The sequence below is a fragment of the Phocoena sinus genome, chromosome 3, assembly GCF_008692025.1.
Source record: "Phocoena sinus isolate mPhoSin1 chromosome 3, mPhoSin1.pri, whole genome shotgun sequence".
In the NCBI taxonomy this organism is placed as follows: domain Eukaryota; kingdom Metazoa; phylum Chordata; class Mammalia; order Artiodactyla; family Phocoenidae; genus Phocoena; species Phocoena sinus.
In genome coordinates, this window is record NC_045765.1 from 21,916,265 (window position 1) to 22,060,443 (window position 144,179).

At 42.2% G+C, this 144,179-nt stretch overlaps 2 protein-coding genes and 1 pseudogene across 10 annotated transcripts; 2 read left to right on the forward strand and 1 right to left on the reverse strand.

Annotated features, from left to right (window-relative positions):
• Positions 1-14,236: 14,236 nt before the first annotated feature.
• On the reverse strand, positions 14,237-69,723 carry SFXN1 (sideroflexin 1). 8 transcript variants are annotated; one of them, XM_032626884.1, is made up of 12 exons: positions 69,613-69,685; positions 55,345-55,534; positions 45,402-45,574; positions 33,142-33,312; positions 32,327-32,425; positions 30,739-30,814; positions 30,060-30,145; positions 29,007-29,134; positions 26,174-26,223; positions 18,740-18,789; positions 18,278-18,325; positions 14,237-14,781 (listed from the first exon to the last, which is right to left on the reverse strand). In XM_032626884.1, the coding sequence occupies exons 2-12, from the start codon at positions 55,444-55,446 to the stop codon at positions 14,685-14,687; spliced, it is 1,080 nt and encodes a 359-aa protein (XP_032482775.1). In that variant the 5' UTR covers positions 55,447-55,534; positions 69,613-69,685; the 3' UTR covers positions 14,237-14,684. The 8 variants fall into 8 exon arrangements, 7 of the variants coding, with proteins under 7 accessions (XP_032482775.1, XP_032482777.1, XP_032482778.1 ...); XM_032626886.1 differs by lacking the exon at positions 55,345-55,534 and adding an exon at positions 68,284-68,377 and having other exon boundaries at positions 69,613-69,672; XM_032626887.1 differs by lacking the exon at positions 55,345-55,534 and adding an exon at positions 68,272-68,377 and having other exon boundaries at positions 69,613-69,672.
• On the forward strand, positions 53,755-54,824 carry LOC116750502 (annotated as a pseudogene).
• A 37,813-nt stretch (positions 69,724-107,536) lies between the features above and the next one.
• Positions 107,537-111,019, forward strand: DRD1 (dopamine receptor D1). Of its 2 annotated transcripts, none has more exons than XM_032625035.1 (2): positions 107,537-107,654; positions 108,697-111,019. In XM_032625035.1, the coding sequence occupies exon 2, from the start codon at positions 109,203-109,205 to the stop codon at positions 110,559-110,561; it is 1,359 nt and encodes a 452-aa protein (XP_032480926.1). In that variant the 5' UTR covers positions 107,537-107,654; positions 108,697-109,202; the 3' UTR covers positions 110,562-111,019. The 2 variants fall into 2 exon arrangements, with proteins under 2 accessions (XP_032480926.1, XP_032480925.1); XM_032625034.1 differs by lacking the exon at positions 107,537-107,654 and adding an exon at positions 107,882-108,602.
• The last annotated feature ends 33,160 nt before the right edge of the window (positions 111,020-144,179 follow it).

Sequence of the window (144,179 nt, forward strand, 5' to 3'; positions counted from 1 at the left end):
TGAATCTCTTACAAGCTGTGTGATCTGGGACAAGATACATAACCTCTCTAGGCCTCATTTTTGTTTCCTGCAAAATGGGGCTATGAATCCCCAAGTGCACAAGTTGTGTGAGGACTGGGTGCTTAGCATGGTCCCTGGCACACGGAAGCCCTCCATAACTGGTTGTTTCCCTTCTTTCCTTTGCATGGACCCTGGAGGCTGTTCGAGTATTTATTGAAATCCAAGCATCACAGAGGACAAGGAAAATCAGACTGAGTTGGTCATAGCAGTCTGTTATATTTAAGTGGGTAGTGAAAGAAAAAAATACCGTACTATGCATACTTGTTGTTACTAGTAATAATAATGGTAACCCTAACAGAAGTGATTAAAGCCCCGCTGTACAAGCCCCTGGCCCTCCAGGGTTGACCTGAAAGCTGAGCACCTCCCTCCTCGAGCTTCTGCGTCTCTCTTCTCTGCCAAGGGCTTCTCTCCTCATGCAGCTGTGCCCAGATGCGCAGTGGGGCTGGTCACTGCCTCCCAGGGCAGACCCCTACGTCACGGGGGTGAGAGTCGGGGTAAACGTCCCAGCCTCCTTCCCGTCCTCCGGGGGGATGATACTGACATGATTCCACACTGTTTCTCAGAGGCTCGCTCGAGGGCCTGAGCCCCAGGTGCCCCCAGCAGGAACCCGCTCAAAACAACACCCAGTACTGGCTTGGCTTCTGTCACACTCCTCCCTGGTCCCCCCTGTGCTTCCTGGCATCACCTCCTAAAAAAAACACGAGCCCAAATTCTACTCTTTGATGAACCCCAGATGAGATGGTAACTGCTGTAGTCTGAATGTTTGTGCCCCCAACCCCCCAAATTCATATTTGAAATTAACCCCCAAGGTGATGGTATTAGGAGGTGGGACCTTTGGGAGGAGATTAGGCCTTGAGGGCAGAACCCTCCTGATGGGGATAAGTTCTCTTATAAAAGAGACGCTGGACAGCCAGCTCGTCCCTTCCACCCTGAGAGGTTATAGTGAGGAGATGGCCCTCAGTAAGGAAGCCAGTCCCCACTAGACGCTGAATATGCCAGCACCCTGCTTTCCACTCCTCAGCCCCCAGAACTGTGAGATCTAAATTTCCATTGTTTATAAGCCACCCAGTCTATAGTATTTTTGTTACAGCAGCCCTAGCGGATCAAGATAGTACCTAACACTTAAGCGTTGGCTGTGTGCGGGTGCTGTGCTCAGCCCCCCATAAGCATCATTGAACGTGATCCTCCTGAAAAACCCCATGAGGCAGGTCCTATTATGAGCCTATTTTACAAATGAGAGAAACCAAAGCTCAAGAGGGAAGTGATTTATGCAAGTTCACGCAGTGACTTAGTAATTTTCCAGGACAGAGATCCTGGGCCAGAAGCCAAGGTTGCACTGGTTGATTCTATTCTATGTCTATTCCATTGATTTGATGTGAACAGCCTCCTTCAGTGGGGACTTTAGAGACCACCTCCAAGGGGATGGGGGAAGAATATCTAGGCTCTAGAGATCTGGGTCATGAGATATTGATGAAAGTGGGGTTCTGAGTCATAGAAGAGCCCAGTCGAGCCCTGGGAAGAGGCCATCAGTGTGTTTTGATGACATTACTAGAGGCACAAAGGAGTTAAGTTCTCTCAGCCATTCTCTGTCTGCTTGACTCTTGGGAAGGAGGTGGGCCTCCTGGAACAAGAGGGGCAGCTAATGCATCACGTCTGTGGTGGGGCAGCTACCACACTGGGAACCACCCGTGTCATTCTTTGAGGCACATTTCTTTCCTTCCTTCCCTCCCTCCCTCCCTCCCTCCCTCCCTCCTTCCCTCCCTCCCTTCCTTCTTTCCTCCCTTCCTCCCTTCCTCCCTTCCTTCTTTCCTTCCTTCCCTCCTTCCCTCCCTCCCTCCCTCCCTTCCTTCTTTCCTTCCTTCCCTCCTTTCCTCCCTCCCTTCCTCCCTCCCTTCCTTCTTTCCTCCCTTCCTCTCTCTCTCCCTTCCTTCTTTCCTTCCTTCCCTCCTTCCCTCCTTTCCTCCTTCCCTCCCTCCCTCCCTCCTTTCCTCCCTTCCTCCCTCCCTTCCTTCCTTCCCTCCTTCCTTCATTTTTTGTGAGTCTGCTTCTTTTCTGTTGTATTCACCAGTTTGTTGTATTTTTTAGATTCCACATATAAGTGAGATCTTACAGTATTTGTCTTTCTCTGCCTGATTTATTTCACTTGTACAGTACCCTCCAAGTCCATCCATGTTGCTGCAAATGGCAAAATTTCATTCTTTTTTATGGCTGAGTAGTATTCTATTGTAGTATACACCACATCTTCCTTATCCATTCACTTGTTGATGGGCATTTAGGTTGCTTCCATATCTTGGCAATTGTAAATAATGCTGCTATGAACACTGCAGTGCATGTATCTTTTTGAATTAGAGTTTTTGTTTATTCCAGATATATGCCCAGGAGTGGAACTGCTGGGTCATACGGTAGTTCTATTTTTAGTTTTTTGAGAACCCGCCATGCTGTTTTCCACATTGGCTGCACCAATTTACATTCCCACCAACAGTGTAGGTTGGAGGTGCATTTCTGGTGCAAGGGGTCAGCCAACCCTGCTCTTCCTCTAACCTACAGCATCTCCCGAACTTGGGTCTCTGGCCTTTGAGGGTTGCCAACCATGGGGAGACCGAGGCAGATCCTCCTCCACTCTGTGCGCGCTGAGCGCTCTCCTTCCCACATTCTGACTCACGTCTCCAAGGTGGGACTCCTGATGCAACTTTACGAAGGAGAAGCCTTTCATTTCAGCTCTTGGTAAGGAATTTATGACCAGATTACCAGTAAACGTCATTTCCTAATTGGACAAATTCCAAGAAAGAAAGTGTATTTAAAAAAATCTGGAGTTCTGGGGCTTCCCTGGTGGCGCAGTGGTTGAGAGTCCGCCTGCCGATGCAGGGTACGTGGGTTCGTGCCTCGGTCCGGGAAGATCCCACATGCCGTGGAGCGGCTGGTACCGTGAGCCATGGCCGCTGAGCCTGCGCGTCTGGAGCCTGTGCTCCACAACGGGAGAGGCCACAACAGTGAGAGGCCCGCATACCGCAAAAATAAATAAATAAATAAAAATCTGGAGTTAATGAGAGTCTGGAAAACATCCAGGTGAGAGGGCGGAGCAATGAGAATGCTGGAGGGATGCAGACACGGTCTCCGAGTCCAAGCCTGACTCCTCCTCCCATTGGCTTTGGCCCCCGGGGGGAGCCACATAATCTTTCCACTCCTCGGTTTCCTCATCTATAAAAGGGGGATGATATCATTTCCTACAGCCGAGGATTCCTGTGGGGACTAAATGGCAGTGCACGGAGAACATCAGTTCCTGATGTGTGCTAAAGGCTCGGTAAAAATTAGCAGAGCAACGAGGTTAATGGGCATAATGCCCATGAAAGATAAAAGGGGGAAGAGGCAGGGAAAGTTTCAGACGGTGGTGCAGCTCTGAAGTTCAGCCAAGGCAGCATCAGGTTCTAGAGCAAAGGTTGTTTTTAGAAGAATCTGCATTGGACAGAAATAGCCAGACCTGAGTACCCTTGACCCTCTCCTCCATCCCTCTGCTCTTCTTTTTTTAAATAAATTTATTTATTTTATTATTTTTTACTTTATTTTTTTTTGGCTGAGTTGGGTCTTCATTGCTGCATGCAGGCTTTCCCTAGTTGCGGGAGTGGGGGCTACCCTTCGTTGCAGTGTGTGGGCTTCTCACTGTGGTGGCTTCTCTTGTTGTGGATCACGGGCTCTAGGTGTGTGGGCTTCAGTAGTTGTGGCATGTGGGCTCAGTAGTTGTGGCTCACGGACACTAGAGTGCAGGCTCAGTAGTGGCGCATGGGCTTAGTTTCTCCGTGGCATGTGGGATCTTCCCAGACGAGGGCTCGAACCCGTGTCCCCTGCATTGGCAGGTAGATTCTTAACCACTGCGCCACCAGGGAAGTCCCAATCCCTCTGCTCTTAAACTGTGCCTCCCAGCTTTGGGGAATGAGACAGTGGTCCAACACTGAGCCAAATATGTAACGTCTGCTCTCTTAGCTGCCGAAGACCCAGAGGGACCCAGAAGCAATCACATGTAGGGACTTCCTCGAGGGCATGTCTGTCCTTGTGTCTGGGGGAGAGGAACCCAGGAAGGAATCTTCTTTTGAATGCATGAGAAGCTTATGCTTTAGAAGTCAGCCAATGTGTGTGGGCTTGATTTTTTGTTAGTTAGTTAATTAATTAATGTATTTAGCAGCCACTTATTGAGTGTCACCTATGTGCCAGGCACCTGGAAATTCTCTCAGAGGAAAAAGACACCTACTTGGACCCAAATATGAACAAAGAGGCAAGGCCAAGGTTCCTCTCAGAGAGTAATTTAGAATTATCTAGGTCAGGGCCCTAAAGCACTATTTTAGAGAGCACAGACTAAGACATTTCAACTGAAAAATGCTCAAAGATTAAAGTTATTTTATTTTTTTCTAGTTACGAAATAGTTACTCATGTCAAAACATTTAGAAAGCACAAAAAAGTATAAAACAGAAATAAATATCAGTATCACTTCAATATTAATATTTTGGTGTTCTTGTTGGTTTTACCCTGGTCTCAGGAGGGGCCATTTTAACTGGGCTTTGAAGGATGAGTAGGAGTTCACCAGGCATATCAAAGATAGGAAAGCTTTCCAGGAAGACGAAATGGCATGTGCACAGGCCTGGAGATGTGAAAGTACATCGACATGGTTTGCAAAAGCCAACGGGAGAAGGACAGGAGGGCCAGAGAGAGGATATTCATTTGCATAGTCTGGCAGGGAGGAAGTTATGGAGGGTCTCACATGTCAGACCGAGGAGCCAGGACTTTGTCAAATGGCTTCAGGGGAGGGTGTGCCTGCTCAGGCAAATGTGGAGGATGGGCTAAAAGAGGGAAGCCTGGCAGCAGGAGCCAGTGGAGGCTCTGGTCCAAGTAGGGGAGACAATGGTCCAAAAGAGAACGGTAACAGTGGAAGTTCGAAAGATTTATCCCAAGGGATGAGAAGTAAAATTTTAAAAAGTGACTTTTAGATATTTAGTTCTTACAAAGACAACTATATCCTATCTTGGGGAGGCTGTGGGCCCTGTTGCTAGAGTGAAATACCTTTTTGGAGGACAGTCCATTTACTCCTAGGGTGGTTCGGGGCAAGGGTTTCAACCTCTCTAGGCCTCAATTTATTGTGTGAAAAGTGAGGCTAATAAGAGAATTTATCTTATAGAGCTGATGAGAGGCTCAAATGGGACAGTGAATAAATTGCACTTATCAGACCTGGCACATCAAAATAAAGGCTAAATACAGTTAGCTTTCATCATCATCAACAAAATTGTAAATGCTCACATCCTAGGACCTAACTAATCTCCCTTCTAGGAACCTCTCTTAAAGAAACAACAGCGTAAGAATATAAAGCTTTGCACAAGGATATTCCCAACAGAATTTTTTTTGTAGTAGCAAAATTGTGGAAATAACAGAAATGCCCGTCAATAGAGGAATGATTAATAAATTATAGGAATTAACGTTTCAGAATTCTATGAAGCTCTTAACAAGAATGAGGAAGATCTATAAATATTACCTAAAAAATAAAAAATTTTACGGGGAAAAGTGAGATTGTAGTAGAATATGTATATTTCATTTGTATGAAGTCAAACCAAATACACTTACGGGTGAGCGCATACATATGCAGTGGCCAGATGAATGGAGATCAAAGTCCACAGGCGTTACTCCCGGAGAAGGTAGCCTTGGGGTTGAGATTAGGAAAGGAGAAGAAGGAAGCCATCTCTTTATACACTTCTGCGTCATCTTAGTTTATTCTTATGAGCGTGCATTATTTTGGTGGGGCTTCTTAGGTCAGAGAGGTTGAGGCAGAAAAGAAGGCTGAAGGAGGAGGAGTGTGAGGCGGAGCCTGATGGAGCCTGGATGGGAAAGGAGGCAGGAAGCAGCCGCGCGCCCAGAAGAGAGCACGCTTCAGGGCTCCAGAAGCTTCATCTTTCACATTGCAAACTCCACTTACACTGGAATCCTTCCAGAGCCACATTGTCCAGAACTAACAAGCCACTGTGGTCCTGGGCACATCTGTTGTTTGCCTCTGGCGATGTTCCAGAATTCTTCTCCCAGGCCTGTGGGAATGGAGCCTTGGTTGTGCTTACCCTGGGGTCAGAGGCTGGCTCGACCCTCCCCCCTGCCCCCCCCCCCACCCGCGATGGATGGCAGGCTAAGGGGAGGGTCTGGGCAGGACACATAGGCCGAGGGCATTCTGCCTACCTCTGCCACGCGTGAGCTGGCTATCTCTGGCAAGTCCCTGAAATGCTGCAGTTTCATGTGTGAAGTGGGAGCAACTAGAGTCGCAGTTACTTGACAGGGTGTTGTGACAGTAAATGAGGCTGAGATAGGGTAAAATAATTGCTCAGTGCCTGTTAGCCATCGCTGTCTGTAATGGAGGCTCGACAGTGGTCGAGTGCAAATAAATGATAACACAGGTCCACACTCCTAGTGTCCACACTCCTAGTTCACTGCGGGACGTCCCGTCCCCACCACTGCAGAGCACTAACCACTGCCCCCGCTCCCCAGCACCTCCAAAGCCGTGGAATCACTTTAACGTACTCTTCGATCTCGAGAACAACAGTTCTCAACCCTGGCTGCACTTAGAACCTAAGCCCTGGGGAGCCTAAAATGCCGATTCCCAGGCCACCTCCGAATATTGGGATGTGATTGGTTTGGATGGGACCTGAGCAATGAGACTTGTGAAAGTCTCTTCAGGTGATTCTGGAGTGAAGCCAAGGGGAGAGAAACCCTACCCTACACCCAAACGGGGGTGCCTTCTTAATGCCCAGCATCAAGGATGGGGGCTCCCCATTGCTGCCTCTTTGTGTCCCCTCCCCCCAAACCCTGTCTTCCCGGCTCTCAACTCCCAGACTTGAGAGCTGCTGTCTACACCTGGTCCAGGCAGCTTTTCTGTCCAGCCTTCTCCCCCTCTCTCCATTTTTTTATTGTCAGCCTCTACTTGGGAGTCCTTCGCTTTGTTTTCTTTTGTTTCCCCATTGTCCAGATTTTGCCTTGCAAAGGAGCCCTGGGAAGCTGGAGGTGCACTGCAGAAGTAGAATCCAGTCCCAGCTTCTCTTTCCGTGACAGTATCCTTTTCCTCCTCATCGGGTCATCCTCACTAGATTTGCCGATGTGACTCACCCCGCCCAGGGAGAAGGCCGTTGGAAGAAAACTTTCTGCTTCTTTCCTATGTCAGCCATCCAGCGGGTAAGCCACCCGGCTGCACCTGAGGCCACTCCCCTGGGGAACAGGGTTCCCAGCAACCCCACTCCTAGTTCTGGACCGAAATTATTATTCAGGGTTTGTATCAGGAGGTGGCATCCTTTGGAATTTCAATAGCATCGTCATCTTCGTCTCTATTTTTAGCTTTGCGTTATTAAAAACCTTGTTCTCTCCTGCTACCATCTTTCTTGGAGATTGCACATGATTAAAATACATTTTCATCATAAATGAGAATACGAGGAAAGAACTTGTTCTTGATTGCAATCACACATGATGAATCGATTTCCTGGCTCCTGGAAACGTCACACTTGCCAAACCGACACTGTGACATCCTGGAAATGGCCTGCTTGTCTGTCTTTTCCATTTGGTTTATTGCAGAGAATTAAAAGGACAAGGGAAGGAAAGTCACGACTTCAGGTTCTCCATTTACCCATTTTAAGTTTCACAGCAAGACTGTAATGTATGTATGTATTTATTGTCTGTAATGTATGTGTTTATTTATTATTTGCAATTTATTGTCTCCATTTTACAGATGAGTACACTGAGCATCGGAGAGGGGAACTGGCTGGTCCCACATGACAAAAACAGCAAGTGACAGAGTTAGGACCTGACTGTTCCTCCCCGGGACAAAAGCCTCCAGAAGGAGTCCCTGCTTTCAGGATGAAGCCCGCACTCCTTCCCTGGGCACTGAAGGGCCCTCACGACCCTGAGATGCCGGTGGCATCTTCCCCAAAGTTCCCTCCTTTGCACACACCATTCAGCCACACTCTCCCTGGTTTCTAGATCTTTCCATGAAAAGGGAAGCCCATTCCGGTACGGAGAAGCCCTAGTTTTCTTCTTGCCCCTTTTCTCCTCCCAGTGAGAGATTTCTACTCCTCTTCCCGGTATCAGTTGAGATGCCACTCTTTAAAGCCCTCACTGATTCCCAGCTCCATTTCCCTGAGCCAGCTTCAGGTGTGATTGGCCTGTGTCGCAGCACTGATGGCCCCGAGGGCAGGGGCTGGGTCTGGCCTACAATTGTTCTGTGTTCCGCACTGCCCCCCTCCTACCGGGAGTCAGGTGCCCTGTACAATAAGTCCCATTCCTGCTTGTTGGCATCTTTCCAGCTTCCTGAAGCTGGAGAGATCATGTCCTCCCGGCTTCCTGCACCATCTTCCCGACCTGGCCTTGGAAATCCAGAGATGCACGTTCGAGGGCCGCAGTCTGTTGCCTTCCGCCACCTGCCGGCAGCTCTGGGGATCGGTGGGCTCCAGTCGCGCGATGTTGCAGGCAATGCTGCTCCCTGGCGGCGTCTCTCGGCGCTGCGGATCTCTCCGGCCTGGAGCTCCAAAACCACAGGTTCAGGCCTCTCTATAAGGTAGATACTGTTTCCATCACTTCCAGGAGAGAGATGGAATCAAGGGGAGGGTCAATGATTGGCTCGGTAATCCCAGGGCTTGGCAGCTGAGAGGCACCCGCTTCCAAGCCTGAGCTGGGGGTCACTCAACGGCCTGAACTTGACGTGTTTCTGATTTTAGAACCAATAAAGGTACATTCCAGAAAATCTGAGAAACAGAAAGCTGTAAAGAAAATAAAGATGACCTGTAAATCCAGAGATACCAACTGTTAACCATTGTGGTATATATTCCTCTAATATGTCTTTTTATACGTATCAGTGCATATATTATTATAAAATTGGGACTATAACCTACAGGTTTTTTTTTTTTTTTTTAAGTAGCATTTAATATGTCCTGAGTTCAGAAACAGAAGTAAATCTGTAAAACTAGAAAAGCATAAAGGGGAAAATTTTAAAATCACTTAAAATCCCACCATCCAGAGATAGCCTTTCTTCCCAAATTAGCTTATATTTGTGACAATCAACTGTTATTTATCCTTCTATCTTGCAAAAATCCAATTCAGAAATTAAAAAATTCTTTTTCCCAAGGGAAAATTTATTCTTATACTTGGGATTACCCACAATAGTGTACACTTTTTTTTTCCTACCTGGCAGTTTCTCACCATCTTCTGGAAATATTCTCCAACCTCCCCCTTCCTTCACTTCCCCCGACCATTGCATTCATACGGTTCCCTCCCAGGAGTAGCCAGGTCTCCTGTGAACCCGAGTGTACCCATCTGTGGGATTAATTCTTAGACGTGAAATTGCTTTAAGGAGGGTACGTGCTTTTATACGTTTTGAGGGAGACACCCAAACTGTCTTGCAGGAAAACTGCAGCAATTTGGATGTCTACCAGCAGTCACGAGAGTGCCTGTTTCCCTGTAGGATCACCAACAGTGTTGTCAAACTTCTGGCCCCGGGGATCACATAAATTTAGCTACAATGCGTTGAGTGTACCCTGTGCCAGGCTAAGTGCTGTCCATTTATTAATTCTCATTGAATCCTCCCAACAACCCAATGACGGAAGTGGCATTAACATCATTTTACAGATGAGGAAACAGGTTTAGAGAGATTAGCCTGCCTCAGTTCATAGAACGGAGCTGAACGCGACTCTAGCATTCATCCTAACAACCACCCAGTGGTTCTCAAGTTTGAATGGACTGTGTCAGAGTCACTCAGAGGGCTTGTTAGAAGTTGGCCGGGTCCCACCTTCGAGTTTTTGATTCAGTACGAGAGGGCCTGAGAACATGCATTTCTAGTTCCCAGTGATGCTGATGCTGCTGGACCAGGGACCACACTTTGAAAATCATTGTTCCTATTACTCTAATAGGGGATCCTATCTGGAAATGACCTTGCTGATCTGCCTTTGACCTTGGTTGGGTCCTTATTGGAATTCTGTATGTTCCATAAACCTTTTGTTTGTGGGTGTGTGTGTGGGGGAACGTGAATACATCTTTTATAATCCTTTGAATCCCCCAAGTTAGGTTGGTGGTAAGTGATTTCACTTCTTCAAGACTATTTCCCCACTTTTTAAATGGAGATGATGCTCAGAGGAACTGTCGGGGGTATTACAAGGAGTAATGTATGCAGAAATAAAAATACGTTGAAGATTGTAAAATGCTGTACCGAAGCTAGTTCTAATTATTCCTATTGATGGAGAAGCTGTGAAGTACAGTGGAAGACACTGGAGTCTGACAGGCCTGGACTGAGATAGCAGTTGGGCCACCGCATGACATTAGACAAATCAGCCCACATCTCTGAGCCTCAAATTCCTTCTCTTTAAAACTGGGCATATCGTGGGCTCCTTGAGGGTTCAACAAGCCCCTATGTGTATTGTCCCAAGTGCTCCTTCGTCTCCAAAAGCTACAGCGGCAGTGGTGTCCTCCGTGACAGTTGGGCTGGCTCCACAACAATGGTTACAACTTGGATGCGCATTTTGCCTCTTGGTTCCCAAGGATAACATTCATGGCCAGCTCTGGTCCCAGAAACCCTCAGATTCCCTGTTCTTTCCACATCTTGGTGATGACCTCTCCGTGACGCCAAGTGGCTTCCTTTCCACAACTGGATATCGGAAATGTGAAGACCCTTCTTCAGATTCCCAGAAAAAGCCCAGGATGAACCCGATGACCATATGGGGACCCTTCGCTGGTGCCAGTTGTTCTAGGTGATGGAGCTACGGCCGTGGACAAAACAGAAATCCCTGCCCTCGTAAGCTTGTTGACCCTATGTCCCTAAGAACGTCAACATTGAAGCTGGAAGCTTCCTTGGAATCTGGTGAGGGGTAAATACGCAAACTCACAGAGTATTAGAAGTTGATCTGAAACTGACCCAGTGAAGCTCGGGTCCCTGGGAGCGTCGGAGATGTGGCACAGCCAGAACTTCTCCAGCTGTGACGCATACGGGGATCTCAGGGCTCCTGTTATCTGGCAGATGTTGGCTCAGCAGATCTGGGCTGGGGCCCAAGAACTTGCATTTCTAACAAACTTGGATGTTGCTGGGCTATGGACCATACTTTGAATATCTAGAGCTTGATACTTTATAACATCACTAACAGATGTAACCTGACCTTTCTTTGGCTTTTAGTGAAATTATGAATACACAAGAATACACCAATTTGAAAAACTAATGTTATTGGAGTGTTCCAGTTGTTTACACTTTTTGGACAGGGCTGTAGATTCAGGTGTCAGACCTTGGCTGCCACTATAGTTTTCAAGCGACCAGGAGCAGCCTTGAACTTGTACTACTTGAAGCCCCAGCTTTCTCATCTGTGAGCAGAGACTTTCCTACCTCTGTCTCATCTAGGCAAAACCTTAATCGTTGGATGTTTTAAAAGGATGGATTCAAGTGTCTCCCCGTGGCCACTTTAATCTGCTACTTTTAGTGAAGTTGTGGGTTATCTCTGGGGAAGCCGCCAAGATTCTGAAATCTTACCAGTAGATTGATGTACTGGCATTTGGAATGCACGTCCAACATCTGTAGACAATTGGCAATCGTCCACTGAATGGTTACTCTGTACCAGGCACTACGTAAACCGCTGTGCTGGAATTATCTTGTTTACAACTCTGTGAGGTAGATTCAATTATTCTCTCCAATCTAAACTAATAAAACTGAAGGTCACAGAGAATGTCACCAGCCCAGATACGTTTATTTTAAAAGTGGGTACAACCAAGACTGTAGCGGCTCTGACTCCTAGGCCCAAGCTCTTGAATATATTTCAATAATTTAAGTGATAAACAGAGGTCCTGTAGCAACACAGAGCAGAGACGTGACCACGGTGGGTAAAATGCTCAGTTCTTTTTTACGTCTCTTAATAAGGCACTCCCCAATCCTGGGTTCAATTTAGATTTTCTCTGTGAACTATGGTAAACGCTAGTTCCACATTAGAATCTGACAAACAATATAAAAGCAAATTGACCTGACCACATGTGTAAGGGTGTCAGTCATCAGGGTCTAAGGCAGAATCTCATTCCCCCTGTGTCATAACGAACGTACCTGGAATTACGCTGTGTGGGGCTGCCGTGGTGGGGCGGGTGGGAGCCTCTATGGTGTTCAAGAAGGTGGAAAACTGGTAGCCAGGACTAGAAATATATTTCCTGCTAAAGGCATAATACAAAAATATCTCTTCATCAGGAGTTACTGATGGTACCCAGATATTAAGTTAGAATGAAAGGTACCATTGAGTATAACATAAAAACTGCATCATCCTTTACATACAAATGAAAGAGAGAATTTTTTTTTCATTCTGAGTTTATTTAACATTTCATCCAGTTGAACTGAAATAATACATCGACTCCAACACTGGCCAGACACTGTGCTAATACTGAAAAAAGCTGCCAGTCGGTTAATACTTACAGTCATAATTCTTTATATCATGTTGCTAGAAATATTAATAACTATTTACCTTTACAAGCATATTGCACTTCGTGTGAACTTTTCTCCAGAAGAGGTATTCCTAAGAGATCAGCAAAGATCGCCAATCTTGGTTCATTTTGTTCCTTTTTATAAACCATGATTCAACTATACAATTCATAGTTCTCTATAAAAGCATCAAGAGTCAGAAGCTTCAACAGATAATGTTTAAAAAGACACATCTCCAGGCTCATTATCCCTTTTGTAATGATCCTTTGGCCATCTCATCCTGGTGTGTATTAAAATTTTGGTCAGTTTGTCAATCTTCCAACCAGGCATTCATTAATTTTTCAACGAAGGTTAAGATTTGGACATGGAGCTGCCACCTGACTCGGGGTAAGCATTCTGAGATTAGCTGGGGCGAGTGGGGTAGGCCTCAAGGGCTTTAGTTTCTTGTTAAAAGTGCCCTTTAAGCACCTCGTGGAGCTCTGCCTTGAATTTCCTGCTTTTACCCATTTTTAAAGAGAAGCATCTATGGCCACAAAAGACATCCAAGGCCAGAATGTCATGGGGAAGCTCTTTTGCTTCAAATGGCTTAAGACAGGAAATCTAAATGAGAATATTCTGGCAGTATATAAAGGAAGGCTCAGAGTGGCCCAAAACCTTCAGGTCCATTCATCGTTTCAGAGAAAAGAGAAACACAGACACGAGGCACACCATTTTTTCTTTATGAGGAAATTCAGTCTGGTCACAGTGTCAGGAAAAATTTGCCCAAACTAGTTTCTACATTTTTTTCCCACTTATAAGTCTCTGAATTACAAATTGAATCGAGTGGTCTATACTCAGTGAAATGACCACCTCACATATGCCTTTGAACCTCTACAGAGTTGAAACATAATCTATTAACATTAAATATATTGTATGTGAAGATACTACAGATGATGTAAACAGTGGTCCATGGGTTCATTATTTTCAAACAGGGTGGAATGTAATATACAACATTCAAGTAAAACTCATTGAGTCATTGATTCACATACACATTATTTCCGTATCTTTCTGAAAGCCAAAGAGATCTACGAGGATGACAAGAAAAGACATGTAGGCAGAGGGAACTGTTCTCTCACTTCTAAAAAAAAAAAAAAAAAATCAAACACGCCAGATTCAACCCAGTCATACAGCGTTGGTTTTGAATATACTTCCAAAATTTGACATTTGTGCATTTCTGTTATTTGATTAGTTGATTTAAATGACTGAATATAAAGTCAACAAGTGCAAGGTAAGATTGATATCTTCATAAGAATGTAAAATAGAATAAATTTCAAACTCAACCGAAGAAATCCACCAGCAATATGAAAGCATACAGCTGTTGACAGCAGGGACCTTTCACAATTGTCTATCACTCTGACTTCCGGGAGGTGTATGAAGGAGCTTTTATCCTACAAATGCAAAGAACTCATCATCTACTTCAGGTCGCCTCCAGCCCGAACTGGGCAGGAAAGTAAACTGTCCTTAATATTTACGAGTCATTTTCTTTTACAGTTTAGCTTCAGAGCTTTTGTGTTTTCTCAACTCACTACTGAGCTCTCCTTGATTTGAAACCAGAGTAGGATAAAAATTCAGTATTTTAAACAGATTTCCTTTTCATTGACTGACAGTCAATATACTGAACATCTACTCTATGCCTAGCGGTGCTTTTGAAAACTCTGGGTGAGGGTTGGGATATTGTCTTTTTTTTTTTTTTTTTTTGTGGTACGCGGGCCTCTCACTGTTGTGGCCTCTCCCGTTGCGGAGCACAGGCTCCGGACGCGCAGGCCCAGCGGCCATGGCTCTCGGGCCCAGCTGCTCCGCAGCATGTGGGATCTTCCCGGACCGGGGCATGAACCCATGTCCCCTGCATCGGCAGGCGGACTCTCAACCACTGCGCCACCAGGGAAGCCCGGGGATATTGTCTTTGAAAAAACAGTGACTACAAAAGCTACAGGAAGGGTGTTTCTGTAAATTATACCATGATTCAAATGTAAGGGGAGGCCACCCCAGGTGCTGTGCTGTAAGTAGCAGCTTGACTCTAAAAGGCTAATGTGGATCGTTAAAAGGTATCTGTCACCTGTCGACCAGAACCAGGATATTCCTTACCAACTTGGCTACACCACACTTGTGGTTGGTAGGATCCTCTGAAGATGTTTCTTTCCCTACTTTATAATCCCTTGTTAAAGTACACGCGCCGTAATTCAGGATGGGTCTCTTGGATCTTGGCTTGCAGCTCGGTCTCCAAGCTTGTCACAGACATGGAACTGGGAGAAGGGAGAAACGACAGACAGGGTCATTCCACGGGTGGAGGTGGGAATTAGAACCTGGAGAGAGGAGAGAGAGTAGCCCCACCCACCCCCTGTGACTGGGACAACAGAGTCCTGTTTGAAAAATGCTTCACATGCCCAGAAAACGAGTATCCTGTCCCTCTCAGAAAACTGTCACTAAATATCAAAGAAAGGCACCATCAAAACCCAACACTGAGGTACGCTTTTTACCTCTCATCTTATTAAAAGCCTTAAAAACCACTTTTGCCAGCAAGGAGGTATGGTGATGACACTCTCAGACCCTGATGGTATTGGAAAACAACCTGTGGTCACGCCACTTCCCAAGGAAAACAACATACATGTTCACCGTTAATTAAAAAAAGATATATGCACTCAGTGGAATTTTTTAGCACTACAAATTCACTTGCGTTAATCTGCTTTTGTCCACTGTATAGTAAAACATACTTATTCTAAAACTTTCAGAAAATACTAAAATGTATGAGAAAAAACATGTCTTGTTGACCACCGTTAGTGCTTGCTTTATACATTTAAAAATGTACTTGAATGTTTTATATGTGCATATGTATTAAGGATGAAGAAAAACTGTCCAGAAAAACTGTGGACATTTTGTTATTGAAAGCAACTCGTTTGCCCCTTTCCTGTTTGCCCATTTCTGTTGCCCTCTGATTGTAAAAGAACCTAATGACAGGGATGAGATCACTAGGCGATTAGCCTAACTCCTGACTTGTGCTGTCCTGAATGCACACCATGCCTTGTCTAACCTGTTGATTCTTTTCCTAGATAAAAAGAAGAATGAAGAAGTAAGCAGTTAAAAAAATGACTAGCTCTCTACCCCCAACGAATCCCCCTAAGCAATCCCGCAGGCAGATCATGTGGGCAAGATAACATGTGAAGAGACTCAGCCAGTCTGCACTCAACGGAGAATGATGCAGAATCCAGCTTCCTGCCTCGATGATTCGCTGAGATTCTTCCCCCTCCATTTTTTTCCCTTTAAAAACTGTCATGGCTGAGCAGAATCATCAGAGCTGGTCTCTGGACACAAGTCCACCATCTCCCCAGACTGCCAGCTTTTCTGATTAAAGCACCTTTCCTTTCTACTGACACCTGCCTCTTGAATTATTGGCTTCTGAGCGGCAAGCAGCCGAACCTGGGTTTGGTAACACTATATAATTAGTCTTTTAAAAAGATTAGTTCTTTAATATAGTTGAGATGTGGTAAACTCCGAGGTAAAAAAGGTAAGAGGCCTCTTGCCTTCCAAGATGGCCCACACTCTGTCTATGGAGTGTGTATCTCCCTGAATAAACCTTCTTTCACTTTACTAGGTCTTGCTCTTGAATTCTTGCCTGCACAAAGCCAAGAACCCACACTTGGCGGCCACCCCAGGGACACAGACATGACTTGGGATGTGACCATCCTCTCGCACCCCACTCTCTTTCCTGCAACATCTTTTCTGGCACCCAATGCGGGGCCTCAAAGGCCATAATCTCGATCTGCCTATTGGGCTATGGCTCCCCTCTGAAGGGTGGCTGGGACTTATCCTGAGCCATGTAGATTCGAGTAGCCCGTTAAGTGGCAGCTGACGTCGCCTGCAGGATCTGGCAGAGACCAGTTCTCTGGCCGTGAAGAAGTGCACTGAGGCCAAGGCTTTTCCCACTCAGTCTTTCTCGTTCTCCTATTGCTCTATCACTTTGGACTTGAAAAGATCCACCCAGATGACCACCAAACATCCAAATTATGACTGCGTGGCAAGTAACTGACAACTTGGTTGGGTCTAAAGAACTCCTGCCAGGGGGCTTATCTGGTGGCGCAGTGGTTGAGAATCTGCCTGCCAATGCAGGGGACACGGGTTCGAGCCCTGGTCTGGGAGGATCCCACATGCCGCGGAGCAACTAGGCCCGTGAGCCACAACTACTGAGCCTGCGCGTCTGGAGCCTGTGCTCCGCAACAGGAGAGGCTGCGATAGTGAGAGGCCCGCACACCGTGATGAAGAGTGGCCCCTGCTTGCTGCAACTAGAGAAAGCCCTCGCAGAGAAACGAAGACCCAGCACAGCCAAAAATAAAAAAAATTTAAAAAAAAAGGTAGGATACAGATTTATAAACATATGCAAAAAAGAGAAAAATTATGAATATAGAAAAAAACTAGAAAAAAACCACAATGGCTATTTTTTTTCCATATAGTGGGAACTTGGGTAATTTTAAAATCATGTTGCTGATGATAATGATAATGGGTGTGACTTAGTACTCAGTTTCCTGGTCCGACGTTATGCGTTTTAACCCTTATAAAAACCTGGCAAGTCAGGGATTATCCTAATTTTACAGATAAGGAAACTGGAGGTGTAACTGAGATTTGAAGTCAGATCTTTCTCGACCCAAATGCCATGTTCCTAAGTCACCGAGCACAAGGTCAAGGGCTGAACACACATTCCAATGCGCTATACTAATGAAATAAACATTTCTTACCTTAAGCCCTGAGATTCTGGGGTTTGTACAATTAAATAGGTATGAGTGCTTCTCTTTAGGAAACTCATCTGTATTGGGCTTCAACAGAGGTTCTGAAGGTCCCGCCCTCTTCAAAGGGGGCTTAGCTAGGCATCAAGGTGATAAAAGTTCCCTCTCCTTGAAATTTAAATCCCCAACTAAGAACAGTGGGGGTCAAAGGCAGAAGTGAAAGACCGGATAAAAGATGGATTTTTCTATCAGGTAGAGGGACCTGATGAAGTTAGTTCTAGAACAGAATACCTCATCCCAAACCCACTGTGAAAGCCTAGGGCATTAAAGGCCATATGTTTGGGGCCCGCTGGCCCACGAAGGATATTACAAGGGCAGGAGTCTGGTAACACAGACCACAGCAAAACAACAAAATGCTGCTCCTCTGTGCCTTGATGTTAGAATAGAAAAAAGCTGAAGCCTTAGATTTATGTGACGCTGATTTAATGCCTGTCAATGCAGTTCTTACATCAAAGGCAGGATTCAAGGGCAGCTTGTGATGAAAGACACGTGCACAATCAAGCTTTTAAGGCAAAAAAAGAAAAAAAAGAAAAAAAAAAACCCTAAGTAGGAAGAAGGGAAGCAAATATACCAACCACCAAAGCTAAGTGCATATAACTGCTGTCCCTGGGGGTGGAACTTAAATTCGAATATATCTGCATTATAGATGCATTTGCCAATGGATAGGACATCGAGTCATATTTAAATTTTTATAAGAGCAAATTGGCACCAGAGTTAACCTGAGTTTTACACAAGAATAAAGAATTTTCAAATATAACAGTAGCAGGTAGAAAAGAGCTGGGCAAAGAGAATTTTGATATTAAACAGACAAGCATTTCATTTCTGCCTCTTATCTCTTCCTTTTAGAGGCTTGGCTTCATTATTTTTTGAGACTCAACTTTCCTACTAGTGAAATGGACCTGTGTCTTCAACTGGTTTTTAGGATTAAAACGCATGATCACTCTGAAGAGTAACAAATACATACCTTTTCTGAGGAAACAGAGCACAGCACAGAGGTGTAGCAAATACCAAACTTAAAAAAAAAAAAAGAAAAGAATCAGAGCATTTTTGAAATGGTCGACTTTTCAGATTCTTTTTTATTATTTTACTTTGATAACAATCCCCTTTCTTTCATTCGAGTGTTATACTGCCTCCCAAAAATATGTCCTGTTCGTATCATTTTACTACCAAGGACTGCCAAAATATATATATATTTTTAAATCAAAGAGATAAAGGCATTTAAAAAAGAATCACACAAATAGCCCCAAATGTTGTAGGCTTCTCTAAAGACAGCTTATGTCTAGCTAATGACTGGGACCGTAAGTTCCAGATGTTCTGGGATGGTCTCATTTTCAAAACGTGTGTCCCATATTATCCCTCACATTTCATATGCTGTATACTTATCTTAAAAACAAGAAATTAATGACATCAAAGTAATTCTACTCACCAGAAGCCAACTAATCCGACCTGAATGGGCGCGCTCATCCATGGGAACCTCTGTGTTGAGAAATAAATTATTTTGAGTACTTTTTATACAGGCTCTTAGAAACAATTTCTTCTGCTGGTTAACTGGGACAGGAACCTCGCCACATTACAAGATCCAGCTGGAATGCGATTAGTGAAATGCAGGGGTAACTCTGTAACAGCGTTACAGTCAGTCCTGACTTCCCTCTTCGATCTGTCCAGGAATGCACAGGCAAAGATTAAGCGGCTTCTCGTTTTTCTCCCTTGCACATATAATCTGAGAGATGCCTGGCTATATGGGAGCTGAAGAAATGGTTATCCCTTAGCTATAATTTCTCTCCTGGCTGGGGGACTGTATCGCGTGGTTCCAAGCCTGGAAGACAATGCTGCAATCAAATCCCTGCCCTACCAGTCCATCCCCACCGTGGGAAAAGGGCACACGGTCTCCAACCTTTGGTTCCTTCTCTGTAAAATGAGGATCACGACAGCTTCCTAAAAGCGTGTGAGTGAAGATATGCCAGACAACATTCATAAAGCACCTAGTACCGTGCCCGGAACGTAGCAGAAATCCAACTGGTATCCCCCCTCCTCCTCTGCACCTTTCCTTTCTTGGGTTTAGTTGTTGTCGGTACGGCTAAAACCATTGCTGGCATGACAAGTTTTTGCCTGTCACTTTTTGGTTAATGGAAATGAATGAGTTGGTTGGTCTTTTAGAGAATAAGTGCTATTAGATTTTTAGCATTCAAAAGGGAGTTTTAAAAAAGCATAACATGCACTATAAAGAGCAACGAAATATACAGATTATATAAATAAGGCCACTGACAGAGCTGCAACCACGTTGTGAACTGGCTGTAATGAAATCAGCCAACTTAGTTAAGTGTCAGCACAAGCTGTTAAAAGATCATGACCCCAAGGAGGCTTGCGTGACAGGCATACCCTGGTCCCCGAGCAGACTCCTCTGGCGAAGAGGTACATCACATGGGTGAACGTGAAGGGAGAGAGGCGTGGACTGGAGAGGAAGAGAGAGATGTCATCAAGCAGAGACAGACCACGGAGCTCGCACAGAGGGGCCCCACCCCTCCAAGGAAAGCAGGAAAAGGAAATATTGTATCTGGGGCAACTGGCTCTGTCTGATGATGAAGGATTTTCATAAGGAGATGGTAAATCCTCTTCCTAGCACTTCCCAGATGTGTGTCATCTGGGCGGGTACACAGACTTGGTGATGGGAAGGCAAGCTAAGCCCTGAATGAGATCTTGAGGGAAGATGAACCCATGAGAGCCCATCCTCACGTCAAGTGGACTCTTGAACAGCTGTGTGTAATCTCAACAATGGATGTGTACAAACCAAAGGCTGACGGCGGCTTGTGCAGAGGGTTTTGTTGGAAAGGCTCTCGGTAACGACAAGGATCCTGGAGAATTCTGATCTCTCCCATGAAACCCAACCTGGATGTCATCCCTCCTCCCGACTCCTTCCCAGCATCCCATCCTGCCTCCTTCATCCCTACTTCTTAAACAGAACTTAGTCTGAGATTAAAGAAGTGAGCTGAGGATGTCTGGTTTTCCCCTAGATAATCACAGAACTCCGTGAGGGAGGGACACACCTTATTTAGCACAGAATTGTGCAAACAGAGGATATTTTAAATGAATTAAAGACAGTAATCACAAGTTTAAAAGATATATAGTCAATGAAGTAAAAGCTCAAAAAGTTAATATGAATAAATTCTTTCTCCTCCCAATGATTTTTCCTCCAACAGCTTTATGAGACACAATAAATTGTACATACTTACTGTGTATGATAGAAGTTCTGATATACGTATTCAGCTGTGAAGCCATCACCACAATCAAAATAATTAACAGAGCCATCATCCTTGATGTTTTCCTTGTTCCTTGTGCCCTTGGCAATTCCACCATCTTCCCTAAACCCCGCACCCATTCCCTGGCAACCTCTGATCTACTTTCTGTCATTATATACTAGGTTATAATTGCTAGGACTTTCTATACAGTATCTACTATTTTGTGTAATTGTTTTGAGATTCATTCATGCTCTTGTACGTATCCATACTTCAGGACTTCTTATTGCTGGGTTAGGTATTCCACTGCATGGAATGTATTGCTTTGCTACTCCATTCATTCTCCTGTTGATGAACATTTGGATTGTTTCCAGTTTGGGGCTATTACAAATAAAGCTGCTTTGAACATTTGTCTTTTATGGACATATGTTTTCCTTTCTTCCAGGTAAATACCTAGGAGTGAAATGGCTGGGTCACATGGTAAGCATATGTTTAACTTTTTAAGAAACTGCCAAACTATCCTCCAAAGTGGTTGTATCATTTTACATTCCCACCAGCAGGGGATGAGAGTTTCAGGTCCTCCACAGCCTTGTCAACACTTGTTATGGTCAGTCTTTTTGATTTTAGCCATTTCAATAGGCGTTTAACGGTAGCTAATGTGGTTTTAAACTTGAATTTCCCCAACGACTAAAGATACTGAGCATCTTTACATGTGATATTATTTTATATCTATATATACTTGGTGAAATGTCTGTTCAAACCTTTTGCCCTTTTTTTTTTTTAAAAAAAAACTGGTGGGATAGGGAGGGTGGGAGGGAGGGAGACGCAAGAGGGAAGAGATATGGGAACCTATGTATATGTATAACTGATTCACTTTGTTATAAAGCAGAAACTAACACACCATTGTAAAGCAATTATAATCCAATTAAAAAAATGCAAAAAAAAAACTGGGTTGTTTTCTTTAAAAATTATTGAGGACTCTTTATATATTCTGGATACAAGTCCTTTATCAGACACATACTTTGCGTAAATTTTCTCCCAGTCTGTTTCTTGTCTTTTCAATCTCTTTACAGTTTTCAAAAAACAGAACTTTAACATTTTGTTGAAGCCCAATTTGTCAATTTTTTCTTTTATGGACTGTGCTTTTGGTGTTATGTCTAAGAAATCTTTGCCCAAGTCTAGATCTCAAAGATGTTCTGCTACATTTTCTTCTAGAAGTTTGACAATTGTAGATTTTTACATTTAGATTCCATGAACTATTGGGAGTTGATTTTTATATATGGTACAGTCAGTTCCCTACACATGGCCCACATCCCAGGCAACCTGACCATCTGCAAGTCTCCCAACAAGCCGTGCTCTGTGTCTTCTCTGAGCTTCTGCAAAGCAGATGTCCCTGGCCAGTTGTCTTCAAGCCTCTGCCCACCTATGGCCGTTGGGGGCGAAACCTCTTCTATGCTCCCTCTGTGCCTCACGCTGTACTCACCATGTATTGGAACCATTTGCCCTGTGCCTCTCCCCACCACCATGCTATATGGTCCCTGAGGGCAGGGCCCAAGCCCTATTTCTCTGATGCTAGGACCTAGCACATTGCTTGGCATGCAACAGGCATTCAACAAAGGGCTGCTGGATAAAATAAATGAATGAACAAATAAACGCTACATTCACACTCCATTAGCAGACAATCCTGAAAATCTACTGAGTAGACAGAGCCGTCCACTTTTATTAAAGAAAATATAAATGAACTAGAACTTAAGGAACGAGCAGCTCTTATCTGACCCAGACCATATCAACTTTGTTCCCAATGAAAGTGCCAGCAAAGTAGAGAGGCCACAGGAGCTATTCTTCAGGAACACTGTTGGGAAAAGCACCAGATTTTAAGCAGTGAACTTTTTGGTTTACTGCAAAGATTTCTGTGAGTCACCTGCCCACAGCTGATGCTTTTTGCCAGCGCTCCATTTGGGAAAAGCTAAAGCGTGGGGGGAAGGATGAGTCATGCCGAAGGCTCCCCAAGCTCGCCGTTTAAAAAAGCCAAGAACATTCAATTCATTTCATGTTTGCAGAGGAGTCTGGTCATATTCAAGGTAAAAGCCCAGATAAGTACATCCTCGCAGAGAGGCACATCTGGCCGCTGGAGCTACGGGAACAATCAGAGGGCTAACCGACCCAGGCAGATGCCACCCACATGGACATGAACGGCTGAGGAGATGACCTCTAAGCCTTTGTAAAAGGGCTCAGAAAAGCCTGCCCTTCCAAATAGCATGTGAAAGTGCTTTGCAGATGGAAACATATGGATAGGAAGATAAGCGGCTCTGCCTATGCTTTTGTAATGGCCATAGGTATCAGTGAAGTCCTACAGTCCTCGCTACATGGGCAAATTGCAATATTTTGGTGTAACAGCCACCCTGAACATGGGAGTGGGATGTTATGTCTGAAGAGCTCAACGTTTAGCCATTGCTTTTTCAAAGCAACATCCTCCACAGAAGTCCAAACGAGTTCAGCTGCAGCCAGACCCTTTGTAGCTAGCGAGGTGCTCGGACTGACCCATGAGCTACTCTGACCGCCTCCCCCAACCCTGCCCCATGGCTTCTGATGCCAGCGGCCCCTTCCGGTTCCACATGAGGCCCTTCAGTAGTGGAGTGGGGCGGGCAGAGGGGAATCGAGGTGGCACACCTCTATATGATTATTGAAGGGTATGGTACCAAGCAAAGCTGAAAACCACAAACAAAAACAAGGGAGGAAAACACAATATTTATTCATGTATTGCTGTGAAAAGCCTAGGGCAGTGTGGCAACAGCGGCTAACTGCTCGTATCATTTGCTGGTTGCTTCACGGAAGAAAATGCCAGGCTGTATCTACAGCAATTTCTGTCTGTCCCAGCAAGAAAATGATACAATATGCCCAGCTATGTCTCCTGCCCAGTGTTTGTCACCAAGATATGAGAGTAACCGTGGCAACTTTTCCAACAACACTGAGACCCCAGGAGTTCAAAGGCACGACAGTTGGGAGAGTAAAGGACCAAGTTCATTTCACATGTCTTCCCCAGTGACCTAACTCTTTAGCATGAATGTAGGTTCGAATGCAGACTTTCCTACAGAATTTCTGGAATCCCACGCCATGATCAGCTCACATGTAAGCAGCCATGTGTGCTCAGTATCCACAGCCTGGAGTGAGACTCCGGGGAATAATGTCCCACCAGCAGTGGCGGCTGGCAAGATTAGGAGTCTCCACTCCAGAGCCGGGCTGCTGACATACCTCTGCTAACTGGGTGCTGGGTGACGTTTGAGAGGCAGAGAGAAGGGGATGGGAAAGCTTCAATGGTGGGGACACACTGTCACTGAAGGTGGCCTCCCAACTGCTCTCACAGTCACCTGCAAATTCACGACAATCACATATTATTGATGGAATGACCCACACTTGCAAAAGTATTCCTCTCTTGCAAAAGTTCACTTTTGTGCCAGACAAACTAACATGATGAGATGACAATTTCCAAGCCTTGTTATCTACCCAGAAATCTGGTCTTGCTTTAAAAACCTGATTCTGCTTAAATTCCAAAATTTAAGTTGGGAAGTTGGGTTTATTAAACATGGTTTTTGATTCTCCACTGTTCCCAAAGTTGGCATGCCAATACCTTAAGAAATTAACAACCAGGCAAAAATCCAAAGGTTGACTGGGTCAACATATGGCCTTGCAGAAAGACTATAATCCTAATGGCTTATCAGATCAAGAGCCAGCAGAGAAGAACCCAGGGCATCAATTCCATGTCTGCAAAGTTATGGATCCACTGGATGGGTCACTTCCTATTAGCATCCTGGAGGATAATGTTGATGGCCCCCTTTCTAAGTTCATTTGATAGGTTTTCTCCCTCAAAGCCTAAATTACGTCCCATAAGGAAAGCAGGGATGGATAGAGGAAGGAGCATTAATTTTTTTTTTTTTTTAGATTATTTGAAAATCACTGAAATGTCAAAGTTGGTGAGTTTTAGATGTCTACATAGGATCTAGTCACTGTTCAAGCACATACACTAATTCCTTTGGCAGCTTTAAAGAGTTCATCTGTTTACATAATTTGGTAATTTCAAGATCTAGTCCCTGTTCTAGTACATAAACGAATCCCTGAGCAGCTTTAAAGAATTAATCTTTTCTAAATTTTGCAGCAGAAACAGACTTCAGCAAAGCCTTTTCATGAATCCTCAAAATAAGGGCTTATCGAAGTAGGTAAATTATGTCAAATGAGGTCACATTTACATTTTGGTCATCACTAATAGCGTTACTGATTAAATCGGTGTAACTGTTTTATATTTTTGTTTAATCTTACACTTTAGGCTGTAGAAACCCTCACAGGAGATGGGACGGGGACTCAGAGCGCATTTGAGGATGCAGCCTCCTGGGGTGGCCCGGGGGTCTGTGGACACCCCTGGGAACGTTCCCAGGAGCAATGGGATAGTTCAATCACTACAGAGCCACTGTGACACCCTGTCTTGCAATTCACATCGACATGTAAGATTGCCAGAGGAAGAAGCTCAGGGAATATAATCTGCTCACGTACCCAAAGCTCCCAAGGAAGATGGGGAGGGGGCTGCTGAAGAGAGGGTCCCCTTTCCCTCACATGGGGTTGGTGCATCGACATGCCGGTCAAATGAGGCATGCAACACTACTGTTTTTTCAAAGCATACTTTCTTGGCTTATTTTTCTAAGAATGTGATTGTATTGAAAGTATTAAGTGTTGGCCTTAATTTTCCTCCTGGATGGAGCCCATAGGGTGAATAAAGGTCAATGAACATTTACCTGTTGGACACTTAGAATTCTCCTAATCACAGAAATCATTCAGGAGGTGTTTGGTCTGTGAACCATGTCCTTTTTTCAAAGTCCGATACTGTCCTCTCAGTGTGACGGTTCAGTCGCTAAGACCCAAAACAATTCACCCCAAGAGAGCTGCAGTGTTTACAACACACCTGCTCCTCCAGCAAGGAGCTGGACCCATTCCTCCCCGCAGGTGTAATGGTGTCAGTTTCTAAACACAGCAGGAGCCAAACGAGTCACCCTATCCCACTCTTTCCTACTTGTTACAAGAACTGGAAAGCTAAGATGTAGCATAAATATGATTGCATTAAATCATGGAAGTTACAAAAACAATGCAGACAATGCACAGAGATTTCTCAGTGACAGTTTCATCCTATAATATTTTCAGACCCTGAGGGGAGGTGGCTGATAGATTATTAGATATGATCACCAAAGAAAAATACGTCAGGGCACTAAATTCAGTGTTCTGTGAAGCTACTACCCCAGATTATTTTTTCCTTTCTGATAGTATGTATCGGGACTTACAAACAAATCATTCCAAATTCACACCATCTCCTCATTATTACCTAGCTAGGGATCCAACTGATGACTACGATGAATGTGTACCTGGGTTATAACCTCTCAAGAGGGGTGGGCAGCATTCAATAAATGAAGATTTATGAGAGCTTTTTCAAATATCTGATATTAGAAATAAAATATTCCCTGAAGTGCCCAATTGCCACTGGCCTTCAAATTCTTTACTCACTATTCATGTGGGAAATACTTCAGTTTGAAGTCTGAAAACAAACTGAAAGGACTGAGACAAGGATAAACAGAACTGGGGCTTACCTTGAGAAAGGCTTTCTTTTCCAAAGTGTTCATGATAAATGGAGGGATGGCTGGAAGTAAAGATAGATCCACTTAAATCTTCATGTCTATTTTCAGCTCACTTTTTTTTTTGTTCCCCCCAACAATTTCACAAAAGGCTTATATTACTTTTAGGCTATTTTCACACTGACAGAGTAAAAGTAATTGCAATAATTCTTTAAAATACCTTAGTATTTTTAAAAAAATCCATTGTTTCCATTCTCTAGATTTTTGAAAAATAACACAATGCTCTTTGCCAGCCAGAAAATTTTATGATCTTGAAGAGAACTTTATATCTAACATTAAATATGCAACAGTACAAACATCAGGAACTTCTCCCTCCTATACCAATGAAACAAATGCAGCCTTCCCGGGGTGTCCATCCCACGTAGAGTCCAGTATAAAGATTCCTGCTTTGAGTCACGCAGACCACTTGCTAGCTGGGTGATCCTGGAAAACACTTCTCTGAGCCTCAGTTTTCTGTTTTCCTCATCTATATAATAGGCACAATTGTATCAAACTAGCCAGGATGATTAGATGCAATGATGCACGCAAAACACTGGATAGCGTTAGTTCATTTATTCATGATTTTTATCAGACTAAACTGTCACATCAATTTCAATATATCAATTACCTTTAGAGATATCGCTGGGATAGAAAGATTGTGTTCCTTCTCTGGGGACTAAATAATGCTTAAAGTAACCAAGCCACTGGAAACAAATTTGTTGGGCCGGCTGAACTTCAAAGAGGAGCGTCCTTATTTCAAAATGGGAGAGAACAAAACCAAAAGCCCACCCAGGGTAGAAGCCGGAATGGCCACCTTGATTTCGGCAAACTGGAAATCTGGGCTCAGCAGGTGTTCTGGGGCTGCCTCCCCAGCCTCCTCGTAGGTTAGTGACAATGTGCTGGTCCCGGACTCAGGGGACTCCTGGCCTACAGTTTACGACTGTGGTTTCCACCATTCACTCACCCCTACGGTGCACACCGCTGTCTCATGAGGGCACTGAGGTGCTTCTTTGTTAAATCACTTAATGGTGGTTAAATCAGATAACCAATTAGCTGGAGTGCCATTGGCTGGAATGCGCCTCCAAGTTTTCTTTCATGCCCTTTTCTTCAACTTTCCTTTGCCCACTCCTACTTGTCTGCTGATCAGCTTTCCCAGTCACAAAAGGAATTTAAAGACAACAAAAAATATTAGTGAGAAAACCTGACAGCACTTGATCAAGTATGCTTCTTTTGAGAGTTTAGTTAATAGCCAAGTGCTGTTTGCATCTGATTTAGACAAGGGAAGTAAACATACTCATTTCTCTCTGTAAAATATATATTTATATTTTTCTGCAAAGAGTTATGTACTCCCGGGCCCTCTGGTTTCTGAGTAAGTCTGAGAACCTTCTTGAGAGCCCTGGTCTGAGGGTAGCTGAAGAAGCCTTAGGAGTGGACCAGAGATTCTCAGGGGAACTAAATCACAATGGAGATTTTCTGCTTTTGGTTATGTTGAGTCCAGGCCCTAGGGACAAAACTGAGTCACATATTAATAGCTCCTATAACTAACCCAACTTGGTTCATGCTCTAAGGGTTTCCCATTGATATGAATAAATCTTCAGTAGAAGTTATTCCTATTCAAGAACTTTTGGAAGTTTCTTTTCAAGATTTACAAAGATCAAATTCTTTCCCTTCAAATTGTCATCACCTTCACTGTCACTGCCCTGGTCCAACTACCATAATCTCTTGCCTGCAGCAGTCAACAGCTTCCTGAACAGTCTCCAACCACCATTCTTGGTCCCTCTTCAGCCTACTCTCAACGCGGGACCCTGAGTCACTCAGTTAAAACCTAAGCCGGATTATTACCACTCCTGTGCTCGAAACCCTCCACGGCCTCCTACCCCTCAGACTAAAAGCCGGGGCTACAAATGCTTGCAGGGCCATCTGCGTTCTGCCCACTGGGGCCTCGTTGACTCCTTTCTACTGTTCCCACACCCTTCTCTCCCCTCCCGCTGCACCTGCCTCCTGTGATGCTTCCATCACACTGGGCACAGCTCCCTGCTCTCCTGCTGTTCCGTCTGCCCGGAATATTTGACCCTGGAACCACTTGGCTCCCTCGCTCCCATCTGTCCAGTCTACTTCTGTAACCAAGCAGGACCGCACGGGGTCTTCCTGGGACAGACCCCTTCCGCATATCCTCTGCTGCATCTCCTCTCTGAAGTACCCAGCTAACAGTACCTCATGGATATTTCCCGAGTTTTTCAGATGCTAAAAGCCACCACCCAATGGAAGAAATTAACTGTTTGATGATGGAGCACGTAGCCCCCAGACCTTCTGGTGCCTAAGGATGGATAATGTCACCTGCCCTGTGGCCTCCACATCAACCAATCAGAGGATTGTGCATGCGTAGATCACACACCCTGTGTCCCCCCTCCCTCACCTGGCCTTTCAACATGCTTTGCTGAAACCCTTCGGGGGTTTCTGGGGGCATGAGCCACCCGCTGTCCTTGCATGGCCCTGCCATAAACCTTTCTCTGCTCCAAACTCCCAACACGTTGGTATCATTTGGCCTCACTATATGTGGGGCACACGGACTTACGTTCGATAGCACTTCCACCCCAAGATCCCCAACCCTCTCCCCCCGGCCCCGTTAGCTCTATAACCATCTCACATATTCATATTCTACTTATTTTTGTTAGTTTTCTGCCTCCCCCGCCAGAAAGTAAGTTCCACTAAGGGAAGGGATCCTTTGTGGTTATTGCTCACTGGTGCACCAACGCTTGTTTGATTGAAACGTACCGAATAAATGAATGGATGGCAAAGCTCTACTCACCCATGCCGGGGGCTGCCATGAGGATCCTGGAGACAACTACTTGCGTGATGGCTTGTTTGGCTGCGTTTGCTGACTCGCCCAGGCGGTTCCCGTTTTCATCTGTGACAGGAATGCCAACTTTGAGTTCCCTAGAAGGCAAGACAACGGGCAAAGAAGTTCACAGGTGCCTTCGCGGAATGGCTGGACACAGTACTGAAGCTGTGAAAGCCCAAGTCTCTACTTAATCCAAAAATCCACTCCAGTGTCATTTTGGCACTATTAAGTCTATTTTTAAAACCACAAACATGCTTAATCCTTGCGTGATAGACACACAAGTAAAATAATGCCAGTAAACTTTGTAAAAAAAAAAAAGGTGCAGCGTTTTGAACAACAATAGGACTCAACAGGTGAAGACGCTAACTTAGAGATAAGGCTGATTTCTAAGCTCATGTGCAAATTTGAGCAACTTTCCAAATGAGAGATAGATATAATTACTAAAAAATAAACTAACTATACTGACATAGGAGTCACAAGTACACGGAACTATTGCATATTTAACTATGGTCACTACTGCTACAATTATAGCTCCTGCTGTTACCCTGCTTTTCGTTATCCAATCCAAAATGCTTTTTTCTCGTTTTTTCTTCTCCTTTAATTTTTGCCAGCACTAAAAAATACTTCCAGAGATATAGATTAATATTACTTGAAACCCCAAGAGGAAATCTGGGGGGAAGGGGGGAAGAACCTACTGTATAGAAGAAGCTTTCTAGGCATAGACGTAAGCTTGAGATCTATTTTTTAAACTTTTTATTACACAGGGGTAGAAAGACTATTCTAAACCCCATACGGCCATCAGCCGCTTTAATAATCAGCAACTCAGAGCTGACCTTGTTTCATCAATGGACCCATCCTCACCCCCAAAACCAGATTATTTGGAAGCAGATCCCAGATCTCATAAAACTTCATCTGTAAATATTAAAATAAAACAAATTTATTTAAGTTTCAACAAAGCAGAGTATTATAAGACCCTACTGTCAAGCACAAGTCCTCTCTTAGAGGGCATATTAACCTTACCTTTGCCTCATTAATGGAATATTAATGCAATTAGCAGCAGCTACCGCAGCGAAGGGAACAAAGCGTCCTATGAGCGGAGAGACATGCTGCAGAAACGATAATTCCAAAAGCAAGATCTTATTTTTCCTGTAGTACTGAATGCAGGTACTTATTTCTTCTTGAAAACCTCTACAAATGCACAGTCCTATTTGTATAGAAACTTGGGCCAAGAGTACGTTCAAAACCTGGTTTCCTAGAGGTACTTTTCTATTTCCAGCCTGGGCACACTGGGACAAGGCAGACTTCCAAGATATTTTGATGGCTTTATGTGGCTGATGGAGCAGGGGCTTTGGAGTCCCACAGTCTTGGGTTCAGATGCTGACTCCTCTACCTCTTCAGGGCAGTGCCTGGAGGTACCCAGCCCGGCACCCAGCCTCTGGTGGGCTGTATGGATGGGTGAGCATTTAGCATTGAATACACAGTGCCAGGTACAGACCAGGGTCTTGGCAGATGTTATTAGTGACACTCCTTCCCAAACGTATTGAAAGATACACTTTAAGAAAGCAGTTGAAGATAATGACTATAATAAGAGAGTCATAGGACTTGAACTATTTTTGAGAAATTAACACAGAGACTTAGAGCCAGGCAGGTGAGAACAAATTTAGAAGCTTTACTGCTATGGAAATAAAAATCTGAGTACCTTGGTTAATGCATTGAGTCCTAGAGCTGTGGCTACAGCACCTGTCGTTGCAGAAACATAAGCTGTTCCCAATTCACTGAAAACAAAGAAAATGGTACATAAACAACAAGTGTTATGTCAGAAAACTCAAGCCCAACATTTTTGGAAGAAATCAAGATTAAGAATAGAGATTCCATAAAACATGACTCAAATGAACTTATCAAAGAAACAGAAACAGGCTCACAGACATAGAGAACAGACTTGTGGTTGCCAAGAGGGAGCGGGGCAGGGGGGGGATGGATTGGGAGTTTGGGAATGGCAGATGCAAACTATTATATATAGAATGGATAAACAACAAGGTCCTACTGTATAGCACAGGGAACTACACTCAACATCCTGTGATAAGCCATAATGGAAAAGAATATGAAAAAGAATGTATATATGTGTAACTGAATCACTTTGCTGTACAGCAGAAATTAACACAACATTGTAAATCAACTATATTTCAATAAAATAAATTTTAAAAAGGAGATCCCACAGAACAACATTCGTCATCACTCTACAAGTAGAGATATTCAGAGAAAAAGCAAGCAGACCCATACAAAAATGGCATTCTTCACATAGAACCTAACTACCACGCCAAACGAGTAGACATAGAGAATATGCATGCGTGGTGGTGGGGGGGAAGGAAGCAGGGACTGTGCAGGAAGCTACAAATGTGGGAAAATGCATATTAGCTTAAATGTTTGTAGCATATTTGCTTAAATAAAAAAATACTTCTCAAAATATCACTATACATACTGAAAGTAAAAATGCAGTGCCACCATTCTAAAAATGACATCTTATGGTATAAAAATACTAAAAGTCTCATCCTCAAAATACAATTAAGCCCAAGCAGTTCTCTCTTATTTTAAAATAAATTTTAATTCAAGGATTGGATGAAATGAAGGTGTGACCAGCACTGCTGGGTGGCAGATTTCAATATTCTTTGTTGCCTAGGATGATAATAGAAGACTACAGATGGTCAAAAGCAATTTGAGAGTTAAAACAAAAAAGAAAATGCTTTGAAGTGTTACTCAGTTAGGCTCAAAGTTTTGGTTAACTAATCACTTTAGTCTATCTGAACATCTTTTCACAGGAGGCAAAATTTTAAATCCATTCACTTTCCTATTTTAAAGACAAATCAGATACAAAATTCCCCTGGATTTCTGCAGAGATCACATTGTTGATTCTGCTTCTTTTGATGTTGGTATCTGTCTACACCCACAGGGTGGATGGGGGTACAGTGTGTCATGTCACACAGGCCAGCCCTGAGCTGCCTGCTGTGTGTTCTGTGGGGGCGAGGCGGGGATGCACCCTAGGGTGTGGGAGCCATGTCCTCCTACCAGAGCCACTAACGGCATGGATGATGTCTGGAAAGGCAGCCTGCAAAAAACCGTTACCTACATAGAAAGGGAGGAAAAGAAACACTACTGAAAAAAATGCTCCCTAGGATTCCAAACCATATAAACAATTTGTACGAATATACTTTTTTAACCAGGAGAGCATCACCAGTGAATCAAATGAACCCCAGAGAAGTGCAGAGGACAGTTAAATCTTCCAGTCTTACTTTACAGTGAGGGGAGCATCTCCACTTCTGTTGGTGTAATTGACCACGGCATTGAAGGACTGGTTGATCCACTGCCAGAACAGCACTGCCGGTGTGGTCCTGAAACAGAACGATCCATCACATACCCACCAGTGCTTGTGAACCAGCCGCCATGCAGAATGGACAACGCGAGCACCAGTAACCAGAGAGGAGATGGACTGGAGAAGGGAGAACGCTGGGTCCAGGACTGTGTGTTCTGGGTCAAAGGCCGAGGACCGGTGTGGCTAGGCAGATTTTTATCTTGTCTGATTCTCAGTTTCCTCATTCGTTAGATATGGATAGCAACAAACTCAGAGGGTTAGGGTGAGGATGGAGCTAACTTATTTAAATTTTATCTTAAATTTGTAAGGGAGCCCAGCAAAGAGTGGGCACTCAATTAATGTGATTAATGTCAGGTCCCTTCTCTTAGGGAAAAAAGCCATTTGTAGGCTATTTCTGGTCCCTCCTCACTACATGTCTACACCTACACCTATACTTATACCTATATCATATGAATGGATTAAACAGAATCTGCTTAGAGGATCTTTTTATTTTCTTTCTCATTTTCTTTTGGGTCTAAGATTTAGGGAGAAATTCAACCTCCTTTTGGGCAACAAGGAGAGTTCTACTCAACAGAGGGAAAAGGTAAAACAACCCCCTAGAGTTGCAACATTTATACAAAATGAAACGCCACATGAAATGACATTTATTTCGATAAAACCACTCACATAAAAAAATGTACTTTAAGCTTCTGGAATATAAAGCAAACAAACTGTCGTTACATTGCCAGAACTCACCTATAGAATGTCATCATACAACCTGTGATGGTCATGTTCATTGGAACCTGAGCTGACATCCTTCCTATCAAAATCATCTTTTCACCAGTGTCGGGATGAAAAGCTGAATCATAGATGTACTTTGCTCTCCATAACTCATTTTCTGTGAGACCCGGAGGAACAATTCCTTGCCTAGGAAAACAGCAACAAATAACATGGCAATTGTTCATTCCAAATATCTCACCAGTGCTCTAGAGACATGTAGCTAGAATGTTCTGGAGTTTATGTTTACCTAGAACATCTGTGTCTGGATGGAGTGACAAATCTAACTATTACAGAGTCAGGGAAATTCTAATAACACAAAAGACAATAAACACTTAAAATGAGCATGTCAAACCCATAAACCTCAAATTGCCTATAATTTGGAAAAACAAAAGCATCTTGTATAATAGGGAAGTATTCAACTTTGAAATATTCTTTGTTTTAAATGACATTTAAAAATGTACTTTGAACTCTGTAAATGCTATTTTTAACTCATTAGACAAAAGTTGTAGCAATCAAGAATGTGAATTCATTTTTAAACCTATAGTTTGAAAACCTAGACAAGAAAGGCTCACTATTTTTCCTCTTTATCAAAGAAACACATACTCATTGCAAAAAATTTAGAAAATACAGGAATTCATTAACACAATTAAAATCATTCAAGCCTTTCCCAACTTAGCACCACTGGCAGTGCTTCGGTAAATGCCCTTTCGGGCTTTTATTGGATCTATTATACATGATATTTTTATTTAAAGGCATCGTATCAAGTCACCTTTTTTATTCAATAATATTTTGTAAACATTTCTCTATATCTTTAGATATTCTTCTATATCATCTGTACTGGGTTGAATAGTGTCCCCCCTAAAATTCTTGTCCACCTGGAACCTCAAAATGTGACCTTATTTATAAACAGGGTCTTTGCAGATGTAATTGCATAGTTAAGATGAGGTCATGCTGGATTGGCGGGGGCGGGAGGGAGCAAATCAAATGACTGATGCCTTTATACGAACGACCAAGTGCAGCCACGCAAAGAAGGACATGTGATGACAGAGGCAGAGATTTGAGTGGCGTAGTTACAAGCCTAGGGCCACCAGAAGCTGGAAGAGGAAAGGAGGGATTCTGCCCTAGGGCCATCAGAGGGAGCAGGGCCCTGCCAACACCTTGATTTCAGACTTCTAGAGTCTGGAACTGTGAGAGAATAAATTTCTCTGTTGTATTAAGCCACTCAGTTTGTGGTAATGTGCTATGGCAGCCTTAGAAATTATACCAATCCCCTACTGTTGGACATTTTAATTGCTTTTAACCTTTTCCATTGGTAAGGGATAAGGAAGTAAATATCCTTATAAATAAAACTCTTCCCCCATCCAAGATTATTTAGAAAGAAATGAGTACATTTGCTGAGACAAAAGCTATGTAAAATATTAAAACCGTAAACATATCTTTTATCCTCTTTCTCTACTTGAGTATGTCTTTTTTTTTTTTTTTTATCCTCGGCAGCAGTAGCATCATTATTATTTAGGTAACCTGTTGTATCCTTTATACAATGTGGATCATTTTGTTTAGTTATGTTATCTGCCACCCTGAAAATTTTTATAATTATGCAGTCAGGTAGGAACAAATGAAGTTTCTGCCTAGAAAGGCGTGACCCACTTCAAGATTATAGGTATGTTCACCTATATACTTCTTTGCATTTTCCTAATAGTTTTTTTTTTTTTTGGTCACAGTTTTAATCTATTTGAAATTTATCTTAAGATATGAATATGTGAAATTGCTTAATTTTAGATTCCAGTTGGCTGGTCTGCCCTTCCAAGACCAAGATTTCAATGCTATATTTACCGTCATGAACTTTTGTGAATGTTAGGCTTGACTTCCGGACTTTGGACAGTGTGCCCATCATCTACACCTCGTGCTGCCAAACCCACCACTTTAACTGAGGGTCCCTTTGAATACCTGGTAGAGCAATGGTCCTTCACTCCACTACTCTTCGTCTGCTTTCTCAAAAGTGCCTTACTTACACCCAGTAATTTGTTCTTCCAGGTAACTCTTACAATTATTTTGTTAACGTTATAGGGGATCGCAATTGTATTTTGACCAAAACTATATTAAGTTAAAGAGAACTGCTATCTCTACAGCAATAAGACTTTCTTTCCAGGCCTACCACATATTTCTCCAGTTACTCAAAGGCATCTTGTAATGTCGCCCAGTGGTCTGTAATTGCCTCCTACTTCTGGGTAAGTTAATTCCCAGGTATTTTATTTATTTATATATATTTTAAAAATATATATATATATATATTTTGTTCTTAGGAATGAAATTGAAAAATACTGCCTAATAGAAAACAAACCTACGGTTACCAAAGGGGAAAGCATCTTTTTGTGTTCTATGTCCCCATAACGTTAAAAGAAATAAATCTCTTTATTGAGGTGTCATTTAAATATTATAAAAGTCATTCATTTAAGTATACAATTTGATGAGTTTTGACAAATGTACACGGTGGTGTAACCACCTTCAGAATCATGGTACAGAATTTTCATCTCCCCCAAAGTTCCCTCAGGCCCCTTAGGAGTCATTCCCCCACTTCCTGGCAACCACAGATCTGCTTTCTACCACTACAGTATTGCCTCTTTCAGAATTTCACATGAATGGAATCGTACGAGTGAGTAGTAGTATGTGTCTGGCTTCTTCAACTTTGCATAGTGCTTTCAGATGCATCTTTGTTGTCTCAGTGACCGGTTAATTGCTGAGTGGTACTCCATTCAATGACTGAACCACAGGTATTTATCAATTCCCTTTTTAGCCATTCTAGTAGGTACAAAATGGTATCTCATTGTGGTTTTTGTTTTGTTTTTCATTTTTAGACTTTCCAACGTGTACTCTTTTCTTCCAGTTTTGTTGAGATATAGTTGACACACAGCACTGTCTAAACTGAACGCATCCAGCATAATGACTTGACTTACATACATCATGACATGATCAGCACAATAGTTTAGTGAACATTCATCATCTCATACAGATACAAAGTTAAAGACAGAGAAAAAAATATTTGTCCTGCTGATGAGAACTCAGACTTTACTCTCATTAACAACTTTCATATATAACGTACAGCAGTGTTAATTCTATTTACCATGTTGTACATCACATCCCAAGTACTTATTTATTTTATAACTGGAAGTTTATACCTTCTGACTGCCGTCCGCCAATTCCCCCTGTCCCAACCCCCGCCTCTGGTAACCACAAATCTGATCTCTTTTTCTATGCGTTTGTCTGTCAGCTTGTTTGTTTTTGAAGTATAATTGACCTACAACACTATGTTAGTTCCTGGTACACAACATAGTGATTCAGTACTTCTGTACATTTCAAAATGATCACCACGATAAGCCTAGTTACCATCTTGTCATCTTACAAAGATATTAAAATTATAGTTATCGACATATCCCCACACTGTACTGTACCTCATGTATACCTGTGACTCATTTATTTTGTAATTGGGAGTTTGAACCTCTTAATCTCCCTCACCGATTTCTCTCCTCCCCCCAACCCCCTTTCCTATGGCAACCACCTGTTTGTTCTCTGTATCTATGAGTTTGTTTTTGTTTTATGTTCATTTGTTTTATTTTTTAGATTCTACATGTAAGTAAAATCATACAGTATTTGTCTTTCGCTGTCTGACTTATTTTCACTTAGCATAATACATGCAAGTCCATCTGTGTTGTTGGAAATGACAAGATTTCATTCTTTTTTATGGCTGAGTAATAGATGTTTTACATATCTATATATACCACATCTTCTTATCCATTCATCTATTGATTGGCACTTAACGTTGCTTCTATATCTTGGCTATTGTAAATAATGCTGCAATAAACACAGGGGTACATATATCTTTTTCTAATTAGTGTTTTTGTTTTCTTTGAATAAATACCCAGGAATGGAATTGCTGGATCGTATGGTAGTTCTATTTTTAATTTTTAAAGAAACCTCCATACTATTTTCCATAGGTGGCTGCACCAATTTACATTCCCAGTAAAAGGGCAGAAGGGTTCCCTTTTCTTCACATCCTCGCCAACAGTTGTTATTTGTTGTCTTTTTGATTCTGACAGGTGTGAGGTGATATTTCATTGTGGTTTTAATTTGCATTCCCCTAGCAACTAATGATGCTCAGCATCTTTCCATATGCTTACTTGATATTTCTATATTTTTTTTGGTTTAGTGTCATCAGCCTATTCAAATCTTTTGACCATTTAAACAAATTGGGTTGGAATGAAAATAATTCTTTATCTCTTCTGGACATAAGTCCTTTATGAGCTATACGTTTTGCAAATATTTTCTTCCAGTCTGTGAATTGCATTTTTGTTTTCTAAACAGTGTCTTACGAAGTGGAGAGACATATCTTTTCCCTTATTGTTCATGCTTATGTCTTATCTAAGAAACCTTTGCCTATCCCAAAGTCATACAGATTTTATCTTGTTTTCTTCTAGAAGTTTTACAGTGTTAGCTTGTATATTTAGGTCTATCATCCATTTCAAGTTATGTTTATGATTTTGTTTAAAGATTAATACTCTCTTTTTATGTGGAAATCCATTTTTTCCAGAACCACTCACTGAACAGAATATTCTTTCTCTATTGAATTATCCAGACATCTTTATTTAAAAATCAATTGACTATATATGTTTGAGTCTATTTCAGGATCCTCTATACTGTTCCACTGATCTATATATCTATACTGTTTTGATTACCTGAGCTTTACAGTAAGTCTTGAAATCAGGCATTTAAATATTTTTGTTGCTACTGAAAATATGAGTTTTAAAATTTCAACTTCCAGTTGTTAATTGTTACTATACGGAAACCCAATTGATTTTTGTATATTGATCTTATAATATATCTTGTGACTGTGCTAAACACACTCTATTTGCATTTTTGGTAGATTCTTTCTATATGATGATCATGTTTTCTGTGAATGAAGAGAATTTTAGTTCCTTTCCTATCTGTACATCTTTTATTTTTGTTGCTCTTTTTTTCTTATTGGACTAGCTATGCTAGTCCAATGCTGAATAAATGTAGTGAAAGCTGAACTCCCTGCCTTGTTCCTGATCTCAGGGGGAAAGTTTTCATTCTTTCATCATTAAGTTTGGTGTTAGTTATAGGCCTCTTTTAGATGTACTTTATTCCTTCTATTCCTAGTTTGCTGAGAGTTTTATCATGAAGGGATGTTGGATTTTGTCTGCTTTTTCTGCACTTATTGAGAAGACTGTATGTTTTTCTGTCATAGTCTACTGATACAGTGATTTCCAAATGTTAAAATGAACTTGCAATCTTGTGATGAACCATATTTGGGTTCTGCTTATTTTGGGTATTATCCCTTTTAAAGATGGCTAGATTTAAGTTGTAAATTTTGTTGAGGATTTTTTGTGTCTATGTTTATGAGGGATATTGGTCTGTAATTTTTGTCTTGTAATCCCTTTGGTTTTGCTATCAGTGGTCTCATAAAATGGATGAAGAAGGGCTTCCCTGGTGGCCGAGAGTCTGCCTGCCGATGCAGGGGACACAGGTTCGTGCCCTGGTCCGGGAAGATCCCACATGCCGCGGAGCAGCTGGGCCCGTGAGCCATGGCCGCTGAGCCTGCGCGTCCGGAGCCTGTGCTCTGCAGCGGGAGAGGCCACAACAGTGAGGGGCCCGCGTACCGCAAAAAAAAAAAAAAAAAAAAAAAAAAGGATGAAGAAGTCTTTCTCCCTCTTCTATTTTCTGAGAGAGTTTGTGATGGAATTGATATAGTTTCTTTCTGTGAAGAAATAATTTCTTTCACCTGTGATGCTAATTGGCCTTGGAGATTTTTGTGGGAAAGTTTTATTTTTATTTATTTATTCTGCCATCTTGCTCTTTGTTTTCTGTTCGTCTCATCTCTTCCTTGTTCCTTTTTTTTCTCTTTCCTTGCCTTATTTTAGATTGAGTCAAGTTTGGTAATTTATATATTCATAGAAGGCTAGACATTTCACTAATATTTCTAAAATTTTTAGCAAAGAGCTAAATTTTTTTTTAGCTTCTAAAGGCTTCATTTTTTTTTTTTTTCCAGATTTATTTATTTTTATTTTTGGCCACATTGGGTCTTCATTGATGTGCACGGGCTTTATTTGTGGCGAGCAGAGGGTACTCTTCACTGCGGTGAGCAGGCTTCTCATCGTGGTGGCCTCTCTTGTTGCAGAGCACGGGCTCTAGGCGCACGGGCTTCAGTAGTTGTGGCTCACAGGCTCTAGAGCACAGTCTCAGCAGTTGTGGCACACGGGCTTAGTTGCTCCGCGGCATGTGGGATCTTCCCGGACCAGGGATCGAACCCATATCCCCTGCATTGGCAGGCAGATTCTTAACCACTGCGCCACCAGGGAAGTCCCAGTAGGCTTCATTTTTTAAAAAAATTATTTATTTAACTTATTTTTGGCTACGTTGAGTCTTCGTTGCTGCGCACGGGCTTTCTCTAGTTGTGGTGAGCGGGGGCTACTCTTCGTTGAGGTACATGGGCTTCTTATTGCGGTGGCTTCTCTTGTTGCAGAGCACGGGCTCTAGGCGCACGGGTTTCAGCAGTTGTGGCTTGCGGGCTCTAGAGCACAGGCTCAGTAGCTGTGGCACACAGGCTTACCTGCTCTGCTGCATGTGGGATCTTCCCCGACCAGGAATCGAACCCATGTCCCCTGCACTGGCAGGAGGATTCTTAACCACTGCACCACCAGGGAATCCCCTTCATTTTTATATTTCTATTTCTCACAGGCAACTTTCTTATCTTCTTGTTACATACTTTGAGTTTTATTTATTTATTTTATATTGATTAGACGTGCCAGGGGCTTATCTTTCTCTGGGCTTATCAGAGAACCAGCTTTTCATGTATTTTTCAATTCTGTTAATTTCTGACCTTGAAAAAATGACCTCCTCTCTGTTTTCTTTGAAAAACAGTCTATACAGTGGTTAACAGCATGAACTCTGGAGTCAGACTGTCTGAGTTTCTATGCTGGCTCTGCCACTTAACAGTGGCAGGACTTTGACTTTTCTGCCTTAGTTCTTTCATCTGAAAAATGGGCATAACGAGAGCACCTACCTCCAAGGGCTGTTGAGGCTTAAATGAATGCACATGAAGTGCTTCAGGCAGTATCATTACACAGCATGTGCTATTGTTATTTTCTTTTTCTTATTTTGTGCTGTTCTTTAATTTCTTAACCTGAAGTCTCAGTTCATTTGTTGTAAGCCTTTAACGTTTAATCAGAGAGACATGTAAAACTATAAACTTCTACTCAGAGTACAATTTTGGCACAATCCCTTAAGTTTTCATATTAATTTTCTCATTATTTTTACTTTGTAATTTTACTTTTGGTTTTTCTTTTTGCACAGTTAAAGTACTGAACAATTCTGACGTGATTAATCAAGTTCTGTCTGTATTTCTAACAGTCTTTTCTTTGTATATTTTGATGTAACATTAACTAGTTCATGAATACCGAACACGGTCATTTTATAAATATCAAATTTTTCTGATCTATTCGCCCTGAACTGAATTTTGTCCGATTTTCATACAGCTTCCTTTTTATTTGCAGTTACCTTCGTCCTGCTTTGTAATGTTAGCCATTTTTATTACCACCCTTTGGATTCATACTAAAATAGCACGTTGGTATCCCATGAGGACTATAGATTACTGGTATTCATATTCCTTGAAGGTACACTGTACGTGATACTTCCTTGACTCCAACTAACCCTTTGAGCTATTCTCCTCTGAGAGTTCACAGCTAATTTGTCTCTTGGTGGGTAGGGGGAGAACTCTGGGGTATTTCTTAACCATTAATTCACCAATTGGTTTTACTGATGAATATATAAAGATATAGATATAGATATAGATATAGATATAGATATAGATATATAGACATATAATGAATATAAAAGCAGACATGATAAAAGCAGCATTTCCCCTAATCCCCAGTGGAGCAATTTATGACACAGACTCTAAGGGTTTTATATTCCTTAATAGGTGAAGAGAAAAGAAGGTGAGGTGCTCAACGATTCTTGGAGGAAGTCATTGTATTTTTCCATGCACAATGACCTCACACAGAGATTAGTCATGTAGCTAGCAACCCTCATGCATTCCGACTGGGATGCCATGTCACTGTTGAGCTTTCTAAGTGTTTTTACACAATTTTAAAGTCTGATTTTAATAGAGGGTTTTAATCCCTTTTACACATACTGTTATTACTAAGCTGTCTGGCCTCCTCCATCTTGTTTTACGTTATTTTAAAAGCTTCTATGACAGTTTTTTGGTTTTACCTTTAGTTATACTTATTACGCTTTGTTTTTATGCCTTTGGGGTTTTAGAAGATATATCCTAAGATTTAACTTGACTAGCGGTTACCATTAAGATTCTCAAAACCGGGCTTCCCTGGTGGTGCAGTGGTTGAGAGTCTGCCTGCCGATGCAGGGGACACAGGTTCGTGTCCCGGTCCGAGAAGATCCCACATGCTGCGGAACGGCTAGGCCCGTGAGCCACGGCCGCTGAGCCTGCGCGTCCGGAGCCTGTGCTCCGCAGCGGGAGAGGCCACAACAGTGAGAGGCCCGCGTACAGCAAAAAAAAAAAAAAGATTCTCAAAACCATTCTACGATAACATTTCTCTAACATGGTAAAGAGCCAAACCGTACATACTTTTGAGTCCACCTCCTATTTAAGATAAATATTTGGTATACTTTTAATTCCTCCTCTTCCTTTTGTTTTATTAAAAAAAATTTTTTTGATACTACAATCTAGGGCTTTAGATTCAGATAGCTATTACTATTTTTTACAAAACACTTAAAATTTCTTTTTGCCTATACATTGCTTTATAACTAGAAATGCAACAACTATTTCTATTTTAACAGTTTCAACATTCGTCACTAGTCTATATTACAGCTTTCTTTTATTTTTACTGTAATACAATATATAACATAAAGTTTACCATATCAACCATTTTTAACTGTACAGTTTTGTGTTACTAAGCATATTCATGTTATTGTCCAACTACTGCCACCATCCATCTATCTCCAGAATGTTTTCATCGTCCCCAACTGAGACTGTATTCATTAAACAATAACTCCTGATTCCCCGGCCCCCTAGGCCCTGGCAACCACCATTCTATTTTCCGTCTCTATGAATTTGGCTACTCCAGGCACATTATATAAGTAGTATTGTACAATAATTTGTCCTCTTCTGACTGGCTTATTTCACTTAGCATAATGTCTTCAAGGTTAATCCATGTTGTAGCACGTGTTAGGATTTCCTTCATTTTTAAGGCTGAATAGTATTCTATTATGTGAATATACGACGTTTTATTTTTCCATTCATCCATCCATGGACACTTGGGTTGCTTCCATCTTTGTCTATTATGAGTAATGCCACTTTGAACACGGGTGTGCAAATATCTGTTCAAAACCCTGCTTCCAATTCTTTTGGGTATATACTCAGAAGTAGAATGGCTCGATCATATGGTAATTCTATTTTGAATTGTTTGAGGAATCACAATATACTATGGATTTCCTATTTTTGAACTCAATTTTGCTTCATCTCCTGACCTCTCAAGAAGGATTTATGAGGAGTTTGTTTTTGATGTCGTTATGTATTTTTCTGTTGCCTCTGTAAACAGAGACACTCTGGTATAAAATTCCTGGGTTACATGCTTTCTCCTAGAAACTCGGCACACGTTCCTTTACTGTCCTCTGGCACTCAGTGCATAGATAAGAAGATTGAGACGTCTCTCTGTCATTTGTTCTTTTTTAATAACTTTTTTCCCCTGTTTGAATGCTTATGAAATTTTTAAAAGTTGCTTTGTAGAAAAAAGAAAAAAAAATCTCCATATGTGGGTCTCTTTGCCTGAAACAGGGTGAGCCTAATTTGTGGATGTCTGTCCTCACTACAGGACAATTCTTTTATCTACTTACTATGACATCTTTTGCATTTTTCTAGTTTCTCCTTGAGAAGCATCAATACATTATATCTTCACTCTCCATCCTCTAGTCCCCTAAAATATAATCCTTTTCATACTCTCACCTTTTCATCTATATCAGGAGTTGACAAACTACAGCCCACGCCTATTTCTGAATAGCTGGTGCACTAAGAATGGTTTTTCCATTTTTAATGGATGGTGAACAAGCAAAACAACACAGAATGAGACTGTAGGGCCTGCACAGCTGAAAATATTTATCATCTGGCCCTTTGCAGAAAAAGTGTGCCGACCTCAGATCTTCATCCTTGGAGAGTGACTCAGGTTTATCCCCAGCATCCCTGTTTCTACTTTTTTCTCGGTACCATTGATGTCATTACTTCTCCACCACTGCCTCCAGTGAAGATTTTAATTTTGCTCTGACAAGTTTAGGGGCTTTGCAATCTCTTTTATGGCTTCTTTTCAACTCCTCTAGCTGTCTTTACATCTCCACCTCTCCTCTTTTTATGGCTTTTGTTCCAGAATCATGGAACATTGACTTGCCGGAATTCTGAAATGCACTTCTGCCGTCTTCCTCTGCCTCGTTCCTCAGGACTTGCTCGTAGGGCTCCAGGATGTTCTGCTTCCCAGGGAGCCCTCTTTCTGCACGGCTGCGCATGCTAAGACCTGGCCAGACTCAGTGTTTGGTAACAAAGTTTATAGACCGCCCTTGGTGGCCTCACTGACTACCCATGTGACAGTCAAATACGTACCTTGCATGGATTATCCTTGGCATGTTTAGACTCACAGCTCCCCCTAACCCAATTCTCAGCTTCTGGCTGACTTTCCCTAAGAGCAGGAGTCAGCAAACTACTGTCTGTGGCCTGTATGGCTGGCCAGCTAAGAGTGATTTTTACATCTTTTAAAGGATTGTAAAACAACCAAACAAACAAAAAGCCCTAGAAAACAAACAAACAAGCAAGCAAACCCCCAAGACACTAAGAAGACTAGGCAGAACATTTAGAATAAGACAGAAATCCTCTGTAGTCCACGAAGGCTGAAATATTTCTTATATGGTCTTCCATCAAGAAAGCTGCATGTCCATCAACAGATGAATGGCTAAAGAAGATGTGGCGCGCACACACACACACACACACACACACACACTGGAATATCACTCAGCCATAAAAAAGAATGAAATTCTGCCATTTGCAGCAACATGGATGGACTTGGAGGGCATGATGCTAAGTGAAATAAGTCAGACAAAGAAAGACAAATACTGTATGGTATCACTTATATGTGGAACATACACATACATATACAACAAACTAGTAAATGTAACAAAAAAGACACAGGCTCAGGCTTCCCTGGTGGCGCAGTGGTTGAGAGTCCGCCTGCCGATGCAGGGGACACGGGTTCGTGCCCTGGTCTGGGAGGATCCCACGTGCCCGTGAGCCATGGCCACTGAGCCTGCGCGTCCCGAGCCTGTGCTCCATAATGGGAGAGGCCACAACAGTGAGAGGCCCGCGTACCACAAAAAAAAAAAAAAAAAAAAAAGATGCAGGCTCACAGATATAGAGAACAAACTAGGGGTTATAGTGTGGGGGGGCAACATAGGGGTGGAGGAGTGGAAAGTACAAACTATTGGACGTAAGATAGGCTCAAGGATGTATTGTACAACACGGGGAATATAGCCAATATTTTGTAGTAACTGTAAATGGAGTGTAACCTTTAAAAATTGTATTAAAATATTAAATAAATTAAAAAAAAAAAAAGAAAGTTGTGACCATTGCCTTAGAGCATGTCTCTTCTCTCACCTCATGCCTGGCTTTTTGAACTGACGGAGTCCATCCCAAACCTACAAACTGTGCCACCAGCACCCTTCCCATCTGAGCTACTATATGTGGGGTTTATTCACTGGGGCTTAATCTGAGAAGAAGCGAACAACCTACCCTAATTCTTGACGACTTGCTTTTTGTAAGATGCAGCCTCTATCTGGAGACAGAAAGTTGTGGATGCAGGTGTGGTTGTATTGTCGAGCAGAAGGCAGGGCTCTAGAAAGGGGACCTCACGGATTGGCACCTATGAGTTGGAGGGATGGCTGGCTTATTTTCAGGTTACTACGAACCCTGGATATCTGTGTTAAGTGTCAACAATGGGGAATGAAACACGTCTTCCTATTTCTTATATATATATATTTTTTATAAAAAGGAATCAATTGCAAAAAAAAATGTTGAAAAATCACTAAGGGAAGGTTTAAAGACAATAGGCTAACAGGATGATCTATTAATATATTAAGCCCCAAAGCATACTTGTTAATGTTACCTGTAATCATGCACTACTTTCCTTGCATCCTCTAGTTGTTTGTTGGTTAACAGAATATTCCTGGGATCAGTTACAGTGAAGAAATGATTGGCTCGTCCAATGAAAGTGCTTTGATCCCATCGAGGTTCCTTGATGTTAATGTTTGGTGGAAGTTCTCCAGACATTGTCCTGGACTGTAGAGGGTCAAAAGGACAGGCCTAGTTAAGACTTACAAAGTCACTACACATTTAGAAACTTTGTAGTCACACTAATCTTCAAATAAAGAGTTAGGTACATTCCTATTTATGAAAATAATTTTGCTACAAATGGCAGAAAGGCTATTTAGATCCAAAGCTAAATTTGTCTGTAAATCTCAATTTATCTTAATCAAATTTCAATGATTTCCCACATAGTTCTTTTTATAAGGACATAGTATTTCATCATCCCTTACTTTGGAAATCTATTCTTCAGAAAAAAATAAAAATATAAAAAGTTAAAAATAACGTCAACAATAATAGTGTCTGAAGTCTGAAACACTTTTTCTGGATGAAAGAACCAACCTCAAACTACTGTGGCATTCTGGTTTACTAAATTTGTTTTTCCTACAAGTAGAAGTGACTCATTATGCAAAAAGGCTTACATGCTAAAAATTCTAGAATTAAAAGAAGATTCAGATTCATTCAGCCTTATTCAGTGTATAGACCACAATCCAAAATGAAAAATTATTCTCCTCAATCTAACAGTGGGAAAAACACATTTTGACAACCCCATAAACAGTAATAACATAGAGCATATTATTTTCCTCATAAAATACTTATTTTCTGGCTAAGAACCATTACTTCTTTCTAAAGTAACTAGTTTCTTTCGCTGAGTAATATATGCTTATTTTTAGAGGTGCTTTGTATTGCTGTAATACATGCTTATTGCAGTATTTTGAATAATATAAGCTTATTGTAGAAAATAAAGAATAAAGAAACAAAATCTGCTATAATTTAGCCATGCTGAAATAACCATTGTTGATGTTTTGATCTATTTCCTTGCAGACATTTTCTATACATATTATCCCCTAACAAAAAAAATAAAGTTGACATCATACTCTATATTTTAACATCCTGATTGTTTCCTGCTGTACTTATTTCACGAGCTCTCCCTATGGCACTAAATATTCATTTCAGGTATTTAGCAACACCTTCAACCTTTATGTTATTTTCAGTTTTTCACCATGAAAAATAATGCTGTATCCTTGTCTATTAATTTTTTTCCTCATAACTGGTGACTTCCTTAAACTAGATCTCTCTATGTGATATTAGCAGGTCAAAAGATCTTATCACTACTAAGGCTTCAAACCATTGCTTTCTCATACCTCTTTCCTCTTTCTATATTTCTAATATTGGTTCTTATAGTGGCTTTCTTTTCCAAGTATTTTTCACTATTTTTCAGTGCTTCACTAGATCATAGGTCTGCTAAGATGTCAGGTGCAGACGCCTGTCATTTGAACTTTATCACAATCTCAAATTAACACACTTCACGGCCCACTGGATCAAAATCAAGCATGTTAGGCCCAGAGATGTGAGGAATCTAGTATATGTAAAACAGCTGGTCAGTTGAGAGTAAGAAAGTAAAAATCAGCCCCATTATTCATAAAGCAGGCTGGGATGACAAACACAGATAAAGTCAGCTGCAAAGCTGACAGGAAACCATATTTCTCCCAAGGTCACACTGAAGCTGAAAGGTGTCCTAACAACCCCCTTCTCTGGGTGACCACTGCTTTCTCATCTCATCGAGAAACCTTGTTCTCCACAATCACAGACTGTCAGAAACTTTGCTGTTTGAAATCATACTAGGAAGAATGAATCATCCCACTTTGACACAGAAAAGGAGCCTGGATTTCCAGCCCAGATGCAAAGTTTCAGATTAGGGAGTTTCTGGACACAACATTCCATGTCTTTTTTCTTTGTTTAAAAAATTAATTTATTATTATTATTTTTTTGGCTGCGTTGGGTTTTCGTTGCTGCACGCGGGCTTTCTCTAGTTGTGGTGAGCGGGGGCTTCCCTTCCTTGTGGTGCGTGGGCTTCTCATTGCGGTGGCTTCTCTTTGTTGCGGAGCACGGGTTCTACGTGCATGGGCTTCAGTAGTTGTGGATGGCAGGGTCAGCAGTAGTGCCTTGTGGGCTCTAAAGCACAGGCTCAGTAGTTGTGGCGCACAGGCTTAGTTGCTCCACAGCATGTGGGATCTTCCCGGACCAGGGCTTGAACTTGTGTCCCCTGCATTGGTAGGAGTATTCTTAACCACTGCGCCACCAGGGAAGTCCCTTCCATGTTTTTCTTAACTCTGTAGTTTCCAAGGAAACTTTGTAGTTTCCAGGTCATGGGCTACTTCACAGTTCAGATCTTTACACCCAGCCCTGCTTTGAGCCAATCAAAATATTGCTTCATTAAACTTCCCTAAGTTCCACCATTCTCCAAGATGCTCTGAAAGACCTATCTTTTCCTTTGTTGGTGAGACACTCCCAGTTCCTCCAGTGCGTGGTCTCCCTCAGTGAAATACACATGACTTTGTTTAACTAAGGTTTGTCCCTGCTGGTTTTCAGTCAGCTGGGCTATGATAAGAGAAGTGTCTAAATTTCAAATTAGGACACCTCTAAGTCATGAACGTCAAGTCCAGGGATGTAAGGATATAATTTTCACTTCAAAGAGCTGTGTCATTGTAGGAAGAAATGTCTCAATTTTGAATAAGAATGTATCAAATGTATTATTTATAAAACATACAAAAAGTAAAACAAAAACTCTAATTCACACCCAGGAGAACAGTTTTAAGACTTGTGTGCAGGGACTTAGGGCTCTGCAGAGGCATGTTAGTGACCTGCAGGGAGTGGAGGGGATTCAAGCAGGTGGGTTCTGAGCCCCTGAGTTTATAGTCAACTAGAGCAGGTCTGCTTTCATCTGCTCTCTACATCTGGGTTTTATGGCAATGATCATTTAAAGGGAGGGTTCTAGTGCTTGGGGGGGCGGGGGGGAAGAAAAAGCAAAAAAGAAAAAAGTTGAAAATCACTATAGGAGAGGACAATCTGAAGATCTATGAGACGATTCATAAAGGTCCAGAAGGTTTCAAGCTTTTTTTTTTTTTACTCCAGCTTCCTAAGTCAGCCCCAGCATCCATTTGACTAGTGCCTCTTCAACTATGTGCGGTGAAGGACCTGCTTTGTTCTAATTTCCGGTCCCATCATGAACCAATACTTTTGTAAACTATATTAAAAATAAATTTTGAAAAATGAAATAAAAAGTGGGACACATATAAAAGCCCCCATTTTTATTATTAGGTTCAGCAGATATACTAGAACTCTATCATATTGTTATGAAAGTTCCTAAATGCTTACCCCCAATTTCTGTATTTTCCCCAATATGAGGACTCTGGCCTCATCCAAGGGTCATAATTTGAATTTACACTTAGGCGTATAGATCACAATTTGTTTCTATACTTAAATGTCACCAAATAAATGCTACATATAATCATGTAACTAGAAAAGACAGATAATCTGGTCTAACTCACCTCTGTTTCTGAATGGACCACTAGAAGGTGTAATTCTTACCCTCAAGTAGATCACATACTAAATACAGAACAGATGAAATTCTGACCAGGACAAAACTTTTAGCTTTGTTTTTTTCTTTAAGGTCTAGAAAGTGCTCCTACCTTTAGTGTTCACTGACTGGGCACCCACCACGTGACAGATTCTTGGGCTAAATCAGTGAACAAAAGACAAAAATTCCTGCCTTGGTGGAGCTGATGTTGGGTGTTGGCAATGGAAGGGAAGACAGACAATAAACAAGGTAAGCCAAGTATCCGCTATATTAGCAGGTAATAAATGGTTTGGGGAAGACTCACAATGGGACGCAACATGAGGACAGACTGCATTTTTAAACAGGGCAGCCGGGGTAGGCCCCATGGAGAAAATAACAATGGAGCAAGATCAAAAAAAGAAGTGAGGAGGGCTTCCCTGGTGGCGCAGTGGTTGGGAGTCCGCCTGCCGATGCAGGGGACAAGGGTTCATGCCCCGGTCCGGGAAGATCCCACATGCTGCGGAGCGGCTGGGCCCGTGAGCCATGGCCGCTGAGCCTGCGCGTCCGGAGCCTGTGCTCCGCAACGGGAGAGAGGCCACAACAGTGAGAGGCCCGCGTACCGCAAAATAAAAAAAAAGTGAGGAACTGAATCACGTGCGTATCTAGGGAGGCAGCATTCCAGGGAGAAGGAACAGATATTGCAAAGGCCCTGAAGCAGGTGTCTTCAAAGAACAGCAAGAAGGCATGCAACTGGGGTGGAGAGAGGAAGAGGGAGGGAGACAGGAGATGAGGGGTCAGAGAGGTATGGGGAGGGGTTTAGTTGGAATCACACTGTTTGGCGCCTCGTGGCCACCGTGAGGCCTTTGCATTTTACCCAGAGGGAAATGGGAGTCATTGGTGGGTTCCAATCAGAGGACTTACAACTGAAAAGGATGTCTCTGGCTGCTGTGTGGAGAATGCAGTGGGGCTATAAGAGTGGATGCAGGAAGAGCAATTGTAAAGCTCCTGCAGGCATCCAGGAGAGGGCTGATGGTGGCGCAGGTGGTAGCAAGAAGGGGCAAGAAGTGCTGACGTTCTAGACATTGTGTTGACGGAGCCAACAGGATCTCCTGAAATCTTGGATGTGGGGTGTGAGAGAAAGAAAAGGCATGACTCCTAAGATGTTTGACTGGAGGAGAAGCAGGTGTCAGGGATCAAACAGCAAGTTCAGGTTTGGATGGATGGAGTTTGTGACGCCTAGGGGACTTCCAAGTGAAGATGTCCAGGAGGCGGTTGCATACGAGAGTCCAGAGTTCAGAGGAGAGATTTAGTCTGCAGATCTTCATCTGTGAGCAGAGACGACTGAAACTCATGCAGTGGGAGAGCGACGGGCATGTGGACATAAACAGAGAAGAGATCCAAGACCTCCAATGTTAAGAGGTCAGGAAAGACTAAGTTATAGCAAAGGAGGCTGAGAAAGAGTGACCAGTGGGTAGGAACTCGGCAGAGCGTGGTGTCCTGGAGGACAGGTGAAGTGAGTCTACCTGCAGTCCCATCGGCCAAAAGGAAGAACACCTTGGTAGTCGGTTACTCCCATCTTGGGCTGGTGAAGAGGGGGATACAACTCCTGAAGGGCCATCTAGGGAATGGGAACGCTACAAAGATGGTTATCTTGGCAAATTCTAAAAATTCTTAGCAATGGTGATGGCAAGTAGGGAATGAATGCACAGCACGTTAAATGCCCCCTCTTTGGGGCACTGGTTCTTCCTGCAAGGCCACCGACACGGACTGGTGGTTCCTAACCGACAGAACGCATTGAAATCGCCTGGAGAGCTTCTGAAAAAGACAAATACTATCGCCCTTCTAGAGATTCAGACCTAGGAGGTCTTACCTAAGGCTGGGCATGTGATTCTGCAGGCGCTCTGCGTCTGGACCTCCAGCTCTCTGGGCACCAGGCTGTGACTCTACACGAAGCTGGGAGCTGTTTCCTTCCCTGCATCTTTCTCTGTGCTGCCTATGCCTTCCCCCAGGCCTGAGCAATCTGCAATGCTTCCCAGTGGATATCTGATACTGATTGTTGCTCATAAAATTGAGTACCAAGCAATATATCTTCCTTTTAAAGTATAATTCTCACTATTTCCCCTTCACACTTAATATATATAACAATAGCACGAACAAAAAATTAAAATGTAGCTTTCATAGAATTCTAGTTCTTAATAACAAACGAGCTCCAATTTGTTAAATACAGGGCAAACTTCAGGTCAAGCTATTGAAAACATGATCTGGTTTTACAACATGGTGTTTCATAAAATAAAGATGTTCTATTGCATAAGAGCTGGAGAGGATCTTAAAAATAATCCACCCAATGTTCTCATCATGTAGGAAACAGAGGCACAGAGGGGGAAATAACTTGTCCAGGGTGTGCTCCTGGTGATGGTGGCAGAAGGAAGTGGGAGAGGATGCAAAGCCAGACTGAACTCCTGAGCACTGGTCAGCCAGTCTACTCTTTCTACTCTATTACTCTCTTTTAGCTATTCCCCTCCCCCGCCGCCAAAGTACAGCAATTAATGTCTGCACAGAATCGGTATCTTTGAAGCCCTCCTTTTTTCCTTTCAATAAAAACAGCTTTACTCACACCACGAAGCTTCGCTAACCCTCTGGAGCCTCCATAGTATATGTGAGAAGAATGCCGTGGAGGCCTCACGAAGTCTCTTTTTTGTTTTTAATTGAAGTACAGTTGATTTACAATGTTGCGTTAGTTTCTGGTGTAAAGCAAAGTGATTCAGATATATATATATATATATAACATACCTATGTATGTAAGTATGTGCGTATGTGTGTGTGTGTACGTGTGTCTGTATTCTTTTTCAGATTCTTTTCCATTATAGGTTATTATAAGATACAGAATACAGTTCCCTGTAGTATACAGTAGGACCTTGTTATTTATCTATGTTATATAGAGTAGTGTGTACAAAGTCGCTTCTTAAAAAGGCAAAGAAAAAGGAGATAGATGGGGAAAGGAAACCCCACATTTTCGGAGTTTCTGTTACATACAAGGAACTGGGCTGGATGCTCGCCTAAGAGTGCAAGCCCCTACTACGTGCCAGTGGCAGAAGAGTCTATGTCAGTTTTCGCAACGCTGTGCTTTACGCATACTGTGCACATTTCACAGAAGAGGAAAGTAAGATTCTGAGATGTCACTCACAGCTACCCCCTTATCTCCCGGCAAGGGAGGAAGCAGGCTTATCATCAGACTACAGGCCAGGCCCACCAAAACCCCAACACGGAACGCTTATACTGATCCACTTCGTATAGACTTGGGGCGGGCAGAATCGTGCCCGCCCAAAGATGTCCACCTCCCAACCGCCACAGGATCTGAATCGATTACCTTACGCGGCAAAGGTGGTTGCCGGTATGATTAAGTTAAGGCTCTTGAGACTAGGAAACCACCTTGGATTATTTAGGGGAGCCTGATAATCGCAAGGGTCCTTATAAGAGAAAGAGGCAGGCAGGAGAGGCAGAATCAGAGGAGTAGATGTGACAAGGGACCAGCAGAGCTTGGAGTGATGCAGGGCCACGAGCCAAGGCAGGTGCACAGCTTCTGGAAGCTGGAAACAGCAGGGAAACAGATTCTCCCTTGGAGCCTCCAGAAGCAATACAGAACCATTTGAGGCTTCTGACGTCAGAACAGTAAGCTAATACATAGTTGTTTTGTTTTAAGGTACATTTGTGGTAATATGCTAAATAGTAATAGGCTACTAATTCAGCACTCTTTTCCCCTACTTAAAAGGATTTTATTTTGTACATAAGTTCATTAGAAAACAAACTTACAGTTACCAAAGGGGAAAGGAGGGCGGGCGGGGGAGGGATAAATTAGGAGTTTGGGAGTACCATATATACACTACTATATATAAAATAAACAACAAGGACCTACACCTATAGTTCCCTGTGTGTACAGCACAGGGAACTATACTTGGTATTTTGTAATAACCTATATGGGAAAAGAATCTGAAAAAGAACATTATATATATATATATATATATATATATATATATATATATATATCTGAATCACTTTTACTGTACACCTGAAACTAACACAACATTGTAAATCAACTATACTTCAATAAAAATAAATAAACAAAAATTTTTAAAAAGGATTTTATGGGCTTCCCTAGTGGTGTAGTGGTTGAGAGTCCGCCTGCCGATGCAGGGGACACGGGTTCGTGCCCCAGTCCAGGAAGATCCCGCATGCCGCGGAGTGGCTAGGCCTGTGAGCCATGGCCGCTGAGCCTGCACGTCCGGAGCCTGTGCTCCACAATGGGAGAGGTCACAACAGAGAGAGGCCCGTGTACCACAAAAAAAAAAAAAAAAAAAGGATTTTAGTAGAACTCTATACTGGCGTAAGTAATACCAACTAGACTTCAGAGCCTGTCCTGCCCCCGCCAATTTCAAAACCATAAGGCTAATCAGGAATACCATACCAACATTCTTACAAAGACAGCTGATCTCAAACCAGATAAAATTTTAATTATTGACTAGGACTCCCATGTTCCAATTAGACAAGCATTTTCACACACCAGCCTTCAAGCCCAGGAACAGTTTTCACTTTTTTCCCACTCTAAAAAAATAACCAGTTTCTATAATTAGGGGTCCAGTTTTCAAAAAAAAAATTTATTTTGCACTAAAAAAACAGTGCATCCAGGCGCTGCTGCCCTGAATCACTGGTCTCCCTCCAGTTGTGGACCTGGGAGCAGCTCTGCACATCCGGCCAAGACGCAGGGGGCCACGGCTGGGGCTCCTGACCCAGTAGCGGCCTCCGGGGCCAAGGCACCCCCATGGCCTTGGTTGCTATGCGGGGGTCCCTGGGGTACATCATCTTCCTACCTGCCTCATCGCCAGGGCTTGGTGGGCTGGTCACTTGGTCGGCGACCTGCAGCATCCAGGGCGCCCACCGGCTGCCGGGGTCTGTGCTTTGGGGTCATCCACCCCACACACTCGGTACCGAGCAGCAGGCCAGGCCGTGGGGCTGGGGCCACCGCGGGCACCTTCGTGGGAAGGAAGTGAAGTCCCAGGGGTGGTAGAGGAAGAAATGGATTTGGTTTCCCCACTGTCTGGTTTATGCATGAAGAGCACAGCCATCCCTGACCTTGTGGTTCCTGGACTTTCCTCTCTGTCTCCTCACCAAGGTTGACATTGGTCAAAGATCAGATACCTTTCCAGAGAGTTCTTAAGCACCACTGACCACGTAGTTCTGACAGTATTCCATGACAATGTATGGTGACAGTTTAGAACAAGTGCTTCTCAGCTAAGAATTTCTGCAAAATAGACTGGGTAAGTCATTCTGCTGTACAGCCCTAGCAATGATACTGGGGACCATGTAGACGATTGCAAAGCCACAATGGCTCAAAAGAAAGTTTCAGAGAACAAGGTATATATATGTATATACACATACATATATGTATATATCATCCAATTTCAGGGGTGGCAGGGATAAGGGAAAATGCCACACCTCCAAGGGACAGACTGCACGGGACACCAAACAATGTGTTCAAGGAAGTGCAAGTGTATCAGCTTTACAACAAGCCATGCAAGTGAAAGATGCCATGGACGGACTCAGAAGACATCAGTGGGAGGATCTTCTCTCTGCCACGTGTATCTGAGGCTTTGACAGTTATGCAGAAGGGCGGAAATATCTTCAGAAATTTAGAGAGGCTATAGAAGGAGAGACAGGAAAGGTGGAAACATCACAGCTACAGATTGATTAAGTGAAGAGCTTCCCAAGGAGAAATTTACTAACCAGTGACCAGCTGACTGAATAGCTGCAGATGGTCAACTGTGGAATGTCATGGTTTACACACAATCATATCAGTAGATTTCTGATGTTCAACAAACTCAGTTTCCATGACCTGAAGAAATGATGGAATAGGGGGTGTAGAGAAGCAAAGGAGGCTGGAAGATTCTGGAACAGAGGCGTTAACAGGAACCAACCTGTGAAAGGAGGTCTCTGCATATGTAAATAGTTATAATGTTGCCTTTTTTTTTTTTTTTTTTTCCAGTAGGCGGGCCTCCCACAGCCACGGCCTCCCCTGCCGCGGAGCACAGGCTCCGGACGCGCAAGCCCAGAGGCCATGGCTCACAGGCCCAGCCGCTCCGCGGCATGTGGGATCTTCCCAGACCGGGGCACAAACCCACGTCCCCTGCATCGGCAGGCGGACTCTCAACCACTGCGCCACCAGGAATACCCTATAATGTTGCTTTTTGACACTTGACCAACTGAGGTGTTAATTCTGACTTAAGAATCTTTTTTTTAAATGAATGATTTCAAAGAAAAATTTGGATTGTAAAGGTATGAAAATATTTTTTTGTATGAGAAAAAAAGTGGGATTTAAAAAAAAAAAATTTCTGTAGTGACTGACATCACTTACACTAAGAAATAAAGTTGAGTGATGCAGAGGAGACGGGGGAAGATGGCGGAAGAGTAAGACGTGGAGATCGCCTTCCTCCTCACGGATACACCAGAAATACATCTACACGTGGAACAACTCCTACAGAACACCTATTGAAGGCTGGCAGAAGACCTCAGAGCTCCCAAAAGGCAAGAAACTCCCCACGTACCTGGGTAAGGCAAAAAAAAAAAAGAAAAAACAGAGACAAAAGAATAAGGACGGCACCTGCACCAGTGGGAAGGAGCTGTGAAGCAGGAAAAGTTTCCACACACTAGGAAGCCCCTCCGCGGGCGGAGACTGTGGGAGACGGAGGGGGGAGCTTCGGGACCGCGGAGTGGTGCACAGCGACGGGTGTGGAGGGCAAAGCGGGGAGATTCCTGCACAGACGATCGGTGCCGACCGGCACTCACCAACCCGAGAGGCTTGTCTGCTCACCCGCCGGGGCGGGCGGGGCTGCGAGCTGAGGCTCGGGTTTCGGTTTTGGACGGAGCTCAGGGAGAGGACTGGGGTTGGCGGCTTGAGCATAGCCTGAAGGGGTTGGTGCGCCACGACTAGCCGGGAGGGAGTCCGGGGAAAAGCCTGCACCTGCCGAAGAGGCAAGAGACTTTTTCTTCCCTCTTTGCTTCCTGGTGCGCGAGGAGAGGGGTTTAAGAGCGCTGCTTAAAGGAACTCCAGAGACGGGCGCGAGCCGCGGCTAAAAGCGTGAACCCCAGAGACGGGCGCGAGCCGCGGCTGAAACCGCGGACCCCAGAGACGGGCGGGAGACGCAGGGGCTGCTGCTGCCGCCACCAGGGGGGCTGTGTGTGAGCACAGGTCACTCTCCGCGCCCCTCTTCCGCGGAGCCTGTGCAGGCCGCCACTGCCAGGTTCCCGGGATCCAGGGACAGCTTCCCCGGGAGTACGCACGGCGGGTCTCAGGCTGGTGCAGCGTCACGCCGGCCTCTGCCGCAGCGTCACGCCGCCTCTGCAGCCGCAGGCCCGCCCCGCACGCAGTGCCCCTCCTTCCCCCATCCCCCAACCCCCGGCCTGAGTGAGCCGGAGCTCCCGAATCAGCGGCTCCTTTAACCCCGTCCTGTCTGAGCAAAAAACAGACGCCCTCCAGCGACCTGCGCGCAGGGGCAGGGCCGGGTACAAAGCTGAGCTCCTGTGAGCTTTGAGAGCAGGGAGGAGAGGGGGAGGTCTCTCCCGGCAGCCACGGAGGCGGCGGATTGAAGCTCCACAATCAACTTGATGTGCCCTGCATTGTGGAATACCTGAATAGACAGGGAGTGATCCCAAATTGAAGAGGTGGAATTTAGGAGCGAGATCTGTGATTTTTTTCCCTTTTCCTCTTTTTGTGAATATGTGCGTGTATGCTTCTGTGTGAGATCTTGGCTGTATACTCTTGCTTCCACCATTTGTCCTAGGGCTCCATCCGTCCATGGTTTTTTTTTTTTTTTTTAAATTTTTTTTTCTTAATAATTTTAATTGTAATAACTTTATTGTACTTTACCTTCGTTCTTTCTTTCCTTCCTTCCTTCCCTCCTTTAGACAGCGAATCACCCCAGGTTGAGGGGGTGGTCTCTGGGAGCAGGATTTATGATTTTTCCCCCTTTGCCTCTCTTTGTGAACGTGTATGTGTATGCTTCTGTGTAAGATTTTCTCTGTATAGCTTTGCTTCCAACATTTGTCCTAGGGCTCTATCCGTCCATGGTTTTTTAAAAAAAAAAATTTTTTTTCTTAATAATTAATTTTAATTGTAATAACTTTAATGTACTTTACCTTCGTTCTTTCTTTCTTTCCTTCCTTCCTTCCCTCCTTTAGACAGCGAATCACCCCAGGTTGAGGAGGTGGTCTCTGGGAGCAGGATTTATGATTTTTCCCCCTTTGCCTCTCTTTGTGAACGCGTATGTGTATGCTTCTGTGTAAGATTTTCTCTGTATAGCTTTGCTTCCAACATTTGTCCTAGGGTTCTATCTGTTCCTTTTTTTTTTTTTTCTTTCTAAATATTTTTTAGTACAATAACTATATTATACTTTATTTTATTTTTACTGTATCTTCTTTCTTTCTTTTTTCCTTCTTTCCCTCCTTCCTTCCTCCCTTCCTCCCTCCCTCCCTGCTTTCTTTCCTTCTTTGCTTCTTTCTTCCTTCCTTCCTTTCCTCCTTTCCTTCTTTCTTTCCTCATACTTCTACTAATTCTCTCTACATTTTCTCCTTCTTTCCCTCCTTCCTTCCTTCCTTCCTCCCTCCCTCCCTCCCTCCTTTCTTTCCTTCTTTGCTTCTTTCTTCCTTCCTTCCTTTCCTCCTTTCCTTTCTTTCCTCATACTTCTAATTCTCTCTACATTTTCTCCTTCTTTCCCTCCTTCCTTCCTTCCTTCCTCCCTCCCTCCCTCCCTCCTTTCTTTCCTTCTTTGCTTCTTTCTTCCTTCCTTCCTTTCCTCCTTTCCTTCTTTATTTCCTCATACTTCTACTAATTCTCTCTACATTTTCTCCTTCTTTCCCTCCTTCTTTCCTTCCTTCCTCCCTCCCTCCCTCCCTCCTTTCTTTCCTTCTTCGCTTTCTTCCTTCCTTCCTTTCCTCCTTTCCCTCTTTCTTTCCCGATACTTCTACTAATTCTCTCTACATTTTCTCCTTCTTTCCCTCCTTCCTTCCTTCCTTCCTCCCTCCCTCCCTCCCTCCTTTCTTTCCTTCTTTGCTTCTTTCTTCCTTCCTTCCTTTCCTCCTTTCCTTCTTTATTTCCTCATACTTCTACTAATTCTCTCTACATTTTCTCCTTCTTTCCCTCCTTCTTTCCTTCCTTCCTCCCTCCCTCCCTCCCTCCTTTCTTTCCTTCTTTGCTTCTTCCTTCCTTCCTTCCTTTCCTCCTTTCCTTCTTTCTTTCCTCATACTTCTAATAATTCTCTCTACTTTTTCTCCCTTTTATTCTGAGCTGTGTGGATGAAAGGCTCTTGGTGCTCCAGCCCAGGAGGCAGGGCTCTGCCTCTGAGGTAGGAGAGCCAACTTCAGGACACTGGTCAACAAGAGACCTCCCAGCTCCACATAATATTAAACGGTGGAAATCTCCCAGAGACCTCCATCTTAACACCAGCACCCAGCTTCACTCAACGACCAGCAAGCCACAGTGCTGGACATCCTATGCCAAACAACTAGCAAAACAGGAACACAACCCCACCCATTAGCAGAGAGGCTGCCTAAAATCATAACAAGGCCACAGACACCCCAAAACACACCACCAGACGTGAACCTGCCCACTAGAGAGACAAGATCCAGCCTCATCCAGCACAACACAGGCACTAGTCCCCTCCACCAGGAAGCCTACACAACCCGCTGAAACAACCTTAGCCACTGGAGACAGACATCAAAAACAACGGGAACTACGAACGTGCAGCCTGAAAAAGGAGACCCCAAACACAGTAAGATAAGCAAAATGAGAAGACAGAAAAACACACAGCAGATGAAGGAGCAAGATAAAAACCCACCAGACCTAACAAATGAAGAGGAAATAGGCAATCTACCTGAAAAAGAATTCAGAATAATGATAGTAAAGATGATCCGAAATCTTGGAAGTAGAATGGACAAAATGCAAGAAACAGTTAACAAGGACCTACAAGAACTAAAGATGAAACAAGCAACGATGAACAACGCAATAAATGAAATTAAAAGTACTCTAGATAGGATCAATAGCAGAATAACTGAGGCAGAAGAACGGATAAGTGACCTGGAAGATAAAGTAGTGGAAATAACTACTGCAGAGCAGAATAAAGAAAAAAGAATGAAAAGAACTGAGGACAGTCTCAGAGACCTCTGGGACACCATGAAACGCACCAACATTCGAATTATAGGGGTTCCAGAAGAAGAAGAAAAAAAGAAAGGGGCTGAGAAAATATTTGAAGAGATTATAGTTGAAAACTTCCCTAATATGGGAAAGGAAATAGTTAATCAAGTCCAGGAAGCACAGAGAGTCCCATACAGGATAAATACAAGGAGAAATACGCCAAGACACATATTAATCAAACTATCAAAAATTAAATACAAAGAAAGCATATTAAAAGCAGCAAGGGAAAAACAACAAATAACACACAAGGGAATCCCCATAAGGTTAACAGCCGATCTCTCAGCAGAAACCCTACAAGCCAGAAGGGAGTGGCAGGACATACTGAAAGTGATGAAGGAGAAAAACCTGCAACCAAGACTACTCTACCCAGCAAGGATCTCATTCAGATTTGATGGAGAAATTAAAACCTTTACAGACAAGCAAAAGCTGAGAGAGTTCAGCACCACCAAACCAGCTTTACAACAAATGCTAAAGGAACTTCTCTAGATAAGAAATGCAAGAGAAGGAAACGACCTATAATAACGAACCCAAAACAATATAGAAAATGGGAATAGGAACATACATATCGATAATTACCTTAAATGTAAATGGACTAAATGCTCCCACCAAAAGACACAGATTGGCTGAATGGATACAAAAACAAGACCCTTATATATGCTGTCTACAAGAGACCCACCTCAGACCTAGAGACACATACAGACTGAAAGTAAGGGGATGGAAAAAGATATTCCATGAAAATGGAAACCAAAAGAAAGCTGGAGTAGCAATTCTCGTATCAGACAAAATAGACTTTAAAATAAGGACTATTAAAAGGGATAAAGAAGGACACTACATAATGATCAAGGGATCGATCCAAGAAGAAGATATAACAATTGTAAATATTTATGCACCCAACATAGGAGCACCTCAATACATAAGGCAAATACTAACAGCCATAAAAGGGGAAATTGACAGTAACACATTCATAGTAGGGGACTTTAACACCCCACTTTCACCCATGGACAGATCATCCAAAATGAAAATAAATAAGGAAACACAAGCTTTAAATGATACATTAAACAAGATGGACTTAATTGATATATATAGGACACTCCATCCAAAAACAACAGAATACACATTTTTCTCAAGTGCTCATGGAACATTCTCCAGGATAGATCATATCTTGGGTCACAAATCAAGCCTTGGTAAATTTAAGAAAATTGAAATTGTATCAAGTATCTTTTCTGACCACAACGCCATGAGACTAGATATCAATTACAAGAAAAGATCTGTAAAATATACAAACACATGGAGGCTAAACAATACACTACTTAATAATGAAGTGATCACTGAAGAAATCAAAGAGGAAATAAAAAAATACCTAGAAACAAATGACAATGGAGACACGACGACCCAAAACGTATGGGATGCAGCAAAAGCAGTTCTAAGGGGGAAGTTTATAGCAATACAAGCTCACCTTAAGAAGCAGGAAACATCTCGAATAAACAACCTAACCTTGCACCTCAAGCAATTAGAGAAAGAAGAACAAAAAAGCCCCAAAGCTAGCAGAAGGAAAGAAATCATAAAAATCAGATCAGAAATAAATGAAAAAGAAATGAAGGAAACGATAGCAAAGATCAATAAAACTAAAAGCTGGTTCTTTGAGAAGATAAACAAAATAGATAAACCACTAGCCAGACTCATCAAGAAATAAAGGGAGAAGACTCAAATCAATAGAATTAGAAATGAGAAAGGAGAAATAACAACTGACACTGCAGAAATAAAAAAAATCATGAGAGATTACTACAAGGAACTCTATGCCAATGAAATGGACAATCTGGAAGAAATGGACAAATTCTTAGAAATGCACAACCTGCCAAGACTTAATCAGGAAGAAATAGAAAATATGAACAGACCAATCACAAGCACTGAAATTGAAACTGTGATTAAAAATCTTCCAACAAACAAAAGCCCAGGACCAGATGGCTTCACAGGTGAATTCTATCAAACGTTTAGAGAAGAGCTAACACCTACCCTTCTCGAACTCTTCCAAAATATAGCAGAGGGAGGAACACTCCCAAATTCCTTCTATGAGGCCACCATCACCTTGATACCAAAACCAGACAAGGATGTCACAAAGAAAGAAAACTACAGGCCAATATCACTGATGAACATAGATGCAAAAATCCTCAACAAAATACTAGTAAACAGAATCCAACAGCACATTAAAAGGATCATACACCATGATCATTGGGGTTTATTCCAGGAATGCAAGGATTCTTCAATATACGCAAATCTGTCAATGTGATAAACCATATTAACAAATTGAAGGAGAAAAACCATATGATCATCTCAATAGATGCAGAGAAAGCTTTCGACAAAATTCAACACCCATTTATGATAAAAACCCTCCAGAAAGTAGGCATAGAGGGAACTTTCCTCAATATAATAAAGGCCATATATGACAAGCCCACAGCAAACATCATCCTCAATGGTGAAAAACTGAAAGCATTTCCACTAAGATCAGGAACAAGACAAGGTTGCCCACTCTCACCACTCTTATTCAACATAGTTTTGGAAGTTTTAGCCACAGCAATCAGAGAAGAAAAGGAAATAAAAGGAATCCAAATCGGAAAAGAAGAAGTAAAGCTGTCACTGTTTGCAGATGACATGATACTATACATAGAGAATCCTAAAGATGCTACCAGAAAACTACTAGAGCTAATCAATGAATTTGGTAAAGTAGCAGGATACAAAATTAATGCACAGAAATCTCTGGCATTCCTATATACTAATGATGAAAAACCTGAAAGTGAAATCAAGAAAACACTCCCATTTACCATTGCAACAAAAAGAATAAAATATCTAGGAATAAACCTACCTAAGGATACGAAAGACCTGTATGCAGAAAATTATACGACACTGATGAAAGAAATTAAAGATGACACAAATAGATGGAGAGATATACCATGTTCTTGGATGGGAAGAATCAACATTGTGAAAATGACTCTACTACCCAAAGCAATCTACAGATTCAATGCAATCCCTATCAAACTACCACTGGCATTTTTCACAGAACTAGAACAAAAAATTTCGCAATTTGTATGGAAACACAAAAGACCCCGAATAGCCAAAGCAATCTTGAGAACGAAAAAAGGAGCTGGAGGAATCAGGCTCCCTGACTTCAGACTATACTACAAAGCAACAGTAATCAAGACAGTATGGTACTGGCACAAAAACAGAAAGATAGATCAGTGGAACAGGATAGAAAGCCCAGAGATAAACCCACGCACATATGGACACCTTATCTTTGATAAAGGAGGCAGGAATGTATAGTGGAGAAAGGACAGCCTCTTCAATAAATGGTGCTGGGAAAACTGGACAGGTACATGTAAAAGTATGAGATTAGATCACTCCCTAACACCATACACAAAAATAAGCTCAAAATGGATTAAAGACCTAAATGTAAGGCCAGAAACTATCAAACTCTTAGAGGAAAACATAGGAAGAACACTCTATGACATAAATCACAGCAAGATCCTTTCTGACCCACCTCCTAGAGTAATGGAAATAAAAACAAAAATAAACAAATGGGACCTAATGAAACTTCAAAGCTTTTGCACAGCAAAGGAAACCATAATCAAGACCAAAAGACAACCCTCAGAATGGGAGAAAACATTTGCAAATGAAGCAACTGACAAAGGATTAATCTCCAAAATTTACAAGCAGCTCATGCAGCTCAATAACAAAAAAACAAACAACCCCATCCAAAAATGGGCAGAAGACCTAAACAGACATTTCTCCAAAGAAGATATAAAGAATGCCAACAAACACATGAAAGAATGCTCAACATCATTAATCATTAGAGAAATGCAAATCAAAACTACAATGAGATATCATCACACCAGTCAGAATGGCCATCATCAAAAAATCTAGAAACAATAAATGCTGGAGAGGGTGTGGAGAAAAGGGGACACTCTTGCACTGCTGGTGGGAATGTGAATTGGTTCAGCCACTATGGAGAACAGTATGGAGGTTCCTTAAAAAACTACAAATAGAATTACCATATGACCCAGCAATCCCACTACTGGGCATATACCCTGAGAAAACCAAAATTCAAAAAGAGTCATGTACCAAAATGTTCATTGCAGCTCTATTTACAATAGCCCGGAGATGGAAACAACCTAAGCGCCCATCATCGGACGAATGGATAAAGAAGATGTGGCACATATACACAATGGAATATTACTCAGCCTTAAAAAGAAATGAAATTGAGTTATTTGTAATGAGATGGATAGACCTAGAGTCTGTCATACAGAGTGAAGTAAGTCAGAAAGAAAAAGACAAATACCGTATGCTAACACATATATATGGAATTTAAGGGAAAAAAATGTCATGAAGAACCTAGGGATAAGACAGGAATAGAGGCGCAGACCTACTGGAGAACGGACTTGAGGATATGGGGTGGGGGAAGGGTGAGTTTTGACAGGGCGAGAGTCATGGACATATACACACTAACAAACGTAGTAAGGTAGATAGCTAGGGGGAAGCAGCCGCAAGGCACAGGGATTTTAGCTCGGGGCTTTGGGACAGCCTGGGGGGTGGGATGGGGAGAGTGGGAGGGAGGGAGACGCAAGAGGGAAGACACATGGGAGCATATGTATATGTATAGCTGATTCACTTTGTTATAAAGCAGAAACTAACACACCATTGTAAAGCAATTATACCCCAATAAAGATGTTAAAAAAAAAAAAAAAAAGAAAGAAAGTTAAGGCTTTGTTACCTAAAGACAAAATCAATAAACTAAGAATGACAGCTATCTGAGGCCCTTAATAATTATAGCATTAGATTGCATTTAAATGAGTCATTCCTAAAGATATTATTTTACAGATTATATACGTTAATACATTAATTAACCCCTCAAAGGGGATAGAAATAATCTCTTAGAGGGAATAAAAATCCTGCTAAAATTCAATCTCTTGGCTAAGGGGTTTTGGGTAAATATAGTATCATGAAGCCTCATCAAAACTCATCAAAATGAATTTCTCCAAGTTTTCTTTATGCATTCATTCATAAACAAAATTAATATATGCATTCAATATGCACTGAAGGCCTCTCCTATACCCCAGCACTGGCTTGGCCCTGGATTTGGAAAGACCCAACACGCGGTAAATAAACTGAAAGGCAAACACATTCTAATGAATACAGCCTAAATTTCCCCAAATGTACTTATCGACACCCTTCTCATATAGAGCTTATTACGGGTGGACATCACCCACCTCTGTCCATGCAGTCTTCAACTGAGTTATCAGATCACTAACCTGGGTAAACCTGATTGAAGACTGTGATATGAATGATTCTCATATCCAAATCTGTATACACTTTTCAAAAATATCTATTATTTCAGTGAAGTAAACCTGGTTTAACATCCACAATAACTCAGCCACAGAATTTATAAGCTTTTAAAGCCAAAATGAGTGCCATGACCAGGATTCTCTAGTCATAATACTGTATTACACATTATAGGCCTACTGGAAATGGTATTTAACTCCATCTTTTTTCAAGTCATTATTTAAGTCATATCACAACCTTCATCACCAATTCTGGGAGGGCAATACTGTCTCCCTTTTAGGTTAGATGTTACACAGTCAGTGCACAGCTATGCAAGGGCGAGGACCACCCCCTGACTCAGAGGCCCAGGACCACTTCCCACCACATACAAGCCTTCACGGCTGGTAAACAGTCTGCTCCAATTAGACAACGGTGATCAGTTTCATTGCCAAATAACTTTACTGAACCAGTTGGTTAGTGGAACTTGAATTTCTGGCTCCAAGCCGCACCTCCCTAACTGCCCTGTAACCTGGAATCCCCCGATGGAGGTGATGAGGGAAGGGGTGTGTAGTGGTTAGGGGCTTATGCTTGTGGAGGCAACAGACCTGAGTTTTAATGCCAGCTCCACCGACGACTCTGTGACCTTATACACATTATCCCACTGCCCCAAGTTTCTGCATCTTTATCAGCAAAATTAGGATGCTGTTTAATAATAACACTAATGTTTAAGAACCACGTATCCCAAGAGCCCTCCTTATATCACCCCATCCAACCCTCATAAGGGTTTGGTTACAAGGAAGCGGTGCTGCCAGAGTGTGACGTTTTATTACCTGGCTCCGGAACCCCTGCTCCCTGGGGAGGTGGTTCTGACCTGGAAAGCAGCTTTCCTGATTCAGTAAAGCGGGGGTGGAGCCTAGGAAGGTGATCCTGAAGAAATACACCAGGGGATCCTATGATCAGCTAAGTTTGGGAAACACTATGTGGGAAAGGATATAAAATTTATAGATAAATAACCAAATGCCCTACCAGTTAAGGGAAGATTCTTACCCTCTTTCAGGGGCAACAGAAATATTTAGACGACTCCATGGCCACTCAGGCTGGTTGCTGGCTGGGTCCTGTCGAGGAAGGCTCCCTGCCCTGTAGCCTGGTCTGCTGAGTACCTACCCTGACAACCCACGGAATTGAGAACTGGACTTGAACCACTGCAATCTGGATCAGAGTCCTGACTCTGTCTCTTCCTTTCTAAGCATGTCACTGGGTAAGTCATCTCACCTCTCTGAACCTCAATTTTCTCGTCTGTAAGATGGAGATGAGAGTTGGCTGACACAGTTGCAAGGATTAGGAAACTGGGGTATGCAAGAGGGCTTTATTGACCTTTATTAAGTGTAAAGGGCTAAACAAAGGTAGGGTCATTACTAACATGTCATTCTCCAAGCAAGAATCTCCTGCCCTCATTGGCTCAAGTCCTGCACAGAAACACAGTGGCTGGTAGTATTGGTGGGGTTGGTGGTGGGGGGAGGGTGGGGAATAGAATGGCACTTGGCTTCCTGAAGGTGATGCCTAAGAAAAAGGATTTTCTCTGAGATAAGCTTTATTTCAAACTTATGTTTAGCTACATGCCAAGAAAATGCTTAACTACTGGAAAAAAAGAAGAATTTTCCAAAACTTCACAGAAAACAAACTAGCAGGGAATGTGCTTTCTCAGGGACTTGGTAAGAAAGACCTTTAACCCTGGCTAAAGATTAACAACGATAATTAAATTATTAAACTGGAAACTTATTGTTAGTTATGTTTTAACTAACATAATGCAGTTGTTTACTGCATTTGAAAGAGTTGAAAAAGAGTCTGGTTGCTCTTGGTTTATTTAGTTAGGGCCAGAGAGGTGTGACATACCCTATCAAAGTCACTATAGGGGGACATGGCTGAGCACCCATTGTGTGCCAGACACAGGGTGTTCCACGCGTTACTAGACTGCTAAATTCTCACTTCACCTCTCTAAGAAATTTCCCCCTACTTTGCAGAGTTACTCAGAGAAATCAAGTGCCATGCCCAAGAAGGCAGTTCGGCCTGACTTTATACCCCACTTCTGACCCTTGCGGGGTCAGAAGTGATGTGTCTGGCAAGGGCAATCACGTTCATTGAAGGCACACGTTTCCTAATTTGGCTTTGTGATGGTCATCCACACACAGCATTTCTTTCTTATGGGCATGGCCACACAAGAGATCAAATTATAGATCAGAGGGGCTTCCCTGGTGGAGCAGTGGTTGAGAGTCCGCCTGCCGATGCAGGGGACACGGGTTCGTGCCCCGGTCCGGGAAGATCCCACATGCCGCGGAGCGGCTGGGCCCGTGAGCCATGGCCGCTGAGCCTGCGCGTCCGGAGCCTGTGCTCTGCAATGGGAGAGGCCACAACAGTGAGAGGCCCGCGTACCGCAAAAAAAAAAAAAAAAAAAAAAAAATTATAGATCAGAAAGTTGAATCCTGTGCTAAGAAGCAGATTCTTTCAAAGGGCATTTCCACTCAGCAATGGCTTTCTGTGGCATACCCTCCTCTATTCCAGGGACAGGTCTGCATGGAGACATGGGGCCTGTGTAGTAGAATCAGGAAGCCATGGGGAATGACTGCCTTCTGTCTGTCTCCCTGCCACCATACTCCCTGCCTCCACTCCCCATCCACATGGCAGATCCCATTCTTCTATGAACTTTAAAACACCCAGGTAACAATACAATCATTGTTCATACTCTGGTGAACCTCAAGATCAACTTTGGGTTTCCTAATCAATTTCTTATGATGAGTGAAGTTCTTATCCATTTTTTAAAAAAAATTCTATTAGTTTTTACTTGAGATGGTGGTATCAGCCTGTAAAAATAATACAGTACTCCCGAACTGTAGTATTTTGGACATATTCAGTTGAATATTTTCCCACCTACTTTAAAGAATCAAGTAACAGATTATATATACTGTGTATGAAAACATTTCACAAAGTAATAGCAGTTAACTAAAAACTTAATAACTTTGAACTTTGTATAATTAAGTATAGGTTTGATATGTATTCTGACAATAATTTTTCACTGTCTACGCAAGAGTCAGCCTTTTAAAAAAATGACTTAGTGCTGATTTCTCATCTTTAACCTCAAACAAAAGGTTGGTTCTATTCACAATTATACTCCAACCGAATGCATCTAACCACGGCTTGCTTAGTAGGATGTAGATGCCGTATTTCATTCTAAAGCATCAGAGAACAAAGAAGTTTTATGATGGATCTGCTCTAAGGATCACTGCTGCTCTGGTTGTCTTCTCAGCTTCCTCTGCAGGAAGTGAGGAGGGGGAAGGGGTCCCCTCCCTCTGACAACATCTTTCTATACTCATCCACATGGGATTTCATAAAACTTTTACCGAATATTAAAAACATTCTAAATATTTTCCTGATCCTGAATTACATCTACCCCTTGCTATACAGCTTCTTCTCTGACAACTGCAAGCACAGACATCCCTTTCCTGGAAGCCCATGGGACTTAAATGCTTGCCCGCTCAAGCAAACCCTTGAATACATACTTAAAGCAATCATATGTTAGAGCTGGACAGAAACCGATATATCCTCCTCTCCAAACACCATCATTTTTTGCAGACTAGACAACTGCAGTCCTGAGGGGAGAAAGGAGCTGCTTGAGGTCCCAGAACCTCCTGGTGGAGCCTCCACTCATCCTCCCAGATTTCCTTCTCAGCTTACAGCTCTTACATGGCAAGTTCAGCACCACAAGAGCTGCAAAGTCTCCTTATTTACCTGTATACCCACCTTGCACCTATTACAGTGCCTGGAACATGGAAGCAGCTCAGCAAACTGGGGATGAGCAAAGGAAGAGAAAAGCTGGAGACACGCAAGTAAAAATCTAGAAGGTGAGGCAGAAGAGAGATTATGACTTTGAGAAAAGTAAAAACAAAATGCCATGGGGCTTCAGAAAGCAGTTGCCCATGGAGTGGTTAAGTGCCCGAGCTCTGAAGTCACTCATACTGAGCTTTCTCATTCAGGCACTCAACAAATATTCAGTGAGGGTCTCCCGGGTGCAGGGAACAGACAGAGGAGCAAGACAAACAGAGGCCCTGACCACAAGCAGAGAATCAAACAAGCAAGTAAACAGTTAATTTCAACTGGTGACAAATTCTCTTAAGGAAAAAATCACAGGGGTAATCTAACAGAGGATGTGTGCATGAAGGGGCAATTTCAAACAACACAGCCAAGGGAGAGCATCTCTGAGGAAGTAACATGTAAGCTGAGACTACAGATGACCAACTGTGTGACTTTAGGCAGGTGACACAACCTCTCTGAGCCCCAGTTTCCTTCCCCATCTGGATTAGGAAGGCAAGGCCAAGTACCTCATGGGGCTGGAGGAATGTAAAAGTAGATGGACCTGAATCACCTGCAAACTCTTGGTAGGCATTGTGTCTACTGTCATTCTGAGAAGGTTAGAGGTTCGTGACAAGTTGGGAAAGCTCAGGCGGTCAGCACGGAAATGGAAGATCCGGGCAGGATCACTCCTGTTCCCATTACCTTTTCCCATTTTCTCTTCCCTACTAGATTGCGAGTTCTAGGGCAGGGGCCAGGTGGTCTCTGATCTCCGAGCCCCCCCTCTGCGCCAGGAGGAGAAGCCAGGAGCTAGGAGCTTGAGGGGCGTGGGGGTCGGTGCCACCGGACCACCTAGCAATCGCTCGCGCCAGTCCCCGCCGTGGCCTGTCCCCGCGGCAGCCATCTTGGGTGTCCTCCCCGTGGCGAGTTTCGTCACGCGGCCGCGGGGACAGCGTGGCAGGGCGCGTGCGGGCGTGGATGGGTGAGCCCCCTCCCATGCCGGGAGACCCACTCCACCGCGGGGGCTCAGGGGGAGCTCAGAGGAGGTCAGGCTGCTAGAGATGGGGAGCTCAGGCATTGGGATGGCAGGGGTCTCCAAGGTGCAGGGACCCCCTGGCCCGGGAAGTCCAGGACACGGCGAGGGGGCTTCTGACCTCCCAGCCCCGGTGTCTCCTGACAGCCGGCCCGCGGGAGCGCGCCCCCGCTCCAGCCCGCGCCCTTCCGCCAGGCTCCCTGCGCGTTTCCAACCCACAGCACCCGGGCCCGCGGCCCACGACTCACCGCTCCCCCCCGGCCACAGCCCGCGCCGCTCTCGGGACCCGCTTAGCGCCGCCTCCAACGCCACCGGAAGCGCTTCTCCCGCCACAGCGGCCCTGCGCGCCGCCGCCGTCCGGAGCGCGCCCTCAGAGCGCGTCCCCGTGCGGAGCCCAGAGGCCCGGCTGGGCTGGGCGGCGGCCGCGCGCGGGAGGCCCCGGACGCGCCATCGCAGTCGCTGCGCTCTGGAAGCAGCCTCCGCCTGGTCCAGGCGCGATCCTCTGTGCCCGCGCTTTTGCTTCTGGCTCCATCATGAACTCCCAAGTTCACCCTCACCGTGGTGCGGGCTCCGTGCCATGTTTCCCATTTTGGTTTCCCCGAGACCGACCCCTTACTTGATCATTTCTCAATTCCCAGGGTCTTACATAGTCAGCATCCTCTCATTCATTCATTCAAACCATTGTTTCCCAAAGTGTGGAATTTGGCACCACTGGGGCTACAAGGCGATTTTAGGTGGTACAAGGGCCATGACCTGATTGATGTCTAAACAGGAATCATCATCCTGGCTGCTGTGTGAATAGGCTGTAGAGGAGATGACGTGGAGGCAGAGGAGCCAGTAGGGAGGCTACCGGGGGCTAACCAGGGGAGAGATGACGATGGCTTGGACCAGGTTGGTAACAGGAGAGGCGGTGAGAATTATTGGATTCCGGGTATATCTTGCAGACAGGTGAAATTTAATAAGTGAGTGAAATTACATCATGTTCATGGATAGGAAGATTCGATTTTTAAAGTCGTAAATTCTCCCCAAATTAACCCAAAAATATAATGCAATACCAAACAAAGTTCTGTCAACTCTAGTGGGTCTAAGAGTTTGGTGTATAACTTGACAGGGTGACTGTAAAATGTATATGAAAAAGAAAGAGCCAGAAATAGCCAAAACTATTTTGAAGAAAAAGAGCAGGGTGGAGTGACTCATCCTATGAACACAGAGAGGTTGTGTGTTTGTGCAGGGATCAACAAATAGTGCAGGCAAACAAGAGGCACCAGACACACACCCTGCACATACAGAAACCTATTAGCTGCATCCTAAGTGAACGGGAAGGTTAGATATTCATTAAATGACGCTGGGGCAATTGAACCCCTACCTTAAACCATATATAAAACCGAACTTCAGGCACATTAAAGACCCAAATATGAAAAACAAAACTCCCAACTTTTTAGCAGACAATATAGGAGGGTATCTTTATGACTGGGGATAAGGATGCATTCTTAAATAAACACAAAATGGATGGAATATAAAGGAAAGATTGAAAAGTTAAACCTCATTAAAACTAAAAAAGTCATGCTTACCAATGATAGCATAATAAAAGGGAAAGAGTTCACAGACTGGCAGGAAATATTTTCAATACATGGATCTGGCAAAGAATACATATGGAGAAAATATTTAAAAGTTTTCAAATTAATAAGAAAAAAGAGAAACAATCCAATAGATAAATAAAAAACAAGAAGCATGCAATTCACGGACACGGAAAAACAAATGACCCTGATACCTAAAAACAAAAATTCAGCCTGGCTAGGGATTTGGGCACTCAGCGTAGGTTTCACAGATAGTTTTTTTTTTTTTTTTTTGTGGTAAGTGGGCCTCTCGCTGTTGTGGCCTCTCCCGTTGCGGAGCACAGGCTCCAGACCCGCAGGCTCAGCGGCCATGGCTCACGGGCCCAGCCGCTCCGCGCCATGTGAGATCTTCCCAGACCGGGGCATAAACCCGTGTCCCCTGCATCGGCAGGCGGACTCTCAATCACTGCGCCACCAGGGAAGCCCTACAGATAGTTTTTTGGTGGGACTCCTCATTCTCAGAATTTCTAGGAACGTTTAACCGGTTTCTGTTCTTTACTACACTCTGTGCCAAGTGTTGGGCTCAAAAAGATTTAAAAAAATTCCTCCCTCAAAGAGCTTAGTGTCAAGGAGATATATATATGTAAACAAGTAGTTACAATAGATGATTACAACTCAGTATAAACGTTGCAACAGCATACTTTGGGTTATGTAAGTGCGTGAGCACAGGAGGGATGCCTCGCTCTGCCCGCAGAATGGTGATGTGAGAGAGGTCTGGTAGATACAAAGTGTATCCGTTATCTGTTGCCACGGTGATGCTATAGCAGAACCACAAAAAACCTCAGGAGTATACAAAAAAAAAAAAAAAAAAGGTTGTTTTTGTTTCTGCATCTATGGGTTGGCTGGCGGTTCTGCTGATCAGAGCCGGGCTCTGCAGGGCCTCCTAATTTGGTGGCTTTGTGGGTCTTGGCAGGGTTTTCTCACTGTCTGAGTCTCCAGCTAGGACATGTGGACTGACTTGGCTCTGTTCCAGGTCTCATTTTTCCAGCAAAGTTACGGAGAGAGAATCCTCAAGGCTGCCTTCACTTCTGCTTTAGCCTATTGGTCAAACCAAGTCACAAGACCAGCCCAGATTCTTTATCTCTTGATGGGATGAGCTGCAAAGTGACATTATAAATAGATGTGATATATAGACAAGTGGAGACTTGGGGGCTTTCTTTTTCAAAAATTCTTTCTTGTGTGTATTTTGCCTTCCCAGCCTCCCAGTTTCTTTTGGGGAATCTCCTCTCTCTCACTTCCTTTGATCCTGGTCAGATTGTCAGTCATGGGACTTTTATCTTCTCACGCCTGCCACTGCCATGGGTATGTGACCCAAGCAGAATCCTGCTCTGAATTTATATGTAGACACTGGGAAAAAGAGAAGTCATCCCCCTGCTCTGACCCTATAGGGGTTGCTAAGCTGGGAGAATGTGGATCAGGGGCTGCCAGGGCTGCTCTTTTTGCCTGTTTGCAGAATTGAAAGTAAGCTGAAAGAAGGCAAGAGAGAGAGTTCAGATGACATCACTGCAGGCCCTGGGCTCAGCCAATCCTGAAGCTAGGTCTACCTCCTAGGCTTCCAGTTATAAGAGCCAATAAATCCACCCACATACAGTTTTTGTTTGTTTGTTTGTTTGTTTTTTTAAATCATAAGCTCTGTTGAGTTGGAGTTCTGTCTCTAACTGACTGGGGGCTTCACAGAAGCGGTGACATTTGAGCTGAATGAAATCAAATTTGAAAAATCAAGGAAAAGAAGGAAGATGAAGGAAGAAGAAATGAGCTAAGGTTTAAAGAATAAAAAGCAGGTGTCCACATGTGTTCCTACCATTGTTTTAAATAAACGTCTTTCAGAAAGAGCTTCCAAGGAAGCTAAAGTAGTATTTTTCACCTTTGTTGATAAGGAAACTGAGGGCTTGGGAATTCTTGCTAGCCTAGCATTGGCAAAGGTTGCAAAACCCTGGCATTTTAATATGGACTTTGAACCGTTCAGGGCATGGCAAAAACGAAACAACGCTTAAGTCAGCAAAGATAGGAGGACATTTCTGAGCATAGCGAAAGTTCCGTGAGCTGAGCAAAGATCTTGCAGAATATATCACAAGGTGAGAGTTTCCTCATGGTAGAACAGGGAATTCAGTGAGACTTAATATGTTTCTTTTAAATTAATATTTAAATGAAAACCTTGAGTTACAGATTCAATTAGCAAATTTATTTGTGATGATAAAAGAAATGCATAATCGTATGAATTTGAGAGGTGTGGAAAACTTCATGTACACACTCCATGCTGTTCCTCAGCTCTCTCCCTGGGAGATTTTTAGTATGTTTCCTTCTAGGATTTTCTTTTCTTTTCTGACCTAATCAAACTTCTGTTCTTCCTGAGCCTTTTAGGAGAAGGAACATAGGGGAATAACAGTCATTGAGTGCCCACTGTGAGTTGGGCACATAGTAGACACTTTCACAAACATCTTTTCTAGTCCTCAGAGAAACACTGAGAGGTTAACTACTTGTATTAGTCAGGGTTCACTGAGAGAACAGAACCAATAGGATACATCTCCATCTCTATAGCTATCTATCATCTATCTATCTATCTATTTTTCCTAAGGAATTTTTTCACATGATTGTGGGAGCTGGCAAGCCTGAAATGTATAGGACAGACCAGCAGGCTGAAAACTCCTATTGATGTGTTGAAAGGCTAACTTCTCTTGGGCAAATCAATTTTTGCTCTTAAGGCCTTCAACTGCTTAGGTGAGGCCCACCCACATTATGGAGGACAAAGTTCTTTATACAAAGTCAACTGATTACAGATGTTAACCATATCTACAAAATGCCTTCACAGCAGCACCTAGATTAGGGCTTAATTGAATAACTGGGTTTCTAGACTAGCCTAGCTAACACATAAAACTAACCATCATATTACCCTTCCCCTGATTTTATATCTCCATTCACTCTTGCCTCTAACAATTCATCCCCTGATCTTTTGAAAATGTGAATCAGATCAATTCTTGCCCTGCTTTAAAATCCTCAATGGCTACCGGTTTTATTTACAGTTAAATTTGAACTTTCCATCATGGCCTATGGACCCTCATGATCTGTCCTGTACTATTTCTGTGGTTTCATGTTAATATCACTAAACTTCCTGACTTCTGAACAGGCCAACTTATTCCTACCTCAGGTGCTTTGTATATGCTGGTCCAGCTGCCTGGAATGCTTTCAGGTCAAATATCACCTCCTCAGAGAAGCCTTCCTTGACCACCTGAGTAGGAGTAGCCCCTCCCACTCCCACTGGAGCTCATCACTCTTTTATTTCTTTTACTGCACTATTACTATCCAAAATCACCTTGTTGACCTATTTGTTGACTTGTTTCTTCTCTGTCTCTTCCACTAGAATGTCCCACCATAAGGGCAGGGGTCCTGTCTGCCTTATCTGCCACTGTATTCTCAGCTCCTTGAACAATGCTTGCTGCAGTTACCCTCCCCGCTCAAATCACGCCACAACACCACTGTGGTGAGGACCCTACGGCCTCCATCCCGGATGTCGGACCCTGCAGCTTACACAAGAGTTACTCATGCTCCTGGAACTGCTTACTCCAGCCGCTGCTGGAATGGATACTCCACCGCCTGGGCATGCGCGTCTGATTGGCTGAGCCGCGGTCACGTGCCAGCGCCACATCAAAACTTTTCTGTAGATGTCTAACACTAATTTCTAATTAGCTTTGTCTGTTCTGGAACTTTAGCTAAATGGCATCATATAGTATGTGCTTTTTTGCATGTGTGTCTTGTTTCTTTCACTCAGCATGTTTCTGAGATGTATCCATGTTGTTGGATGTAGCTGTAGTTTGTTTTTTCCTAATGTGTAGAATTCCACTTCATATGAATAGACCACCATTTTTGTGTCCATTTCCCAACTGATGGACATTTACAGTGTTTCCAGTTTTTGGTTATTATGAATAAAGCAGCTGTGATATAAACAGTCATGTACAATCTTTTGTACAAAAAAAGAGCAGCTCTTTTTTCGCATTTAGTTCACATGTTTGGGGCATGTGTTTTCACCTAATTTCTGCCTCCAGAGTGATGTTACCAAGATCTGAAGCTCACGTCACTCCCCATGTGAAAGTTGGTTCTTGCCTCCTGATAAAGTCCAACCTCCCTGGAATGGTATTCACGGCTTTTTGATACTGACCTTAACTTCCAATCCGTTACATCTTTTGCCTTACACCCTGATACAGGCACATCGACCAACTCACTGTTTCTAGAATGTACCAGGTTGTTTTCTTCCTCTTTGCCTTTGTACAGCTTTCGTCTGGAATGCCTTTCCCCAGAGAGTCTTGATTCCTGGACAAACTGTTACACATCCCTCAAAACCCAGATGAAAGACACCTCCTCTAGGGAGCTGTCCTTCAGTTTGTCAGGCAATTTATTGTACTCTCCACTGGGTACACACTTTGGTATAAATGTTTGGTATTAATGTTGTAGGAGGACTTATTTCGTCACATAAATTTCTATGATCATGGTCTGTCTCCTCTTCTTGTCTGTGAACTCTGGAAGGCAAAGAAGGATGCTCAGAGCTGTGAAGTAATGTACCTAAACGCCACGCAGCTTCTAGGACTGAAGGTTTGCCTGATTCCAGGTTAAATGCTCTTAACACCACAGTGCATGGTGAAGTACATGCTAATCGCCATGTGCAAGGTTAAAGGAGACCAGGGGTTGGAGCTCAAAGGGCCTGAGGGTCTTGGTCTCGGTCTTGGTGATGAGAACAGAAGAGAGCATGGAGCTGGGCCGAGTGGTCGGGGCACATCTGCCGGAGAGTGCACAGTCCTCCCAGCCCAGCACATTGTTGCTATGGTAGTATGAGCTCCGAGGGGCCACATCTACCGATTTGTTTCAAGAAAAACCAGAAATCCACAAAATAGGTAGAGTTTCCTAATTTTTGAATGTTGGGAAGTTATTTTAAATACAAGGTAAGACAATCAAAAAACATCTGTGGGCTGGATTCAGGCCATTTTTCACTCATTTGCTTCTTGTACTTCAAACTTCATCATGCAACATCTGCATTCTGATCATTCTTACTTTGGAAAGTTAAAAACAGGAATGTTAAGTGACTGCTTGTAGCCCAGACAGAGATGCACCTGAAAACCAAGGCAAATGTCCTAGTTTTCTCTGATGTCCCATTTGTTTGTTGGTTTACTCGCCACGTTCTCCGATGCTGCATCAGGTTAAGGCCCATGAGGGTACAGCAGCCACCGAGATGAGTTAGACACGGTGCACCTGCTGGTAAGACACTCAGGGCCCAACACAGGCAGGGCCAGGTGGTCTCAGCAGCAGACATGGAGCCTGGAGGAAGGACCAACTGGCCTTTTCTGTGTACATGTTGGGGAAGGGTTCCTGACAGAGGTAATAGATGAACCAGGGCTTAAGGGACAAGTAGGAGAAGGCAAGGTAAAGGAGCAGGAAAGGACATTCTTTGCAGGGGGAGCAGTATGTGCAATAACATAGAGGCCAACTGGTTGGGCATGGGTGGGAGAGCTGTGGCCCGTGTGGGGAACGATGGGCATGGGGTGGGCTTGCCTGTAGATCTCAAGGGGTGGGGATAGGTGGAGAAGAGGCACCCAGACAGGAGACAGGTGCATAGCTAGAGGGCATGTAGGAATCCTCCCGGGGAGAGGTGAGGTCAAAGCTGGAAAGACTATCCTCACGGGTTCCTTCATTGGAGAGATTAGGGAGAGAATGGGGCCAGGGCCAGGGCCCAAGAAGGGAAAACTAAAGGACCAGCAAAGCAAAATGGACAAGTGAGCAGCTTAGGGCATTTATGGAGGCAGAGTGCCGGTGGAGCGGGATTTCATGCTGTTTGACTAAGTCCTACCAGGGTCCTTTTAAAAGGCTGCAGCTTGGAATCACCTGGGGATCTTTAAAATCTTCCCAATTTTATCAATTTCCTGGGCCACAACCCAGATGAATTACATGAGGATCTTAACAGGCAGGACCTGGAATCTGGATTTTTTTTTTTTGCCGTACGCGGGCCTCTCACTGTTGTGGCCTCTCCCGTTGCGGAGCACAGGCTCCGGACGCGCAGGCTCAGCGGCCATGGCTCACGGGCCCAGCCGCTCTGCAACATGTGGGATCTTCCCGGACCGGGACACGAACCCGCATCCCCTGCATCGGCAGGCGGACTCTCAACCACTGCGCCACCAGGGAAGCCCTGGAATCTGGATTTTTAATGCTTCAGTGTGAAGCCAGGGATGGAGGGTCACGGCAGTAAAGGGATGGACCAAACAGCAAACCCACAGAATCATCCTTCAGTTGATTAAAAGTGGCCCCTCCTGTTCTTGAGGTGAGGGTAGTTGGCTACAGGGATCTTTGTGGGTAATTGCAGAGTTGACCTGCCATCTGCCCAAGATGGGGGCTGGCCTGTGGGCAGCAGGCACACAGGCCTTAGGCTTCTGTACCTCAAATATGCAGACAATAATCCTGAAAGCATTCTTGTATGGGAGTGAAAACTCAGTGTGTCACACACAAAGCATCTGAAAAACACATCATGAATTGGCTCTGTTTTAAAATAAAGCAACGCTGAATATCACTTGGAAGCCAATTATGTCTTAAACAGGTTCTGGAGGCTAAACACAATGTTGATTATTCTGAGAAAGCTGAGTCACTCCATTATGCGTTTTAAGAAACTGGTTCATTAGTCAAATTAATCTTAACATAATAGGGCAGAAATGAGGAAGAAATAATACTTCACATTTCTTTTTGCTCAGGTTAAGGACTTGCCGTTGCTTTTCCGTAATTTTTCTGAAAAGAATATGACATCCTGCTCGTCCTTTAGGTCCAATCCGTTCATCCATCCAACGTACATCTACTGAGCATCTATTCTGTGCTGGCACTGGACAGGCACCAGTGAGTGAGAATGAATCCCTCGCTTGGGGAAGCTTACGCTCCCATGGGAGACAGACAATAATCCAATACAGACAGGATTTCAGGGAGTGAAAAGTGGAATGAAGAAAGCTGGATAAGAGGATAGAGCAAGGTAAGGATGGAGAGGGGGCTGATTTTAGAGGGGATGTTCAGGGAAGGCGTCTTTGTGGAGGTGACATTGGAACAGAGACCCTGATGAAGGAGGGAAGGAGCCAGTCCAGATCAGGGAAGAGTGTTCCAGGCAGAGGGAAAGGCCAGTGAAATAGCCCCAGGACTGTCCGAAAAGCAGAGGCTACAAAGAAACCTTTGAGTTGATACGTGAATTTCTGATAGTGTTGATCAGTCTGAGACTCAGGGCCCCAGCTGGCACGTATAATACCTTGGTAGAAGTTACAAAAGGTCACTCTCTCTGGCAGACAAATTACCAAAAGGCTCTCCTACCTGTGATTAAAGCAGCTCCAGGTTGGCCCAGCTTATAAGCAGAGCCCCTGATGGATTCTAGCTCCCCCTCACTCCCTTGCCCAGGGGCATCTTTGTGCAGTGCACAGACTGTACAACTGCATGTAGCAGCCCTCACTGAGGTTCATTTAAAACAGACTCACCCAAGCCATAGGAAAATGATAAGATGGAATAGACTTTCTTTTTCTGGATATTTTTAAAATTTATTTTACTGAATCATAGTTGATTTAAGATGTTTTGTTAATTTCTGCTGTATAGCAAAGTGATTCAGTTATACATATACATATATATATACACACACACATGCATTCTTTTTAATATTCTTTTCCATTATGGTTTATTACAGGATATTGAATATAGTTCCCTGTGCTACACAGCAGGACCTTGTTGTTTATCCATTCTCTACATAATAGTTTTTTATGGGATGTTTTTATGGGTTTGAAAATGCTCACCAAGAAGACTGAAACAGTTGCAGTGGGATAATATTTTGAGAGATCAGCTGGTTAGCTGATTAACTGGTTTCCTCCACCACCCCCCTTTCTGGTCCCCTTCAAACGACTAAGTTGTTCTGGGCCAACTTCCTTTATTCTTTTCCTTTATTTCTTCCTTTATTCCTCTTTCCTTATTCTTTTCCATTATGGTTTATCACAGGATATTGAATATAATTCCCTGTGCTATACGGTAGGACCTTGTTGTTTATCCATTCTATGTATAATAGTTTACATCTGCCAACCCCAAACTCCCAATCCATCCCTCCCCCACCTCCCCTCCCCCTTGGCAACCACAAGTCTGTTCTCTATGTCTGGGAGTCTGTTTCTGTTTCATAGATAAGTTCATTTGTGTCGTATTTTAGATTCCACATACAAGTGATATCATATGGTATTTGTCTCTCTCTTTCCGAGTCACTTCACTTAGTATGGTAACCTCTAGGTCCATCCATGTGTGCATATCTTTTTTGTTCCTTCTAACTGTGGATACAATTCCTTGGAGTAAAGCCACAATACTTTACTCATCTGCTATCCATGATGGGCACCAGGGTGCCTTCTACTTCTCAGTGCTGTAAACAACTCTCTGATAAATGCCTTCTCATATGTCCAGTTATGGTCCTATTTAATAAAGACTCTGGGAACGTACGGAGGGGTGAGATTTCTGCACATACAAGCGACTTAATTTAGATATGTACTGCCAGAGAACTCCCCAGAATGGCAGCAATATCTACACACTCACCAACTGTGTGCAAAAAGGCTCCTGTTTCTCACATCCCACCAAGAATTACCATTATCCTTCTCTCTGATCTTTGCCAGTCTGATGGGAATAAAGTTCTATATTGTTGTTTTGATTTGTAGTTCTTTGGTTATCAGTGATTTTGAGAATCTTCTCATCTACGTAGCACTTGCTTGATCATATTCATTGCCTTTTTTTTTTTTTTTTTTTTTTTTTGCGGTACGCGGGCCTCTCACTGTTGTGGCCTCTCCCGCTGCAGAGCACAGGCTCCAGACGCGCAGGCTCAGCGGCCATGGCTCACGGGCCCAGCCGCTCCGCGGCATGTGGGATCCTCCCGGACCGGGGCACGAACCCGTGTCCCCTGCATCAGCAGGCGGACTCTCAACCACTGTGCCACCAGGGAAGCCCGCCTTTTTTTTTTTTTTTTAAAGCAGTTTTTCTGTCTTTGTTCCTTTGCACATGTTCTGAGTCTGTTGCAAACACTGTGAATATCTTCTCCCAACTTGTCATCCTTCTGTTAACTTTGTCTACAGTGTGTTTTGTTGAACAGAATTTGTTTTCTTTGTCTGAAGGTTTTATTTTATTTTTATTAATTTTTCTTGTAGTATAGTTGCTTTACAATGTTGTGTTAGTTTCTGCTGTACAGCAAAGTGAATCAGTTTTACGTATATGTATATCCCCTCTTCTTTAGATTTCCTTCCCATTTAGGTCACCACAGAGCTTTGAGCAGAGTTCCCTGTGCTATACAGTAGTTGAACAGAAATCTTTAATGTTGATGTAATGAAAGCCACTTACTTGTTACCTTATGTTTTTAGCTTTTGAGGTCTGGTTTTGAGAAGGTCTCCCCCACTGCTAGGTTGTAAAATTACTCTCCAATATTTAATTCTTTAGTTGTGTAATTTTATGTTTCACACTTAGGTCTTTAATCAATCTAGAATCTACTTTTGTATATAGTGTGATGTAGGGATTCAACTTCATTTTTCTCTAAAGAATGAGCCTGTTTTCACTACACTGTCTACTAAACGGTGGATCAGGGGATTTAAGGAGTGTAGGATTTACTCCTTCCCAAGACTGGGAATGATTTCATCATGCTTAAGGAAGAGGAGAGAAGAAGAAGAATGCTGAAAATCCAGATATTAATATGTTCCAGGGAGAGGGAACCTGCCTCTTGCTTCCCTGGCAGACTTTAATGAGTCTAGGGAGATGGAGTCTTAGCTTCACGGAGATTCTCAGGCTCTCAGGTATGGGTTATGGAAACAGAGCTAATAGATCCAAAGAGTGCTGGCAGACAGAAATGAGGGATATATAAATATTGACATTTACATAGGGGTATGTGAATGTGAAAATAGCAACCTCTTTGAATTAACGAAAGATTGATGGGCCCTTCTAATCTGCCTTGGAACTTAGGTTCAACCCCAAGAAAATGTGAGGGTAGGTGAACTTTTAATTAACTAAGATAAAATTTTAACCACCTCAGTGGAATGGGAGCTTGAGATAGAGATTTAGTTCATTTACAGAAATCGCTCACATTATTGGCTGAGTGGAGCTCAAATATACATCTTTGTTATTTCACTTTTGTCTTAATATATCAATCAATAATTTTTCAGAACTGAACTTGCTGATCAGTTGCAACCATAGTTTGGCTAAGAATACAGGAATTTGGTAAAAATCAATGAAACATCTTATGAGAATCAGTTGCCTATGTGATATAATAAAGAGTATTGTATAATTTATTATAATTTTTAAATTTTGTTCTATACATCCTTTGTATCAGTGTATTTATAATAAAATTATTTTATATATGTATATATATATTTCTCAGAGTACTGGTTGTTAAACATATAACCTACACCTCTGGCTCAAGTCTCGATTTTATTTAACTATCTACTCTCCCCACATGTCACCCAGGAGTAAGTTTTAATTACTCTAAGCCATTATTTGCTGTTTCAGTTTCTTTTTTTGCTGAGGATTGATTCCATATGGCCATGTAACTCTGTTCTGGCCAATGAGATATAAGAGGAAATCGGCCGGGAGGCTTCTGGGAAAAGTTTCCTTGCACTAAAAAGAGATTTTTTTCACCAAGTACTTTTTTCTATGTCTGGATCTGTAATGCCTGTGTGATGTCTGGAATTGTGGCAGTCATCTTGTTGCCATGAGGAAAACGAACTGAAGATAAAGCCACATTCTAAAGAGGGCAGAGTGGGGGATTCCCTGGTGGCACAGTGAGTAAGAATCTGCCTGTCAATGCAAGGGACACGTGTTCAAGCCCTGGCCTGGGAAGATCCCACATGCCACGGAGCAACTAAGCCCATGCACCACAACTACTGAGCCTGAGCTCTAGAGCCCGCAAGCCACAACTACTAAGCCCACGTGCCACAACTACTGAAGCCTGTGCGCCTGGAGCCTGTGTTCCACAACAAGAGAAGCCATGACAACGAGAAGCCCGCGCACCACAATGAAGAGTAGCCCCTGCTCACCGCAACTAGAGAAAGCATGCACACAGCAATGACCCAACACAGCACCCCCCCCCAAAAAAAAAGATGGCAGAGTGGAAAGACGGAAAGACCTTTATCCCTTATGGCAATATTGAATAGTTGAATTAAGCAATCCTGGAGCTGTTGGGAACTTGTATTTTGGTGAGTAAGAAAATTTTGTCATTGTTTCAGCTAATTAAGTTAGAGTTTTTTTCCATTGCTTACAGCCAGACTGTTCTCACTGATACCCTGATCATGTGAATTGTTTGTGTGCTAGTAATTATCTCTCTGTACAGAACCCAATTTTTCTGTACTCTGCTTTGTGATTCTAGGACTCTGCAAGCCACATTTCTGCTTTGCCAGGGCCTGGGGAAAATGAGAGGCTGAACAAGGAAGGAGGGACATGTCCCTTCCTGTTTGCTTCCTATTCTTTTTGGCATCACCACAGCCTTGCTTCCTCATCTCAGAGGCCAAGTGTTTTAGACACTCGCAGACTCAGACTTATTGCACCTCTTCAGAGATACTAGCACTGCAGATGGGGTGCCCCTCCTCAGAGTTCTGGGTCAAGCTCCAGGAGCCATCTCCTCCAAGCTCTGAGACACCAGCAGTATCCAAGCTGTGCTCTCTCCCCCAGTTCTCTAAGATTTAATGAACCCAGACCCCTCCCTTCATTCCCCCGCTGCATAGGGCTGAGGCTGATTCCTGCAGTGGCTACATTCTGATGGCTCAGCGTTCCTTTTTCCATTCCAGTGTTCTAATACCCACCCAGTTAAAAATTTTTTAGATTAAATCCTCTCTGTTAAACTAACATGTGTAGTTTCTGTTTTCCTGAATGAGACCCTGACTGATAGAATGCATTCAGTGGACATTTGATAATTGCCTTTCAATATCCATTGTCCTCCTTCTGCTGAGAGTACCCTGATGTGGAACAGTTATCTCTATACTGTTTCATAGCAGCCATTTGTTTTAGGTGGGATTGAGTCAGACTTCAGCTCCAGGGTGATTGGCTTATCAGCATATCACATCCCCTTAGCTAGAGTTCTTGGCTCAGGGATAGGCATGGGTCCCAATCTGAAACACAAGAGAGTGCATCCAGGATGCTGTGATGTGAGAATGAGGCCCAAAGAGAGTGGCTGGAGCTGCTGGGAGGGAGTGGACCATGTGGAGACAGATGATGAGGCTGGATGTGGTAGAATACAGAACAGAGAGAGGGAGAGAAATCCAGGGTGTAGTATGGATGCAAATCCTCTGGATCCAGCCTTCCCTAAAGCCAGTGCTCTTCAGCTGTTCAGCCAATAAACTCCCCTTTGCTTAAATAAGTTAGGTTGTATTGCCTGCTACGTGCAATCCAAAGAATCCTCATTGATGGAATGGAGAAAGCAAACCAATATACTGAGCACATGCCATGTGCCCAGCTCTAAGCTGGTTACTTTCAAATAAGCTGTGTTGTATAACTTTCCCTGTAATACTGTTTCTACATTACACATGTGGACACTGAGTCTCAGGGAAGTGAAGGATCATGCTTGATGTCACACAGAAAGTCAATGGCAGAGCCTACTTTTTTTTTTTTTTTTCAGAAAAATGTTAACATAGCATTTTGTGGCAAGGATAACTCTCATTCAGATTTAGCTGACAGCAAAACTATCTCTACTCTCAGAAAGGTGAAGGGGCATGTATTTGAGAGGAACAAGTAGCAAGGGGGTTTTCACATAGATTCACACAGATTTCACATAGATGACACCCATCCTGCTAGGAATTTTTGATGGATTTTATTTAGGTATAATTGATACAGAATAAAATGCACAGCTCACTGAAAGTTGTATAGCTTGTTGAGTTTCAATAAATGTATAGACACTAGTGTATTTACCACAACAATCAAGATATAGAATGTTTCCATTGCCCCCCCAAATTTCCTTTGTGCTCATTGGCAGTCAAGCCCTCACCCTGACAACCACTCCTCTGCTTTTTACATTTTTTTTCTTTTTTATTAATCATCGATTTTACACACATTAGTATATACATGTCAATCCCAATCGCACAATTCATCACACCACAACCCCCACCCCCCGCCGCTTTCCCCCCTTGGTGTCCATACGTTTGTTCTCTGCATCTGTGTCTCTATTTCTGCCCTGCAAACCAGTTCATCGGTACCATTTTTCTAGGTTCCACATACATGCGTTAATATACAATATTTGTTTTTCTCTTTCTGACTTACTTCACTCTGTATGACAGTCTCTAGATCCATCTACGTCTCAACAAACGACCCAATTTCGTTCCTTTTTATGGCTGAGTAAAGTTCCATTGTATATATGTACCACATCTTCTTTATCCATTTGTCTGTCGATGGGCATTTAGGTTGCTTCCATGACCTGGCTATTGTAAATAGTGCTGCAATGAATATTGGGGTGCATGTGTCTTTTTGAATTATGGTTTTCTCTGGGTGTATGCCCAGTAGGGGGATTGCTGGATCATATGGTAATTCTATTTTTAGTTTTTTAAGGAACCTCCATACTGTTTTCCATAGTGGCTGTATCAATTTACATTCCCACCAACAGTGCAAGAGGGTTCCCTTTTCTCCACACCCTCTCCAGCATTTGTTGTTTGTAGATTTTCTGATGATGCCCATTCTAACTGGTGTGAGGTGACACCTCATTGTAGTTTTGATTTGCATTTCTGTAATAATTAGTGATGTTGAGCAGCTTTTCATATGCTTCTTGGCCATCTGTATATCTTCTTTGGAGAAATGTCTATTTAGGTCTTCTGCCCATTTTTGGATTGGGTTGTTTCTTTCTTTAATATTGAGCTGCATGAGCTGTTTATATATTTTGAAGATTAATCCTTTGTCCATTGATTCATTTGCAAATATTTTCTCCCATTCTGAGGGTTGTCTTTTCATCTTGTTTACGGTTTCCTTAGCTGTGCAAAAACTTTGAAGTTTCATTAGGTCCCATTTGTTTATTTTTGTTTTTATTTCCATTACTATAAGAGGTGGACCAAAAAAGATCTTGCTGTGATTTATGTCAAAGAGTGTTCTTCTTATGTTTTCCTCTAAGAGTTTATAGTGTCTAGTCTTAAATTTAGGTCTCAAATCCATTTTGAGTTTATTTTTGTGTATGGTGTTAGGGAGTGTTCTAATTTCATTCTTTTATATGTAGCTGTTCAGTTTTCCCAGCACTACTTATTGAAGAGACTGTCTTTTCTCCACTGTATATCCCTGTCTCCTTTGTCATAGATTATTTGACCACATGTGCGTGGGTTTATCTCTGGCATTTCTATCTTGTTCCATTGATCTATGTTTCTGTTTTTGTGCAAGTACCATATTGTCTTGATTACTGTAGCTTTGTAGTATAGTCTGAAGTCAGGGAGTCTGATTCCTCCTGCTCTATTTTTTTCCCTCCAGACTGCTTTGGCTATTCGGGGTCTTTTGTGTCTCCATACAAATTTTAAGACTATTTGTTCTAGTTCCGTAAAAAATGCCACTGGTAATTTGATAGGGATTGCATTGAATCTGTAGATTGCTTTGGATAGTATAGTCATTTTCACAATATTGATTCTTCCAATCCAAAAACATGGTATATTTCTCCATCTGTTGGTGTCATATTTAATTCTTTCATCAGTGTCTTGTAATTTTCTGCATACAGGTCTTTGTCTCCCTAGGTAGGTTTATTACTAGGTATTTTATTCTTTTTGTTGCAATGGTAAATGGGAGTGTTTCCTTAATTTCTCTTTCAGATTTTTCATCATTAGTGTATAGGAATGCAAGAGATTTCTCTGCATTAATTTTGTATCCTGCAACTTTACCAAATTCATTTATTAGCTCTAGTAGTTTTCTGGTGACATCTTTAGGATTCTCTATGTATAGTATCATGTCATCTGCAAAGAGTGACAATTTTACTTCTTCTTTTCCAATCTGTATTCCTTTTATCTTTTTCTTCTCTGATTGCTGTGGCTAAGACTTCCAAAACTATGCTGAATAATAGTGGTGAGAGTGGACATCCTTGTCTTGTTCCTGATCTTAGAGGAAATGCTTTCAGTTTTTCACCATTGAGAATGATGTTTGCTGTGGATTTGTTGTATATGGCCTTTATTATGGTGAGGTAGGTTCCCTCTATGCCCACTTTCTGGAGAGTTTTTATCATAAATGGGTGTTGAATTTTGTCGAAAGCTTTTTCTGCATCTATTGAGATGATCATATGGTTTTTATTCTTCAATTTGTTAATATGGTGTATCACATTGATTGATTTGCATATATTGAAGAATCCTTGCATCTCTGGGACAAATCCCACTTGATCATGGTGTATGATCCTTTTAATATGTCGTTGGATTCTGTTTGTTAGTATTTTGTTGAGGATTTTTGCATCTATATTCATCAGTGATATTGGTCTGTAATATTCTTTTTTTGTAGTATCTCTGGTTTTGGTATCAGGGTGATGGTGGCCTCATAGAATGAGTTTGGGAGTGTTCCTTCCTCTGTAACTTTTTGGAAGAGTTTGAGAAGAATGGGTGTTAGCTGTTTTCTAAATGTTTGATAGAATTCACCTGTGAAGCCATCTGGTCCTGGGCTTTTGTTTGTTGGAAGATTTTTAATCACAGTTTTAATTTCATTACTTGTGATTGGTCTGTTCATATTTTCTGTTTCTTCCTGGTTCAGTCTTAGAAGGTTATACATTTCTAAGAATTTGTCCATTTCTTCCAGGTTGTCCGTTTTATTGGCATAGAGATGCTTGTAGTAGTCTCTTAGGATGCTTTGTATTTCTGTGGTGTCTGCTGTAGCTTCTCCTTTTTCATTTCTAATTTTATTGATTTGAGTCCTCTCCCTCTTTTTCTTGATGAGTCTGGCTACTGGTTTATCAATTTTGTTTATCTTCTCAAAGAACCAGCTTTTAGTTTTATTGATCTTTGCTATTGTTTTCTTTGTTTCTGTTTCATGTATTTCTGCTATAATCTTTATGATTTCTTTCCTTCTGCTAACTTGGGGTTTTGTTTGTTCTTCTTCCTCTAGTTCCTTTAGGTGTAAGGTTAGATTATTTATTTGAGATTTTTCTTGTTTCTTGAGGTAGGCTTGTATAGCTATAAACTTCCCTCTTAGAACTGCTTTTGCTGCAACCCATAGGTTTCAGATCGTCGTGTTTTTGTTTGTCTCCAGGTATTTTTTGATTTCCTCTTTGATTTCTTCAGTGATCTCTTGGTTATTTAGTAATCTATCATTTAGCCTCCATGTGTTTGTGTTTTTTTATGTTTTTTTCCCTGTAATTGATTTGTAATCTCATAGCGTTGTGGTCAGAAAAGATGCTTGATATGATTTCAATTTTCTTACATTTATCGAGGCCTGATTTGTGACCCAAGATGTGATCTATCCTGGAAAATGTTCCATGTGCACTTGAGAAGAAAGTGTAATCTGCTGTTTTGGGATGAAATGTCCTATAAATATCAATTAAATCTATCTGGTCTCTTGTGTAATTTAAAGCTTGTGTTTCCTTATTTTTTTTTCATTTTGGATGATCTGTTCATTGGTGTAAGTGAGGTGTTAAAGTCCCCCACTATTATTGTGTTACTGTCGATTTCCTCTTTTGTAGCTGTTAGCAGTTGCCTTATGTATTGAGGTGCTCCAATGTTGGGTGCATATATATTTATAATTGTTATATCTTCTTCTTGGATTGATCCCTTGATCATTATGAGGTGTCCTTCTTTGTCTCTTCTAACATTCTTTATTTTAAAGTCTATTTTGTCTGATATGAGTATTGCTTCTCCAGCTTTCTTTTGATTTCCATTTGCATGGAATATCTTTTTCCATCCCCTCACTTTCAGTCTGTATGTGTCCCTAGGTCTGAAGTTTGTCTCTTGTAGACAGCATATATAATGGGTCTTGTTTTCGTATGCATTCAGCAAGCCTGTGTCTTTTGGTTGGAGCATTTAACCCATTCATGTTTAAGGTAATTATCGATATGTATGTTCCTATGACCATTTTATTAATTGTTTTGGGTTTGTTTTTGTAGGTCCTTTTCTTCTCTTGTGTTTCCCACTTAGAGAACTTCCTTTAGCATTTGGTGTAGAGCTGGTTTGGTGGTGCTGAATTCTCTTAGCTTTTGCTTGTCTGTAATGCTTTGATTTCTCCATCAAATCTGAATGAGATCCTTGCCGGGTAGAGTAATCTGGGCTGTAGGTTCTTCCCTTTCATCACTTTAAGTATATCATGCCACCCCTTTCTGGCTTGTAGAGTTTCTGCTGAGAAATCAGCTGTTAACCTTATGGGAGTTCCCTTGCATGTTATTTGTTGTTTTTCCTTTGCTGCTTTCAATAATTTGTCTTTAATTTTTGCCAATTTGATTACTATGTGTCTCAGCATGTTTCTCCTTGGGTTTATCCTGTATGGGACTCTCTGTGCTTCCTGGACTTGGGTGGCTATTTTCTTTCCCATGTTAGGGAAGTTTTTGACTATAATGTCTTCAAATATTTTCTCTGGTCCTTTCTCTCTCTCTTCTCCTTCTGGGACCCCTATAACGTGAATGTTGTGTTTAATGTTGTCCCAGAGGTCTCTTAGGCTGTTTTCATTTCTTTTCATTCTTTTTTCTTTATTCTGTTCCACAGCAGTGAATTCCACCATTCTGTCTTCCAGGTCACTTATCCGTTCTTCTGCCTCAGTTATTCTACTATTGATTCCTTCTAGTATAGTTTTCATTTCAGTTATTGTATTGTTCATCTCTGTTTGTTTGTTCTTTAATTCTTCTAGGTCTTTGTTAAACATTTCTTGCATCTTCTCGATCTTTGCCTCCATTCTTTTTCCGTGGTCCTGGATCATCTTCACTATCATCATTCTGAATTCTTTTTCTGGAAGGTTGCCTATCTCCACCTCATTTAATTGTTTTTCTGGGGTTTTATCTTGTTCCTTCATCTGGTACATAGCCCTCTGACTTTTCATCTTGTCTATCTCTCTGTGAATGTGGTTTTTGTTCTACTGGCTGCAGGCTTGTAATTCTTCTTGCTTCTGCTGTCTGTCCTCTCCTCTGTTTTCTTGAAGTAGATATTAGTTAAGCCTCCTGTAGGATGTCAAATGAATGGAGTAATATACTACTAGCCTTTTGTGTCTGGCTTCTTTGGCTCGGCATGACTGTGGATCCATCCACAGTGTTTCATGTATCAGTACTTCATCCCTTTTTATTGCTGAGTAGTGTTCCATTGTGTGAATATACTACAGTTTTTTAATCCAATGAACAGGATTTTTGAAACCAGCTTCTTGGGAGACAGGAAATGCTATATCTGCAGCCCTACTGGAGTAGGGGCTTTTGATCAAGAGGCCTTGGGGGTAGCACCATTGTGTCTGAGGTGTCCTGGGGGTGGTGTTGTCCTGGTGTGCTGGGCAAGGTTCTTCTCAGATGGCTCCTTCAGGGAGGGGTGGCCTCTGAGCCTGCTCTTTGCCTCAATTCAGTGGCCTTTCAGATCACCTCGTCTTAGCTTCCTGGTTGTCAGTTTTTTCAGTGAATTCCTGACATTGACCCTGTGAGGTGGGAGAGGAGGAGACAAAGGTTGGGGAGGAGTGGCAGGGCCACTTTCTCCCCCTTGGAGCATGCCTTTCCCTCTCATTAATTTATTACTGTTCTGTACAACATCTGCACTGGGCAGAAGTCCTTACTATGATGGAAGAAGTCCTTACTATGATGGGCTCGCAGGTCAGCCCTTGTTGTTCTTAGCTGTTGCACAGTATGGAAAAATCACTGGAAAAAAATTGTCTAGGATTTGCTTGTGGTGGTCCAATAGGGAGAGATGACCATATTTTTTCTCTGACTTATATTAAAGACTGAAAATAGATGTTTTCAAAAGGGCTCGTGAATAAAAAAATCTTGTGAGTAGCTTTTCTGTGTGGTAGCTAAGTCCACCCTTTCAGCACTATTATTTTGCTTTGTTGAGAGATGTTGAAGTTAATTTACATCTAGCTGGAAAGAAATTCTGGCTCTTGCAAGGAAATTTCTAGCAGACCTGAAAGCATCTAGACTCTCTTAACCAAAACACTGTGAGGTGTGTATCTGATTTTTAAAATATTGTCTATATGCTGCAAAGGCCAAATTGTGTGTGATTCAGTTAGAAGGAACGCCACTCTGAAGTGTGCCAGAGCTTGGGAAATGCCTTTGGATCTAAGTTCCATTTCCCTGCTGAATGGTGCATGTGTACTCTTACAGTCTAATGTACTTTACCCAGTACCGTCTCTCTGAGGATTCTCAGTTGCAGACAACAGAGGCCCCTCCTCCTATTTTAAACAGAAGGGCATTTGCTAAGGGATGTTAGAAAGTTTGCACGCCTCCAGGGTGTTTGAAGAATCAGCCTTGGGAAAGCATGTCCAGGAAAAAAAAAACGCAGTTGGGAGAAACAGATCAAGGACTGTTCTAGAAAAAACCCTGTGGTGCTGGGGACTGACAGCCTCTGCCACAGGGCTCACCAGGTGATCCTCTCATCTGCTGGCAGCCCACCTTCCCTTGCTCACTGCAACATCCACGTCTAGGGATATATCAGGCAGGCTGAAAAGAGGTCACATACCTGTACCCTATCAGCAAAGGATTTTGGGAAATGTAGTTTTTAGTTCTTCATCTGCTACAGCCCAGAGAGAGAAGCTATAGGAGGGGCTTGGGATGGGTGCTGGCAGTGGCTGCTATAAGTACTAACTGGAACTTGACAGACACCAGACCGTTAGAGGATGGCAGCCAAACTCTATGTACTCTCACTCAAAGAAAAGTTTCAAAGTATGATTTTTGAGCCTCTATTTCCTAATTTGTAAGATATGGCTAAAAATCCAACCTTACAGGGCATGGTGCCCTTCTTGGGTCTTCCTTCAAAAAGAATTTGTTATTTTACTGCAAGGAGTGAATTCAGTTGACAGCCTCTAGTTAGAGCCTTTAGGATCTGCCTTCATGTTCAAGCAGAGGCCACACTCTTTCTGGGAAGATGACCAAGCACAGTGGGAACCCTAGGGCCTGTCTATTTCTGCCCAGTACAGGACTCCTGTGATGGGAAGTCTTTGTTCTGAAGCTCCCCATTGGGTTGAGTGGGCTGCAACTTTGTCAGATCTGCATCACAGTCCTTACTCTGTCCAATTCTGCTTCCTTCCCTTTTTAATCTTCCACAGGCATTCCCTCTATTGTATTCCTAATCCCAACTCAGTGTCTGCTTCCCAGGGGATCCCACTGACACACAGGACCACAGGACTCTTGTGAAGAAAGCAATTCTTCATGATAGCATTGGATGGAGTGCTTGATATACAATTTCAATAATTTCCTCTTTAATTCCTCCCTTTCCATTTTTAAAATTATTTTATTTATTTTTTTGGCTGCACCGGGTCTTAGTTGCGGCATGAGGGATCTTGGTTGAGGCATGCAGGATCTTTCATTGCAGCGTGTAGGCTCTTCATTGTGGTGAGTGGGTTTCTCTCTAGTTGTGGTGTGAGGGTTTTCTCTCTCTAGTTGTGGCGCACAGGCTCCAGGGCACATGGGCTCTGTAGTTTGTGGCATGCAGGCTCTAGCTGAGGCACGTGAGCTCAGTAGTTTGGGCATGCAGGCTTAGTTGCCCTGCAGCATGTGGGATCTTAATTCCCTGACTGGGGATCGAACCCACGTTCCCCTGCATTGCAAGGCGGATTCTTTACCACTGGACCACCAGGGAAGTCCCCTCCCTTTCCATTTTAATCTATGTCTAACCCAATAAAAAATCATGTCCTTTCCACCTTCAAAATGAATCTTGAACATGGAAACAGCCCAAGTGTCCATCAACAGACGAATGGATAAAGAAGATGAAGTATAAACACACACACACACACACACACACACACAGGAATATTACTCAACCATAAAAAAAGAATGAAATAATGCCATTTACAGAAACATGGATGGACCTAGAGAGCATTATACTTAGTGAAGGGAGAAAGACAAATACTCTATGATATCACTTATACGTGGACTCTAAAAAATAATACAAAAGATTCTATATACAAAACAGAAGCAAATTCACAAACATAGAAAACAAACTTATGGTTACCAAAGGGGAGGTGGGGGGAAGACATATTAGGAGTATGGGATTAACATATACAAACTAATACACATAAAATAGATAAACAACAAGGATTTACTGTATAACACAGGGAATTATATTCAATATCTTGTAATAATGGAATATAATCAGAAGAAATTGACAAAAAAGTTACAAAGTGTATCTTGAATTTATCTGCTTTTTATACCATCCCCAAAGCTATCACTCCAGCCCAAGATACCACTGTCTCTGTCCTTATATTCGTTTTCTGAGGCTGCATAACAACATACCACTGACTGGGTGGCTTAAGCAACAGAAACTTACTGTCTCGGAGTTCTGGAAACTAGTAGTCTGGGATCAAGGTGTTGGCATGGCTGATTTCTTCTGAGGGCTGTGAGGGAGAATCTGTTCCATGCCTCTCCCCTAGCTCATGGTGATTTTCTGGCAGTCTTTGTCATTCCCTTACTTGTAAAAACATCATCCCAACATCTGCCTTCCTCACATGGTATTCTCCTTGTGTGCGTGTCAGTATCCAAATTTTCCTGTTTTATAAGGATACCAGTCATATTGGACTAGGGCCCACTCTACTCCTGTATGACCTCATCTAAACTTAACTAATTACATTTGCAATGACCCTATTTCTATACAAGGTCACATTCTGAGGTACTGGGACTAGGACTTCAACATATAATTTTGGGGGGAACACAATTCAGAAAGAACACACCTTTAACAAGACAACGCAATAGCCTCGCACTTGGTGTCCCTGCTTCCTTTCCTGCTTTACAGATTATAGGGAAATCTGTTAAACACTTGAATCTGATCACTTCATTCCCCTGCTTGGAATCCTTCAGCAGCTTCCTATCACACATGGAATGCAATCCAGCCTCCTCCCTTGGCTCCCACTTCCTTATGCTCAGCTCAGACATCTCTTCAGCCTCATCTCTCACCACTCTCATCAGCTCCTGACACGGAGGCCGTGCCAAGTTCTTTCCCACTTTAGGGCCTGTACACTGCCTGTTTTATCCTTGCTGGGAAGCTCTCCTCTCCTGCTCTTTACCTAGCAGGATCCTGCATTCAAGGCTCATCTCAAATGTCACTTCCTCAAAGAGGTCTCCACTGACCACCCTCTAAGAGGGTATATAAGTCAGGGTAAGGTATGTTATGCTGCAGTAACAAATGAGCCCCAGATCTCAGCGACTTACAACAAAGGCATGTCTACCAAGGGTCAGCTGCAGCTCTGATCCACCATGGCTTCACTCTGGGACAGATTGATCACAGTCTCTACCTGGGACACTGCTGGACTCAAGGGAGAGAGAAAAGAGATGGTGAACCCTGAACTGCTTTTAAGGCATCTGCCTGACAAAAACACACATGGCTTCCAGCCACATTCTATTGGCCAAAGTAAGTTGCATGGACACTCCTGAGTACAACAGGGTGGGGATCTATGATGCTCCCCTAGGGAAGCACCATAAGTCCCAGGGCAAGCCTAAAGTCAAATGAGCTGGGGAAATGTAATATTCTTCCAGGGAAAGGCAGCAAATATTTGGAACAACAATGTCATCTACCAAAAAGTTCATTCTCAATCTGCATTCTCTTTTATTTCCTCTTTTTGTTTTCTTTCACAGCAATGACTACAGCTGTAAACTGTAAACAAATCCACATTTATCTAAAAACTCTGTGTGTGTGTGTGTGTGTGTGTGTGTGTGTGTGTGTGTATATGTGTGTGTTTGTATGTGTGTATCACAGAGGCCTGGCCCATGATAGATTTTTGATAAATCATTATCGAATGAATGACCACATAAACATGAAAAAACATAGAAAGAGCCCATGCTTTTCAATCATATAGAATGAGGCATGTGTGAATCCCAGCCTGCCTTTTATTAATACGTGATATTACTGTGCTCCACTTTCTTCAGATTTAAAATAAGGCTGATGAAACTTTCACCAGAATTGGTCCATAGATGGCACTAAAAACATTAGTTTCTTTCCCACGTTGTTGCTTTACTGGCTCTCATTCTTTTGGTGTGGGTTTCATTTTAGCACGTATGTGTGTGAACCTGACATTTATCGTATTGCAGCAAATACAAACGACATTTTTATACTGGTGTTGATTCAGAAACCTTCATTTGGCATTGGCTGTGTTTTGTGATTTTTAACCCAAGAGGACCTTAGTCATCTCTGGCTCTGCTACTGTGTCTCATATTCTTTAATTAACTTGCTAAATCTGGCTTTTAAAAAATGACATCTGTTGATATATTGACTGTTTTATTTCACTTGATGAATTTACTTTTTATGTTTTAAGTAAAGAAATCCAATTTTTTAAATAATGAGTCCTAGTCCCAAGCCAATGAATGTGATTTCAGAGAATTAGCCCTGACTCTTTTGTATTTGATGCAATAATTACCCCTGATATACAGAACATCAGCCATCCTCTATCCAACATAGAGAGATTATGGTCTTTGGAGTCAGACAGGGCTTGAAAGACTCTCACTCTACCATCTCGTTCATTAGGTGGCTTTGGACAAATCACTTTCCCTCTCTGGGCTCCCATTTATCTTGGGTAAAATAGGGATCATGTTTGAATAGTTTCTTTTTTAACATCTTTTTTGTAGTATAATTGCTTTACAATGGTGTGTTAGTTTCTACTGTATAACAAAGTAAATCAGCTATAGATAAACATATATCCCCATATCTCCTGCCTCTTGCTTCTCCCTCCCACCCTCCCTATCCCACCCCTCTAGGTGGACACAAAGCACCGAGCTGGTCTCCCTGTGCTATGCAGCTGCTTCCCAAATCTATTTTACATTTGGTAGTGTATATATGTCCATGCCACTCTCTCACTTTGTCCCAGCTTACCCTTCCCCCTCCCGTGTCCTCAAGTCCGTTCTCTACTCTACGTCTGTGTCTTTATTCCTGTCCTGCCCCTAGGTCCTTGAGAACCATTTTTTTTTTTTTTTAGATTCCATATATATGTGTTAGCACACGTTTTTGTTTGCTAGCATATGTTTTGTTAGCATAGCATTTGTTTTTCTCTTTCTGACTTACTTAACTCTGTATGACAGTCTGTAGGTCCATGGGTGCTGACTATTATGTCATGTCCAAGAATTAGGACCAGTGCAAGTTGGTAATTTTTTCTGGTCCATGGATTGTGGTGCCTGTCATCTAGGGAGGTGAAAGAATATTGGAGAGAAACCAATGCAAAAGCATGAGTGTACTGTCAAAGAAATCTTCAGTTTGAAGACCCCGGACATGCAAGGTGACCCTGGGTTGGTGTCAGGTACAGGTGAAAACAGAGTGGATAAAGGATGCTCATCTAATGGCAGATATTCTTTGTTCCATAGAATAAATTAGCAATGCTTCCTCATAGGCAAATAGCTGCAACCGTTTTTTGCAGAATGTCAGCATTTCAATTAATATCTATTGGCCCAAAGAAAACTATCCTGGATGCCTTAGGCTAAAAGAAGACTTCAGAGTGAGGATAACGGGAGTTCACAGACTGGAAAAGAGAGCTCTGGTCCAACTTTTCATGGAAGGTCTAGGGAAGCACTGGAGCTTCAACAGCAGGAACTCACAGACCAGCCTCTGGAGGCTGCCATCTAATGGCTCAGTTCTGATCTCCCGTGCTCTTTACTGCGGTAAAATGTACATAATACAAAATATACGATTTTAAGGATTTTTAAGTGTATAGTTCAGGGGCATTAAGCACATTCATACTGTTGTGCATCCATTACCACCATCCATCTCCAGAACTTTCTTCCTCTTCCTCACTTGAAATTCTGTCCCCATTAAGCAATGACTCCCCATCTGCCCTCCCCCAGCCCCTGACAACCACCATTCTACTTTTTGTTTCTATGAATTTGACTAGCCTAAGTATCTCATATAAGTGGAATGATGCAATAATTTTCCTTTTGTTAACTGGCTTATTTCACTTAGCATAATGTCCTCTCTGCTGTAGTATGTGTCAGAATCTTTCCTTTTTAAGACTGAATAATATTCCGTTGTATATATATACTACATTTTGTTTATCCATTCATCTGTCAATGGACACGTGGGTTACTTTGTTTTTTTTTAAATTTATTTATTTAATTTATTTATTTTTGGCTGAGTTGGGTCTTCGTTGCTGCATGTGGGCTTTCTCTAGTTGCGGCAAGCGGGGCTACTCTTTGTTGTGGTGCGCAGGCTTCTCATTGCAGTGGCTTCTCTTGTTGCAGAGCATGGGTTCTAGGCCCACAGGCTTCAGTAGTTGCGGCATGCGGGCTCAGTACTTGTGGCTCGTGGGCTCTAGAGCACAGGCTCAGTAGTTGTGGCTCACGGGCTTAGTTGCTCCACGGCATGTGGGGTCTTCCTGAACCAGGGCTCGAACCCGTGTCCTCTGCATTGGTAGGCTGATTCTTAACCACTGCGCCACCTGGGAAGTCCTACTTTCATCTTTTAGCTATTGTGAATAATGTTACTAAGGACAGGGGTGTGAAAATATCTGTTTGAGTCAATTTTTAGGGGGTGAAGTATCTGTTCTCAATTTTGGGTGGAGTATATGCCCAGAGGTGGAATTGTTGGATCACATGGTAATTCTATTTTTAACCTTTTGAGGAACTGCCACAATATTTTCCATACTGGCTGCACTATTTTTATTCCCATCAGCAATGCAATGCACAAAGGATCTAATTTCTCCATACCCTTGCCAACACTTGATATTTTCTGCTTTTTGATGATAGCAGTATCTCATTGTGATTTTGTTTTGCACTTCCCTAAAGATTGGTGATGAACATCTCTTCATTTACTTATTGGCCATTTGTATCCCTTCTTCAGAGTAATGTCTAATTAAGTCTTTGTCTATTTTAAAATTTGAGTTGTAGGAGTTCCTTATAGATTCTGGATATTAATTCCTTATCAAATATGATTTGTGAATAATTTCTTCTATTCTGTGGGTTGCCTTTATAACCTGCTGATAGTGTCCTTTGATGCACACGTTTTTACTTTTGATGTATTCAAATTTATCTAGTTTTTCTTTTGTTGCCTGTGCTTTTGATGTCCATTGCCAATCCACTGTCATGTGTTTTCACCCTATGTTTTCTTCTAAGAGTCTTATAGTTTCAGTTTTTCCTTTTAGATTTATGATTCAGTTGGAGTTAATTTTTCTATATGGTGCCAGGTGAGGGTTCAACTTTATCATTTCGTATGTAGATATCCAGATTTCCCAAAAACATTTGTTGAAAAGACAGCTCTGACTTCTTTGTGTTCCTCTGTGTCTCCAACTCAAATTTCAGATGCCTGAGAAGAGTCTGAACATGGTAGTGTAGGTCCTGTGCTCGTCCCATGTGGTCAGGGGAATTGAGTGCCATGATTGACAGGGGAGGAAAGTGCTGGGTGAACAAAAACTAGAGGTGTCACTACACCCAGAGACAGAACCCTAATCATGACCATTCACTGTTTGAAGAAAAGGAATCCATCAGATTCATCCAATTATTTACCTTTGTAACAAAGAGACACGGTTGAATTTTCTGGTTGAATTGTTCTTTCTGGTAAAGAACAATGGCAGTTTATGAACCTGACAGGAATAATAGATACCAATTTGAAGAGTGTGCCTGATGATGGCCAATCACTATGAAAATCCTTGAGAGATTAAAAGCACATTCAACAGGAAAGACCCTGAGTCCAGGTATCTCCAAAGAGACTTTTATGGACAATTGAGGGCCCTTGCTGTTTTCTAAACAGAGAACTGAGTTTTATTCTTTTTAAATGTTTTCTGTCTCCGTATTTATCTAAACTTTTTTCCCCAAAGGCTGTACTGTTTAGGATTTTGTCTCCAAGTGCAGCTACACCAACTTTTTTTGTTGTTGTTCCTTTGCTTGTAATTAGGAGGGTTTCTTTTGAAAAGCTGCAAATAGAATTCCTTTTGCTAGAACTGAATCCAATAAGGTGATGCTTAAAGAAATATAAGAGCCAATAGAACATATACAGAAATAATATATTTTAAAGAAAAGGACAAGTAATGTATGATATTTGCTACCATATCCCGTAGCATCAGGTAGGAACATGGGAGGAGCAATTAAAGGTTCTGCTCATCCCTACTAATTCCATTTCACAAGGTGTCTCTGAAGACTAGAGACACATAACCCATGACTTAACAACTCATTAAGGTATATACTGGGATGATGATTGGGAGGCTGGTTGCATTAACCAAGTGAGAAATATTGAGACCTGGATTAGAACAGTAGTTTTGGAAACAAAGAGAAGGGAGCAGATGTCTCTATGGATCTCAGAAGAAGAATAAAAAAGAGTGTATGATTTTAAATGGGAAGAAGAAGGGAATAAAGACATCAGGTAATGTGTCGGCTTCCATTGTTGTATCTGGGGGAGGAGAGGTGTCTGTCACCAAGAGAAGAATCACAAGAGGAGCAGCAAGGAGGAAGATGATGAGTTTAATAAAGGACACAATTATGATGACCTGGTGGAGATGTTGAGTAAGCAGTTGGTGACACAGTAGTTCCAGAGAAGTAGGTGGCTGGAGACTGGGGCCACACAACTCATAGGTGGTATGGAGAGGAAACTTTTTTGGTCAAGGTTGTTGACCATTCTCTGGACCCTTCTCCATGTTCCCTATCTCTTCCAAATTGGAGCCACTGAGATATGGGGGGCTTCTGCCTCTAGTTTCTCTGCCCCATGAACACAAGTCCTGTTGGTTATATTTGAGACCCCCCCCCCCATAAGCCTCTAAGTAAAAGGATATTGACCTTAAAATTGCTTGAGTTTCCAAAGCAGAGGTGGGCCCTCCTCTTTATATTTCTTCCAATCTTCCAACTTCATCTCTCATCATTCCCCGCACCCTCTCCCATCACCATCACTCACATATATTGTCCCCTCTGCCAAACATACTTTTCCCTCCTTCTTCATCTGGATTATTTCCTTCCTTTCTTTTAAGATCAGATTAGGTGTTGTCTCCTCTGGGAAGTCACCCTTGGTCCCCCATCTACATTCCTGAAGCTGGGAAAGGTGCTTCTACTCTTTGGAGAAGTAGCCAATCAGGTAACTCCCAGTGTCCAAAATGTGGGCATTGAGTGCCTGCTGGCCCCAAGGATGCCAGGTAGAGGTGGCCAGAGCAACTCTAGAGATCAGGGGCAGCGTGTTTCCCACTAGGAGCAGGTAATGCATTGTATTGTTCATTTAATCTGTTGAATATCTTGGTTATAGGGAATGAAGGCTGTAAATGAAATAAGTCACTGGGAGGACTCATCACTCTACAAATTAAATGGGCTCTTTCATTAGTTAGGAAAAATCCTGAGACCTCTATGTATAATTTGTCTCCTTGCTGGCTAGGCAAGTAAAAATGGTGGCTCTAGTTGATTTGAATCCAAATAAAACATGAAACATGTTTTTTTTTTTTTTTCCTTTTTATGCTGCTGATCAAATAGAGCTATCTGGTTGTAAGCAACAGAAATTCACTATGGCTAACCTAAGCAAAAGGAAATTCACTGGAAAGGTAACACTGAATGGAAGGGAGGCCATAGAAACAGGCTTGGGAATAGACAGAGAGCAGAGCACCCAGGGTCCTGGAAGGAAGCGTTATAGGGATAGTCTCACAACAGAAGCAATCTGGTCAAGGTGACGCTGATGGGATGAGTGACAACCAAATGTTTTCAGTCTCTTTGTCACTCTGTGTAAGACTCAAATCTCAGGGGGGGACATCATCAGGTCATGTGTCCATCCTCTTAGCTACAGAGGGGCAGTCTACCTTATCAGACCACTAGAATGTAGTCAGTAAGGAACAGGTAACCAGCCGCCCCCCCACCCCGCTCCCCCGAATCTGGGATGTTTTTACCAGGAGAAGGTGAAATGGGTGCTGGGCTGGTAAACCCAACGAAAGATGCATGACGAACAGCCTTTGCTAGGACAGAATGTAAAACGAGGTAACATTTCCTGATCTTTGTCTACCTACCTGATATTTCATAGACAGAATCTCATTTAATCTTCTTAACAGCCTTGCATGGTAAATAGTAGTATTTGCATTTTCAAGGGGTAGAAAAAAGAGGTCAGAGAGGTGAAGAAACTTAACTAAGTTCCCACAGCTAGCTATTATAATAGTAGAGTCAAGGTTCAAATCCAGGTCTGTCTGACTCAATTTCTTTCCACTGCAGCCCCATGTGACCTTCTCACAGAACTGGGACACATGAAGCTGGGGGTTTAGATTGACCAGTGATTACGTTGTCAGGAGGGACAATAACTTAACCAATGGCAGAGATAGGCTGGGAGGAAAGGCCTCAGCTCATGAATTCTTTTGTGACTTGAAGGATGCTCTCTGGGGTCCTCTAATCATAAATTACCTCATAGGCCCAACAGAAGAATTAACATCTTTTGTGTCTGCACAGAGCATTGATTTACAGCCTCAAGAGCCTGCTTCAGTATTTTTTTCTGCAAAGTCTCTCCCCTGGGCTTTGTGTTTTCTGTAAATGGCCTAAAGAAGACTCTCCAAGGTGACTTAAATAGATTCTATATTTAAACAGTGTAAACAATTTTTCTGAATGAGCCCATATTTTATCTTAGTTTAGGTTATGATTTTGCCAGTAAGGGCATTCATTTTTTTTTCAACAAAATTGAAACTCATGGCAATTCTATATTGTGTTGTACAAAAGATATTTATCACTTAGCACAGGAATACAAATGCTACGAGGACAGGAATGTTTGTTTTGTACAGTGTTGTGGTTCCAGTGCCTAGAAAAGTACGTGGCCAATAATAGGCACTCAAGAAATATTTACGGAATGCATGATGGCATTTGTAACCATTCCATCTCTTCTCAGAGAATTGACTCTGTCCACAACCCCAGAAGGCCAGGCTGGGCCAAACTGACTCCATATATCTCTCAAGACTGAGGGATTTAGTTGGGGGAAGAGAGAGAACACTGGAGTCATAATACAGGTGGGCCAGGGCTAGATTTGGTGCCTGTGGCAGTCCAGAGCCATGGGCCAGTAGCAGTTTGGAGGTATAAAAAAACAAAAAAACAAAAAAAACAGAAGAAAATCAGTATTGCTGAATCAATCTTCATTTCCAACCCCAATTTCCCTTTCTGGCTTGATTCCTTTGCCATTTTAGACTTAAAAGTTTTAAAGTTGAGACTTCTATTTCCAGACAGGATGGAGTAATAGGGACTGGATTGATCCTCCTATCTGAAACAAGCAACAAAATGGGCAGAATATATGAAATGATGGTTTTCAAGATACTGGACATCATACAACAAAGGACGGTGATCCCTCAGAGCAGGGAACCAAGTGAGGTGAGTCTTACGACTGCCCCAGCTTACTGACTCAAGAGAATTTCCAGATCATGGTGTGGAGAAGGGGAGCAGAGGTGGAGTCTTGTGGACTCCTGGAGTTGAGGAGACAGAATTGAGAGTCCAGGGACACCAAGGCAGCTAGAGGTCACAGAACAGAGTACTGGAAAGGAGAGACCTTGGGGGCGGGGGGAGAGAGAGAGAGAGAGAGAGAGAGAGAACTCCAGAGATCTTCAGAGTCCCTTAGAGTATTCAGCAGGAAACTAATCAGTATATGATGTGAGGAAATGGGAGTGTGAAGATTATAGGAACAGTGCTTGTTGCCTCCAGCCAGACTGGAAAACCTCATAATTCACAGGGCATTGGGTAGAGTACACAAAAGAATCTTGCCCCTGTCATGGAAAATAATTAGTCCCAGACTGAACACTGCTCTTGTTCTACATAACAAGTCTTCAAAGCAAATACCTGATAGGATAAAATTGTTTTTAAGTAATTTAAATCTGTTCTAGAACAAAGCTCAAGAATATTTGTAGGAATATAAAAAGATCCAGTACCCAACAAGATAAAATTCACAATGTATGGCATCCAGTCAAAAATTACCGTGGATGAAAAGAATTGGAAAAATGCAACCCATCATAAGTAAAAGCAATCAATTGAACTGACACAGAGGTTGGAATTCGCAAAGAGGGGCAGTGAAACCGTTATTATAACTATATTTCATGCATTAAGGATGTTACGTAGAAACATGGGAGATATAAAAAAGACACAAAATGAACTTCTAGAGAAGAAAACTACAAAACTTGAGATAGAAAATTCACTGGATGTGATTAACAACAGATTAGACAGTGAAAAAGAAAAATATTAGTGAACTCAAGGATATAGCAACAGAAACTATCCGAAATGAAAATGCAGAGAAAAGAGAGGAAATAAAATAGAATAAGCATCAGTGAGTTGTAGACCAACCCCAGGCAGTCTGATATACATATCATTGAAGAACCTGAAGAAAATGAGAAAAGGGGAGACAGAAAAAAATACTTGAAAAAGATAATGGTCAAATTTTTCAAATTTGACAAAAACTATAAACCCACAGATCTAAGCATCTCAACAAATCCTTAGAACACCAAGGATTTGAAGAAAACTGCACTAAAGTACATCATGATTAAATTGATCAAAATCAGTGATAAAGAAAAAAACCTTAGAAGTGGCCAGAGGAAAAAAGATGTGTTCCATATAGGACAAAGATGAAGGTGACATCAGATTTCCCACTGGAAACAATGCAAGTAAGGCAACTGTGGTCCAAGCTTTTAAAACACTAAAAGGAAAAATCCGTCAATCAAGTATTCTATCCCTAGTAAAAATATCTTTCAAGAACGAAGGCAAATTAAAGACTTTTCAGAGATATAAAAGCTGAAAGAATCATCCCCAGCAGATCTGTACTACAGGAAAAGTTAAAGATCGTCCTTCAAGCAGAAAGATGATAACACGAAAATATGGATCTAGTTACAGAAGAATGAAGATCGTCAGAAGTGGTACATAGGTAACTATACAGGTAAATATATAATAGTTCTTTCTTATTATTTAAATATCTTTACAAGATCATTGGCCATTTATTATTTAAAATTTATTTTATTGAAGTATAGTTGATTTACAATGTTGTGTTAATTTCTGCTGTACAGCAAAGTGATTCAGTTATACATGTATATATACATTCTTTTTCATATTCTTTTTCATTATAGTTTGTCACAGGATAGTGAATACAGTTCCCTGTGCTATACAGTAGAACATCGCTGTTTATCCATTCTATATATAATAGTTTGCATCTGCTAATCCCAAACTTTCAATCTGCCCCCACCCACCTTGGCAACCACAAGTCTGTTCTCTATGTCTGTGAGTCTGTTTCTGTTTCATAGATAAGTTCATTTGTGTCATATTTTAGATTCCACATATAAGTGATATCATATGGTATTTGTCTTTCTCTTTCTGACTTACTTCAATTAGTATGATAATCTCTAGGTCCATCCATATTGCTGTAAATGGTATTATTTTATTCTTTTTTATGATTAAGTAGTATTCCATTGTATATATATATATATATATACCATATCTTCTTTATCCATTCATCTGTCGATGGACATTTAGGATGTTTCCATGTCTTGGATATTGTAAATAGTGCTGCAGATAATTGACTATTTAAATAAAAATTATAACAATGTATCCTGGAATTTATATCATGTATAGAAGTAAAATGTATGACAAAAACAACATAAAGATTGAGAGGGAAGACATGGAAAAATTCTATTGTAAGGTTCTTAACTATACACAAAATGGTATCAAATCACTTGAAGATAGTCTGCGAGAAAGATGTATAAGATAGGACATAATCTATATCTTACATAGATCTATAATATATGTCATACATATGTCTGATATAAGATGTATAGAGGCATACTTCAGAGTTATTGTGGGTTTAGTTCCAGACCACCACAATAAAGTGAATATCGCAATAAAATGCGTCACATGAATTTTTGGTTTCCCAGTGCATATGAAAGTTACGTTTACACTATACTGTAGTCTATTAAGTGTGCAATAGCATGATGTCTAAAACAGCACTACACATACCTTAATTAAAAAATACTTTATTGCTAAAAAATGGTAACCCTCATCTGAGCCTTCACTGATCACAGATTACCATAGCAAATATAATCATAATGAAAAACCTTGAAACATTTCAAGAATTACCAAAATGTGACACAGAGACCCAAAGTGATCAAACACTGTTAGAAAAATGGCACCGAAAGACTTGCTGGAACAGAGTTGCCACAAACCTTCAGTTGGTAAAACATGCAATATCTGTGAAATGCAGTAAAACGGGGTATGTCTGTACCTATATCTCACATATCTTCACATGTATATGATGTAAACCCTAAAGCAACCATGAAAATAGCAAAACGAAGAATTACAGAAAATAAGGCAATGAAGGAGATAAAAAGAAATCATAAAAACTACTCAGGTAAATCTACAGGAGTCGGAAAACGAGGAAAAGGAAAAAGCGAACCAAGAACAGGCACGACAATAGCAAGCACACATTATGCATGCTGGACTACCTCTCAACCTCTACTCAAAGCGATATTTGTAGATTAAAAAATTTTTAATAGTGTTGATTTTTGAATCATATAGTAAGCTTATAGGAGAAGAAAATCCAACACGGGATCAGGAATTTCAGAGGTTATAGTTATGGTCTAAAGCAAGCATTCTAGTTACTCAGTCAAGGTCAGCCAAGCTTTATCTCTTTTCACTAACGTTATAAGCCATCATTTCGGGTATAAAATTAGCTTTAATAATCCTAAAGCCTCCCAAATATCTCATTTGTTATACTTGACAGTTCACTTGTTTTATTTAGTCTTTTATGAGCTTAAGCTCCCCTGTGATAGCATGCCTTCTGTATTCATTTACTTTTACAAACTCCAATAAAAATTTGTTGAAAAGCATCATTTTAACTTCCCCCTCCCTGCAGCGCATAAATCACCATACAGCTTAAAAGACCTGCCAATTTGGGAAACAAATGTGCTTTTGTGTTAGGGTTTACATTCCCAGCATGATCTAATGAGCTAATACCTGCTTGCATTTATATTCGGTTCCTGATGCTTGTGGGGGAGATTTTTACAGAACAAAATGGAAAGTTTTGTTTCACCTGGGCTTCAAGAGAGAAAATATGGAAAAAACCCCAAACCTCTAGCCAAACTGTTAAGTCCGTCTGAAATTCACACTCTGCAACGTGAAAAAAACCCTGAGATTTAAGCTACATTTTACTTTTTCCTGTTCCCTCAGCAATGACGTTCAAAAATCAGTGACCTAAGTTTGCCAGAAAGAGAACTCAAGGGTCTGTCTTGGAATCGTAAGAAATTGTCCCACTCTTTTGTTTTTTAATTATCCTGTTAGGTGTTCACAGAGACTTCCCTCCTTCTGTAGCTGCATTCCTGAGCTTTTTTCTTTTTTTTATGTTATGGGTAAGGAGGAAATTGGATGCTCTAAAAGTAAAAATGGCAGAAATTTACTTGTACAAGAAATACCTCTCAACCAGTACAAAAGTGATATATGCTGATTTGATCACCTAGACCTATCAGGTGAAGGAGTTGAGAGAAAAAAACACAGGTCAGTGTGGGATAGTTTGGAAAGAATCTAGGGAATTTTTCAAGCAAAGAAAAAAGGCTTTTTTTTTTTTTTTTTTTTTGGAGCAGCAGCTGAGCTTGACAGAAACAAGGATATGAAATGTATTATGAACATCATTTCCCGCCAACGAGGTTTCGGTTCGTATTTAAATTTCATGTCAAATATCTTTTAGCTGTTGAACTGTGTTTCATTGAATGTGATGCCACCTGAGATCAGACCGGTTGTCATGGGGCTTTAATATAAAGAGCAGTGGGCAGGGCAGTGTCAGGATTATTGACTCTGGGAGGACTCGGGCATTGGTGGTATTTCTCAGGGGAATCATTAGACAGAAAATTTACCTCTCAAATTGGCCTTTTTCTGGCCTCCAGATCCTGTTACCCCCATCTTGTAGTGTGTTCTTTTGGAGTTTCTTTCCAGATGAAAAATCCCAGGGAGACCTCCCTCCTTCAGTTCAGTCCTATCTGCCTTTCATCCTGGAGAAAGGACCCCCCATCCCCCAATCTTTCCTGCCTTCCAGGGTTAATGCTGAATTTCCACTACCTGTGTATTTCTGGGTAATTGCAGTGGAAACACTCCAGGATGGGTGGGTAGAATGTGGGGAGTTAATCATTAAGGCTGACATGACTGTCTTGAACCAGAAGCATATTCTTTCACTTGTGTTTGTTAGTAAAAGGGAGAGAAAGATGCAATAAAGCCAGGAAGCTTGGGGAATGACTACCTTAAGGAAAAGGATCTGGAAGAATTACGTTAAGCATTGCTTTAAGACTCTATAAGCGTGCAGTTCTTTGGGCAGGTTTGTGGCAAAAATTGTATCTGTGACCATGACTCATGACCCATGGTGTCAATAATGTGTGACAGTAGGGCTGAGGGTGGAAGAACAGAGCTGGTAACAGAGGCACAGGAGGGTCTGCTGTCTGTAATGCGGTTCTTTCATTTAAAATCAAGGTGCAGTTTGAACTGGCTAATTGAATGGAATTATTATTTAGGGTCAGGGTTTTTACAGAGAAAATTGTGGCTTCCAGTGTGGTGCGAGGTTCTCAAGGAGATAAGTCTATAGGTTTTCTAACGAGCCCTCAGGGGTGCCTACCTGGAAAGGGCTGACTGGGTCCTAGGCTCCGTGCCAAGCCCTGTATAAACATCATCTCATTTAATACTTATAACAATCCTGTTATGTCATCACCATTTTACAGGGGAAGAAACCAAGCTCAGAGAGGATAGAGGGCACACGCAGCCAGCAGCGGCAGGGTAGGGACGGGAAGCCTGGCAGTCTGACATGGAAACTGCTTGCTCATCGGATTCCCCACGCCTAGGAAGGCACGGCAAGGGCGCGGTGATCTCGCCATTTACAGCTGTGAAGTCTGTCCTGTGAGGCGTTGCCCAGGGCAGCAGGGGAGGGGCTCAGGGACAATCATCTCCACCAGGCCTTCTTGCTTCCATCTTGTCCCTTCCTCTATTTTAGCTCTGTGGGTAATTATTTAGTTCGCCGGCTCCCGCACTAGACTCAGAGTTCCCAGTAGGCAGTGGCGTGTAGGTGAAAAGAACACGCGGGTGGGAGTCAGGCAGCTGGCACCCTCATTAACTCTGCAACTTTGGGTAGGTTTTTGAACCTGATTTTCCACTCCGGCAAAGTGAAGATGAGGAGGCTTATGAGGAGGGATTCTTTAAAGGGTGAACGACATAAGGCGAGTTCTTTCTGGTTTACTCTTTGAGAGTAAGTCTTGTATCTTGCTTACCCTGTCGCTCTTGGTACGTAGTGAGGCTCAGGAAAATATAGTGGCTCAATGAATGCAGTACTAGCAAAAGAAAAAATTTCACCTTTGTCAGTTTTTAGGGGATTTCAAGCAGAGGAGTCCTCTTTCCCAGGTTCTGGCGGTCATAGTCAGGGAAGAGTGGGTCCAGGCGCGGGTCCCGCGTGGATGCTGGAGCCCATACCGGTGAGGTTGGTGCCTGAGAGATCGCAGTCGGGGCGCTGGAAGCCAAAACCGCCGGCAGAGGGCGCCCCGGGCCCGCTGAGCGCGTGGCTCTGGGGTTGGGGCGCTCGCCGGGCGCTGGACACTGGCTGCAGTCCGGCCTTGACCGCAGCCGTGGACGAGCCCATTACCCCAGCTGAGCGCGAAGTGAGAGCTCTCTGGGCGCAGCGGAGCGCACCGGCCAGGCGCGCTGCTGCGCGGAGCCCTCCCGGCGAGCGGTGAGTAGAGGCGCCCGCAAGGCACATCTCACCCTAGTTGGGGGGCACTTGGAGGCAGCGCCTGTCGGACCTGGGCGCGCTGTTCTGGTGGTTGGTGTCCGTGGGAGAGTGAGCGCTGTCCCTGCTTCCGTTTGGTCTTTGGGAAAGGCTTCGGGTTGACCCCAGGAGGCGCTGAGTGTCGGGCGGAGCTTTGCTTTCCGGCGACTCGGGCTCATCTGAGGTTTTAACATCGGATCTTTTCTCGCGGGCCCCTGTCGGGTGCTGTCCCGAGTGCCAGGGGCCCGGGGTTCGGCGGGGTAACCCGCGGCGGGCGAGCGCTCACCTGGACGTCCCCCACCCCTTTCGCCCGCGGCACCAACCGGGGGAACCACGTGGGGCTGTCGCCTGTAACTCTGCCTGTCAAGCGAAGCCCGCCTCCAGGGCAGGGGAGGGGACGCAGGGTGGGTGGGCTGTGCCCCGAGGGAACCTGGCCAGCCCGTGCGCCCGCCGGTGCCAGCTCGGCTTTCCCTGCCTCGTGTTCTCACGGGCTCCTTGGGAGGTAGCGGGCAGCTCCGCGGGAAGGCGCAGGGCTCTTCCCCGAGGGACCAGAGGCCACTCGAGGGGCGCCCGGGCGCTCGTTTTCCGGAGAAGGGAAGCAAAGAAGCTGCCCAGGTGACTAATACTGGGGGTGCCCTCTCTCAAGGAAGCTCCAAGCGTCCGGGGGCATTTTTCGGGGTCTCGTCCTCTTTGAGCCATCTCTAGGCATTGGAGGCAGTGGGGGCAGCGCCAGCTCTCTGTGGACCTGGCCCAGGATCCTTTTCCCAAACCCGCTCCGGCGACTTTTGCGCATCGGGAGCAGAACCCCAGCTGCGCGCGCAGGATAGGACTGAGGCGTGCCTCCCGGGCGCCTCGCGAAGCCCGCTCTCCCCGAGCTCCTGGGGGCTTGGAGAGAGACAACCCCAAGGCAAGGTAGGTGGCTCAGAGGGGGTTGGATTGGGCTTGACAGTAAAGATGCGATCTGCTTATCTTGACAAACGTCCTTTGCTTTCTCTTTGCTTTCTAGAGCTTTGGGGGAGCTGGTGCAGAGCCAGGGGCTTGGAGGAGCAAGGCATGTATTTTCAGCTGCGCCTCAGAAGGGGAGAATTCTCTGTCACCACCAGAAAGACAACAGCCGTGAAATGTGACGACCATTGACTAGCTCATCAGAAGACTGGGAGTCTCTGGATTGATAGCTTAGAATATGCTAAAGACCCAGTGTTTTCCATGGGGCATTGAAGGGCCAACTGGTCCCCGTGACAGTGAATTGGAGCAAGGGAGTCAGAAGACAGTTGTAGAGAGCAAGAGGGAGCTTCCAAGGGGCTGATCTGGACTGCCAAGGGCAGGCTCCTGCCACACAATTGCTGCAGCCCTCTAATGGAATGCTGGTGAGGTCCTCCACCCAGGGGAGCAAGTGGGGCTGTGCAAGGGGCTGCCTGACCAGCGAGAACTCCTGCAGGTCTGACCAACCCCTAATCCCTGCTTAGGAAACTGAGGGGTGCCTGAGCCCCCTCTGCGCTCTCCCTCAGGAAGATGAGGACTCTGAACACCTCTACCATGGACGGCGCCGGGACCATGGACGGCACCGGGATGGTGGTGGAGAGGGACTTCTCCTTCCGCATCCTTACAGCCTGTTTCCTGTCGCTGCTCATCCTGTCCACACTCCTGGGGAACACGCTGGTCTGTGCTGCTGTCATCAGGTTCCGACACTTGCGGTCCAAGGTGACCAACTTCTTCGTTATCTCCTTGGCCGTGTCGGATCTCTTGGTGGCCGTCTTGGTCATGCCCTGGAAAGCGGTGGCTGAGATCGCTGGCTTCTGGCCCTTTGGGTCCTTCTGTAACATCTGGGTGGCCTTTGACATCATGTGCTCCACTGCGTCCATCCTCAACCTCTGTGTGATCAGCGTGGACAGGTATTGGGCCATCTCTAGCCCCTTCCGGTATGAGAGGAAGATGACCCCCAAGGCAGCCTTCATTCTGATCAGCGTGGCATGGACTTTGTCTGTTCTCATCTCCTTCATTCCAGTGCAGCTCAGCTGGCACAAGGCGAAACCCACAAGCCCCTCTGGTGGGAATGCCACTTCCCTGGATAAGACCACCGACAGCTGTGACTCCAGCTTGAGCAGGACATATGCTATTTCATCCTCCCTAATAAGCTTTTACATCCCTGTGGCCATCATGATTGTCACCTACACCAGGATCTACAGGATCGCCCAGAAACAAATACGGCGCATCTCGGCCTTGGAGAGGGCAGCAGTCCATGCCAAGAGCTGCCAGACCACTACAGGTAACGGAAACCCTGTGGAGTGTTCTCAACCAGAAAGCTCCTTTAAGATGTCCTTCAAAAGAGAGACTAAAGTTCTGAAGACTCTGTCTGTGATCATGGGGGTGTTTGTGTGCTGCTGGCTCCCTTTCTTCATCTTGAACTGCATGGTGCCCTTCTGTGGGTCTGGGGAGACCAAGCCCTTCTGCATCGATTCCATCACCTTTGACGTGTTTGTGTGGTTTGGGTGGGCTAATTCCTCCTTGAACCCCATCATTTATGCCTTTAACGCTGATTTTCGGAAGGCATTTTCCACGCTCTTAGGATGCTACAGACTTTGCCCGGCGACGAATAATGCCATAGAGACGGTTAGCATCAATAACAATGGGGCTGTGGTGTTTTCCAGCCATCACGAGCCTCGAGGTTCCATCTCCAAGGACTGCAATCTGGTGTATCTGATCCCACATGCCGTGGGCTCCTCTGAGGACCTGAAGAAGGCGGAGGCGGGTGGAATAGCTGAGCCCTTGGAGAAGCTCTCCCCAGCCCTGTCTGTCATTTTGGACTATGACACTGATGTCTCCCTAGAGAAGATCCAGCCCATCACACAAAACGGACAGCACCCGACCTGAACTCCAAAATGAATCCTAGCAGACATGCTCATTCCAGAAGATAGAGGAGACTTCTCTGGGGCTTGCTGTGAAGAAACTAAGGTGTGGTGAGACTCAGATGTCGGGCGAGCCCTCCTCTGCTGCTTCCCCTCAACACACAACTAACTACATTTTAATCTACATTCCAGTGTGTTTTCTGTGTTGTTCATAGCGAATCAAGAGGGACACAAGTGAAGCGAATGTTCATAAGGGACGTGTCTTTGGCTCCAAAATTATTTTTAGAAACTGAGCCTTATCTTAGGACTTAAGAAACAGGGCAAGAATCAACAATGAACAGCTTCACTTAAATATTAAATCTTTCCCAGAAGGAAGTGAGAAGGGTTGAGTTTGCTGTGTACAAACAGGTGCTAACACTGGTCCAAGCAAAGTTTTCAGATTGTAAAGGTAGGTGCATGCCTTCATAAATTATTCCTAAAAAATAATTGAGCCTTACAGTAGGAATGGGATTTTTTTTTTCCAGAGTTGATGCTTTGTTGATATTGGTTTATTTAGTTATTGTATTATATAGATATTTTTAATTTATTATAATAAATCTATATTTATCATATTTAATAGGGTAAATGAATGAGTTATTTGAAATCTTACAATAGCATTTTTGTCCATTTAACTAGCACTTTATAAGCCGATGAAACAAACACATAGACTCTCTGAGAGTCTAAATGCTCACGTATAACTTCCAGAAACACGGCAAAGTCTAATAGAAAAAAAACAAAGAAGTTGTGATGATTCCTTAAAATTCATGGGAACAAATAAATACGAGGTGAGAATTGACAAATGCTGTGATTGCTTTTTTTTTCTCCTCAAAAGATTTTGAAAGATTTAAAAAAGCATAGCTACTCTTGTGTTCAAAATCTCTTAAGTGACAAAGACTTTCCCAGGAGAATGATTTGCAGTTCTGTAAATATTTGAAATAAAAGTTAGCTTAAGAAGAATCCAACTTGAAATATATGATCTTAGGTGGTAATAAAAAGTATATGCCACTCTGTATTTATGTAAAATAATTGGGCTTCTTTGTCTTTTCTCATTTCCTGTGTCAGATAGCTTTTCTGAGCCAAATAAATGACTGTCCTGGTTAGAGATGTGTAATGAAGACAGTGAGTTTCCTTAACTTGTGTGTCACAACAGTCTCACCCATGGACAAAAGTCAAATCCTGCATCTCCATCTTACCAGCCAAGCTACTCAGTGGGGTTACTTTTTGTAGTGCTTTAATCTGAACTTAGAATTGAATTTTTAAAAAAGTCTAGATGTTAATGGTATACTAACTAACAGAGAGTACCTCAATGTCATCCTTGGGCAAGACTCTTCTGTTGGTAGAAAAGACAGGAGACCCCTTCTCCTTGCGTATGTTAAGCACACCAAAGCCATCAGCATCTCTTTTGACAAATGTTAGCCCTTTCTCTGTGCTTTGGCATCAAGTTCCTGTGTCATCACCTGGACTGTGAAAAGTATCCTAAAGCTCCATTGCCAGATACTAATTCATGTGGGGCAGTTCAAGAGAATTTTTTGGAAATGTTTACAAAGTATTCTTGTTGATAAGCAACTGACTTAACATTTAGATGAAATGGGTAATAAGAAAGATATCTACTGAAAACTCTCTCTCCTGCATCAGGTCTGTGTTATTTACGCATTGTGAATGTTTTCTTAATTTTATTGCCTGTATGCTTTCTTACATATAATAAAATTATTTTGTGAACTCAAATCAACCATGAATGGGTTGTGTTGCATTTGTTAAATGTGTTTTAAAAACTAGGATAGTTCAGATCTACACGTAAGAAAACATGGGCATTTTCAAGGATACGTTACTTTTCTTTTTTCCTTTTTAGTGGCAATCTCTCCTATTATGTATGCCATGTGTTGCCTTTGAATACTTAAATAGGAAGTTGATTTGGGCTATATACTCTTGTTTTCCTTCTGTCTCAAAAAAATTTATTTTTTCCCAAAAAGAAATCCTTCTTTGCTCGAGGAATTACTCTTCATTTCACAGATTTGAAAGATTTCTAAAATCTCTGTTTTTACTTTCTAAGAGCCCAGAGGTTTTTCAATAACCTACAAATTACAGAAAATAATGTGGCTGGCTATGCGTGATCGTGGACCCTCAGCTTAATGGCAACCACTGTATGTGTAGTGTTTAAGAGTAAAATCTAACAAGAATTACTTTTTGGAAAAAATATACAGGTTGTGAGGCTGGGCTTAGCAAAAAGTCTTACAGGTCACTTTCATCGATCCTGCTAAACCTGCTTAGGTCATGTGTTAACCGCCCCCTTTTCCTTTCATCCCAAAGAAGGAGAATGACTGAACAGCAGGTGATGTAGAAATTAAGGGTTAAGTTTATAATCTGGAACATCACACAACAGATGGTGTCTTTTTAAATTCCATATTTGCCTTCCCCAGGCTTTGGCAGATAATGAACATATCTAGAATGAACATGCATAAAGCATGTTGCCTTTTCTTTCTGCTTCCTAACTTTCTGCACATCTTGATTCTTTGCAGTTTAATTTTGTTCTGTAATTAGTGGTCCGGCAACATCAGCTAAGATGCTCAGGGCTGTCATGGTCCAACCAGTGAAATATGGGACAAAAGCCTTCACCATGTATTTCATTGGCAGAGTGAAAAATAAAGACACATGTAGAAATTATATTAAATAATTGTAAAATTCAGGACACTGTGGATGAGACTGTATTTTGGGTTTCTGGCATGTTGGATGGATAAAGGGTATCTCATGAAATGTTGATTTGGCTGACAGCATCTTTCAGAGAATTTAATTTACAACCATAAAAACAAAATTCAAGTATGACATTTCATTTCATTTAACTATCGTGACGAGCCTTCATAATGCTAAATATATGTAAGACACTTTAGCAAGACAGAGACAATTTAAAAGAGGTGTTCTTTTTCTCTTTCAAGCTAAGAAGATGCTTTTCCTGGTCAAATAAATATAGAGCTCTCACTGGTGATAGAATAACAAGAAGTCTTAAGGAAGGGACACTGAGCCCTGGGCTCCAATTGGTAGATTTGGAGTTTATGCAGGAAAGTCGTGGCTTTTTCTTGGGATCTAAGCAAGTCATGGTCTGTGAGCCTCAGTTGTCTTGATCCATTAAATGGGAAGAAGAAAACCTCTGCATGAACTTCTTCAGTGGAGGGGGTCACTCCAAATAGAAACTGGTACGTAGTCTAATCTCAGGGACTTTCTGAACTCTGTACTCTCTGGGGGCTCCATCATGATTTCCCCCCAGGTTTGCGCCAGCGGCATTTCAGCCTGATCCTTCCACCCCCTAGGATCCAGTCCACATGAGGGGGCCTGGAACAAAGAAAGTCCAGAATTTGTTTCGGACGGATATGGGTTCACGTTGTAGCTACCACTTTCAAGCTGTGTGAGAGTTAAACAAATGTCTGCACCTCTCTGAGCCTGTTTGCCCATTTGTGAAATGGAAATAAACATGCAGGTTCTTGTGAGGGTTGAAATGAAGCTAATGTTTATAAGGGTCCTGAGCCCTGAGATCTTTGCGCTCACCGATTCTTTGCAGGATCTCTACTTGGAAGGGGTTGATGACAATATTTACTGCATTACTAATAATGGAGCTGCTATGCATTTGAATTCTTGCATGTTTGCTTGAAGCAAATGGCAATGACTTTTAGAGTGCATGTGGTTTGGAATTCTCCCAGACACCATTCTCTTTTGCTGTGGTTATCTGGTATCCCAGAAGCAAGTAGATTTTTATATCTGCATGGCTAAGACAGTTGCCTTAACTTTTCTCCACTAGATAGCGACTAAATATGTCTGTCTACGATGTTTTAGTCTATGAAATCTACTTACCTTGCAGAATTTGTTTCAGGAATGATGAATTGATGGCAGCCTAGCTCTGGGCTGTTAAAACTGGGACCTGCTGCTCTGCACAATATGCTTACCATGGTCATTTGAAGGAACCAACCCAGTGGATCATGGGATTGTAGCATTATATAGATTAGATACACCTCTGTGGATTTCTTTGAGATTTCCTGGATAGAAGCATGACACAATCAACCTGTTTATTTTTATGGAGGATTGAGGGGATGGGAAGCATTACTGCACAGAGAACCCCTCTAAGATCTTGTTACCAGGCCAATCTAGTCATGTTGCCTTCTGTCATGTTAAGTAACTACCATGTGATGTACCGAATTTAAAAAAGCAGCATTTGGACTTGAATATGTTACATCATTCAAGATTTGGGAGTTGTAATTTAAATAGTATTAGAAGCTCAAAGAATAATCTGTGGTTTAGAAGGGTTTAACTTTTTAATCACTATGAGAAAATGGACAAAACCAGTTAAATTTTTTCTCATGCTCATAGAATATATATTCTACCAGCTCTCAAAACGGGTAAATATTGAAGAGGATCTGCCCTGAGCTATGTCCATAGAAATGAGCCCACCTAGCAGAAATGCCAGCAAAGTGACAGGTGGTAGCGAGACCTAGAAGAGCTGAATTATAGGGCAGAGTTTTTAATTTCATTAAATAATTTTTTTAAAAGATAAGTAGTTTGGATAAACTACCTTATAACCCTTGAAAATAAGTTTTTTCATCTCTACAATAAGTGGGTTAGAAGAGATGATTTCTAAGATTTTTTTTTTTTTTTGGCTTGACAATACTAGATGTGAGATCCATTACTGGTAAAAATATGAGTCTGATAGATTTTCCAAGTCTGTTCTCTTTGCTGCTAGAAAGCTAACGAAGTGATATTTCCGAAATGCAAATATTAGGTTATGCCCTTGCTTAGCATTCGTCAATGACTCCCAGTTACTTTCAGGGAAAACAAACAAACAAACTCATGTAAGGCCCTTCATGAGCAGACCCCTGGTGGTCTATGCAGGCACATCTATGGCCACTACCCCACTAGCACTCTCTCTACAGAGGTTCTGAAATTCATACAGCTTGTGGAGTGTACGAGATCCTTCCTTGTCCTTATGCTTTGCGCATGCCGTCCCCTCTGCCTGGAACACCCTTCCCTGTTACCTTTGTTTGCTCGCTCCTACTGATCTCTTAAGGTTCGGTAGGGCGTAATCGCAGAAGGCCTTCCTTGGCAACTTCTTGCTTCTATTACTTCTCTTATTTCTTTCAAAGAGTTTACCGTGCTGGAATGAAATAATCCTCTTACTTCCTTATCTCTTTCCCTAGATTATGAGTCTCTTGAGAGCAAGAGACGGCCTTACTTTGTTTCCCTTTCTCTCTATATTCCTAAGCATCCAACACACTGCTTGGCTTATAGGAATTGCTCGTTAGAACTTTGTTGAATGAATGAAAGAACAAGCATGTCAAAACAGGGAAGACTGGAGCCACAGTTTTAGTGACATTTATTTCTGGAGTGCTTGGTGTATGTGTGCAGGTCTGCTAGGCTCTCTCTAACATCTTTGGGTAGAATCCCCGTGTGGTCTCAGAGGCCTGCAGTTCCCTGAGGTCTGAATGGTTGTACAGAGATCATTGCATACACACAGACACTGCCCCCCCCCATTCTTATGTGTGTTTATGTACATAATTGATGCCATTTACCGTCAGTAACCTTTGTGAGTACTTTTTGTGATTCAGGCCATGTGCCCAACGCTGGAAATGAATCAGACACTATCCCAGTGTTCGAGGAGCTTAAAGTAGAAACATGTATGCAAATAAACCATCATCGAAGAGTGGTTTGAAGGTAAAATATAAGAAGAAGGAAAATGTTTTCTTCCAGGTGATGCCAGTAGCACCATTCTATTGATCCCCACCTGGCATCATGCCATGTGCCATTCATTTATTATCTTATTCCATTCTCACACCTATCCTATGAGGTGGGCACCATCATCAACATCCCCAATTTGCACATCAAAATAATGAAGATTTAGAAAGGGCACGTAATGTGTCCAAGATCATATAGCTGGTAAATGATGGGGTAGGTTTAAATCTAGGGCTGTCTGACTTTAAAGCTTATTCTTTTGATCTGGAACCTGTTCTGTTTACCAGGAACTAGCCCTAACCAAGCAAGTAACTTGTCAAGGGGCTTCCACATCACCTCAAATATTGGTGGGTTAAAAAATACTTTTTATTATTCACATTTTCAATCATGTACAAAAAATAGAGAGGATTGTATGATAAACCCCTGAGGACCCATCCTGTTCCCCAGATTGAAACATTCGCAAGACTAGGGTTGGTGATCTTTAAGGAATAACAGGGGCTCCATGTCTTTGGATAGAGCACGCGGTGGAAGTCAAGAGGACGTTGCAATTTCAAAAACGTCACCTTGTGGAGTTCAAAGATAACAGAATGGGGAGATGGTTTATTCAAATGTCGAAACACTCCATGTTCAGGGATCAGTTTGATCAGGGAACCCTTACTCAGTTTAATTCAGCAAACATTTATCTGTGCCTGCCTGGGCCTCAGTGCTGCTTTGAGAGGGGGCGTGAGGAGGGAAGGACGAGAGAACAGGGTGGGGAGGGGGAAGATGCTTAGTGAGGGAGACAGTGCTGTGCTGCTGGAGGGGCATGGGGATGGGGTAGGGTTGGGAAGGACATGGCATTGGATGTGGGCTTGAGGGATGGACAGGACAGGACTCAACCGGCAGGGAGTGAGAACAGTTGAGGTTGGAACTCCAGTACCCGCAAACGTGGGGCTGAGGAATGGGCACTGGGTGGATTTTCTGGATACAGGACTTGGGGCAGAGATGAGCTGAAATGCACTAGAAGGTTTGATCCAAATGAGGTCCCACAGGCTGTCAAAGTAACTGCTTTGGGGTGGTCTCCGTACTCTGCAGGGGCGAATTCAGTGCATCTGGTTGACTAACCAGATGGTCAGGTGATAATGGCTCACCTCTCCCTTCCTCACATCCTCCCTGCAGCTTTGCTCACATCTTATCTGCTCTCAAATAGACTCTGCTGACACCCCTTTCCTCTGTTTCCAACTGGGACTCCCTTCCTCCTGTCTTCTGTTTGAGCCTCATCTCAGGTGTCAGCTTCACTGGAGCCCTTCTCTGGCCCTTCTTCCCCTGGGCTGGTGGCCCACTGCAGGGCATGCAAGCTGTTGTGTGCTGTTTGTGTCCCCTGTTTCTCGGGGGAGCTCCCAGAGGCACAGAATGTGTCCTTTTCAACACTCTCTTCCCAGTGCCCAGCATAACCTGGCACACTAGGAGTACCCAAGTTAATATATTTTTTAAATGAATGGGTGAGTTAATCACTTTATGAAAATGAATAACTGCTTATACACATACCTTAATTTTCACCATGGGGTTGACTCTGCTGAGCTTGTAAGGGCTGATCTCTGCTAAGTGTGGTTTCTCCAATACTGATACAATCGCAGGTAAATGATTGGAATAGGATTTAAATGGCAAACTAGGGCTCTCTCTCCTATCGCTGTGTGCGGATAGTGAGTGATCAACCCTTTCATACGGGAGGGAGGGGAAATGTCAACCAAATGCTAGCAGTGTGTTCTGAGATTAGCTGCATGTGTGCTGTTCTGAGGCTGAGTTTTTAGGTCAGAAGTATTTAGCATTATAAACATGTTGACTCATTTAGATAATGTCCAGCCCCATTTGTAAGATGCTGCTTTCACACACACTGCTGCTTACTGTCAAACCGGGAGGAAGGAAGGAGCTCCATGCTAATTCTGCCCAAACTGCTGTGGGTTTCTCCTTGCTTGATGGTGGGGTCCCTATAAAACTGCATGTCCTTGATGTTGTTTATCCGTCCTATATATAATAGTTTGGATCTGCTAATCCCAAACTCCCAATCCATCCCTCTCCCACCCCCTCTTTTCCTTGGCAACCACAAGTTTGTAGAAGGACAGAAGCAGAACCTCTGAGTTAAGGATGGGAAATAGCCACCCTCCTGCCTGCTCACAGGAATGTAACTGACATTGTGCATACAATTCGACCCAGCAACTCCACGTCCAGGGATCTGGTTTATGTACATCCTTACCTGTATGCTCAGAGATGCCTGTGTAAAGGCTGCAGACTTGCTTTAAAAGTCCGCTAAGTGAAATGAATAACTGAAATGTAGGATGTCCGTGGTGTGTGGTAGTTACAAAGAAAGGCGGATCGATACACACTGTTATGGAAAGATATTCATGAAACGAAAAAGAAAGTTAAAAAACAATATGGACGGTATGATCCCTTTTATTTAAAACAGTGTAAGAAGTATGTATTTCTTATGTCTGTACATAGAAAAAGGTGTAGGAAAATGCCCACCTACCTGAAAACAGTGGTATATCTGGGGAGAGCAAAGGGGGGCGGCTTTCACTTTTTCCTTTTTATGTTTCTCGGGTTTTACAAGAAGCTTGTGTTTATATAGATCAGGTGTGTAGTTAAAATATTTTTTTAGAAGCATACTGAGCCAGGGGTGAGGAAAGTAGAATTCTAGTTGTGGTTGCTGGGTGTGTCCTTGGAAGAAGGTCAGTGGGAACAGGAACTTCTGGTCTGCCTGCTCCAAAGCCCCTCCCTTTCCCCCAGGACAAGACCTTCCTCCACCTCATGGTGGGGTGGTGGTCTTAGTTTCCTTCCACAGAGCCCATATTTGGAACAATCTTGTTGATCAAAAGCATCTCATTTAGGGAATCATAGTCTGTGTGGCCTTTTGATAGATTCAAGCATTTTCTCTGTTCAGCTTTTGAGAAATTATAGAAAGCACTCATGGTGGGGTCCTTGGGGAACCTCAGGTTGGGGGTCACTAGCGAGAGGCCCTCTGAAGTCCTCTTTTCAAGAACCAGCTCCTCTCAGGGGTCTGGGCTATTTTACAACCTTTATGGACCCTAAAGGGTCTTATTTGTGGTATCCCAGTGCACATCACCTCAAACATATTAAAATGCTTCTTAAATATAATTTTACTGCTGCAAAACAGAAGGATTTTTAAATGTCTTGAAATTATTTTGATTTCAGTTTTGCAGTTACTTGGTCATATTTTGGAAGCAATACATTTTCCCCGTCTGGTCTCAAACATTTCACGGTGCTTTAGAAAAGCTCAGAGCCTTAGGGACCTCTAGTCCCTCTGCCCTGAACAAGCTACAGCCAGAATTTTCTCCAAGTTTTGAGAGCAGACATGCCATGTGCTTTTAGGCACAGCAAGAGAGGAGGCCGCTGCCGTTTTCCCTGTTGAAATCTCTCTTGTTCTCTAGCTGGGTTATGACTGCTCAGATGTTTAAGGGCCTTGTCTACGACAGTGATACAAATCACTTTGGATTACTTTGAAACTGAAAAAACACCCTAGCATTTGTTCTTAGGTTTAACCTTTTGGGAGGTTTTCAAATTCTATTTTTCTCATCATTGACATAGATATTAAATGTTTTAGTGATATTTTTATGTTAAATGCTCCCACACGCTCATTTTAGATGGTAAATTCAAAGTGTGAGGATAAAAGCAATGAGGGCTGGATTGAAGAAAAAGACAGGCTTCCTTATTTGATCTTTTATTCTAAAAGGAGGAAGAAATTTAAGTGTGAAGGCTCGGATTCTATAACCTGTAAGAGACTTGGACAACGAGTCACAGGCAGAGGAGATGCTGAGGCCAGATACTGGTCAGGGAGAGTGGCTAATTGCCACCTGCAGACTGAGGTTGTTGAACTGGGACACTAAGTTATTTCAGATGCAGCTTTGTATAGGAAAGGATCTTTGGGGATCTGGTCAGAGCATCAGTTCGCATGAATGGCTTATTCCTTTGGGGAGAGGAAGGTTACGTGCCATATGACCTCTGCTCAGACTCCCTCTGGCTTCACCGTAAAGAGCAGTGAGGAGTAGGTAGTTAGCTTTATTTCTCTTGTTTTCCACCCTGACAGTTATTAAATTACAGATGTGTATTTGACAGAGATTCCAAATTCAATAGAGAGAGGGGTGGAGGGAGGGGGGATAGAGCAGGAGGGGAGAGCTTGAGGTTCCTCAAGAAATAAACTCCGGCATCTCACTTTTTTAAAATAAAAATTTTATTTTAGAAGAGTTTTAGATTTATAGAGAAATTGCAAAAATTGAGCAGAGAGTTCTTATATACCCTGCATGCAGTTTCCCCTATGGTTAACCTCTTACATTAGTATTGTCATAATTAATGAATGAATATTGATATAGTCTTATTTACTAAATCCATAGTTAATTCATATTTCTTTAGCTTTTACCTAATATTCATTTTCTCTTTCGGGATTCCATCTGGGATACTATGTTACATTTAGTCATTATGTCTCTTTAGGCTCCTTTTGGCTTTGACATCCCCTCACACTTTCGTTGTTTCTGATGACCTTGACAGTTTTAAGGAGTATTGGTCAGGTATTTTGTAGACCGTCCCTCGGTGGGGATTTGTCTGCTTTTCTTGCAATTAGACTGGGGTTATGGGGCTTTGGGAGGAAGACCACAGAGGTAAAGTGCCATTTTTATCACATCGTATCAAGGGTATATACCATCAACATGACTCATCACTCTGATCACCTGACTAAAGTAGTGTTTTTTGGGTCTCTCTACTGTCACATTCATCTTTCCCCCCTCTTTCATACTGTACTCTTTGGAGGCATGTCATTGTGTGCAACCTGCCCCTAAGGAGGGGGGATATCTACATAAATTATCTGGAGTACTTCTGTATGGAAACTTGTCCATTCTCCCATGTTTGTTCGTTCATTCATTCATTCATTCATTTATCTCAGTATGGCTCATGGGTATCTATATTTTACTTTGGGTAATAACCCACAAGTACTTTGTTTATTTTGTTGCTCTGGGAGCTCTTTCAGTTGGCTTCTGTGTCCCTTTGACATATCTCCATCCTTGTGAGATTTTTTTTTTTTCTGTACTTCCTTAGTTTCTGGAATTACAAGATGCTCTAGATTCATCACATATACTTCCTGACCCAACTATAGAATTAGGTATTTCTCAGGGAGCCTGTTGAATAGGAATGGTGAAAGAGGAAATCTCCTTGTCCCCTATCTTAGGGGAAAAACATCCAGTCTCTCACTATTAAATATGATGTTAGCTGGAGGATTTTTGAAGGTATTCATTATTAAGTTGAGAAAGTTCTCCTCTATTCCTAGTTTGCTAAGAGTTTTTAAAACCACGGATGGCTCCTAGATTTTATTAAATGCTTTTATTGCGTTAATTGATAGCATGATTTTTCTTCTTTAGCCCGTTAACGTGGTGGATTACATTGATTTTTTGAATGTTGAACCAGGGTTACATCCTGGAATAAATCCCATGTGACTATAGTGTATTTTTGTGTAAATTATTGATTTGATTAGTTGAGCATTTTTGTGCCTATGTTCATGAGAGATATTAGTCTCAAGTTTTCCTTTCTTGGAATGTCTTTATCTGGTTTTGGTTTTGGAGTGATGCTGGTCTCATAGAATGAGTTAGGAATTGTTTTCCCTGCTTCTATTTTCTGAAAGAGATCACAGGGAATTGGCATTATTTCTTAAATGTTTGATAGAATTCACTAGTGAAATCATTTGGGCCTAGTAGTTTCTTTTTGTGGAAGGCTATTAATGATTGATTTGATTTGTTTAATAGAGGGATATTCCAGTTACCTCTTTTTGTGTGTCTGTGAGTTTGTATCTTTCAAGAAACTGCTTCATTTCATCCAGGCTCTCCAATTTGAGGTATAGAATTGTTCATAATATCCCTTTATTATCCTTTTAATGCCCATGGATCAGTAGTGATGACCTTTCTTTCACTTCTGATATTATAATTTGTGTCTTCTCTTCTATTATCTTGGCTTATCAAAATTTTAATCAATTTTATTGATTCTTTCCGAGAAGCAATTTTTGGTTTTGTTAATCTTCTTTAATGTTTTTCTGTTTCAATTTCATTGACGTTGACTTCCGCTCTTTAAAAAAATACATGTTTTCTTTTGTTTCCTTTAGGCTCAAGTTACTCTTAGTTCTCTAGTTTTTTTTTTTTTTTTTTTTTTTTTTTACGGTATGCGGACCTCTCACTGTTGTGGCCTCTCCCGTTGCGGAGCACAGGCTCGGGACGCGCAGGCTCAGTGGCCATGACTCACGGGCCCAGCCGCTCCGCGGCATGTGGGATCTTCCCGGACCGGGGCACGAACCCGCGTCCCCTGCATCGGCAGGCGGACTCTCAACCACTGCGCCACCAGGGAAGCCCTTCTCTAGTTTTTTAAGGAAGCTTAGGTTATTGATTTTAGATTTCTTTTTAAAAAGATATATGCATTTAATGTTATAAATTTCCCTTGAAGAACTGGTTTTGCTGCCTCCTATGTATTTTGATAATTGTATTTTCATTTAGCTCAAAATATTTTTTAACTTCACCTGAGACTTCTGCTTTGACCCATGTGTCATTTAGAAGTGTGTTATTTAATTTACGAATATTTGGGAGTTATCTTTCTGTGATTGATTTCTAGTTTATTCCATTGTGGTCTGAGAACATATTTTGTATGTTTCTATGCTTTAACATTTTAAAAAATTGTGTCCTATGGCCCGGAATGTAGTCTATCTTGGTGAATGTTCCATGTGAGCTTGAGGAGAATGTGAATTCTGCTCTTGTCTGATGGAGTGTTCTGTACTTCCTATACATAAAAATTGGCTAAGTGGCATACCAGAACCAGGTATGTCTGTCTAGGTGCAGTAAGTTCATGTTCTGTTGAACCTATATGCCAGGCATCGCCTTAGAGATTCCTCTTAGGTTATTTGCAAATGTCTCAACAACATTATGGGTTAAGGTACCAGAGACGAGCAAATTGAGGCTTATCAGAATAAAGTCACTTGCCTAAGCTCTTTCTGCTCTTAAACGCTATGTCCCAGGTCTGACAGCAACATTGCTGCTCTTTCTACAAAATATCAAGGCACCAAGTTGCTCTGGTTCTAGGATGATTGATTAATTGGAGCTTTATGGAGGAGGAGCTAGTCCTCTTTTTCAATCTAGCTGAATTAATCAGTGTAGGAGGCAGCAAGACTTACACAGGTGAAAAGAAAAGTCATCTTTAACATGAACAAAAGGAATGTAGGAGGAACTAGGCAAGAATGGATTAGTAATAGGGTATGGGCTAAAGAATGTCACATTTGAAGTCAAGGGCAATTAGAAAATAAGTTTTAGTTTCAAAGAAAATTAAGTAGTTTGAGGAAGGGGGAAGAGAGCTCAAGTTTACTGGTGCTTCTAAGCTAGGCACTGCCCTGGGCACTTTTGCATCCATGTCCTTTAATACCCAGAACAAGCCCATGAAATGTCTCCACAGCCTGTAGATTCCCCCTCTCCCCCGGCACACTGCATAATGATGCTTCCTAAGGACGAAGAGAAGGATCTCAGAAAATAAAGTGGAAAGGAATATAGGATGGTGACTGGATATCCCAGACAGAGGGAAATATGCTATTATCTGTCTTTAGGAAGACGTAGGGTGAGAGAATGGGCATTCTGACTAGCAGTCATGATGGAGCAGGATGTGGGTGGGTCCTGGAAATGGGGGAAGGAGGGACTTCCTCTAGACCAGGCAGGGGTGTGTGTGGAGGCCCAACCAGCGTTCTGGTGGTAGGAACCAGAACCCTAATCCTAAGCCTAACTCTTGGCCTCGCGAGGCACCATTAAGCTCACTGCTCTGACCCACCTACTTCCCAAGAATTTAGCGGAGGACTAGTTCTAGGCAGAATTGAATTCTTTCTAACAGAGACGCCCCGGATCATGGATAACGCAGGAATGTGTGCATCTGTGTGGTGTGTATTGAGAGAATTGAGGTCCCAAGGAGCTTCACTCTGGAAGGCAGAGGGTTGGTGCAGCAGCCATAGCTGAGTAAAACACTTGTGAACAGGGGATTTTTTATCCCCCAAAACCCCTTGACCTCCTTATTCTGCATCTGGAAAAAATAGTACAGTATCAACAGTGGGGATGCATGCCCCAGGTAGAGATGGCCTTGATGTTATGAACCCCCAGAGATACAGTAGTGGGGCCCCATCAGCCACAAAAGCTAGAGAGCCCAAGCCACCTTGGCCAGCTGTTGAGCCAAACAGGGATATTTGTGTTCCGACCTTTTGACGATGATTAACAGACCTGTATCCTGAGATTGAATCAACAGCCTGTAGGTACATGGTATTGCCCTGGGAGAGAAGAAAGACATTCCCTGATAGGTAGAATAGCAGGTTGGAGTTGTTTCACCTTAATATTAAGAAAAATATATATCTCAAACTAGTGAGGTTGGATGTGTCAGCTATACACGTAACTAGTCAATTTACCTGGTGTGTGGATTGAGAAATGTCTCAGTGGTGGTGGTGAGGATTGGTAAGCATAGAGGGTAAGTGGAAAATGTATTCTGGATACCAAAGGTAAAGAATGTATATCTGTGTTAAGGCCTGTCGGATAATCCTTTTATGTCTCTCTAGCACCTGGTACAGAATTCAGTCTGCAATTCAATGTAGTGCTATTTTGAAGATTTGGACAGCTTCACCAGGAAGAGGCAAAAAGAATGATCTCTGTAAATATTTGCTAATGGGTGGGTGAATGATGAATGGGTGAGTTAGTGGCTAGAATGATGGATGGAACGATGTCATTAGAATTTCTGAGACTCAGTGTCAGTCGCAGAATGGAACATGACCAGGCTATTGTGTGTCTGGTTGTCAGTAGCTTGTCGATACTGTCCTTTGGTGATGGGCACTTCTGAGTTTCTAATGTGGGACATTGTTCAACTGGACTATGAATCTTGAAGGCAAATGTGGGCACAGAGCCTGCCAGCTGGAAGTGAATGCAGCTGGGCTAAATCCATCTTTTCCAGACCTTTCCCAGCCACAGTTACTTCATCACTCTGAGCCTAAGTTTCCTCATCTTTCAGAAGAGGATGACAACCTCAATCTCACAGGATGGGTGTGAGGATTACACAAGACAGTAGTAATAATTCTGGTTGACACTTACAGAGAGAGCTCTTACTATGTGCCAGGAACTGTTTTTAGTGCTCAACGTATACCAACTCACAACAATCCAATGAGGTAGGTACTATTACAGTCCTCATGTTACAGAGGAGAGACTGAGGCAGAGAGGTTGAGAGATTTGACCAAGGCCTTCAGCCAGTAAGGCAGATCTGGGCTTCAAACCCAGAAAGGCTGGTTCCAGAGCATGTACATTTAGCCCTTTGCTGTGCATCCTTAGCACAGCTCCTGGCATGTGGCGGGTCTTCCGTAAAGGGGTAATTCCTTTCCTCTTGGTTCACTAGTTGCTCTGAGATGGTGATGGTGGCCTGTCCCCTGTGGCCAGAGCTGCCAGGAGACTGGAGAGACAGCTGGTGAATTCAGTCTTGACCAGGCATACAAAGCCCCACAGCTCTGACTTTTCTTTTTATGCTTTTAGCCTGATTCTTAAAAAGTGAAAGACATAGATGTCAAGATCCTTAAGAGTAAAATCAATGTTCCTTGCCTAAGTCCAGGTCTTGTTAAGCAAAAGAAACACATCTCTTTCCAAATGCATTTGAAGACAGTTCTGTAAACTGTTTTGCAGTTTGGGTGCTCAGGCACTTTAGAACAAAGTAATAAGAAAATTGTTTTTTGAAATCATGCTAAGGGCAATGTCCACTGTTAGGACAATTATGATTATTGCTATTATTTCCTGTGTGTGTATGGGAGAGATAACGTGGGGTAGTGATCAACTTTAGATTCTTTTCTGCTATAGTTTAGGTTGATATCATGAGGAGATTGCTCAGTCAATGAGAATCAGAAAATAGAAGATGCATATTTAATGCAGGCAGGAGCAGAATCCCATGAATAAGGCAGGCAGTGTTTCTCAATGGTTAGGACCATTGTCTTGGGAGGCTGGGTGCCAACTTTCCTTCCGCTCCTTGACGTGTGGCCCTAGTCAGTCACTGTCCCTCTCCAAACCTCAGCTGAAAAATGGGAATGGTTTTGTGAAGAGTTGCTATGAGGATCAAACAAGATAATGTTAGTAATAATGATACTGTAAATTTGAAGGACTGGATAAATGTAAGGGAGAGTGATCATTTGTGGAAGGCATGGTGTCCAGAGTCGGGCAGAGCTGGTTTCAATCTCTGCTTAGACACTCTTGCTGAGCCTTGGTTTTCTCATCTTCAAAAGTGGGATAGTAATACATAACAGGTTCTTTTTCATTTTTTTTTGCTTTTTTTTTAGAATTCAATGAGGTTAATGTGCATAAAATGTTTGGTATAGTGCCTGGTACACAGTTAGTGCTCAGTAAGTGTTAGCAATTATAATTTGATTATGACCCCTCGCTCAGAAGTGATGCCACAAAAGATAGGACATGAAAAATGAAGAAATGGTTCAAACCAGTGATTGCTCAATTGAGCATTCTTTTTATTTCCTGTGTGTGTGTGTTTACATTTGTGTGTGTACTTTAGCATGTTTAATGACGAATTTCCACGGTGAGAATTGGATGAATCACAGAATCGATTTAGTCTTTACAGCAGTTGAAAACAGCATGAAATGTTTTTCCCTTCTGGAGGCCATGCCCCACTCTTGCTTGACTCTGGCCGTATTCTCTGCTACCCAACTACTGTAAGTGCCCGCTGGGCAGCTCAGCAGGTCTCCTGGAGAGTGGAGTTCCTTCTCGGTTAGAGGGACATGACTCCTGTGTCATGGGGCACTTTACTAACGTGGGACGTGTTGCCAACACCTGGAGTCTTCATGGGCTGCATGTCCTGTGCAGAATGTGGGATTATAGGGGAATCTGGGAGAAGCGCGTTACACTCCTCTTTCTACCCCTCAGGGGACAGTCACGTGAATGCTCCTCTGTACCTCACCTGGAGTACCGCACACCTTCTTCACAGTCTGCTTGGTTCCAGTCTCTTGCTGGTCAGTCACCTTCACATCACAGTCACATCCACAGTTTACACACGTCGCTCCCCTGATGAAGACCTTGCACTGGCAGGGTGGAGTCCTGGTTGCTTAGCACAATGGTCAGACTTTTCCTGAGTTGGCTTCAACTTGCCTCTTTAGCCCCTGCTCGCGAGTGCCCTGCCGTGCTATAATTATCTGTGCACAGGTTTGCATATCCCACCAGACTGTGCGCAACTCATGAGTAAAAACTGTCTGATTCCCTGTACCTCTCATAACTGGCGTATGGACGGTGCTCAATAAATTTTTTTAACAGGCAGTTCAGCCTAGTGTTTAAAAATTTGACTCTGGAGTCAGAGAGATCTGCCTTTGACTCTTGGACTCTCCACTTTATTGATATGTAATGTAGGTCAAGTAGGTAAGATGGCTAAGTCTTAGTTTCATCCTCTGTAAGGCAGAGGCAATGGTGCTTACCTATAAGGATGTTTTGAGGATGGCACAAGGCCTGGTGTGCAGTAAGAACTTAAAAGATGTTAGCTTTTATTATTATTAAATCTTTGTTGAACACACACCATAGCATAGTCTATGGAAAAGAGGAATCATAAACGGGATACTGAGTAATAATCTTTTGATTCTGGAAACCACCAGGGACACATGACAGAAGATTGTATTCATCTGAGAAGGTATGCCAATGATGGCAATGGAAATTGTTGAGAAGCTTTGACATCTGACAGTATGGTAGTGCGTGTTCAGTTGCAAGTAACTGAAAATCTAACCCAAATGGGCTTTAAAAAAACCAGTTTTTAAAAAAATGGTTAATTGCTTATATAACTAGACAGCAACAAGGTTGGGTGGGCTTCAGGGTTGGTTTGTTTCAGCTGCTCAAACATACCATCAAGGATCCAGGGTCTTTTTCTCTGTGCTGTGCCAGCCTTATCCTAAGACCATCCTCTTTCTTGGTGTAGCTGTAAGAGGGCTGCCAAAATCTTCTGGGATTTGATGACCATATTCAGGGAGAAGGATAGGATTGCTTCTAGAAACTCTCTTAGAAGACTGAAACCTTGCTTTCCTGAAGCCACCAACAAATAACTACAATCTTCTTGGCCCTGAATTAATCACATATCCATCAGTGAACCACTGGATGGTGTTCAGGGAGTGAGGCTGTGCTAGCTGGTTTGGCTTGAGTCACCTGCTCCATACCTAGGATCAAGGCATGTATTCTGCAGTAGTGGAGTAAGAAAATCCAAGTATTGAAAAGGGGGAGAGGGTGCTAGGAAAGAAACTGTTTTCTGATCTTCTGAAAGAATCTGCAGCTCTCATGGCTGCTATACAACTTTCAGAGAATAGGAGGCACATCTCCATACTTTTATTGCTTCATCACTTAGGTGCTTTTAAAAGTGCTTTCCTACATTCATTCAACAATCACCACCATTACAACAAAAAAGTACAATAATGACATTTCTCATTTTTGCTGTGTCCACTGTTTGCACTACTGTCTTTTAGCTTTGATTCCTGGTTCTCTGAAGATGTTTTTTCACAGTAAATTACTCTCTGATATAAGTGTCACTAGATTGTTTTTATAGATGAGAAAACAAACTGAAGCTCAGGGAAGTTGATGTAAATTTTTCAAATTCACACAGAAAAAATTCACACAGCCAGGATTTGATCCAGGTCTGTCTGGTTCCAAAGCTCATATTCTTTCCAAGACTCCATGCTACCTTCTTATTCTTATTATAGAAACAAGGTGGAGACTTCCATTTGAAAATGGATGTGCCAACTTGATATTCTTTCCATCTCCTCCTGGAAACCATCCAAAGCAATAAGGAGGATAGAAAACAAAATTCCAAACTCCTTTTTTAGTGAAGCTAAAAATATTATGTAGGGGCTGTCAAGAGCACACAGTAGCTGTGAGAGAGGTAGTAGCCAAAAGCAGAGATGAGAGCTCAGTAAAGTATTTGACCAAAAAACAAAGACAAAAACAAAATTTCTTGATGCTGGGGGAACTAGTCTAAAGGAGGAAATCTCTATCTTTTGATTGAAAAAGAGGATGAGGACATAGGATAAGCTGAGAAGAAGAGATTCCCCCAAACTTGGTTAGCTTCAGACAAGTAAGGAGGTTGAAAGTATCAGTCATTTTTTGCTACATAAAAAACACCTCCAAATTCAATAAACATTTTTTCCTGTTCATGTGTCTTCAGGGTGGCTGGAACTAATGTATCTAGGCTGGTCTAAGCTGGGTTTGACTACAGTCTGAGGGCTGGGTGCTGGTCTGCTCCATGTGTATCTCAACCTTCTTAATCCAGTGGCAACCTGAGGCATATTCTTCTCATGATGAAAAGCAAGAGTCAAGAAGGTAAATCTAACTACACTAGCACATTTCATGCTTTGCTCATGGCATACACACTAATAGCCCATTAGCTAAAGCATGTTGCATGGTCAACTCTGAAACCAAGATGTAAGGAAGTACAATCCATCACCATAAGACCATGACAAGAGTGTACATGCATAGTACTTTGGGAGATGAATAAGTGAGGATAGAAATTTAATCCTCCACACCAGGTTATATGTAGAAGCACTCTGACTTTGTAGCAAATGAGGAGAAGAGAGACCCTGAGCTGTGAAAAGCAACTTTATTATAATTCTACCCCGGCCTCTCCCCACCTACAGAAAACTTTGTCCAATGTTTGGTCCAGAAAGTCCTAATGCAGTCAACAATGAGCAATACAAACAAGCCAGTGCTGTATTTTAACAAAGATACTATAAAAAAAAAGGGAGAAAGGAGCAGTAAAATTTATGAACAAAGAACACTCACCAGTAAAATGGCCCTGGAACAGACTAAAATTGTGAGCAAAACTTCCACCTTACAGAAAATATCATATAGGAGCAATTGCCTCTGAGAACAACCACCATGCAATAACTCAGGGATGGGATTGCAAGGCAGCAGTGGATGAGATGTGATCTGGCAAAACTCAGAAAAGAAAGAGAAGAAAAAAATGAAACCATTATTAAAATAAAGACAAAATTTGAGAGAGCACAGGGTTAATAAACACTATGAAAACACAAGAAAGGACATAGAAAATAGAAGTGAGAAGAACAAACAGTGAAATGTAGATTAAAAGAATAGCTAAAGAGGGCTGTATAGATGTAGAAGAGAGTCAAAGGAGATCAAATATATGCATAATTGGAGTTCATCAAAAAGAAAACCAAAATAATGAAACAGAGCAAATAACAAAGGTATAAATAAAGAAGAGTTTCCTAAAAAAATTTTTTTGAATCTACATATTGCAAAGAACAAATTATGTGCCTGACAAAGATGACCCCAAATGGTCAACACTGAGACATTGTCTCATAATATTAGTAGACTTCAAATATGAAGATTCCTGATTTTCCCCCTTATAGAGGACTTTATTTCTTCTCTCCTCCAGCTGGCTTCAGATTTCTCCAGAGCAACATTCAGTTCCAGATGAAAATAGAGCAACATTTAAGCAACATCTAATAAAAGAGAATATGAATCAATGGTTTTATACCTTTATATCATTTACATGTAAAAGCCAGAGAAATACAATTTTAAAAACACAAGATCTCAGAGAATGTGTTCCTATGAGCCCTCCTTGATGAAAATAAAAATGAGAAACTTCAGCAAACCAAGACATTTTTTGAGAAACTATGTATAGGTTTAACAGTGACTGAGAGTGAGCACTGTACATATTTGACAGTAGAATCAAGAATAATTTACATATATATTTTAATTGAAATATAGTTGATTTACAATGTTATATTAGTTTGAGGTGTATAACAAACTGATTTGATATTTTTATAGATTATACTCCATTTAAAGTTATTAAAAAATGTTGGTTATATTCCCTGTGCTATATATTATATCCCTGTATCTTGTTTTACCTTTTAAAGTTTGTACCTTTTAATACCCTTCCTCTGTCTTGCCCATCTCTCTACCTCTCATGTACTGGTAACCCCTAATTTGTTCTCTGTATCTGTTAGTCTCTTTCTGCTTTCTTATATTCATTCATTTGTTTTATTATTATTATTATTTTTTTTAAACATCTTTATTGGGGTATAATTGCTTTACAATGGTGTGTTAGTTTCTGCTTTACAACAAAGTGAATCAGCTATACATATACATATGTTCCCATATGTCTTCCCTCTTGCGTCTCCCTCCCTCCCACTCTCCCCATCCCACCCTTCCAGGCTGTCACAAAGCACCGAGCTAATATCCCTGTGCCTTGCGGCTGCTTCCCCCCAGCTATCTACCTTACTACGTTTGTTAGTGTGTATATGTCCATGACTCTCTCTCGCCCTGTCAAAACTCACCCTTCCCCCTCCCCATATCCTTAAGTCCGTTCTCCAGTAGGTCTGCGTCTTTATTCCTATCTTACCCCTAGGTTCTTCATGACATTTTTTTCCCTTAAATTCCATATATATGTGTTAGCATACGGTATTTGTCTTTTTCTTTCTGACTTACTTCACTCTGTATGACAGATTCTAGGTCTATCCATCTCATTACAAATAGCTCAATTTCATTTCTTTTTAAGGCTGAGTAATATTCCATTGTGTATATGTGCCACATCTTCTTTATCCATTCATCCGATGATGGGCGCTTAGGTTGTTTCCATGTCCTGGCTATTGTAAATAGAGCTGCAATGAACATTTTGGTACATGACTCTCTTTGAATTTTGGTTTTCTCAGGGTATATGCCCAGTAGTGGGATTGCTGGGTCATATGGTAATTCTATTTGTAGTTTTTTAAGGAACCTCCATACTGTTCTCCACAGTGGCTGAACCAATTCACATTCCCACCAGCAGTGCAAGAGTGTCCCCTTTTCTCCACACCCTCTCCAGCATTTATTGTTTCTTGATTTTTTGATGATGGCCATTCTGACTGGTGTGAGATGATATCTCATTGTAGTTTTGATTTGCATTTCTCTAATGATTAATGATGTTGAGCATTCTTTCATGTGTTTGTTGGCATTCTGTATATCTTCTTTGGAGAAATGTCTATTTAGGTCTTCTGCCCATTTTTGGATGGGGTTGTTTGTTTTTTTGTTATTGAGCTGCATGAGCTGCTTGTAAATTTTGGAGATTAATCCTTTGTCAGTTGCTTCATTTGCAAATGTTTTCTCCCATTCTGAGGGTTGTCTTTTGGTCTTGGTTATGGTTTCCTTTGCTGTGCAAAAGCTTTGAAGTTTCATTAGGTCCCATTTGTTTATTTTTGTTTTTATTTCCATTACTCTAGGAGGTGGGTCAGAAAGGATCTTGCTGTGATTTATGTCATAGAGTGTTCTTCCTATGTTTTCTTCTAAGAGTTTGATAGTTTCTGGCCTTACATTTAGGTCTTTAATCCATTTTGAGCTTATTTTTGTGTATGGTGTTAGGGAGTGATCTAATCTCATACTTTTACATGTACCTGTCCAGTTTTCCCAGCACCATTTATTGAAGAGGCTGTCCTTTCTCCACTGTACATTCCTGCCTCCTTTATCAAAGATAAGGTGTCCATATGTGCGTGGGTTTATCTCTGGGCTTTCTATCCTGTTCCACTGATCTGTCTTTCTGTTTTTGTGCCAGTACCATACTGTCTTGATTACTGTTGCTTTGTAATATAGTCTGAAGTCAGGGAGCCTTATTCCTCCAGCTCCTTTTTTCGTTCTAAAGATTGCTTTGGCTATTCGGGGTCTTTTGTGTTTCCATACAAATTGCGAAATTTTTTGTTCTAGTTCTGTGAAAAATGCCAGTGGTAGTTTGATAGGGATTGCATTGAATCTGTAGATTGCTTTGGGTAGTAGAGTCATTTTCACAATGTTGATTCTTCCCATCCAAGAACATGGTATATCTCTCCATCTATTTGTATCATCTTTAATTTCTTTCATCAGTGTCTTATAATTTTCTGCATACAGGTCTTTCGTATCCTTAGGTAGGTTTATTCCTAGATATTTTATTCTTTTTGTTGCAATGGTAAATGGGAGTGTTTTCTTGATTTCACTTTCAGATTTTTCATCATTAGTATATAGGAATGCCAGAGATTTCTGTGCATTAATTTTGTATCCTGCTACTGTACCAAATTCATTGATTAGCTCTAGTAGTTTTCTGGTAGCATCTTTAGGATTCTCTATGTATAGTATCATGTCATCTGCAAACAGTGACAGCTTTACTTCTTCTTTTCCGATTTGGATTCCTTTTATTTCCTTTTCTTCTCTGATTGCTGTGGCTAAAACTTCCAAAACTATGTTGAATAAGAGTGGTGAGAGTGGGCAACCTTGTCTTGTTCCTGATCTTAGTGGAAATGCTTTCAGTTTTTCACCATTGAGGATGATGTTTGCTGTGGGCTTGTCATATATGGCTTTTATTATGTTTAGGAAAGTTCCCTCTATGCCTACTTTCTGGAGGGTTTTTATCATAAATGGGTGTTGAATTTTGTCGAAAGCTTTCTCTGCATCTATTGAGATGATCATATGGTTTTTCTCCTTCAATTTGTTAATATAGTTTATCACATTGATAGATTTGCGTATATTGAAGAATCCTTGCATTCCTGGAATAAACCCCACTTGATCATGGTGTATGATCCTTTTAATGTGCTGTTGGATTCTGTTTGCTAGTATTTTGTTGAGGATTTTTGCATCTATGTTCATCAGTGATATTGGCCTGTAGTTTTCTTTCTTTGTGACATCCTTGTCTGGTTTTGGTATCAAGGTGATGGTGGCTTCGTAGAAGGAATTTGGGAGTGTTCCTCCCTCTGCTATATTTTGGAAGAGTTTGAGAAGGATAGGTGTTAGCTCTTCTCTAAACGTTTGATAGAATTCACCTGTGAAGCCATCTGGTCCTGGGCTTTTGTTTGTTGGAAGGTTTTTAATCACAGTTTCAATTTCAGTGCTTGTGATTGGTCTGTTCATATTTTCTATTTCTTCCTGATTCAGTCTTGGCAGGTTGTGCATTTCTAAGAATTTGTCCATTTCTTCCAGATTGTCCATTTTATTGGCATAGAGTTGCTTGTAGTAATCTCTCATGATTTTTTTTATTTCTGCAGTGTCAGTTGTTACTTCTCCTTTTTCATTTCTAATTCTATTGATTTGAGTCTTCTCCCTTTTTTTCTTGATGAGTCTGGCTAGTGGTTTATCTATTTTGTTTATCTTCTCAAAGAACCAGCTTTTAGTTTTATTGATCTTTGCTATTGTTTCCTTCATTTCTTTTTCATTTATTTCTGATCTGATTTTTATGATTTCTTTCCTTCTGCTAGCTTTGGGGTTTTTTTGTTCTTCTTTCTCTAATTGCTTGAGGTGCAAGGTTAGGTTGTTTATTCGAGATGTTTCCTGCTTCTTAAGGTGGGCTTGTATTGCTATAAACTTCCCCCTTAGAACTGCTTTTGCTGCATCCCATAGGTTTTGGGTCGTTGTGTCTCCATTGTCATTTGTTTCTAGGTATTTTTTAATTTCCTCTTTGATTTCTTCAGTGATCACTTCATTATTAAGTAGTGTATTGTTTAGCCTCCATGTGTTTGTATTTTTTACAGATCTTTTCCTGTAATTGATATCTAGTCTCATGGCGTTGTGGTCGGAAAAGATACTTGATACAATTTCAGTTTTCTTAAATTTACCAAGGCTTGATTTGTGACCCAAGATATGATCTATCCTGGAGAATGTTCCATGAGCACTTGAGAAAAATGTGTATTCTGTTGTTTTTGGATGGAGTGTCCTATAAACATCAATTAAGTCCATCTTGTTTAATGTATCATTTAAAGCTTGTGTTTCCTTATTTATTTTCATTTTGGATGATCTGTCCATGGGTGAAAGTGGGGTGTTAAAGTCCCCTACTATGAATGTGTTACTGTTGATCTCCCCTTTTATGGTTGTTAGTATTTGCCTTATGTATTGAGGTGCTCCTATGTTGGGTGCATAAATATTTACAATTGTTATATCTTCTTCTTGGATCGATCCCTTGATCATTATGTAGTGTCCTTCTTTGTCCCTTTTAATAGTCCTTATTTTAAAGTCTATTTTGTCTGATATGAGAATTGCTACTCCAGCTTTCTTTTGGTTTCCATTTGCATGGAATATCTTTTTCCATCCCCTTACTTTCAGTCTGTATGTGTCTCTAGTTCTGAAGTGGGTCTCTTGTAGACAGCATATATAAGGGTCTTGTTTTTGTATCCATTCAGCCAATCTGTGTCTTTTGGTGGGAGCATTTAGTCCATTTACATTTAAGGTAATTATTGATATGTATGTTCCTATTTCCATTTTATATACTGTTTTGGGTTCGCTACTATAGGTCATTTCCTTCTCTTGTGTTTCGTGTCTAGAGAAGTTCCTTTAGCATTTGTTGTAAAGCTGGTTTGGTGGTGCTGAACTCTCTCAGCTTTTGCTTGTCTGTAAAGGTTTTAATTTCTCCATCAAATGTGAATGAGATCCTTGCTGGGTAGAGTAGTCTTGGTTTCAGGCTATTCTCCTTCATCACTTTCAGTATGTCCTGCCACTCCCTTCTGGCTTGTAGGGTTTCTGCTGAGAGATCAGCTGTTAACCTTATGGGGATTCCCTTGTGTGTTATTTGTTGTTTTTCCCTTGCTGCTTTTAATATGCTTTCTTTGTATTTAATTTTTGACAGTTTGATTAATATGTGTCTTGGCGTGTTTCTCCTTGTATTTATCCTGTATGGGACCCTCTGTGCTTCCTGGACTTGATTAACTATTTCCTTTCCCATATTAGGGAAGTTTTCAACTATAATCTCTTCAAATATTTTCTCAGTCCCTTTCTTTCTTTCTTCTTCTTCTGGAACCCCTATAATTCGAATGTTGGTGCGTTTCATGTTGTCCCAGAGGTCTCTGAGACTGTCCTCAGTTCTTTTCATTCTTTTTTCTTTATTCTGCTCTGCAGTAGTTATTTCCACTACTTTATCTTCCAGGTCACTTATCCGTTCTTCTGCCTCAGTTATTCTGCTATTGATCCTATCTAGAGTGATTTTAATTTCATTTATTGCATTGTTCATCGTTGCTTGTTTCACCTTTAGTTCTTGTAGGTCCTTGTTAACTGTTTCTTGCATTTTGTCCATTCTACTTCCAAGATTTCGGATCATCCTTACTATCATTATTCTGAATTCTTTTTCAGGTAGATTGCCTATTTCCTCTTCATTTGTTAGGTCTGGTGGGTTTTTATCTTGCTCCTTCATCTGCTGTGTGTTTTTCTGTCTTCTCATTTTGCTTATCTTACTGTGTTTGGGGTCTCCTTTTTGCAGGCTGCAGGTTCGTAGTTCCCGTTGTTTTTGATGTCTGTCTCCAGTGGCTAAGGTTGTTTCAGTGGGTTGTGTAGGCTTCCTGGTGGAGGGGACTAGTGCCTGTGTTGTGCTGGATGAGGCTGGATCTTGTCTCTCTAGTGGGCAGGTTCACGTCTGGTGGTGTGTTTTGGGGTGTCTGTGGCCTTATTATGATTTTAGGCAGCCTCTCTGCTAATGGGTGGGGTTGTGTTCCTGTTTTGCTAGTTGTTTGGCATAGGTTGTCCAGCACTGTGGCTTGCTGGTCGTTGAGTGAAGCTGGGTGCTGGTGTTAAGATGGAGGTCTCTGGGAGATTTCCGCTGTTTAATATTATGTGGAGCTGGGAGGTCTCTTGTTGACCAGTGACCTGAAGTTGGCTCTCCTACCTCAGAGGCAGAGCCCTGACTCCTGGCTGGAGCACCAAGAGCCTTTCATCCACACGGCTCAGAATAAAAGGGAGAAAAAGTAGAGAGAATTAGTAGAAGTATGAGGAAAGAAAGAAGGAAAGGAGGAAAGGAAGGAAGGAAGAAAGAAGCAAAGAAGGAAAGAAAGGAGGGAGGGAGGGAGGGAGGGAGGAAGGAAGGAAGGAAGGAAGGAGGGAAAGAAGGAAAAAAAGACAGAAAGAAAGATGATACAGTAAAAATAAAATAAAGTATAATATAGTTATTGAATTAAAAAATATTTAGAAAAAAAAAAAAGGGACGGATAGAACCTTAGGACAAATGTTGGAAGCAAAGCTATACAGAGAAAATCTTACACAGAAGCATACACATACACCTTCACAAAAAGAGGTAAAGGGGGAAAAATCATAAATCCTGCTCCCTGAGACCACCTCCTCAATTTGGGGTGATTCGTTGTCTAAAGGAGGGAGGGAAGGAAGGAAAGAAAGAACGAAGGTAAAGTATAATAAAGTTATTACAATTAAACTTAATTATTAAGAAAAAGAATTTTTAAAAAAAAGTCATGGACGGATAGAGCCCTAGGACAAATGGTGGAAGCTAGAGTATACAGACTAGATGTCACACAGGAGCATACACGTACACCTTCACAAAAAGAGGAAAAGGGAAAAAAATCATAGATTTCGCTCCTAAATTCCACCTCTTCAATTTGGGATCATTCCTTGTCTATTCAGGTATTCCACAGATGCAGGGTATATCAAGTTGATTGTGGAGCTTTAATCCGCTGCTTCTGTGGCTGCTGGGAGAGATTTCCCTTTCTCTTCTTTGTTTTCACAGCTCACAGGAGCTCAGCTTTGGATTTGGCCCTGCCTCTGCGTGTAGGTCGCTGGAGGGCGTCTGTTTTTTCGCTCAGACAGGACGGGGTTAAAGGAGCCGCCGATTCGGGGCCTCCGGCTCACTCAGGCCGGGGGTTGGGGGATGGGGGAAGGAGGGGCACTGCGTGCGGGGCCGGCCTGCGGCGGCAGAGGCAGCGTGACGTTGCGGCAGAGGCCGGCGTGACGTTGCACCAGCCTGAGGCCCGCCGTGCGCTGTCCCGGGGAAGTTGTCCCTGGATCCCGGGAACCTGGCAGTGGCGGGCTGCACAGGCTCCGCGGAAGAGGGGTGTGGAGAGTGACCTGTGCTCGCACACAGGCCCCTTGGTGGCGGCAGCAGCAGCCTTAGCGTCTCCCGCCCGTCTCTGGGGTCCGCGGTTTTAGCCGCGGCTCGCGCCCGTCTCGGGGGCTCGCGCCCTCAGCCGCGGCTCGCGCCCGTCTCTGGGGTTTGCGCTTTCAGCCGCGGCTCGCGCCCGTCTCGGGGGCTCGCGCCCTCAGCCGCGGCTCGCGCCCGTCTCTGGGGTTCGCGCTTTTAGCCGCGGCTCGCGCCCGTCTCTGGAGTTCCTTTAAGCAGCGCTCTTAAACCCCTCTCCTCGCGCACCAGGAGACAAAGAGGGAAGAAAAAGTCTCTTGCCTCTTCGGCCGGTGCAGGCTTTTCCCCGAACTCCCTCCCGGCTAGTCGTGGTGCACTAACCCCTTCAGGCTATGTTCAAGCCGCCAACCCCAGTCCTCTCCCTGAGCTCCGTCCAAAACCAAAACCCGAGCCTCAGCTCGCAGCCCCGCCCGCCCCGGCGGGTGAGCAGACAAGCCACTCGGGCTGGTGCGTGCCGGTCAGCACCGATCGTCTGTGCAGGAATCTCCCCGCTTTGCCCTCCGCACCCGTCGCTGTGCACTACTCCGCGGTCCCGAAACTCCCCCCTCTGCCTCCCGCAGTCTCCGCCCGCGGAGGGGCTTCCTAGTGTGTGGAAACTTTTCCTCCTTCACAGCTCCCTCCCACTGGTGCAGGTGCCGTCCTTATTCTTTTGTCTCTGTTTTTTCTTTTGCCCTACCCAGTTACGTGGGGAGTTTCTTGCCTTTTGGGAGGTCTGAGGTCTTCTGCCAGCCTTCAGTAGGAGTTCTGTAGGAGTTGTTCCACGTGTGGATGTATTTCTGGTGTATCCGTGGGGAGGAAGGCGATCTCCGCGTCTTACTCTTCCGCCATCTTCAAGGTCCCCCCTGTTTTATTATTTTTTAGATTTCACACATAAGTGAAAACATAGACTATTTGGAACCAAGACTAATATTAATATGGGTATTAAAGAGGTAGAATAAGATATGAATGTTACATATTGTAAAACATCATAGAAATAATAAAACTTACAAAAACCAGGGAGGAAAAGGTAAAGCATATAGAAGGAAAAGAAAGTATATTGATTGTTTCATATAATGGCTGGGAGTAAAATCATAACATTTAAAGTTGACAAAGTAGTAGAAATAAAAATATAATAGCCAGCTTTTGCTATATAATAATCAATCCCCTAAAGTCAGCGTTTACAAGAACAACAACAAGAACATTTATTCTCACATCCTTCTGTTACCAGTTTGACTGAGGTTTGGGCTGATCCAAAGTAAAATTGTTGGGAGGACCTGCTTCAGGCTGTGAGTCCTCTGGGTTTGGCTGCAAGCTGTGGGTTGGGTTCAGATATTCAGATGTATTAGCTCTGGACCCAGGCTAAAGGGGCAGCAGCTCCCAGAGGGAGGTCTTCTAATAGCACACCACGAGAGTATAAGAGGCCAAGCCAACTAGTGAAGCACGTTTCAGGACTCTGCTCATTTCCTATCTGTTAACAATACATTGGCCAAAGCAAGTCACGTGTCCAGGCCCATTATCAATGGTGGTGGGAAGAATATATTGCTCTTGAGTGAAGAACTTAGGACAATAAGTCAATCTATTATGACATATTTAAGAGTACAAATATAAACACTAAAGAAGGATACTATTAACTAAAATTTGATGATAGGGAACTAATAGATAAGTAAAGAGTTAATGACTAAGAGTACCATATGCTATTATAATTTAAAACTAATCACTAGAGTAAAGTGCAAACCTTTCTAAATATCAGAAGAACTGCCTATAGGAAATGAAACAAAGAAAATTGATCACCAAGAAAAGAAAGCACAAAAATATGTCATAATTTAGACCAAAGTATTGGTCATACTATTAAATGTAAAAGGACTAAACTCACTGTGGTAGGAAGAATAATGCTGCCTCTCCAGGTCCCCAAAGATGTTTACATCTTAATCCCTGGAACCTGTGATTAAGTTATGTTACATGGCAAGGGTTGTGGATGGAATTAAGGTTACAGCTCAGTTGAGTTTAAGTAGATATTTTCATTAATCTGGATTTTCTAGGTGGGCCTGATATAATCATAAGCATTCTTTAAAGAGGCAGAGGGAAACGAGTATAGAAGAGAAGTGATCCAATCTGAAGGAGACTCAACCTATCATTCTGGTTTAGAAGATGGATGAAGGGGACATAAGCCAAGGAAGTTCAGGCAGCCTCTGGAACCTGGAAGAAGCAAGGAAAGAATTCTCCCCTAGAACCTCCAGAAGAAATGCAGCCGGGTCAGCACCTTGCTTTTAGCCCAATGAGACCCATTTCAGACTTCTGGTCTCTAGAACTGTAAGGTAACAAATTTGTGCTGTTTTAGGCTACTAAATTTGTGATAATTTGTTACAGCAGCAATGAGAAACTAATATGCTCATCTATTAATGGAAAAATAAATTCAGATTGGGTCAGAAATGAAAAACCAATATTATAATGTTTACAAGACACATCTCTAAAATTAAGGGATTCAGTAAGCCAGGAAAAAGAAAAAAATGGGCAAAGAGTGTGATTCACAATGATGCATCAGCACTGATTAAAGTGAAAACTACAAGAATTACTTGGAGAAAAAAAAAACATGATAGAAACATAACAATATTAAGGGACATTAAATCTCTTAGGCAATAATAGGTCAAGTAGATTTAAATTGAATAAGTAATTAATAAGGTAGATATATTTAGCATATGGGAAACTTAGTACCTTGTAAAGAATAAAGAGAATTTCTTTATACTTTTTGTAGCAGCTTCTTTAGCAGCTTTATTCATAATCACTCCAAACTGGAAACAACCCAAATGTCCTTCCATGGGTTAATGGATAAACAAACTTTTGTCCATTCATACAACAGAATATTCTTCTACCATAAAAAGGATCAGACTATCAATACATGCAACAACATAGATGAATTTCAATGGCATTAGGCTGAGTGAAAGCAGCCAGTCTCGAAATTCTACTTCCTGTATGATTCCTTTTACATGACATTCTGTACAAGGCAAGCTAGAGAGACAGAGAACAGATCAGATCAGTGGTTGTCCAGGGTTAGGGACTAAGGGATGGAGTGACTACAAAGGGTCAGCATGAAGAAACTTTGGGAGGGATGGAACTATTCTGTCTTCCTAATATTGGTGGTGTTTACATGAAACTATTCCTGTGTTAAAATTCATAGAACTATATCACAAAAGTCAATTTTATTGTATGTTAATTTAAAAATTAAAAAAATGAAAGCAGAGATTAACAAATTAGGCAACAAAAGTCTTAGAAGTAATAAACAATGAAACCAAAAGCAAGTTCTTGGAAAAATATATAAAAAACCCACTAGCCAACTAACGAAGCAAAATAAAAAGAAACTTCAAATATGCAAAATAAGAAATGACAAGGGGGAAATATTATCAAACAGGAGTTTAAAAAATGAGATCAGTTCCTATAACTCCCTAAAAATAAAATTTAAAATCTAGATGAAATAAACAATTTTCTAGGCAAATGTAATTTATCAAGCCTGATCTCAGAAGAGATTAATGTCTAAATAAACCAATTATAAAGAAAGTCTTGAAAAAGCTACCATCCCCTCCATGAAGAAAAAAAAATGCTATAAAGTTGCTAGAGGAATTTTAACCAAACTATTAAAGCACAGATATTCTTTACAGCAGAGAATCTGGTAGATACACATTAACTGAATGATCAAAGTGAACATCATTTATAGCGGGACAAACATATGTGTGTCTCCTGATATAATGCACTAAGAAGGACATGACCTCATTTTTGTGGCATTTCTGACAAAAAATTATAACTTAAATCTAGTCACGAAGAAACACCAGAAAACTCCAGTTGAGGGATATTACACAAAATAAATAACCTGCACTCTTCAAAAATATCAAGATTTTTAAAGACAAAGACTGAGGAAAAGCTCCAGATTAAAGGAGACTGGAGAGACATGATAAATACACATGTGATGCTAGATTGGGTCCTAACTAGAGAAAAAAGTTTTATGAAAGACATTTTTGGGAAAACTGATAAAATTTGATAAGGTCTATAGATTAGATGATAGGATTGTATAGATGTTAATTTCCTGATTTTGACAATTGTCTTGTGGTTTTATAAGAGTACTTGTGTTCAGAAAATACCCACTTAAGTATCTAGGGTTAAAGGGATATATGTATAACTTACTCTTAAATGACTCAGAAAAAATGACATATAGATTTAGGGAATCTGGGGTATGGTAAATTTGTACTTTTTAAAAAAAAACAACTTTTCTCTAAATCTGTAATTCTTCAAGGCAAAATGTTAAATAACTGATAATTCCAATTTTATTTAAACGAATCTAGAACAAAGAAAAAGGAAAAGAACCATGATTTTCTTCTTTTTTAAAAAATAGTGACATTAATGTTAGTAAAACCTGATAAAGATTGAGATGAAAAGAAAACTGAAAGACCAAAGTCACCTGTGAATATCAATACAACAATCTAAATAAAGTATTAGAGACCACAGTGTAGCATCACAATAAAAGACTTGAAAAGAACTCTCACAAATGAAAGAAAATGTAACGGAAATAATATTATAGGGCCAAGTGTTATTTCAGGAATTCAAGGATGATTTCCTATTAGGAAATTGATTAAATTAATGATTTAAAGAGAAAAATCACCAGATTACCTCTATGATTGCTGAAACAATCAAACACAATTCAACACAAAATTTGACACAACTCAACGATTATTAATGAAATAGAAACCAGTTGATTCTTCCTTAACATAATAAAATATACTTAGCTCCAAAGCCAGGATTATGCTGTAATACTAGCAGTATTCCAACCAAAGTGAAAGACGGCTACTCATTCCTTGCAGTTGTTACACACTAGATGCTTTCCATATAAGACTTCATTTAAATCTCCATTTTATTTAATTAATTTCTACTCTTTATCATTTCCTTTATTCAACTTCATTTGGACTTAATTTGCTCCTCTTTCTCTAATTTCTTGTGATAGAATCTTAGATTATTCATTTTCAGACTTTCTTTTCTCTAGATACACACAGTTAAAGTTATACTTGATATGTATTTCCTCCTAAGCACAGTTTTAGCTGTGGCCCACAACCATGTAATATTTTCCTTAGCATTTAGTGCAAGATGATTTCTTATTTCTATTTTTGACTTCTTCATTGGCTAGTGGGTTATTTAGAAGCATGTTGCTTAATTTACAAATATTTCCAAATGTTGAAAATATTCTTGTTATTGTTAACTAGATTAATCCCATCACAGTCAGAGAACATACTCAATATAATTTCAGTCCTTTGGAATTTGTGGACCTTTGCTTCATGACCTAGCAATATGGCTAGTTTTGGTAAATCCATGTGCACTTAAAAAATGTATTTTTCTATGGTTGTGTGCAGTGTTCTATATATGTCAATTGGGTCAGATTTGTTAATCATGTTGGTTAGATAGCCTACATCTTTATAATGTTTTTTGGGGTGTTGCTTATTCTATCAGTTGTTGAGAGGTGTTTAAGTTTCCTTTCTTATTCAAAGCAACAGGGAACTTGGTAATTTAAATAGGTAATTGATCATTTAAAACAAGATTATACCAACATAGCTTAAGCATTTTATTTTACTCTATAAAATAGCAGTATACATTTTGTTGCTAATCTTTAGATGTGGGGCAAAGATCTTTCCTTTAAAGTCTTGCGTTGTCTTGCCTTTGGCAAGATGCTTAAGTCCAGGTACTTTCATGGGTCCACCTGATCCATGAGGAATTCATTCATCTCTGCCCTGCCAAGTGATGAGAGTACAGGCTCTCCACCCTGCTGACTTTCCAATTGGCTTCTCTCATGCTCAGGTAGCCACCTGCAGGACAGGTAAGTCCACAGGGATGCATGTTTATTGGTCTAAGCCAGGTGGTTAGTTTCAAAACTTCAGGGTGCATCTGAATCACCTGAGGGGCTCCCTAAACCATGGATTGCTGGGTCCCACCACTAAAGTTTCTGATTCAGTTGGCCTGGGCTGGGGTTGGTGAT

Coding starts and splice junctions, on each gene's coding strand:
- SFXN1 (XM_032626884.1), bottom strand. CDS start 55,446: ATGTATTTCTGGTGTATCCGTGAGGAGGAAGGCGATCTCCACGTCTTA. Junction 32,426..33,141: donor TGTATGATGACATTCTATAG/GTGAGTTCTGGC, acceptor GTTCTGTTTCAG/GACCACACCGGCAGTGCTGT. Junction 30,815..32,326: donor GATGCTCCCCTCACTGTAAA/GTAAGACTGGAA, acceptor CTTTGTTTTCAG/TGAATTGGGAACAGCTTATG.
- DRD1 (XM_032625035.1), top strand. CDS start 109,203: ATGAGGACTCTGAACACCTCTACCATGGACGGCGCCGGGACCATGGAC.